General features: G+C 50.5%; 2 protein-coding genes across 2 annotated transcripts in view; both read left to right on the forward strand.

Moving 5' to 3' along the window:
* The first annotated feature begins 17787 nt into the window (after window positions 1–17787).
* LOC118001837 (cation-independent mannose-6-phosphate receptor) lies at window positions 17788–115571 on the forward strand. Its single transcript, XM_034991994.1, has 48 exons — window positions 17788–18056; window positions 36885–37024; window positions 45719–45840; window positions 47412–47510; window positions 52360–52492; window positions 54915–55044; window positions 56734–56839; window positions 59464–59626; window positions 59804–59978; window positions 60810–60913; window positions 66082–66246; window positions 68836–68976; window positions 70172–70312; window positions 71424–71561; window positions 72178–72325; window positions 72834–73011; window positions 73646–73761; window positions 74241–74409; window positions 75645–75824; window positions 78375–78476; window positions 79767–79868; window positions 81716–81911; window positions 83144–83314; window positions 84587–84730; window positions 84810–84985; window positions 85248–85335; window positions 85790–86005; window positions 86898–87028; window positions 87279–87376; window positions 89419–89555; window positions 90549–90739; window positions 92292–92418; window positions 93340–93459; window positions 93762–94018; window positions 94335–94553; window positions 96331–96480; window positions 98983–99144; window positions 100274–100481; window positions 100831–100977; window positions 101917–102151; window positions 102918–103054; window positions 105497–105611; window positions 106757–106903; window positions 107445–107632; window positions 109390–109576; window positions 111946–112098; window positions 112985–113054; window positions 113762–115571. The coding sequence occupies exons 1-48, from the start codon at window positions 17908–17910 to the stop codon at window positions 114176–114178; spliced, it is 7488 nt and encodes a 2495-aa protein (XP_034847885.1). The 5' UTR covers window positions 17788–17907; the 3' UTR covers window positions 114179–115571.
* Window positions 115572–123860: 8289 nt separating this feature from the next.
* Window positions 123861–138891, forward strand: part of LOC118001815 (solute carrier family 22 member 1-like) — a 25618-nt gene continuing 10587 nt past the window's right edge. Inside the window, 8 exon segments of the mRNA XM_034991954.1 lie at window positions 123861–124384; window positions 128377–128480; window positions 130251–130405; window positions 131811–131973; window positions 132079–132105; window positions 133120–133252; window positions 133463–133569; window positions 135991–136205. Of these exon segments, the coding sequence (XP_034847845.1) occupies window positions 123974–124384; window positions 128377–128480; window positions 130251–130405; window positions 131811–131973; window positions 132079–132105; window positions 133120–133252; window positions 133463–133569; window positions 135991–136205 (1315 nt within the window). The 5' untranslated portion in view covers window positions 123861–123973.

The raw sequence follows: 138891 nt of genomic DNA on the forward strand, positions 1-138891 counted from the left end.
CTCTTGTAAACATATTCAGGATCTATTTTGTCTCCTGAATAGGCATCTCCTGAGCGGATACCTCCAGGAAGGCCCTGTTTGTAAGAGATTAGACAGTTAACGAAGCCTGTGTGATTAAGGGGGAATGTGCCATTTGCTGTTGGTTCTCAAGAGGTGTCTAATTTTTCCCTTAAGCCTAAAGCCAGCAAGTTCCAGAGCTCGGTAAAACCAGAGTCCGATTAGCCTTGGCAGAGCCCACGCAAGCTGTCTCCCTCGTTTACCAAAAAGGAAAGATTTGCTGGAGGGATGCCAAGGTCAATGAGAGACACACCTGTGGAAGTTGTATGCCTCCCGCCAAGATTTCCTGTCTCTTTGGTGGCAGATCTGTCCCTGCTGTGTGGACAGTCATACCATCTGCATTGAGTCTGCGGGACAAGAAAACGTGAAGCAATAATCCATATATAATTAGCTCTCCCCACCCAGCCTTTTCTAACTTCTGTAACCGCAACCCTTATAAGCATACTCTTGGGAAACAGAAAATCATTGTAAGAACTGCTCAATGGGGCTATTTCACAAACTCTGGAATAGAATTGTTTAAAAGCAAAGCACAGCGTTCAAGGTGGAAAAGCAAATGGGAAGCAATGGGACAGAAACAGCTGGTGTGCAGGGACCATTTTCTCAAGCAGCCGCCTGTCACTGTGGACATTTTTCTTAACCTAAAAGGAAGATCGCCTCTTCCATGAGTGTCTGTAGGCCTATAATGGCCACTGTAATTTTCTTTTCTTTTTAAGATTATTTATTTATTTGTTTGACAGAGAGAGACACAGCGAGAGAGGGAACACACACAGGGGGAATGGGAGAGGGAGAAGCAGGCTTCCTGTGCAGCACAGAGCCTGATGTGGGGCTCGATCCCAGGACCCTGGGATCATGACCTGAGCCGAAGGCAGATGCTTAACCACTGAGCCAGCCAGGCGTCCCTCTATTTAACTTTATTTTTATTTTTATTTTTTATTTTTTTAAAATATTTTATTTATTTATTTGACAGAGAGAGACACAGTGAGAGAGGGAACACAAGCAGGGGGAGTGGGAGAGGGAGAAGCAGCTTCCCGTGGAGTAGGATCCCGATGCGGGGCTCGATCCCAGGACCCCGGGATTATGACCTGAGCCGAAGGCAGATGCTTAACGACTGAGCCCCCCAAGTTCCCCTGGCCGCTGTAATTTTCAACAGAAATGCTGGCAAGATTTACTTAGACCTATCAGAAAAGTGTATCCTCAAATCCAAGGGCATCCTTACCACTGCTCACATGGCTTTATAACAAAGATGAAGACTGTGAATGACAGAGGAATGAATGTGTGGGAGATGATGTTACCCAGAAAGGTAGCGCAGAAGCATCTAGATCCGTGGGTCCTAAACCTTTTGGGGTTGGGTGGGATTCACTCTTAAAAATTACTGAGGACCCCCAAATTGTTTTTTTTTAATGTGGATTATATCTATTGATATTTACCATATTTTAAGAATTATTTTATTTATTTTGGAGAGAGAGTGCAGGAGCAGGAGGGGCAGAAGGGGAGGGAGAGAGAATCTCTGGCAGATTCCCCGCAGAGCATGGAGCCAGATGTGGGGCTCCGTCTCACAACCCTGAGATCATGAACTGAGCCGAAACCAAGAGTCAGTGCTTAACCTGAGCCACCCAGGTGCCCCAGATATTTACCATATTCAAAATTAACACGGGGAAATTTTAAAAACACAGGAATCCCAAAACCCTCCTGCCATCAGCTGAGAGAGATACCACATCATCTCCTCACACCTCAGGTACCCTTTGGAAAACACCACTTTACACGTGTCAACAAATGAAAAAGGCAAAGCCCATCTGATTTTTATAGAAATAGCTTTGACCTCACGGACACCTCGAAAGGGCTCCCGGCCCACACTTTGGGAACCACTGACATAGAGAAGTGTAAATGACTCCCACGTCCCTGCTGGACACCACTGAAGAACTGGATTCTGTGTACAGGGGGACCCTCAGTTAGTGCTGTTGAGTTTTAAATCTATAGCCTGAAAGGGGGTGCAGCACAAGGTGGAAAAGATGATCCTCATTTTATAGGGATTAAAAAAATGTGTTCCCCAGAGCAGGTTTACAGCAAGTCAGCAACAGAGTTGAATGGCAAATTTATTTCTGCTAATTCTTAGTCTACTTTTTTATGTGCATTCAACAAGTGTTTCGGTCACCGATAATTTAAAAACCATCACTACACACTGATGAGAGAAAAACTTTCTGAAGCCCTTATAGACGAGGGAAGCCAGTTTAGATTTCTAAGTCAACATGACTGTGTATGAACTTCGTTCAAACCGAAAGCCTGATTTTGGGCCGCCACGCATGCATTATACGTCCACTTTGTGAGTGAGTAGTCTAAAGGAAAACCATCCAGGGACGCCTGGGTGGCTCAGTCGGTTAAGCATCTGTCTTTGGCTCAGGTCATGATCCTATGGTCCTGGGATCGAGCCCTGCATCGGGCTCCCTGCTCAGCGGGAAGCCTGCTTCTCCCTCTCCCTCTGTCTGCCGCTCCCCCTGCTTGTGTTCTGTCTGACAAATAAATAAAATCTTAAAAAAATAAAGGAAAACAATCTTGTCCTTGGCATAGGGATCGATGCTCCCACTCCCTGCCTTCCTTTACAAAAAAACTGGTGATTCCTGCCCATATGCTAATCTATAATCTCTTGAGCTTTCATAAGACGTAAAAAGTACACAACCCTGTAAAAACTGCTCATTCTCTGGAGCACCTGCTTCCCTGTGAAGTGTGTTTCCCGGGCAGCTGTCCTAACTTGGGCTCAAATAAAAACCTCTTTCTTACTTTTAGAGATGCTAAAAGCTGTGTTCAATTTGCATTGACAACCTGTACCATTTATTGAGAGCTTAATGTGTATGCAGCATATGGAAGCTCTCTACGAGGGCTCTCTGTGTGCTTGAGGACAGTGCTGGGCACTTTACTGCCATTTATTATTATTCGTATTTTACAGATGAGGAAATGGAGGTTGGAGAAGTAAATCATCCAGATGGCCCAGCTAGAATGTAGGAGAGCAGGATTTCAAACCCAGGCTGCCTTTTTGAAATCCGGTGCTTGCCCACAGAACTATATTGTAGCTCATAAACACTCTGTGCACTCAAGGGCCTCTGGGAAAAGGCACATGTAGGCCCATGTCCCTGGTCCATCCCTATTGCTACGTCAGTCCAACATCGGGTGAGGGTGGTTGTGTGCTTGGTGTCATACTAGATCCTGTGAAGGGCACCAAAAAATATTATGTAGTGTTGAAAGAAAGAAAGAAAGAAAGAAAGAAAGAAAGAAAGAAAGAAAGAGAGAGAGAGAGAGAAAGAAAGAAAGAAAGAAAGAAAGAAAGAAAGAAAGAAAGAAAGAAAGAAAGAAAGAAAAAGAAAGAAAGAAAGAAAGAAAGAAAGAAAGAAAGAAAGAAAGAAAGAAAGAGAAATAACAGGCCCAAGGTGGAGTCACTTGTCCTAGGACAGAAAAACCAAGACTTAACTGCAGTTTCAACCTCTCCCGGGAGTGGAATTTTAAACCAATAGATCTGAAATTTCTTGGTCAGCATTAGGGAGGTAATCTGCCTGATAAGACCACCTGCCCTTCCCCCTAAGGGAAGGTGACCTTGCCTGAAAGAATCCTTTCTTCTGCTGATAACCTCCTTTTCCCACCCCCACCCCCCACTTCCTGCCTATAAAAATCCTTCCATCTTACTTAAACAGCTCCTCAGAGCTCCTTTCTACTCCCTTGACGAGATGCTCCCTGATTCTCGAATGTTGAATAATGCCAATGAGATCTTTAAATTTATTCAGTTGAGTTTTGTTTTCTAGCAAAGGACACAAAAAATCATAAAATATAGCCCCTGCCTTTGAGTTTTGCCCAAATAAATGCACAAAAATGGAAAATTGACTAATGAACAAGTTAATTAGTATATGGCAACTGTCATTGGAGAAGGTCGTCCTTGGCATTCCGAGTGGGGATGCCGTGGGGCCCAGAGGGGTCCCACCAAGGCACTGTGGAGAAGAGGGTTTTGTGCTGTGCTTAAGGGAAGGGTCTTTTGTTGTTTTGTTTTGGGGTTTTTGTTTTGTTGGGGTTTGTTTTTGGTTTTGTTTTTAGCAGGAAAAGGTAATGGGATAGGAGTCAGAAACTAGACGTTAGCTGGTTCTGTTGTGTGTGAACTTGAGCCTGGTATAGAGCTTCTTGGGTTTGAGGGCTGTGGCGCAGCAGGGACAGCTCCAGCCCACCAGTGTCCCCGCTGGGCAGGTTGCCTGTTTCCTCACTCATGCCCAACATTCGAGTCTCCAGAGCCCCATCACCCAACGCAGCACGCCCACCCTTGCAGTAGTCTCTCAGCCAGCAGTCCTGCATAATTCAAGCTTCTGGCAGACTCACAATTTTCATGCTCTCCGAGTTGTTCTTCCCGAACCTCCTTTGCAATCCCCCAGACGTGTATCCACCTTGGGGTCCCCCACTTTCTTGTTCTGCAGCCTTGGGCAATTCCTTTGCCCTCTTGGGAACCTCCATCTCCTCCCGTGTAAGAAGCGGATAATAACGCCTTACGAGGTTGTTGTAAAGGTGAATGACTCGTCCCCTCAGTACGTGGCTTCAGACATCCTAGGTACTCGATAAATTAGAATGGCTCTTTATTGTCCGCCTCTGGTATACGGTACCTGTGACATAGTTGCAAGCAATGCAGGTTATGAAATGTTAGATTGGATTTATTTATTTCTTTGTTTCAAATTCTCAAATCATCACAGAACTGGGTCATCATGGAAGATAAAAAAAGAAGTAGAAGAAACATACTGCTGGTTTGCCAAACCTCTCCAGAGGGAGGGAGAGAGAATAAGACCGTGTTTTCACTCTGTAAGGGACTCAGCACTTTTTATTTTAATAAAGAACCACAAATCCCTAGTTATCCCTTTCTGATACGAGAGAATAGTCTTTATGAGGACTAGTAACATCTCATATGTAACAATCTACTCAGGGACAGAAGTTGGATAGTCAAAGAAGACCGATTGTTGACTCCAGACCCACAACCCTCAAACTCAAGTTTCTGCGTTGCTACTTTCCAGAAAATGAAGGGAGGGAGAGAGATGGGGGCTGGGGGGTGGAGAGGGAAAGAGAGAGAGACAGAAGGAAAGACTGCTTTGTAAGCACCTTCACCAGCCCCTGTGGTTGTCCTCACGATGCACTACTTCATCACTTTGACAAGCTAATAATTATTGTTGGTTTCTTTCCACTAAGTTTTTTCTTATGTGGGTTGGGAATCTCAACCTAAGAGAAGTGATAGTTTGCAGGGGTTTTTTGGTTTTGATTATTGAGGAGACACGAAGGGCTTTTCAATGGACTATGGGTGCCAAAGACATGTGTATATAGTCAACGTGACTGAGCCCCAGTGATGATCGGGGGAAGGATTCTTGGCGATTATTTCAATATTACCAATATTCATATCGGCAGAGCTTTAAACTTACATGCCACAGTTACATACATCTTTCCCATTTAGATCTCATAAGTATCTTTGATGAGGTTTCCACTTAGGATGACTTTAGCTGAAATAACAGATGATCCAATCCAGGGTTAATAAAGAGAAAATGGAAATTTCTTTAGCTCACATGAAAAGAAGTCTAGAGAAAGTCTTCTGTCTGCCATCTACATTGTATAGTTGTTGCTAAGGCTGGTAGGATGGCTGCTAGTGGCAATTTGGCCTGTAGGTTCTTGCCCATGATTGGGATACAGAGAGGCTAGCTTTGTGCAGCAGAATTTTTCTAAGAGCAAGGACGCTGATTTCACTGAAACTTCCAGTATTCTTCTCATGTCTCACTGGAACAGAATGGCTTGGGCAAGCCCATTTCTGAACTAACATGGCCCAGGGGATCAACATCTTAGATTGACTTAGACTAATCAGCTGGGATATAAAGATACCGAGCACTCAACTGTAATGTTTTTGCATGTGTTCATTTTCTAGATTGAGGATTGGCAGACTAGAGTCCTTGGAATAAATCTGGCTACTTGTTTTGTAAATAAAGTTTTATTGGAACACAACCATGCTCCTTTGCTCATATTTACAGATCATTTCATGCTGCAAAAGTAGAGTTGAATAGTTGTGACAGAGACTGTGTGGTCCACAAAACCTAATTTATTATCTGGCCCTCAATAGGAAGTTTGTTGACCCTTGTTCTAGAAGAAGAAAGTGGAGTTGAGGTTACATGACCTGTCTGAAGTCAAAGAGCTAACAAGAGGCAGAGGCTAGATCCTAACCCATATGCCCAAGCTCTCGCCATCACCAGCAGCTCAGAGAGAATTTCTTGGGATAGGCTTGCATTTTTTTGTGATGTGTGCCAATGCAGTCTTTTATACCCAGCAACACGGACATAGGCCTGATGAAATAAATATGTTTATAATGATGAATAATTCTTAGAGACAATGAATGAATTCATAGGCTGCTATAAATAGAGGAATAGTTTTGGGCATGAGAAAATTGAAGGGATATTTTATAATTCATTGTAATAAGCTTGATACCCCACTTAAAAATACAGAAACACCAACTGGAATAGGATTAAAAATTTTCAATGACCTTTGGGTTAAAATGAAAGATTTTCAAAAAATTACTTCACATAGATGAAATATTGATTCATGTTATTTTGATGAGTTTTATACAGAGGAAGTTTTAAAATGAAGGGAAAACAGTGAAATGACTGAATATAGCATTCATAAAAAAGACACACCTATGATATCTATTTTTCCTTTAGTATGCCTTCAATACCCCCTCCTCACCTTCCTTTCTCACTTTCTGTGGTAGTCAATCTCCAAGATGGCCCCCAGGCACCTTCACCTTCTCGCATGTATGCTTTCGTGTCGTTTCCTTCCATATTATATAAGGGTTGGTCTGTGTGACCAGTAGAGTATGGCCAGAGTGATGATGGGCAGCTCTAAAGCTTTGTCGCAGGGGGCATTGTAACCACTACCTTGGTTTCCCGATTTGCTTGCTCCGGGGGAGATCCAGTCATTGTGTAGGGCAGATGCTCAAGCAGCCCTGTGAATAGGCCCCCATGGAGAGGAACTGGAGCCTCCCACCAACAGCCATGCCAACTTGCAAGCCATGTGAGTATGCAGCTTTGAGGCAGACCTACCTCAGTCAGACCTTCAGATGATGACAACCTTCGGAGAGACCCGAGCCAGCACTGCCCTGCCCACCCACAGAAAGTGTGGCACATCATAAATGCTTACTGCTATTTTGAGTTGTGAAGTTTTGGGATGATTCATTAAGCTGCAGTAGATAACTAATATATGTTTCTTCCATATTAGGTCAGAAGAGTGGTGGTAGATTGGGTACGCAGGACAGAATGAAGGATTAGCCATGACATAAAGGACAAAGAAGGAGGCAAGTAAGAAATTAAATGAAGGGAAAAAAGAAAAGGTCTGTCCAGATTTATCAGAGAAGTACAAGTTTGATATTCAGATAACAACAACAGGTAGCTTTTATGGAACACTTACTTGTGTCAAGCACTATGGTGGAATCTGTAAGTATGCTTTCTTTAGGGGGCCATGGGCTCTGATTTCTTCAGTTAGAAAATTTGCACCTTAGCATAAGGAAAGTGAAAAAGGGAGGGAATGGTAAATAGGAGGGCTAAAAAAACTGGACAATAGAGAACCCTGGAAAGAAGGCTGCACACGAAATGAATTTGTATGGGACTTTAAAAACTTGGTGGGGAAATGTTGAAAATGTCTGTGTGTGTGTTACAGATATAAGACAGATACCCTTCCCCTATTCCCTATTTCATTTGGCTCCCCACTCATCCAGTAACTATCTGTTTCTAGGTACTGAGCTGTCACTGTTCTGGGCACTAGGAGTCACACTGAGGAAAACATAGCCACAGAGCTTGTGTTCTGGGAGGATTTCCTCTTTTTCAGTGGATGGCACCACCAAATACCCAGTTATCCTACAGGGACTGGGGAGCTGTCCTAACCCCTCTCTTCTAACCTCCACTAGGAGCACCCAAATCTGATGAGTACTTCCTGCTGCTCTCTGTCTTCACTGTGGCTGCTTGACCTGAACACTCTTCATCCTCTCCAGGTGGATCAGTTTCCTTAGGCCACGCAACAAACTACCACAAAGAATTGGGTGGCTTAGAGCAATTGAAGTTTCTGGAAGCCAGAAGTCCCAGATCAAGATATTGGCAGGGCCATGCTCCCTCTGAAGGCTCTAGGCCTCTCTCCTAGCTTCTGGTGTTTTCTTGGCCCAGGGCAGCAGAACTCCAAACTGCACATGGCATTTTTCCCTGTGTGTGGGTCTGCCTCTCCGTGATTCCTCCAGGTTGAGTGAGACATAGAGGAAACTCTGTCTCCTTTGGTTTCCTGCAGGCAAGTACCTCTCTACTTATCACTCTGAGTAGGAAATTATTTACTTGTCTCTCTTCTTAAATCTTTGAGTCCTTTAAGACAGGGACTGTGCCTTCTTTGCTCTCCCAGTGCTGAGTATAGTTATCAATTGAGAAATATCAATATTCAATATGTGTTTGTTGAATTAACTTTACTGCCTTCTCTTGGGGTTATGCCTTTTGTGGAGAGTGAGAAGAGAAAGGTGGTGGTCCAAAGAGTCACCTCGTTCCTGTTATAGTTTTGTGAGAGAGTGCACTCATGGAGTCTTGCTAATACAGACCTAATGGTTTATATTTATTCATAAGCTCCCAACTCTCCTTGCAGGGAACATTACAAACTAAAGGAGCAGCAGTCAGATAATGGTTTGTTTAAAAGGGCACTATCTATTTCCCCATCTTCTCACTTTCATGAGGTTGTCTTGCTTCCTAGCAGGAGAACTTAAGAATGGATGTCTCTAATCTAAGGACTTGACTTTTCAACCACCAACCTGTAAGTGGTATTTTTGCTGCAGTTGCCCACGACACAGCCGCCACCATCCATTTTCATACATGTTTCTCATAACTGAACTCTACACCACTCCCAAGTGGAATGTCACAGGAACTTTCTCTTCCCTCTTGGCTCCTGTGAATCCCCTCTGTTCTCTTCCTATTCCTCTGCTCCTTTTCTGGCGTATTCTCTCTTCCCCATGAATATGGTGCTTCCCAAGGGTGGCAAATTGCTCTTTCCAAAGATGCCCACTCCTTAACATTTATCTCATTCGACTTTCTCTTCTTATGGAGTGACTGACACTCTCCCCCTGAGAGCTAGGGTCTAGGATTCCTCCTCTTGAAACTGGACAGGGGCTGGTGGCCGCCCTGATCAATTGCACATGCCCAAAGTGGGGTTACGTGACTTCCAAGCTGAGTCCACCTCTCTCCCTCTTCTCTCCCTTTCTCTCTCTCTGCTTGACTTGGAGCCCAGCCACCATATTTGAAGGAGCTCGGGCCACATATGGAGGCCACACACAGGCATTCCAGCTAAAAGTCTCAGTTGGCAGCCAGTGCTGACCATCAGACCGGGGGATGGGGGGTGGTGAATGAGTGTTCACATGACTCCAGCCTGAACTTTTGAATCTTCCAGTTGAGGGCCAGAAGTCATGGAGCAGAAAGGAGCCATCCCTACTGGGCTCTGCCTGAATTCCTGACCCACAGCTACTTGTGAGAATTAATAAATAATGATTGTTATTTTAAGTCACCACATTTGAGGGTAATTTATTACATTTTGATAGGCCTCTAATATGCCAAGAATCTCTTTTTTGTTTTTTCCCTGGGTGGTTTCATTCACTTTGTTGATGTCCAGTTATCTCTCCCATCACCAATTCTTCTTTGCAAGTGTCTCCCCATAATTTCTTCCAGTTCCAGCTTCTCGTCCGTGTTCAGTGTTATACTGTCAGCTGCTTACTGGGCACCTTTCTCTGGGTGTTCCTCACACTCACTCTTGCACAGAAAGACACTTAACCTCTTTCTCCTCAGGTTCATGTCTCTTCTCCTATTCCCTCTTTCTGTTCTTGACACCAACCTTCCCATCTAGAAACTTTCATCATCATTGACACCTTCTTCTTTGTCTGTCCTATCCAACCAGACGCTAAGGTGTTGCATTGGGTCAGTTGGTATGTTTTTAGCTACAAGTAATACAAAAGCCAGCTAAACATGGTAGAGCAGTCTGGGTCCAATCAGAAGATAGAGAAAAGGATGTTTAATATAGAAAATTATTAACTATGACAAAAAAGCAACTATAAGATATGAAGAAACTCTATATGGTACACTAGGGCTGAGGGAGTGAACCCAAGGAAAGTCAGTCTTGGAAGGGGTTCAGATCTCATTGGAGAGGGTGGGATTCAGGTCACTGAATAGTAGAGAAGTTCTCTGCATTGGCCAGGCTGGAGCTGGTCTGCAGTTGCAATAAGTCCTCCTTCGGTACATGTGTGTGGGGGTGGGGTGGGGAGGGGAGGGTAGCAGATGATCAGCAACCAGTGGCACGGATGTGCTGGAAAGGACCGGAGAACCTGGTCTCCCACAGCGCCCCTCCAGAGTGCCTTCTACTCAGAAACCTTAACAGCATGCTCACTTTAAAGGAGAACTACTGGGCGCCTGGGTGGCTCAGTTGGTTAAGCGACTGCCTTCAGCTCAGGTCATGATCCCAGGGTCCTGGGATCGAGCCCCGCATCGGGCTCCCTGCTCCACGGGAAGCCTGCTTCTCCCTCTCCCACTCCCCCTGCTTGTGTTCCCTCTCTCACTGTGTCTCTCTCTGTCAAATAAATAAATAAAATCTTTAAAAAAAAAATAAAGGAGAACCCACTGTAAAAAAAAGTTCTTTATCACAGAACATATATTAGAGGGTGCATTTGGAGCTGAAACACAATAAATGATTAACTAACACACATGGCTTAAGCAAATTTATTTATTGTGTCACAAAGCAAATGATCAGATACTGGCCAGTTCTAGGGTTCCCTTGAAGTGGTCGGCAATGTCATCAAAGATCCTGATGTTTTCCATCTTTCTCCCACTGTGTTGGCCGTATCTTCCCTCAGAGTTACAGGGGCTGAAGGACCTACAGGTATCTTATATAGAGAGCACTCCGTCCACCAAAAAAAGGGGGTGGTGAATTTCCTCCTTTGCTTCACTTTTTTTCTTTTTTACTTACTTTATTTGAATTCAAATACTTAACATATAGTGTATTATTGGTTTCAGATGTAGAGTTCAGTGATTCATCAGTTGCATGTAACACCCAGTGCTCATTCCATCTCGTGCCCTCCTTATGCCCATCACCCAGTTACCCCATCCTCCCACCCCGAACCCCTCCAGCCACCCTCGGTTTGTTTCCTACAGTTAAGAGTCTCTTGTGGTTTGTCTCCTTCTCTGATTTCATCTTATTTTATTTGCCTCTTTGCCTTACTTTCTATTGAAGATGAAAACATTTTGCAGAAGATCTCAGGAGACGTCCCATCAATTTCCATTGTCAGGATTGGGTCTTATGCTCTCCCTCTGGTTGTAAGACTAGCTGGGATGAAGGGTCTCTAGGCTCTTCAGTGAAAGGTGGGCTTTGCATATTGGAAGATGGCACCCTACCTGCCTCACACCCCTATCCCCATTCCCCTTCCCTCTGGGTAGTCACAACGAACCTAAGTGCCCTGGATAGTGACAAGCCCTGAATTCTACTCTTGGCCAGGTGTTAACCAGTTCTTGGGGAAGGACAAAAGGCTTTTTCCATGGTCTCTTTTATCTCCTTAATTTTGATACCTTTACTGAGCCATTTCCAGTGAACTCTGCAACCAGAGGGATTTTCCTGAAGAGGTAACTGAACGTCCCTCTCTCAGGCTAGGAATCTCTCAATGAGGAGGAAGTTTCTGAGTTAAAATCATGGACTTCTGTACCAGATCATACAACTCACATCAAAGATCTGTCTCTTACTAATTGCATGACCTTGGGCAAGGTGTTTAGTTTCTTTATGCCTGAATTTCTCATCTTTTAAATGAGGATAATAAAAGTACCTATCTCCTAGGTATGCTATGAAGAGTAAATGGTATAATACAAAATGGTTTTTGGCACAGAGTGAGTCTTCAATACGTATCGCTTTTGTCGGCTATTATTGTTCCTCACTTAATATTTTTTTTAAAGATTTTATTTATTTATTTGAGAGAGAGAGAATGAGAGAAAGAGCACATGAGAGGGGGGAGGGCCAGAGGGAGGAGCAGACTCCCTGCCAAGCAGGGAGCCCAATGCGGGACTTGATCCAGGGACTCCAGAATCATGACCTGAGCAGAAGGCAGTCACTTAACCAACTGAGCCACCCAGGCGCCCGTTCCTCACTTAACATTCAACTGAACCTAAATTTCTTAAGTGACCATTTAAAATCCTGTAGGAGCTGACCCCAGCAAAATTTTTCCAAACTTACATTAAAATGGATGATCTTCCCTACTATGCCATGGACTACTTGAGGGAAGGATTATATTTTATAAGGCCAGGATTTAGCACAATCTTTGGCCAAAGTAGTTTCTCTGTATTCCTATGTGCTTTTCACTCAAGCAAAAGCCCTGGCTCATTATACAGCTTCTGTCTTTTTCTACCTGTGCCTTGCTCCTGCTGTTCTGTCTGCAATGTCCTTTCTCTATATTTCCTCCTCACCCCCCCCACCCCCCCAATCCAACTTCCTTCCAGGCTCATCTCAGAAGCAATCTCTTCCCTGATAGGATCTTTTTCCCAACTCACATTGGAAAAATGTCAAGCTTCTAGAAAAATCAAAAGAATAGTACAGAGCACTGATACACTCTTCACCTACATGTAGCAATTGTTAGTATTTTTGACATCTGCTTTTTTTTTGAGAGAGAGAGAGAGAGAAATAAGGGAGGGGCAGAAGGAGAGGGAGAGAGAGAATCTCAAGCAGGCTGCACACCCAGCTCGGAGTCTGACACAGGGCTCAATCTCACAACCCTGAGATCATAATGTGAGCCGAAATCAAGAGTCAGATGCTCAACCAACTGAGCCACCCAGGCAGCCTGACATCTGTTTTCTCTCAGTACATAATATCCTTTCTTTTTGGAGTCATTTAAAAGTTGCTGACATCATGATACTTTACATTCAGCATGTATCACGTAAGAACAAGGACGTTCGCCTACAAAATGACAATATGATTATCTCACCCCCCAAAATTTAACATTGATTTGATAATACTATTTACTATTCAGTTTTTTTCTCCTGGGAAAACAGATTACTTTGTTTATCATTGTAGGGATCAAGAAATAGCTAATAGATATGACAATGTGACTTGAGGGTTTTTTAGTAGAATTTTGCTCTTCCCTGGGTATTCAGAAAAGTTTCTGGAATTTTGTTGCATGCTTCTTCCTGGGTTTCAGAGAGATATCTGAGCACCATCAGTTTGATAGCTTGTGGTTTGTGTTCCAAAGGGCACCCACTCACTCACCCGCAGCTACTCTTATTTCAGACACCAAGCGGGACATCTGCACCAGCAGCATATGTATGTCCGTGGTCTGTCACCTGAACTTGTGTTTCCAAAGCCAGGCCAAGTGTCAGGTGCAAGAAGATTGAGTCTTCATGATGGTGTAGTTGTTGGAACACCTGGATTCCAAGCCTGAATCTGTCCTGTTAGCTGTGAGGTGTATTTGTGTTCTAAGACTGTTGTGACAATTTTTTAAAAAAGCAAAACTCAACTGAATAAAATTTTAAAGATATTGCTGGCTTTATTCAATCATTCATGAATCGGGCAGCATCTATTCTAGCGATAGAAAGGAGCTCTGAGTTGCTGTACAGAATGGAAGACTTACAGACAGAAGGGAAGAGAAGCAGTTATACTAGCAAAGGGGGAGTTAACTGGAAGGAAGTCACACTAGCAAAACGTAGTTTGGTTGTGGTGAGGATACTTTCCTTCAGGAGATGGCAGGGGTTGATCAAGCAGATGACCTCACTAGGGTTGACCAGCTGATTCCTGACTGACTGGTTTAAGATTCCGTTTCTCGGAGAGGCTGAAGTTGTAATTAAGTTAGGTCTCAGTTTGGTGTCCTGGAGCTAGCATAAGTGATTCCATTTTGGGGCTGCTGTCTTGTTTTTAACACACAGTACCACAAACCGAAACTACAGGAATGTGCTGTTTCACAGTTCTGCCGGCTAGAAGTCCAAAATCAAGGTGTCTGCAGGACCCTGTTCTCTCTGAAGGCTCTAAGGGATGATTCTTTCCTTGCCTTTCTCCCAGAAGCTGGTGTTGCCGCCTATTCATGGTGTCCTTCACTTGTAGATGCTTCACTCCTCCATTCTTATATGTCTGTCTTCCCCTGTGTGTCTCCATGTCTCTACTCCACTTCTTATAAGGATACCAGTCTAAGACTGGATTGAGCCCACCCTACCCCAGTCTGATCTAAGGTCAACTAACTACATCTGCAAGGATTCTATTTTTAAATAACGTCACATTCTGGAGTAATGGGGGCTAGGACTTCAACATATCTTTTCAGGGGACATAATTCAACCCATAACATGGGGTCTTGAGCCAACATCTTGGAGTTTGTATTTTCTCAAAGGTTTACTACAAAATTTAAATGAAATACAGGAGAATTATGCTCTATACCATTTGACTGTAGAGTTTCTAATATACAATTTATATTCAAGTTTTCCCAATTATCCTAGGTGTCCCTTAAACCTTCCTTTTTTGGGGTCCAGTCTCCAACTAAGGGTCATGCATTGCATTTTGTTGTCTTGTCCCTTTAGTCTCTTTTAATTCAGGATAGTAGTTCTCAAACCTTTATGTGTATGAAAATCTGCTGGAGAGCTTAGTAAAACAGTTTTCTGGGGCCCATCACTGAAGATTTTGAGTCAATGGGTCAGAGCAGGGCCCATGAATTGGCATTTCTAACAAGCAGGAAAGCGATGTCAAAGCTGCTGGTCCAAGGACCACACTTTTGTGAACCACTGATACAGAACAGGGGTTGGAAAACTTTTTCTATAGAAGGCCAGATGGTAGAATAGGTTTTGTGTTGCAAAATACTCACTGAAATTGTAAGTGAGAGGAGCCATAGATAATATAAATGGGTATGGTTATATTCCAATAAAACTTTATTTAGAAAAGAGCTCTCTAGCCAGATTTGGCCCTCAGTGTTTTTTGTAACCCCGATTTGGAAGAGTACTCCTGTTTTATTGGAGGGGGAGTGCCTTACAGAGCACTGACATTTTAAAAAAAGATTTTATTTATTTATTTATTTATTTATTTATTTATTTATTTATTTATTTATTTATTTATTTTATTTATTTATTTAGAGCATGAGCAGGGGATGGGGCAGAGGGAAAGGGAGAGGGAGAATCTCAAGCAGACTTCACATGGAGCACAGAGCCCAACTCTGGGCTCGATCCCACAACCCTGAGATCATGACCTGAACTGAAACCAAGAATCGGATGCTCAACCAACTAACCTACCCAGGCACCCTGAGCATTGACATTTTTTAATTGTCTAGTTCAGTTTTCTTGTAGAATACTCCACAATCTGGATTCAATTGTTTTATTCTGATTAGATTTAAATTAAACATCTTGATAAGAGTATCATGTGAGTGATATTGTGTACTGTAGGGGAAAATTATGGAAGACTTTGAAATGGACCAAAAATAATATCGAGCAACCTCAATAGAAGACTAGGCACCACCTAATGCCCCTTGCTGGGGTATCTGATTCTATGGGGTTTTGGGCCTTTCATTGTCTGTGAGCTATTTTAAAACTTTGGAGATTGTAGAATACTGTTGATAATATCTATGATTCTTGTCTTTAGAAATGCAAATTGTGTCCACTGAATATGCAGTTGTTTTTTGATTTATGGATATTGACCAATCGTCCATCTATTAGGCAATTTAACTTCAGCATTCCTGACTGCTTATAAATGTGTTGGACTCTCTCTGGATTCCCCTTTGAGCCAGTTGTGACATGCTACTGGTTGTCATGTTAATTAATGAGTTAAATAATATCTTTAACACATGTTCATTTTACATCTGCATCTGAGTCATAATTATGCTCTCTTTTAAATGTTACCTTTAGCAGTATTCTTCATTGCATCACTTTGGGATGCAGGAAAAATTAGTTTATCCAAATATTTGTGATAACAATTCTAATCACTTGATTAAGGTGGTTCTTTTAAAGATATATTTCCCCTTTACTAGGGAAATATACTTTGAGGGTGATACTTTAAGACAAAGTGAATATTCCAGTTGTAATAATTCTTCACCTGATGGTTTTAGTATCCCTTGAAGTTCTTTGCCTGTATCAATTATAATAGTGGAGTTGCAAAATATAAACCCTTTCTAGATGCCCACAGTTGGACATCTGAGCTCTCCCTTTGAGCCACCACAACGCTTTCCTTTCTTGGGTTATATTACTCTTTCAGTAGCATGGTGACTAAGCCAGACTCTGGCACTGACTTGGCTCAAACCCAGGCTTTTTCTTACTAGCTGCATGACTGGCAAGTTATTTAATCTCTCTCGCCTCAGTTTCCTTATCTGTAAAATAGGCACAATAAAGGTACCCCTTTTTTATAGGATCGTGTTAGAATTAAATGAGCTAAATCAAAGCACCAGAATGCGACTTTGCACATAATTACCTGCTCAATAAATGTTAGCTACTATTGGGGCATGATTATGTGTATGTGCCTGAATCCCAACTTTGCCACATCTTAAAGCCTCTTTGGATAAGTTCCTTAACGTCTCTGTGAGTGTGTTCCTCATTTATAACAACGGTCCAGTCTCGTGGTTTCCAGATTCATGCTTAAGTGCTAGCTAGTAGTGTTTGGCACGGAGTAAGCATTAAAGATGAGCCGTCACCGCTGTGGTTAGTCCGTATCTTTTTATTTGCTCTAAAAGAAGGTAGGGGCGCCTGGGTGGCTCAGTCGTTAAGCCTGTGCCTTCGGCGCAGGTCATGGTCCCAGGGTCCTGGGATCGAGCCCCGCATCGGGCTCCCTGCTCTGTGGGAAGCCTGCTTCTCCCTCTCCCACTCCCCCTGCTTGTGTTCCCTCTCTCGCTGTGTCTCTCTCTGCCAAATAAATAAATAAAATCTTAAAAAAAAATAAAAATAAAAGAAGGTAAAATTTTTGCGTTCAAGACTTCAGATTTCTTTTCACTTTCGCACAGCGCATAGCTCAGAGCCATTCACATAGTGTGGGTTCAACAGAACATTTGAATAGAGGAATTAATAAGGTCTTGTTGGGGGCCACTCACTTCCCAGTTACGTCTTTGCCTCCTTCGTACTCCCCGGTCCCATATTTGTGCTGCCTTCTCTAATGCAGGAAGCTCCGGCTTCGGAAAAAACATTCCCGGGGAAGGTTGTGAGAGGCTCTGCGAGGCGAACGCCAACCCCGCGCAGGGCTCCGCGAGCTGACTCCGCAGAGCAGGAAAAGTGCGTTCCCGCTCGTCAAGGGTCCGAAGCTACGCTGCTCTGCGATGCCATTTACGGCTCGGCACCAAAGTCTGACCCTCTTCTTTTCCCCTCCCCGCCTGTCGGGCGAGGTTGAGGTACGGTAACTCGAAGTTGGGACGCTCCCACACCGCGACCCACAGCGGGAGCGGGAGCAAGCGAGGCCAGGGTCTCTCCCCGCCGAGCACCGGCGCCGGGACGCAGGCCCGGGCCACGCACCTGCGCCCCGCGCCCCGCGCCCCGCCGCGCCGCGCCGCGCTCACGTGACCGGGCCTGGGCGGAGCCGGGCGGGCGGGGATCACCTGAACAAGGGAGTCATGTGAGCGGGGCGGGGCGGGAGGGCGGGGCCAGGCGCGGTCACGTGACGCGGTTCCGGGGCCGCCGCCGCCGCCGCCGCCGAGCCCAGCCGAGCCGCGCAGCCCTCGGGCTCCTGCTCCGCTCCCTCGCCTCTCGTGCTCCTCTCCGCCCCTGCGCCTCCAGCTCAGCCTCCGCCCTGGCGGCACGACCATGTCCCGGGCGCGGCCCCCGGCAGCCGCGCGCCGCTAGCCCCGCGCTCGCCGCGCAGCCCGGGCCGGCCGCGATGGGGGCCGCCGCCCGCCGGAGCGCCCACCTGGGGCCCGCGCCCGCCGGCCGCCCGCTGCGCTCCCTGCTGCTGGTGCAGCTCCTGCTGCTCGTCTGGGCCCCGGGGGCCGCGCGGGCCCAGGGCGCCGAGTTCCCCGAGCTGTGCAGGTGGGTGGCCCGCCGGGGCGCGGGTTTCGCTCGCGGTGCCCCGGGCGCGCAGCTGGGCTGGGTGGGGGGCGGGGGCGCTCTGGGGGGGGACTGGGCTCCCCGAGTCGCCTTTCGTCCGGGTTTGGGTTCCTCCGGCCCCGAGGGAGAGTTGCCCGGGTAGTGGCGAGGGGTGAGAGACCGAGGGGTCGTGCGCGCGCGGGCGGGGGGCGCGGGGTACTCGCCGACCTGGCGCTGGCCCGGGGGGCCGCTGCCTAGCCACTTGTGGCTGTCACTGAGTCCGGGGCGGCTTTGTGTGCGAGCAGCCGGCCGCCCGGACCCAGCCGGGTGTCACACTGCGGGCGCCCTCCGCCCAGCCCTTGCCCTCTCACAGCGGTGCGCCTGCGAAAGTTGGAGGACGCAGGAACTACAGCTTTGCTTTGTTCCCACTCCACGTTTTCCTCAAAGTTCCATCAGCGGGACTTTGGAGAGGCCCCTTAGTGTGGAAGGACACCGCACGAACGGCCTTAGAGTTGGGGTGGTGGTGGTTTCATTTGCTGACTGATTTCCTCCATGTAGGTTTTCCATTTTCTCTTTAAACTAGCTTTTCTGCAGAAGGTGACTCTTTTTTTTTTTTTTTGATCGAGGGAATGGAGGGTGGTCATCCTGTATTGGCTTTCAAGACTTTACCCTTCACTTCTCCGAGCCTAACTTCCTGTCTAGTTGCTCACATGATGTCATTGTCTCCAGGGTGGATTATTCTAGTGGAGCCTTTTGCTCTGGGAATCATGATTGTATAATCGCTAGTCCCATCGAGGACTGTTAGTGTCCTATGCTGGCGAGGATAGGAGTCCCGGGGCTGGGGAACTGCCAGTTATGAGAATTTTCTGACCAACCTTTTGTGGACTGTTTAGGATGATGGAAAACCCAACTTGTATTTATTTTTTAAACTTTGGTAAAAAGGAAGTGGGATGAAGAAGAGTTCAGAAAGACCAGTGAACTGGCGCTAGCAAGTTACGTCTCAGAATGAAGTTGAGCTGGCTTTGAGCTGAACTTTGAGTTTGTGGTGAGGTTTATGGGCTTCTTAGTTTTCCCTTGTATCAGACATGGTCTAATTCGTACTCCTGAGTTTAGAACTTGCAGATATCACTGTTCTAAGGAGACTGAGACTGAGTTCACAACAGAAATTCTTTGCAAGGTCCGTGTTCTTTATTTCTTTTCCCTTTTTGGGGAGGGGGAGGAAGGCAGGCTGGAGAGTTTACTGCACATTGTTTATAGGTTAGTTGGCTGCCCTAAGATACATATTACACAGTAATGAGCATGGTACGCAGAAAAGGGGGTCAATTTCTGCCAGGTCAGGCTGCAGCTAACATTTAAAGGAGGAGATTTTGGAATAATGGCTGCTGTGACCAGCCCTGCCCGGAAGAAATTAACTCAGCTGGGCTAGTGGTGTTGAAGTCTTGGTCCTGTTAGCAAATTGGAATTTACTTTTTAATAGTTAAGGTTAAAGTTGGCTTTGAGGGCAGAAACATGTAAGTGGCTGATGCGGGGGTGGGGGGCCCTTAGTTTCGGGTTGCTGTGAGGACTCACAGCGTCTTGAATCTGAATCTGCATTTGTTAACCTCGTTTGTGAGTGGAACATGGCCTCTGGGTCCAGTAGGGAATGGCCTTTGTGTCTTCAACTTCGCAAATGCTAGAGAGTGCTCTAGGGTGATAGGCATTGTTAGTGTGACAAATGTGTCCTCTGCAGTCTTAGAATATCTTTAAAGTTGGCATGTTTACTTTTTCTTCCAGATTTCCTTGGGACAGCAAATCTCCCTGTCCATTCCGGGATGGGCTTGCACACATTTCTTTTCCCTCTCTTTTACTTCTCTGCGGTTTTGCGTTGAGACTTCTCCAGAGCTGTGCATAATGTCAGCTTTAAACTCAATATTCGGCTAAATGAAATTCTTCCTATTTGTTCCTGTTTTAAGTGAATACCTTGGCTTAAATACTTGTTAAGACTTTTTCTGGGGGGAGTGTCAGAATCTGTGTACTTTTATGAGATAACGCTGGCTAAAAGTTCCTTATCTCTAGCATATATCTGAGGAACAGGAATGCGAGCTGATAATTTTTTAAATCCAGTATGAAAAGTTTTACTTAGGGGGCGCCTGGGTGGCTCAGTTGGTTAAGCGACTGCCTTCGGCTCAGGTCATGATCCTGGAGTCCCTGGATCGAGTCCCGCATCGGGCTCCCTGCTTGGCAGGGGGTCTGCTTCTCCCTCTGACCCTCCCCCCTCTCATGTACTCGCTCTCTCTCTCATTCTCTCTCTCACAAATAAATAAATAAAATCTTTAAAAAAAAAAAAAGTTTTACTTAGTATCACCAAAGCAGGATGTGTTAAACTGCCTTTTTATTCTATCTCAGGGAGTCCATTTGTCTGAAATGTGAATAATCCACCCAGATTCCCCCCAGGAGTATGAAAAGCAGACTTTATTAGTGTTACTACTAGTGTTAGTGTAGCTTGGTCAAGTGGCCCCAAGACCCCAGGTAGACATCCCCAGTAGACACAAGGATCACATCCCAAATATTTGTAAATTGCTTGTTTGTAACACAGAACATACTTTTCCCATTGAAAATTGTCTTGTTCGTTGTGGTTTGATGCCTAGGGCATTCACCAGAAACCCATCATCCACGCCACAGCTTTGGAGTGCCCAGACACTGTACAGCTTTAACTAGAGCCCTGGTAGTAAATTCTCTTTGTCTCTCAATAAAAGAGTTGGGTCCCAGGAAGCAACCTCTCTCATACCCAGCTCTCTAGAACCAAAGAGGGTACTTTTCATCTGCGGTCCCCTAGAACCAACAGGAGGGAAGTCGAGTCTGCTTCAGGGCTGCCTGCAGGTCACCTGCTGAGGCCCCTGGGTGAGGGCAAAGCTGAGGGCCAGCTGTGGCCCTTCTCTCTCCTGGGGTAAGGAGGTGGCAGGGGTTTGGTTCCTGGTGCAGTTAGTTATTGGGAGGGGTGAAGGAAACGGCGGAGAACTTTTTCAGCAGCAGCCTTAAGAATATTTGTGCACATGGAGGAGAGGACAGGTCTCTGTGGGTTGTGCACTGAAAAGCAGGGACAAAAAAGGCGATTTTCCCAAAGTGCATCTGGCTCTACAGAGTGCTTAATGTGTTGCTTCTTAGAGCGACTCAGTCGTATGTTTTCTAAGACTCGAGATGACTGCTGTGCCGGGTGAGTCCTGTGCTGGAGAAGAAGTTGGTGGATTCTTTGTCACTCAGCTGTTTTGGGAGGTGGTGTGCTAGTGGAAAGAACGCGTTTCCTGAAGGCAGTGTGACTGGCTGTGGGTCTGGCATGGAAGGAGTATTAGTGCTGGGGAGGAATGTCTGGAGGTCAGTGGGGCTGGAACAGTGAAAGCAGGTGGGGGGAGGGCAGAAGCCAGGCCATGCAAAGTCATCAGAAGTCACCAAAAGTGACCAAAATGCTCTCTGCTCGTCAGTGGCCTTACTCATCACTGTGTGACTTACACTTTGAAAACTACCATTTTACATCATATGTAGTAGATGAGTTTCCATTTTGTTTAGGTGTTAACATCCTTAGGGGTCTTAACAGTTTGTACTAGTTATAAAATAATGCATTGGGCTGCTTGATTTAAGTAAAGTACTTTATAATTTATTCAGAACAAGTTTTCCCCCAATTGTTTGGGTACAAATGCTGGAAAGTTTTTATTATATCAGGAACAAGAGAATAATGAAGCCAGCTGGGAGTTGAGGTTGATTTAGTTGCTGTCTCTAAGGAGATTTTTTTTTTTTCTTCGATTTTTCTGAAGGAACAATGCTTATATGCTTAATTTGGGCCACATGTTAAACCTGGACCACATCCATTTGTGTGTGTACATTTCTTGCAACAATAAGTGTGTGTAGAAGCCCAAGGTTGTTAATTATGGGTACATTAGATCTCATGCATTAATTCTTAGAACAGCGTCCTGACAAATTCCTAGGAAATGAATTCCTGAAGGGATTTCACATCTTTTATCAGTGTTTCATAGAAGGATTTTTAAAAGATGGGGATTGAGAAAAATAATTCAGATGTTCTCATCTTTATTTTGATCTCAGCATGTAAAACTGTATTGTGCTGGTCGGAGGATTCAGTGGGGTCTCAGAACTGAGACTTAGTGGCAGAAGGTAGCTCGTTATTTTGCAGGTAACATTTTTTTTCTTCTTCGTTCCACCCCCCCCTTCCTTTTTTGTTGTCCCCGCCATGGCGCTCTTTTTTTCTTGAGTAGATATGTAGGAGTGGAATTGTTCATTGAATATGGTGAGTGTTTAACGATGGGGGCTGTTAAACTATTCAGAAGTGGATGTCCGTTTTGCATTCCCACCGCAGTATATGAGGGTTTCAGTTCTATGTCCTTGTCAGCACTTGGTCTTATCAGTCTTTTTAATTTTAGCCATTCTAGTGGGTTTGTTTGGTATCTCAGTGTGGTCTTAATTTCCATATCCCGGACTCATGATGTTGAATATCTTTTCATGCATTCATTGGAATGCCTAATGATGTTGACCATCTTCCATGTGTTTATTGACCATTTGGGCAGCCTTCAGTAATGTCTATTAAAACCAGTCTTTTGTCACTCCCCTCCCCAATTCTTTTGGGGGTCATCTTAATGAGTTATAAGAGCTCTTTATGTGTTCTGAGTACAAGTCCTTTCTTAGATATGTGTAATGTGTACTATGAATATTTTTTCCCAGTCTTTTGGCTTGCCTTTTCATTTTTTTGATATGTACTTTGATCAACAGATACTTTTAAAAATTTTGATGAATTTCAATTTATCTTTTTTTTTTTTTTTTAATGGTTTGTGCTTTTTGTAGCTTAAGAAATCTTTACTTACGCTAGGGTTTCTCGGCCTCCGCCCTATTGACATTTAAACTGGGTAATGCTGTGTTGTGGCACTGTCTTGTGCATGGAGGATGTTTAATTGCATCCCTGGCCCCCACCCACTAGATCCCAGGAGAGAATCCCTTGGTCCCACCCCAGCTGTGACCAACAAAAATATCTTCAGACAATATTAAATGGCCCCTGGTGGACAAAATCACCTCCAGTTGAGAACCACTGGTCGATCAAAGTCAAGCACATTTTCTCTTACAGTTGTCTAGAAGTTTTATGGTTTTAACTTTTATGTTTAGCCCTATGACCAATTTTTTGGGTTAATTTTTATGTATGATGTGAGGAGAGGCTGCAAGTTTGTTTTTTCATGAATATATTTAGTTCTGTTTACTAACATTTTATTTAGGATGCTTATAGCTGTTTTTAAGTGATATTGGACTGTAATTTTCTTGCCATGCTGTTCTTGGCTGAGTTTAGCATCAAGAATATGTTTGCTTTGTGGAAAAAGCTAGTTAGCTTTTAGTATTTTATATGCTGTGGAACAGTTTTGTATAAGACGGGTGTTTTCTCTTCCTTAAATTTTGGCAGAACTCACCAGTAAAGCTATCTGGGCCTGGTGTTTTTGAGAAGGTAGAGTACAGTGGAGGTGGAGTTTTGCTTATGGTTTCAGTTTTACCTTCTTTATGTATCTAGTCAGATTTTCTAGTTTTTCTTGAGCCAGTTTACCAAAACTCTATATTTTCTAGAAAATTGTCATTTTAATTTTGTATTCAATATATAAACATATACTGTGCTACTCTTACATTTTTGAAAATACTCTTTGTATCTCTAGGTAAATTAAAAAAAAAAGTTCTGATGTTTGTGCATTTTTGTCTTCATATTTAGTAAAGATTTGTCTACCTTTTTTGTTTACCCAGCTCCATCACTGTGTATTTTCAGTTTTATTAATTTCTGCTCTCTCTTAGTAACTTAGTCGAAAAGCTTAGATCTTTTATTTTAAATCATTTTACATAGTATGAGATGAATTTAAAGCTATATGTTTCTTTGTTCCAAGGACTGTGCCACTCAGAGCTTTGTTATATAGTTTTTCTTATCCTTAAATTCTAAATAATTTTTTTCAGGATCCAGAAGTTCTAACTGTTTCAACTTCCTGAACCCACTAGTTTTTTAGAATCATTTTTCCCTAGATGAATGGATATCTCCTGTGCTCCCCCCCCCCCCATTGTGGCTAGTGAATGGGGTGGAATTTATTGTCATTTCCCTTGTGGCCTAGCACTTAGTCAAGTTGGGAGTGTTCTGTGTGTTTGGAAAAACTGTTCTCCATTTGGGTCAAAGTTTCTGTAATTGTGCTGTTCAGCTTTTCTTTATTGTAACTTATTTTTTGTCCTGCTTGACTTGTCTTTAATACTTTGTATCTGGCTACCACTTGGAGTTCCAGAAGAAAGTCTTGTTTCCCGTCTCCCAGCTTAGCCAATCTGTTGCTCGTAAGCTGTAAAGCTTTTCTGTTGTTGTTGTTTTTTCTCTTGATTTTTATTTCAACAGGGTCTTCAGTTGATGTATATTCACAGCTGCCTGTGAATCCATCTTTGTGGCTGCTGCAGCTTTCATCATTTCTGTGAAGATAGGTTGTAAAGTTCTGCTCTGATTGCTCTGTTAATTCTCTTTCCTTGGGCCCAGTTTCTTTAGTTGGGAGTTTGTCCTCGTTTTCATGGCGTTGGCGCCCTTTTGATGACTGGTGAGTCTTGATCGTGGTCTTGGCGATAAGTCTCGGACATTTGTTTTGGACATTTGTTGCCTGTCCTGGTGCAGCTGTGCAGGGTAGGGCTGGAAGCAGTTGTTGGATCTTGGCTCTAAATGGTTTCGGGGGAGGTTAGGGGAAGTTGGGGGATGGGCGAGGCAGGGCTCTGGCTGCTGCGTCTCTGTGTCTGCTCTTCGAATCGCGGGACTTTTCTGCCCTCCCAGGTATCACCCCCAGCCTGTCCCTGCCAGGAGATAGCTGATAAACCCGTGTTGATTGCAGTTGGCCAAGTGCAGTATGTGCTGCTTGCAGCTGGAGAGAGGAGAGCTGGATTATTGAGTTGGCTCTGGCAAATCTCCTTTCTCTGGATCTCAGTTTCCTCCACGAGGGCAGCGGCTGTCCTGGGTTTGAATTTGGACCCCTCCCTTTACTAGTTATTAGGTCTCAGGACAGTTACTGGTCCTTCCAGGCCTTAATTTCCTTTGGTGTCAAATCAGGGTGCTAGTCAAGTTTTTAGGGTTGGTTTGAGGATTCAAATGCATTTCAGTGCCTGTCCCATCCTCAGTGTTCATAAACGGTGGTGGCGTGGCAGTGGTGATTACTTTCGGTCTGTAAGTTAGAGTTGCTGCCTTATCTTCGCGATACTTTTAGCTGCTTACTCCGCACCCCCTGGGTTCTCTCTCTGTTAGTGCCTTGGGGTTTCTGCCTCAACCAGAGAGCATTGCCTCTTTAGCCGTTTTCTACTTTGGCACTCCGTCAAAAGAGTCCTTTTGAGAAAGAAACGTTTCCATCATTTGAAAAAGTTTAGAAACCACTGGACTGTGCGATTCTCGGGGTCCATTTTGCATCCAAAATTCTGTGGTTCTGAGGTATGCATCCTTCAGGATTCCTTCAGTTGTGAGTTGCAGAAAGCCCAACTCAAATTCCCTTAAACAAGGAGGAGCTTGATGATAGGAGGTGTAGGCTTTGGGCGGATGCCAGATGCCATATGTCAGGCCAGCCCTGGGCCCCTTCCTGCAGTTTTCTTGGCTTGTCTTCCTTCCTGGGGTGGCTGCAGCAGTCTACCGTCCAGGGAAAGAGAGAGAGCCTCCTTGTTCATCTCCTGTTGGGGCTAAGAAGCCCCAGCTGACTTCTGCGGTGTCAGTGGTCAGCAGGGGTCCCTTCTTAGCTCTCCCTGGCCTTCCCTGGATGGGGTGGGTGGGTGGGTGCTGGATTGCAGGCTGTCTGTTGTAGGAGGGAATGGGAAATGAGAAGGCAAGCCAGGAGTTGGGGGGGATGGGTGTGCAAGCCCATCCTCAGCTCCGCCGTTCTGCTCAACTTCCAACAGCTGCTGCTGAAGAGGATTTTGAGGTGCCCAAAGCCCTGTGTCATCTGCCTATTTTCGTCTCTGTGTTAGCCAGTGCAGGGGGGCAGGTCGGTGTGAACCCTTCCCAGCGGAGGGTGCGGGGGAGTGCCAGTTACTCCAGTTCTATGAGCATGAAACTTGCCCTTCAGAGCAGCTAGAGACCTTCCGTGCGACTTTTCTGTTAGCATTTGTATGCTCTTAGATCCGCTGGGGCAACTGTCCTTCTGTAAACGCATGGAGGGCAGTTCCCTTGGGTGGAGGGAGCAGATCCTGACAAGTATTGTGGTTCACAGACGGCGAGGCGAGTTGTAGGAAATTAGAGAGATCGTGAAGGTGTTACTCTTAGTTTTGTTTTAAGGTATGGAGGCAAAGATTGCGGGATGTGGGAACAGCGGAAAGTGGCCTTTGACATCTAGTTGCCCGTGGGCAGCTGGGAGGAAAATTTTCAATCAGGGCCTTTGTGCTGGAATGCTGTAAGTATTCCTCATGCTTCTGTGTGTGCTCTAGGAACGAGCACACGGAGAGCACACTCAGGAGGAGATGCACTGTTGGATTTTGATTGTGTGTAAAATTCATTTGTTGCCATCTGTAGGTTCTCTTCACTCTGAAACCAGTTACACGTTGTGAAATGGTTTTGTACTGAAAACAAGAAACTCCCCCGACACTCCCTACTCTTTGCCCCTGGTCTGAAAATAGAAAACCAAACCGCCAGAATGGAAGTGCCAAAGAAGTGGATTCCTAGAAGTGACAAGGGTGCATCTCCACTGAGTCACCCTCATTTGTTCCTCTGAGCTCCTTCGCCTGCTGTATGCTGTACATGTGTTCCTCACCACAAACAAAGTGAGAAGCCAGCGTGGCTCTCTTTTCTGTCTTTGTTGAGTTGGCCTTTGGTTGACACTGAGGGTGAGAAGAGCTGTGGGCGGGGCCCCTTTACAAGGAAGGGTGCACTTCTCCAAGGCCTTTCTGTAAGATGACGTACAAGCAGAGACCACGAAGGAAGTGCCTCATACTGGGGACTATGTATCAGATGCTCTGGCGGGGAGCACGTGAGCACGCTGATGATGGAGGGGCTAGCATGAGTGTCTGAGGGAACAGAAGGAGAGGGCCGGAGGGAAGGGGGAGAAGTAGCTGGGGACCAGGTCCCATGGGCCATTGTAGTGACTCTGGCGGTGGGAGCCCTGGGAGGATTTTGAGCAGAGGAGTGACATAGGGTGGGGGGTGGCCAAGGTAGAAAGCTGGGACTTTTGATAGACCAGGTAAGAGGTGACAGTAGAGTGGACCAGGGTTGTAGCAAACAGTGTGGTGAAGAATGGTCAGAGTTGGGTATTTTGAAGGTGGAGCTGATGGATTTTCTGATGATTGCTTCTGGGATGTGAGGAGAGAAAGACGAGCACAGGGTTTAGTTTGCAGTTGGAAGTTGCATTGCAAATGGAGTTGCTGTTTTGAGAGATGGGGAGGGCTATGGGAAAAGCAGGTTTAGGGAGAAGACAAGGCCTTGATTTGGCCGTGTCGATGTTGAGATGTGTCCTAGCATCTGACTGGGGAGGTCGAGTGGGCAGCTAGAGCTGTGCCTTTGGGTTGAGGCCCTGGGCTGGGAATGTCCCTTTGGGAGCTGCTGTTGCCTAGCTGGAAAGCACTGGCGCGAGTACTTAGGGAGTGGTGGAGGCCAAGTCTGAGGGACCCTGTTCTTAGAGGTCTGCCGGATGCTGGGGAGCCTGTAGGGGAAGCTGATGAAGAGCTGCCAAGGAGATGGGACGAGAACCAAGAGAGCATAATGTTCTGGAAGCCTAGGGAAGACCGGTTGTAGGAAGCAAGTGGTCGGGTGTGTTGAATGTGGCGCAGTCAAGGACCACGAAGACTGAGAAGTGATCAGTGGATTTGGCAGCGCAGAGGTCTTTGGTGATGACAACATAGGTTTTGGTGGAGAAGGGGAGGGGGAAGCCTAGTTGGCTTTGAGGGAATGTGAGAGCATAGGATGTGCACACAGTAGGGTTGGAGTTTGCTGTAAAGGGATCAGCGTGATGGGTGGGGGCTGCACTGGCGTGTGGGCTCAAGGAGGAGTGTTGTAAAAAGCGGGATCTCTTACAAAAGGTTGGTACGCTGAAGGGAGTGATCCAGCAGAGAGAGAAAGATTGGTGACCCAGGGTGAAGGGAGAGAAGGAAGGAGAAGAGAGAGGACACAAAACCTGGGTGCTGTCCCCAAATGGGGGACAAGTCTGGCAGCCAGGACACCACGAAGGGCGGGCCTCAGGGAGGGGAGTGTGTGAGGATGGCGCAGGTAGACGGGTAGAGTTGATGGGGCCGCGGAAGTCTCTGTTTTGGTTTCCCTAGTGAGCCAAGAAGCAGGATATCTGCTCAGGGCAGCGGTTTAGCAAATGGCCGCCTTTTCTCTTCAGGTCACGTTTTGGTTGGTGACGCTTCTCCCGTGGCCATGTGGGAGAGGGCCACGCGCTCTGAGGCAGGACAGGCCTCGTTCAAGTGCTGGCTTTGCCACTTTCCCAACTTGTGGCCGGAGGCAAGGTTGTGGACCTCAGAGGGCCGTCATTCTGTGTCTGAAGGGGGGCAGCACCTACCTGGAGAGGTTGGGTGCGGTTGAGGGACAGTGTTTGCAGATCATTCAGCAGAAGTGTGGGGCACGGGGTTGCCCAACAGATATTTCCCTTCTTCTTCAGAAAAGCTCTTGAGGAGGTGAGGTAATGCTGTTCTTTTGAAATGAGCTCATGGCGGCGATGCCTGGCCTGGCACTAAAGGGGTGCCCTGTGTGTGTGCTTCCTTTTCCCAGTAGGATGTTAGGTTTTGCTGGGCTGTAGGTGCCAGCCTGACATTTGACCCCAGCATCTTCAGAGCAGAGACTTTTCTCCTGTGTCAGCCGCACCGGCCTGGTGAAGACTGGGCGCCTGATGCAGCCTTGTTGGCCTCCTGCAGCCGAGCGACTGCCCAGCAGCCAGGAGGGCAGACTCCCCTGGTCGTTCGGTCTCTGCAGGAATGGCGCTGGGGCTCGGAGGGTTTTCTGGGACACTGGTGACAGCTTACGAGGGGACTGAGCATTATGGTTTGAATTCTGTGCCGTGGGCTGGTGGGTTGGCTTTAAAAGCAGTTGAATTCAGGCATCCGTATAATTAAGGAGGTTTAGCCTGTAATCCAACTTTTCTTTATGTGTATGAGGAACAAAGTCTGCGAACATCCAGGTAATTACTCTGATTTAAAAAAAAAGTCCTCACAGAGGGTTTAGGGTTGAAATACAGGCCTGCGTCCTGATATCGTAGAGTTGACCCGAGCAAAAGTGCCACGAGCATAACAGAGGAAGGACAGGCGGTCCTTTCTGAGAGGTTTGTGCTGTGAAGGGGCCCTTGCCAATTGACTTAAGAATTCCACACCGTGCATTGCAGTGGAACCTCCTTAGGAAGGGTATGTCCCGTCCTTTCTCCCCTGCACCTCTGCCAGAGTTTCAGATTCGTCAGGCCTCTGTTCTGGTGGCAGCTGGTGGCTACGTGGCCCAGGCGTGGGTAGGCCCAAAGTGGCTCTTGTCCTGAGAGATCCCAGGAGGCAGCAGGTGTTTGTGTGTGTGTGTGTGTGTGTGTGTGTCCTGAGGCCGCCCCCCCCTTCCCCCCCTCGTCTCTGTCTTGAGCTCTCCCAGCTCCGTGGAGATGGCCCAAGATAAGGGCCTGCCCCCTCCACTTCCTGGCCAGTGTTACATGACATTCCTTTAGGAGGCTCTAAGCCAATGTACCTTTTTTTGTAAACTCCATTTTTAAGCAGCCTGAAGCCTTCTATTGATCAGATGAAAGCCTTAAATCCTAGTCCCTCAAAAGTTCAACGTTCCTGGTCATGCTTTTCCTCACAGTGACTTTGTGCTGCAGCTGAGTTTCATAGATGAGGAAGTCGGGGCTCTGGAGATCAAGCGTGTCCCACACAGCTGGTCAGGGTGGGGCGGGAGTAGGAACCACGTCTGTGGGCTCCTTCCACTTGCTGTGGCACCTTTCCGAGTGAGGCTCACCTCCCTCTCTATTTCACACGACCTCTTTTAGTCACTCATGGTGCTTAAAACTTTGCTGGGCCACCCCCTTGCCCATCCCCTAGTGCCTTAGGCTCTGGTGCTGACTTAGAGCCTTGCTTACAGCTGGATCCCGCTTTAGCCAACTGGCTTCTTGCTCCCAGACCCTTTGTAACCACCCGGGAAAACCAAAGACTAATGTCTGGCACTTTATTGCCTTTTTTTTTTTTTTTTTTGGTGCAGGCCCATATCCGTATCCACAGCTTTGTGGGTTTGTTCGAATAGGAAGTGAAGTACTTCCTGTATAAGCTTTTGCCATGCTGTGTCAAACTCATGTGTCCCCTGGCCTTGAGACCAGGGTGCAGATTTATCATGCCAAATCAGATTCTTCTCTTTTAGTGTCGGCTGCAGAAAGTTGTTGAAAACAGTGGTTACATTGAGCTCTTGACATTCTGCTGCAAATGTCCATTTTGGAAATCCTGCCTTTTTCCGCGCCCTCCTTTCCCCTGCGCGCCCCCTCCCCCCTTCTTAAGTTTAGGAGACTGTTCCAGATTTTTGAAGGTTAGCGAGCTGGATATATGAGCTGAGAAACTATCTGGTAATGATAAGGGGCAGAAGTGAGCCAAGCGATTTCCTGAATATTCTGCAAGAGGACTTGGATGCAGGCCAAAAATAGGAAAATCTTTTTTTGATGTTCAGGTTGGAAAGACTTTTCCCTTGTCCCTAAAATTTTAGATTTGCTGCTCACTCTGGATTCAGAAAAACATTCCTCTAGCCAGTTACTGTGCTGTGTGAATTTAGCCCACATTACCGAGCTTTGTTTTTTTTTTTCTTTTAAGAAACCAAATTATAGGGCGCCTGGGTGGCTCAGTTGTTAAGCGTCTGCCTTCGGCTCAGGTTATGATTCCAGGGTCTTGGGATCGAGCCCCGCGTCGGGCTCCCTGCTCGGCGGGAAGCCTGCCTCTCCCTCTCCCGCTCCCCCTGCTTGTGTTCCCTCTCTCGCTGTGTCTCTTTCTGTCAAATAAATAAATAAAGTCTTTAAAAAAAAAAAAAAGAGAAACCAAATTATAGATTCACACATGCTTATTAATTTTATTACTGATTCCATCATACCTCTATATGGCTTTATTTTTTTTTTTTTTAAGATTTTATTTATTTATTTGACAGAGAGAGACACAGCGAGAGAGGGAACACAAGCAGGGGGAGCGGGAGAGAGAGAAGCAGGCTTCCTGCCGAGCAGGGAGCCCGACGCGGGGCTCGATCCCAGGACCCCGGGATCATGACCTGAGCCGAAGGCAGACGCCCAACAACTGAGCCACCCAGGTGCCCCTCTATATGGCTTTATAAGCCAATAATTAATTGTAGGCCAGTCATAAAAATTTTAATAGCTTCATGACCATTACCATAACCCCAGGACTCATGGAGTGCGAGGGAACTAAGGTATGTTTCAAGAGTGTGGCTTTGTGGCAGAAAGCCTGAAGAAGAGCACATGAGGGTTCAGGGGGCTGTTTTGTGTTGGGGGGAAGGAACTCAGTTTTCTAAGTTGTTTTTTTTTTTTTCCCCCCTCTAAGAGGTTGGGCATATCCTACATTTTACAATGGAATTTTATGTACTCTATTTTAGATTTTAGTGGTTTTAAAAATGAAAGAAACCCAAATTCTATTTTGCAATATATTGCAGTTTTGCAGATATTCAGTGACGACAGAGAGGAAAACCTGAGAGGCGTCCCAGGAAGACACCAACCTCAACTAGTTTACACATTTTGTCCAGTTCTACTTCTCTGGCTTTTTCTTTGGAATTTTCTTTCTTTCCGACAGGCACAGCGACCTCGTTCAGTGGAGATGGCCCTGCATTTCTTCATTAAGCTTTCTGGACTCTGGGCCGTTGTGTTGGTCAGCTGGCTTTGCGGCTTCCTCCCTGCCCCTAGATGGGTGTTCTCTCGCCAGGATGGGTTACGCATGCGGCCTTTGCTGGAGCGGTTATTGGGAAAGTAGGAATGCCTTCCTGTCCCGGGCTTGGTTGACAGTATGCTTCTTGTGTGCCTCCTTCTCACTGGGAATCTGCCAACACCTTTCAGGATATTATGAAATTTAAACCAAATGAGGTTAAAATGGAACCTCTGTGCCACTGAACAGACACGGACTGACTGTGGTAGTTCAAGCCACTCTCAGTGGAGGCCATGGGATTTGCAGTCAGGGGCCGACAGTTTTAAGCTTTCTTTAAGGGAAGGACTTGGCCTGTGTGCTCACTTTTTATGGTGAAATTAATTGTCCATGTTTAGGGCATATTTCAGGAGCAGAATTCACTTTAAAATCAGAGATGTCTTAAAGTCATTTGCCTTGTGTGTGACTTCTGCCCCCTCCCCTGTTCCCCACCGGATCTGAAGGAGTGATGGTAGGATGTTTCCCAGTTACTGGTGACACTGTTGGGACTCTTGGTTAGGGTATCGAAGGGCAGCTCTCTGCCGAGCTGAGTACTCATTTTGAAGGAGAGTGAGTCAGAGATGAGTGTCCCTCTCAGTGAAGTCCTCAACCAGCTTGGATCCACAAGGGGGGGCGAGGATAGCTGTGGGAAGGAGGCCAAGGGGAGTGATACCACTGGGTGAGGGAAGAGAGTTTGCAGAAGGCGGCACCTTTGGTGTGCAAAAGTGTGCAAAAGAGCAGCAGAAGTGGATGGGGGTAGAGAGCAGCAGGAAGTGTAAAATGTGGAGGAGAACTTGAGTTTGGAAAGTTACGGTCTCTTGGGCAGTGTGGCACGGGGCAGCCTGCATCTCGCACAGGTTCACGGCGTTTCCTCGGACCATCCTCAGGTGGATTGGCTCACGCAGGCGGGATCTGTCATTTTAGTGGCATTTATTGTGACAAGATTTAAACTAAGTTCTGTGAACTGTTTTGTCAGTTGCAGTGTTGTAACTGAAACTGTTTTCTGGGAAGTTAAAAAAAACTTTTTAAGAATTGAAAATAAACGAGGCAGTTCACGTTGGTGGTTAAACACTTGCCCTTGGAGCTCAGATGGACCTGGTGCATTTCATAACTCCTTGACGTTGGGCAAGGGGCTTGATCTTCTGAGCCTGGGAATCTTTGGCTCCCGGGCCGAGGTGCTCGAGACGGTGGAAGAAGGGTGGCTTTCCTGGGAGAGCTGTGTCGTGCTGCCATCCTGGCCCACCCTGGCTTTCTTCCTGTGTTGGGGGTGGGGGAGGCGGTGACTGCCCCCGGGAGCTGTGCGGCTGGGGATGCCTAAGAAGACCCACGTGGTGTGTGGGCCATGCTAGGAGTGCTGGGGCAAGAGCTGGGGCTCCAGAGGACTTACTGGGTCTACATGTGTGTCTAGAAGTGCCAGGTGTGTACTGAAATGAATTTGGATTTTTTGAGAGTGGGAGGGGGACATTGGCTTACTATGCTTTACACTCTGGAAAGTGGAGTAGAATGGCAGGGATCTTGCTTGCTTTTGCTCATTTTCAAAGCCAAGGTTCTCACACAGATGGTGCCTCCAGAAGAGCAGTTCTACTGGGAATGGGCTGCCTCCTCTGAGGATGTTGGCCGAATTTCGCAAGGCTGGGACGGGGGGCAAGGCTGCTGGGTGCTGTTTCCCATTGACCAACTGCTTCCTCGGGCCTTTGGGGTTCTCTCTGTCCCACTTCCTTGTGCCCCGTCATTTCCCTCCGGGCCGCAGTGACCTGAAGACTTAATACTGGTTTGAGTGTTAGAGATTCAAGGAAATGCCGCAGGGCGCTCATACTATTTTGCTGCAGGAGATCTTCTTATTGCGGACACATTTCAAATGTGCACGTGTGCACTCTTGTGAGTGTGTGTATGTGTGTACATACACTACATTTCTACACAGCTTGCAAATATTTTCTTCCAGAGGTTTGGTGTAGTAGAGATTAGAAACATGCTGCGGTCAGTCCTTCCTTTTTAGGTGATGTGATGAAGGTCCCTACACCAGCTGTTTCAGGTTGGGATTGTGAGTGGTGTTGAAGGTGCCAGCCTGGAGGGGCTGCCGTGTGGTAAGCGGTTATATCAACCCCCAGAAAAAAGCCAGCACTCAAATACTTTCATAGGATCCTCATCACTCCTCACTCCCATGACCACTTACCATTTTGATAAATCTTGACAAAGCAATTATGAAAGGCAAATAGAGAAAAGAAAATCGAATAGAGCAACGTTTTTCTTTCTAGGGACACTGATTTCCAGATAATCAAGACAATATTCCCCACATTCCTTTTTTTCATCTCTTTTCTGCTCCCTAAACACACACTCTTTACAACTACCTTGTTTAAATATCACCTCTGCAAAATCAGCAGTGGATTTCTGTTTTTAAGAAAAGTATAGCATTTTAGGTACTGTGGGGATTTCTTTAGAGTTGATTCCTAGCAGTTGATTCATTCTAAAATATATCTATATATAGCTCTCTCATATACTTAGGATTGCAAAACACTTTCATGATGCCACTATTAAGGTTTTAGATTAGATGTCTAGTACCCCAGAAAAACATAGTCATGGCTCTTGAGTAAGAGATTAGCATTTTTCTTTAATTAACTGTAATTAATAGAAAAGTTTTGCTAATACTCTGCAAATAAAAACACTAGCTTAAAATTTCAAGGAAAGATCCATAGTGTGTTTGAGTGGCCTTCCTTTGTTTCAAGCACAAAATCAGAACTGCCTCCTTGAATCTGCAAAGCCCCCCATGTAGCCAGCCTTCCCATCCCCCACCTTGCTCCAGCCACACTGCCCTCTTTTCCATCAGGGTGCTGGTAAGTTCATTCCCTCCTCAGGGCCTAGTAGTGGCAGTGGCTCGTCCATCCGCTGGAATATTCTTCGCACCATGTCTTCCCCTGAGTTGCTCCTTTTTGTTGTTCAAGTCCCAGGGCAAATACTATCTCAGAAGACTCCATCTAAAGTAGGTCCTTGTTCATTTCCCAGCACGCACAATTTTGTTTTTGCTAGAGCACTCAGCATACTAGTATGTGAATTTGTTTACCTGTTTATTTTCTTGCGCGCGCCGCCCCCCACCCCCGGAGTGTGCAGTCCTGGGGGGCACGGATTTTCTGGTCTGCTTTGATCATTGCTGCACCCCTGAACTCCTCTGCAGGAAGTCCTTAAATATTTGTGAAGCAAATGAATAAAGGTTAGTGAAGGTCAAAGGAAACAGGCCTTTATTGATGACTTTCTCATGCCCGGTGGTCCTTGGGTTATTTTCTTTTGCCTTTAGCCTTCCTGCCTTTAGGAGATAACTCTAAGGGGTTACTGATAAAGAAGCTGAGTTCAAAATGGGTGGTTGCCAGAGGGAGGAGGGGTAGGGGGATGGGCAAAATGGGTGAAGGGGAGTGGGAAGTACAAGCTTCCAGTTACGGAAGGAACGAGTCATGGGGATGAAAGGCACAGCATAGGGAATATGGTCAGTGGTATTGTAATAGCCTTGTACAGTGGTAGATGGCAACTGTGGCGAACCCAGCCGAAGGAATAGAGATACTGAATCACTATGTTGCACACTTGAAACTAAGGTAACATTGTGTATCAGTTATGCTTGAAAAAAGAAGCGACCTTCAGTGGTAACTGCTTATGAGCCTGGCTTTGCCTCAAGGCCAGCTCTGTTGGAACACACGAGCCTGTTTTTCAGGTTCCCAGCCGTGGCTGTCAGAACTAGGGGAGCATTCTGCCACCCTGCCTGAGTGCTGTTTTGTGTGCTTATGTCCCTTTGCTTCTTGGCAGGTAAATTTGATCAGTCCCCAGGCCTAGGTTCAGGAGAGTGCTTGGCTCCTTGCCTGCCAACAACCCCACTTTTGGGGCTCCTCCCTTACTGGACAGGGCTATAGGGGGAGGGGAGGGCTGCCTCTAGGCAGGGAGAGCCATGTTGCCTAGTGTTTTGTGTGTGTCCTTGTCCCGAGGCCCAGGGGAAGGGGGGCTCTGGGAAGAGCACTGCTACTTCTCTGAGCCAGCACTTTCTGCCGTCAAGGTGGTACTGCTTTGGGGAGATACACTCCTACACTTGCTTGGTCTCAGGGCTTAGCAACCCCCCCTCCCCTTCCCTCCCCCACAACTCCCGAGTGGGCTGAACCTAAGCAATTCATATTTAACTTCTCTTCAGCAATGCAGTTGAATTAATACAGTATCTTTGCATTTTGCAAGGAGCTTTTTAGTTACTTTCCTCATTTCCTGTCTTTAGCCTTGCTGAGGAAATGACCCCTGTTTTACAAAACGGACAAAACATTCTCCCCAGGAAGAGTGGAGAATTGAGAATAATTGTTTTGACAGAACTGACAAACCATTATTTTGTCCCAAGTATGCAGATTGACTCCTGAACAATTAACTCAGTATTTACTTTGCCAGAGGCTTGAACGGAGAGTGAGTTTTAATGCATGTTAAATGCTTGATGGAGTGGATCAAGCTAAAGTAAATTTTGCCCGAGTTTGAGTCAGATCGTTGATTTATCGCACAACTTCATCTTGTCAATTTTGGATCTGAACTGTAGCCGTAAAAGGTAAAACCAAGGAGAATTGTCTTTCATGCCATAACTCGTTTTTATATAACATAAAGTTAAAAATAGTCCTTTGGCTTTTCAGCATTCCAGTGTGATCGGAAGGGTTACTATCTTATATTCAACATGATTCTTGAGCAGTTACCTATGAGAGTTGATATTCTTACATTGTAGAATTTTTAAGTATTTTGATGGTGGTCAGTCTTGAGGCAGCTTCAGGGCGGATTGAACCAGAGTGAGGTGGTATTTAGTGGTTTCTGTCCTGGCTTCTATTCAACTTAACATAGCTTGACTTTAGTATTTTTGGGTAATGAAAGTATGTCTTCTAGGTTGTGGTAGTTTTAAGTAAATGTGGCTTGCATGTGAAACTAGGGGGAGAAGTTTAATTATTGGCAGATCAGTGACAGTGACAAATTGTTTTTCTTCCTTTCTAGTTATACATGGGAAGCTGTCGATACCAAAAATAACATGCTTTATAAGATCAGCATCTGTGGAAACGTGGATATTGCCCAGTGTGGGCCATCAAGTGCTGTTTGTATGCACGACTTGAAGGCGAGCAGCTATCATTCCGTGGGTAAGTAGAACTACCCTTAAATTGCTGGGTGTACAGGATCCCAATTTTGTATAAATGACTATAGCTATCTACACATGTGCTTATATATGCTTATAATATGTAATATACATTTTCTGTTTTATCGTGGTTAAAAGTAACAATTTACATGTGTCCAACATGAGATCAAATTAGGTTATTTCCATCTAGTGGAATAATTATCATGAAGAATCATGAAGAATTATGTACATTTGTACTTATTGATACAGAAGGCTGTTTTCTAGATGGCTCTGCTTTCTCATGTTTTTCTTAAACCCGGTCTTTGTGATCTACTTAAAAACGTGCAAATGAGGTGGCCAACTTACAGCTGTTCTATTTTGATGATTCATGCAGGGGGGCCACAGGTGGGCCTGTTGGTCACTGTTACTCACTGTTTTTCAGAAAGAGTAAAGGGAATCTTCCTCTTGACTTCATTATAATATTTGACTACAGTATTTCTGGCTGATGAGAAAGTACAGTGTAATGGATGGATACCGGATGCAGACAAGCAAGTGTCACTAGGAGGATGATTTGTGAAGTTGGCATGGCTGGACAAAATTTGAGAATGACCTAGTTGGGTTGGCTTTGAAAGCCAGGCAGGAGAGTTTTTTCTGAGATGTAGGTAGTGGATCCATTATAGATTCTTTGTGACAGTAATGGGGGAGGTGATCTGGTAAAATGCATTTTTAGAAAGCTGGGCCCAATGGAATAGGAGAGGCTGGTTAAAGGAGAGGCCAGAGGTAACTAGCTGAGTTAAAAGCTAAGGTACACGTTGACTGTGATGTAAACTAGCAGTTTCCAGTCTCATTTTACTCCCAGACACACATGACACAGATACTTTTCCCAGAGCTCCACACTTCCAAAGGGAGAGAAAGGTGTGCTAGATGATAGATACTTTCTGGATTGTCCTGTTCTTCAACTCAAGAAAGCAAACTAGTTTGAATGAATGCGAATGACCTTACACTAGCAAAGAGATAATCTTGAATCAGATCTGATTTTGCCAGTTTGTATTACATAATAGAAATAACGGAATTTGTTACTATAAATTTGATTTCATAACTAAATAACAACTAAATTTGTTGTGCATTTATGTGCCAGGCATTATGTTTTTTAAGTAAAATATCTTTAGTTCATTCAACAACTTTTTGAAGTAGGTGACTTCTTTTTCCCTTATTTTTATAAATGGAGAAACTGAAGCACAAAATGGATACAGGAGCTTATCAGAGGTTGCATGATTATGGATTCAAATGTTGACAGGTGGACTCCAGAGCCTGGGTACTTATTCTGGGCCGTGTTGCTTTGTGAGTCATAGGGTCACATTGGACAGTTGCATAGCTAAAATGGGAACCATGATGGGAAATCCGAACTCCTGGCTGTGAGAGGACAACTGAGAAAGTAACTTATGAACGTGATAGAAAGGGAAAAATGTGAATTTTGAAAACAGCCACAAAAACTGGAGCTCCCGATAGATGAGAGGAACAGAAAAGCTAGTATAGTAGTAGATCAAAAATAAATGAGAACTTAAGTATAACCAAAAGTTGGAGTGTAATTTAGCTATTTGTCCATTAGGAAACCGCTTTAGACCTCTCCTTCGTATCCTATAACAGAAATTTCAGATCAGTTAAAATTAAAAGTAAAATGACAATAGAACATTGGGAAGAAACCTAGCAAAACAGAAAAATAATCTAGGGGAGGTAGGAGCTTCTCTCAATAAATGATAAGAAAGACAGACAATCCAAGGAAAAATGGCAAAGTCGGAAGACAGGCAGTTCACAAAAGAAGAAATCCCAGATGGTCAGTACAACTTCATTAGTAAGCCAGGTGTAAATGCAAATCAAAGCAATAATGAAATCTCATTTTTCTTCTATCAAATTGGCAGAAGTTTAAATGGTTGAATCATAGAGTGTTGGCAAGGAGCCTAGAAACGGGCACATGCCTGTATTGCTACAGGTAAGATGGTTTTCTGTAACTCTTTTGGGAAGGTAATTGTTGATGTGCTTTTTATGGTGCCCACAAAGGCTGCTTTTGTACTTAGAAATGAATATTAAGACCTCAACTTTGGTTTAAACAATACTACATTATTTTTGATTAAAAAAATCATAGATTAGTTCTTCTGTAGGCAAATGGTATTGTTCCATATGTAAATCTGGCAGAGTTTAGCAGTCATTTTTATGGGACCCATGAACAACCTAGTTGCAACCTAGTTGAACCATCTTTGCCACAATTTAAAATGATTTTTACATTTTACCTATTTGATTTCCTTTTAAAGTACTTCATATGTCTGATCTGACAATTAGAACTTAAGCACTAATAATTATAAATTCCACAGTTTAAGCTTATAATATAATAAGTCTGAAGTTCTCTTAGATGTTCTGATACTGTGTCACAAGTTTCAATCAGTTGCTCAGTTATTACAACCTGTGGATTGATTGGAGTCATAACGTTAAACATTGCCAGGATGTAAAAATATCGAATACGTTCACATTCCTCGTGCCATCCCAAATGGTAATTCTTTGGTCTTAATTTAATTAATCTTTCTGAGGGTTAAAAGCTATGTAGATCTGCTTCAGGAAGCCTGTTACCAGCCACAGAACTGAGGTAACATACCCACCAGGAAAGAGTGTTAATTGTGGTTACTTACTGCCAAAGCCTGGGATTCTGACCGGCTTCTTGTTGGTGACCTGGGTAGGACCCGTTGTGGTTACTGCATCAGGTGCCTTCATTTACTGTAAGGAAGCTGGCCCCTGACTTCAGATGACATTTGTATTGTTCAGTTCTTGTGTGCACTCAGAGAAACCTAGAACATCTCCAGGTTGGTCGCTGGATTGAATTTTGCATCTCTGACTCTTAAGATGTGAAAATCTCTTTTCCTCTTAAACCCTGTATTCTTTCCTTTTCTTAAAACCATATTTGGATATTTAAGATGATAATCTGGTTGAGTTTTAGATATGACTCATGTTTTGTCTTACTTACGGTCTCTCCTGATAGTCTGGCAATACCTGTTAAATTTTAAAGCCTGTATTCCCATAACCTACTTTTGTAAATCCTACCAGTAGAGGAATTAGCACTGTACCTAGATTTTGGTACAAGATGTGTTTTTTTGGTAGCATTGGTAACTGTGGCAAATATGCTGGCGCAACCTAACTGTATGGGGATGGTTCGGTAAATTGTAGTATATTTTATTCTGATTTACTTGGTTAAGTCACATCTTAAAAGATATATATATATATATGTATATATATGTATGTATATACATATATATATAAATTATATTTTGCAACAGCCAACACTTAGTATTCATTTATTTATTTATAACAAATACGTGAATGAATCAGTCACTAAAACAGACAAAGTCCCTTTTCTTGTGGAGCTTACATACTAAGAGTGGAGTGGGGGATAGACAAACACAAACAGTGGCTAGGCACTAGACCGTGATGAGTGCTGTAAAAAAAGGAAGGAGAGTCGGGTGCTGGAGGTCTCAGGAGTGTGTGTTCAAGAATATTAAATGGGGGTGAGTATCGCTGAGAAAGTGACATCTAAGCAAAGATTTGGAGCTGAAGGAGTGAGGTGGCTCAGGGAACAACCGGTGCGGGGCACAAGGGGGAGTATCTGAGGGGGGAGGGTACTGGTGGTAGCAAGAATAGAAATCTCTCTTAAAGAGTGTTCATATAAAGAGGAGCGGAAAAATGAGGCAGAAGCTGGGGGGAAACTGGGTAGAGAGGATTCTTTCTTCACTTGGTGAGAGAACATGTGAATAGTACACGTTGAAGGACATGACACAGTAAAGCGGGGAAAGGAAAGTGGGTAACGAGGGGAGCCTTGCCGGAGCGCATTGGTGACTAGCACGGGGAGGGTTGTCTGCCTGCCTGACAGGCTCTGAGCGATGTGCTGGGGAGGCCCGGTGGCCGCGCGGTGGGCCCTGAGGCCGCCTGCGAAGTCGGGATCGCCAGGGCTTGGGGCCTCAGCGAGGCCGAGTTGCGAGCTCGGCTGGGCTCGGCCGGGGACGCCGAGGGTTGCAGGCGAGGCCTGGTAGGCCTGGAGCGCGGCCTGGCCTGGCGGGCTCGGGTGAGCGCGGCCTGGCGCGCAGGGTCTGCAGGACCCGGCGCGGCCTGGCCTGTAGAGCGTGGCCTGGTCTGGCGGGTGCGGGCGAGCGCGGCCTGGCGGGCCTGGCGCGCAGGGTCTGCAGGACCCGGCGCGGCCTGGCCTGTAGAGCGTGGCCTGGTCTGGCGGGTACGGGCGAGCGCGGCCTGGCGGGCACCCTGGCGCGCAGGGTCGGGAGGACCGGGCGCGGCCTGGCCTGTAGAACGTGGCCTGGTCTGGCGGGTCCGGGTGAGCGCGGCCTGGTCTGGCGGGCCCGGGCGAGCGCGGCCTGGAGGGCCCGGCCTGGAGAGCGCTGTCTGGCGGGCCCAGCGCGTGGTCTGGCGGACCCGGCGCGGTCTGACGGACCTGGCCTGGAGACCGAGGTCTGGCAGACTCGCCACGGCCTGGCGGGCCCGGCAGGCGCGGTTTGGTCTGGCGGGCCCAGGCGAGCGCGGCCTGGTCTGGCGGGCCCGGCCTGGAGACCGCGGTCTGGCGGGCCTGGCGGGCCTGGCGCGCGCAGCCTGGTCTGCAGGACCCGGCCTGGAGAGCGCGGCCTGGAGGACCCGGCGCGGTCTAGTCTGGTGGGGCCTCGCCAGCGCGGTCTGGTCTGGTGGGCCCGGGCGAGCTCGGCCTGGTCTGGCGGACCTGGCCTGGAGAGCGCGGTCTGGAGGACCCGGCGCGGTCTGGCGGGCCCTGGTGAGCGTGGCCTGGCGGGCCTGGTACGCAGGGTCTGTAGGACCCGGCGCGGCCTGGCCTGGAGAGCGCGGCCTGGTCTGGCGGACCCGGCCTGGAGAGCGCCGTCTGGTGGGCCTGGCGCGCGTGGCCTGGCTTGGAGGACCCGGCCTGGAGACCGTGGTCTGGAGGACCTGGCGCGCGTGGCCCGGCGCGGTCCGGAGGACCCGGCGCGATCTGGCGGGCCCGGTGAGCGCGGCCTGGTCTGGCGGGCCCAGCGAGCGCGGCCTGGTCTGGCGGACCCGGCTTGGAGAGCGCGGTCTGGAGGACCTGGCGCGCGCGGTCTGGCGGGCCTGGCGCGGTCCGGCGGGCCCAGCGCGCGGTCTGGAGGACCCAGCGCGCGGTCTGGCGGGCCCAGCGCGCGGTCTGGCGGGCCCAGCGCGGTCTGGCGGACCCGGCCTGGAGAGCGCGGTCTGGAGGACCCGGCGCGGCCTGGCGGGCCTGGGCGAGCGCGGCCTGGTCTGGCGGGCCCGGCCTGGAGACCGCGGTCTGGCGGGCCTGGCGCGCGCAGCCTGGTCTGGAGGACCCGGCCTGGAGAGCGCGGCCTGGAGGACCCTGCGCGGTCTGGTCTGGTGGGGCCCCGCCAGTGCGGTCTGGTCTGGCGGACCCGGCCTGGAGAGCGTGGTCTGGCGGGCCCGGCGCGCGGTCTGGAGGACCCGGCGCGGTCTGGCGGGCCCGGCGAGCGCGGCCCAGCCCATTTGGCGCCGTCCTCAGGAGCTGGCCGTGGGCCTGGCGTGCTGGCCGCGGCCCCGCAGTCCTCACCCGGCTCTCGTCCGGGGAGGACGGCCAGGCTGGCCGGTTGCCGCGGTTGTCTGCCGCGGTTCGCTGCGGCCTCTCCCCGAGTGCCCCGGTTGGCAGCCGGTCCCGGCCACCGGGCGGAGCGGACAGAGGAAGAAGGCGAGGTGGACAGGCGGGTGCGATGCTGATGGGGGCCTGGCGCTTAGGAATGCCGGTGCCCCGTGCCGCGGCGGCAAAAGGTTGGCTGGATCCCTCCCAGCCCGAGGCCAGGGCCCTCCGCGTTTCCTTTTCAAGGCGGGCCCAGCTGTTATGAGGAGCCCCCGGGAGCTCTGGGCACAGGGCCGGAAGGGGCCGCTGTGTGGGGGGACAGGAGGCGTGGGGGAGGGTCTTGAAGGTGGGGGTTGCGGCCTGTGAGCGCCCCCTTCTGGCCGCAGCGCGTGCCGCTTCCTGCCGTCCTCGCCCGCCCTCCGTGTCTCCTGGAGCGCCGCGCTGCAGGGGCGCGTTGAAGCCCCGCCCCGTCTCCCGGCGCTAGACACACCTACCGTGGGCGGGGCTACGGGCGCTGTCCACGGGGCGCTGTCCTCGGTCCCGGAGACTGCAGGGATTCTGTGCTTTCGGCCGAGAAAAAAGACTTTTGGACAGATCTCGGGAGTTTCAGGGAGAGAGCGATTCAGGCAGACCTTTGCACAAAGGCAGGCGGGCAGTCAGGAGAAAGAACCAATGGACTCTGAGCCTGGTGCTGTGGGGGCAGCTCTGAAACCCATTATCCCCTCTCCACTGGCATCTTAATTTTTACTCTCCTCCTCCTCTTCCTCCTCTGTTTCTTTTTAAAACGAAGATCTCAGGTGTTTGTATCGAATTGGACCAGTTACAATCCTGAGTTCATGATACACAGTCATAACTAATCCGTAGACTAACCATTTTCTGTTCTTTCTTTTTTTTAAGATTATTTATTTGAGAGATAGAATGAGAGAGAGAGAGAGCATGAGAGGGGGGAGGATCAGAGGGAGAAGCAGACTCCCCACTCAGCAGGGAGCCCGAGGCGGGACTCGATCCCTGTGACTCCAGGATCATGACCTGAGCCAAGGCAGACGCTTAACCAAGGAGCCACTCAGGCGCCCCTTTTTCGTTCTTTAATTATCTGTTTTGGATAATGTGATGAGCCCCATCCCTAACAAAATCTTGTAACCTGAGAATAACCACTGTCTGTGTGTTTTCTCCATCTTCTTGTCTCCCTTCAGTGGGAGTAATAATTAGCCTGTATTTAAAATTTTCTTCCCTTTCTTTGTCTCTCTCTTTCTCAAAAGTCTCTGTATGTGTGTGATATTTTTATCTTTATAGAAAGTGTGTATTATGCTATGTGTAATTTTCTGGGACTTAAAGTGGTAACAACAATATTATGTTGCTAAAGATTGGCCATCTTGTTATCTTTCACTGTGGTTTGTTCCAAGGAACTCTTATATAATATTGTGTGGCTCTCCCAAGGTAAGTTATTCACTGTTCTACTGATGGGCATTCGGGTTGTTTCCAGGTTTTGCTTATGTTTCATGGGTTTCACGTGCATGGGTTTCTTTTGTGTAGATACCTAAGAGTTGAATATGTAGCTCATGGGGTACATGAATGTTCAATTTCAGGACCTAATGCCATGCTGAAGCAACAAAGGAGAGCTAGGCCATTTCTTCTCCAACGCTTGGTATTTGACTTTTGTCAGTGGAATGGTTCTAATTGGTATGCCATGTGGTTTCAGTATGCAATTCCTTGATGACCAGTGGTGTTGAACATCTATCTCTTCATATATTTACTGACATATTTTTCTTCCCTTTGATGGATCTTATCCATTTTATGTTGGGTTATCTATTGCATGTGACCCATTCTACGTCTCTAGAAGCCTTAGAGTTTTCTCTTTGTCTTTAATATTAAAATTCATCGAGACATGACTAGGTGTGGGTTTTCCCTTATCTCTTCTTTTTGTGTTCTTTCAGGTAGAGGTTATTTTGTTTCACTTTCTAGGATTATAGAAAAAAAAGTTTTTTATTCTTTTGTTGTGTGTGAGTATATATATTCTTGATGCCAGTTCTTTGCCAGGTCTGTGTATCTCCCAGTTTATAACTAGTTTGTGTTCTTTAAGCTATTTTCTTTAAGCTATTTATGAATGTAAACTTTTAAATGTAAGAAGTCAAATATATTAATATTTTGGAGTTAATGCTTTTGAGTCTTAAATAGTTTTCTATATTAAGATCTGAACGACAACTATATTTTCTACTAAGAGTTCAAAAGTTTGATGTTTGTCTTTAATTATTTTAGAGTTGATTTTCGTATACAGTGGTAGGTTAGAGATCCAATTTTTATCTTTTTTCCCATATGGATGGTCATTTTGTTTTTAGCTCCCTTTATTGAATAGTCTGTTCTTTGCCCATTGATCTATTATTCTGTCATATATCAAGGTTTGATTCATACATATCTCTCTCTGCTCTCTGTTCTAATCTGCTTGTCAGTTTATCTGTTCCTATACCAACTTATCACCATATTGGTATGGTATAGACATTTTATTCTGGATTATTACGGTGACATACCAGGCAAACTGAGATGTAATCACCCCACTTGTGGGCCATTCTAAAGAATTTTGATTTTATAGCACGTAAGATGGGAAATTATTGAAGGACTTGAGCAGTTGAGTTATATGTTCTGATTTTTATTTTTGAAGATCACATTGGTCAAGGTAGATGGGGAAGGGGGGATGGTGAGGTACAAGAGTGGAGGCAAGGGGACCAATCCTACGCTATTGCCAGAGTGTAGGTGAGAGATGGTAGTGGTCTTAGCAGCAGTAGTAGAGGTGGTGAGATGTGGACGGATTTGAGATGGAGGTAGAACCATTAGATCTTTCTGATTTCTTGAATGTGCTAGATGAGAAAAAGATAAAATTCAAATGTATTGTGTTTGGGGCTTGAACAGCAGCTGGGTGGATGGAGATGCCATTACTCAGATGGAGAATTCTGGGGAAGGGACAGTTTGTAAGTTTATGAGCCTTCAGATGAATTATAGTATGACTTTTAATTTGCTTATGCTTGGAAATGGCTTTATGGTTATGCATGTTTTATGGCTTGTTCATGCTCTTTCCTTTCCAAATAGGTGATTCTTCTTCAAAAACTGCAACCAGATCTCTTCTGGAATTCAGCACAACAGAGAGCTGTAAGCAAAGCCCAAATCACAAAATCCAGAGTAGCATTACCTTCTTATGTGGGAAAACCTTGGTGAGTCCACACAGAGTCACTTTGTAATGTTCCTTTTGTTAAAAATGTTTGCCCGTTAGGCATTCTTGCTGTAGTATTTTTCCAGGAAGAATAAGTGAGCAAAATTAAAAACACAAACAGAACCATCAAACCACCAACCAAAACACCATCACCATTAAGAGCCAATATGTAAACAAACCCTAGCCCATAGTTACAACTTTTAAGTGAAACTTGACCTACATCCTGTATAAAACTACAATTCAAGGTGATTAGTGTGTTTAAACTCAAAACACTGTTGAGTGTTTACATTGTAAGCATAAATTTTTTTCTTTCTAAAACTTCTTTTCCTAGCGTTTTATCTTGGTAGTTTTTAGAGCAATGCATTTATTTTTTTAAAAACTGTTTTTGTTTCCTCACTTACATTAAATTGGAGAGACTAGCATCTGTCTAGGAGAAGTCTTGGCCAATAGGTAATGGCCATTAATCATACTTTTTTTGAGTGTAACTAGTATTGCAAGGGGACATTATTTAAAGCATGATGTTTGTTCTTACTCTTGCATATTACATGTGAGTTGTTGGTTTTAATCTCTGGTATATAGAAAGGGACTTTCAGTAAATAATTGCTAGCTTTTAGGAGAAGCAATTTATGTACAGATCTTACGAAAGTTCTCTAATCAGAGTAAGAACCCATGTGTTTAGAAAAATAAGGTTGAGCGAACTCATGTGGGCTACCAGATTGCTTTAAAGTATCATTTTAGAATTTGGTGCTATGACTGTTGCATCTTCAGGCCCATAATGTCTCCCCTGAAGAACTTTAAAAATAGAACTTAACATTGTTAATTTTGGACCAGCCTGTCAGATGCACTCTTGTCTATGTTGAAACCTTAGAAAAAGATCTGTTTGCAGTGGCATGAAATATGGAGGTCTGTGTTACAGAATAAGCTAGCTGCTGCTTTAATTTTAACTGATTTCTTTCAAGAATTCTGTGTTCATCATATGAGAACCAGAATTGCAAAGAACTCCCTAGATTTGCACATGGGAGTGTAGAGGTAAATTCGGTGTCACATATCACCCAGCAGTGCTGTGGTTGACCATTTTGGAGTCGACCCTGGTTGCAGTCTGTGTGGAGGGGCTGCCCTTGAGTGTGGGGGTGTCTAAAGCGAGGCTGGTGTGTGAACTCGGTCGGGTCCAGATGGGCCTCCGTCCTCAGCTTACAGGAAGTATGAGGTCACATTTTCTGGCTTTGATTTTGTTGGCATTTGGTTAAGAGAACATTTGGAGTTTGAGAGTGGAAGGGCTCTGAGGATTGCCTCCCATGAGTTTACTGTGCTTGCATAGTTGGTGCAGTAGAACAGTTTTGGACCAGTTATACCAAAATTCCAACGTGATTTCATGAAGCTTTTGTCTCATAATTTCTGGGTTTGGGAACTTCTCAACGACCTTGATTAGCTAAAACAGTTGTGTCCTCCCTCCTTCCCCTTCTCGCTGCTTTTAAAATTTTCATTAGCCTTTACTGTTTCTAACTTTAAGGGGGGGGGAACCCCGTATGATATGCAGTATGGTAACTTATTTTTACTCTTTTTTAAAAATAGGGAACTCCTGAATTTGTAACTGCGACAGGCTGTGTGCATTACTTCGAGTGGAGGACTAGTGCTGCCTGCAAGAAAGACACGTTTAAAGCCAATAAAGAGGTAACAAGGGGACCCAAGGTCATGTGCTTACGAAGGACATTCTGGGACCTTTAAGATTTGAAATATTGGCACAAGCCTTTTGGGGTAAAAATCTTTTTTAGTTTTCAAATGCCATTTGAGCAGAGATGCCATGTGATTTAATTGTTAAAATGATGCTGGGTGGTTTTATTTTTAGGACAGGGCATTTAAAATATCCCAGGGTGTCATTAGAAGTAGATTGGCTCCCCCTCTACTCAGTTAGGTAGTTAGTTCGTTCTTGGTTTCTAGTACTATGCAACTCAGTGACTGACATGGGTGAGCTGGTGTTTGGATTATTCACTCTCCCTCCTGGCGCCCATCTCCTCAGCCTTGGTGTGGCTTCTGGATGCTGTGAGTCCAGGCCAGGTGTCCCTAGCTGTTCAGTTCTTTGCCAGTTCCCCTAGGTAGAGACTAGATGGCTGTTGTCGTTCCTTCCGCTCTTTCTCTGGTGTTTGGTCAAGTCATCCTTGGTGATTCGTGAAGCGTCCTCTCCCCGAGCGCAGAGACTGTTAGCTTGGCTTGGCTGTGTGGCTCTCCCCCCCGCCGCTCCTCCCCTCCAGGTCTGAAAGTGGTTTTATTACCTTAAAACAACCTCCACCAGAATCCACTCAACAAGCATTATACACCGCCCCCCCCCCCCCCCGGTCTGAAAGTGGTTTTCTGTGCTTGTCTAGGTGACAGGCTTCACCGGTTGATTATTTTCACATCTCTCCATTAAGTTTTATGTTCTGAAGGGTTGAGTTCAAAGACTCTCTTAGGCTCTAGGAACTGAAAATGGGAGTAATCGATTATTTTCACTGATGGCCCAATGCAATGTCATTCAAGAAGGGCAAAAAGAGAGGAGTTTGTTTTTAAAAAATAAAGCCAAATGAAGCTATAAATAATAAATGATCAGTGGTTTTTCAAATATGGCAGTCTTTAAAAGAAAAGACAGTCTGGTAATGGAAGTGAAAGAGGCAAAATGTTGCCTCCTGGAAAAGAGCATAAGGGACACTCCGTGAGAAAAAAATTTCAAGTGTGGAAAGAGTCAAGGCCTAATACAGTGACACTGACCTTGAGGTCACGGTGTCAAATTTAAACCTTGAATTTTAATGCTTCAGTTAACCTGTGTGCCAGCACACGGTTCGTGGCAGGAAAAGCATCTGAGAACCACAGAGGGATGTGCCTCCTCCTCTCCTGTGGGACCTCAGAGCTGTCTGGGCCCCACAGAAGTCCTCCTGGGCTCTGGTTCTCCAGCTCAACAGTGATACCCATTTTTCCTGTTTTGACGAGTGTCTTCTTGCCTTGCTTTTCTGAACTGACTGTCATGTCTCCCAGTACCTGGGGAAAAATTGCTTTGCAAGATAGATACATAAATAGTTACTTGTTTTCTATTTTCTTTGTGTTGGAGGTCAGAAATCACAGACTATAGCCCCTGGGCCAAAGCCCGGCCCCGGCCTGTGTTTGTACAGCCCCAGAACGAAGAACAGTTTTTACATTTGTACAGGATTGTGAAAAAAGCAAAGAAGAACAAGACAGACCTGTGTGACTCACAGAGCCTAAACTATTTACTTTGTTTGCCCTTTATAGGAAAGTGAGGGGGCCCCTTGCTCTAAATCAGTTTTTGATGTTTGAGGGGAGAAGTATAGTCCATGTTTTTTCTCAAAACAGTGACATTTAATTTCTCTTAGAAGCTGATCTAAAAATGGATGAGAAATGTGCACTTTGTCCTCAGTGAGCCTCTCTTTAGGTCTAGTTGGCAGCCGGGGCTTTATTCATTCAGTTTTCATTTATGGGGGGCCTGTCGTGGGCCAAGAAGTAGGAATTTCATTAAATTTTGAAAGGGTTCTTGCTTTTAGAGAACGCCTAGATGGAGGGGATGGAGGGCAGGTCCTCGTTCACGGCCTGGATCCGTGGTGCCTCAGGTATGGGTGAATTGAGACCAGGGAGTGGAGGAGCGCGGCGGTCGCTGAAGCGAGCGGGTTTCCTCTTCTCGGTCTTCAGTAAGGTTTGAGTCCACCTTTCCACCTTACAGGCGATCTTACCACTTCAAAAACTGCAGTGAATGTTTTATGTTAAAAAAAAAAAAAGCAATCCAGATTTGGTTTAGTGTCACTGGAGTCTGGATTTCCATACCTCATTTCGGTTGTCAGTTGCTCTGTCCGGTTTAGAATAATTGGGGGGCGAAGCTCACGGTAGTTCAGACACTGTCCTTACAGACTGCCGGTATAATGCTTGTTGAGTGGATTCTGGTGGAGGTTGTTTTAAGGTAATAATTTCTTTGAAATGTTTTGGACGTATGTCCTCTTACCATAGCACTCCTGGGAACACAGAGAATTCAGGACTGGCGTGCTCGTGTTCTTACCAGAGTTACATAAATGCAGTTCATATACGTCCGGCGCTAACAAGTTGATTCACTGTGTGGTGTGTGAGGCTGGCCAGCGGCCTCCTTCCCCCGTGGCTACATTCCTGCTCTTATGAATGTCTCCATTGCTTTGCTCCGTGGAGCAGGAAGTGGGGAGGACTTTCCCCAGGAGCTTTGACTGTTTTTCCGATGCACGCTCCAGTTCTGTGGGGTGCTGTGTTAGGCGTGTCTTCTGTTCCTTCCTGGAGTAGAGAGCCGGCCAGAAGTGGCTAAAACTGCCTCGAGCCGGGCGTCTGCAGACCTTGCTTACTGGAATCTCTCAAGCCTTTGGTGAAACTGAGCTAGCTGAGAACTACGAGCTCTTTCAGACGTGGCCCCGCTTCTTCCTGCCGGCTGCCAGCCTGCTCCCTTCTCTCAGAGGCTTTCATTTCGTAGCTGGGGAGTCGCCCCTTGTGTCCCGTTCCCACCGCTGGCCCGGTAGCTCCCTGCTTGAGTTACTGTTTCTGCATTACCTTGCCAGAGGATGACAGGCTTTCCATTTGCAGGATGATGGACGTCGTGGTCACTTTTCACTGGAGCCTCGTTACAGTCTGCAGGAATCCCTTTGATTTTGGTTGCTTTTCTGCAGGGTGCAGTGTGAGGCCTGGCATCTGGCCTTCTGACCTAGCTGGCTTTGTGTGCCTGCCCCCACCCCCCGCAACCTCCCCCAGTCATCAGTGGGACCACTGATCTTCTGTGGGCGTGGGGAGAGTTTGCCTTAGGGGTCTGGTTGAAAGGAGTTCACGTGTCCCCTGAGGCTTCGAGGAGGTGCCGGTTGACTTGATCCATTAGATCTCTGTGAAATCTCTCAGAACTGGACTGGGGAAAAGGGTTAGTAGGTCAGAGCATTCCTGCAGGTTTGGTAGCATCTTTCTAAGAAAAATTTGTTAGCTAAACAGTAAGCAGTTAACTTTTGTCATAGAGATCTATCTGCCTGTGAATACCCTCAGTCTAAGAGACCGCACGCATATCGCTTTTGCACCATCGTAAAGTGGAAAAATCGTAAGCAAACCACTGTAGGTCAGGGACTGTCCGTTGATCAGGGATTCAGTTTGAAGGCAGAACTGACAGGACCTGCTGATGGTTTTGGATGTAGAATGTCAGGGTCTATGATGATCTTAAGGTTTTAGCTTGAGCAGCTGGTTGAATGCCGAGATGGAGAGTACTGAAGTAAGAGCAGGTTTGCAGGGAGAAATCAAAGGCCCATTTATTTTTATTCTTTTTTTTTTACTTTATTACTTTTTTATTGTTTAAATTTTTTATTTTTTATTCAATTTAGTTAACATATAGTATATTATTAGTTTCGAGGGTAGAATTTTTTATTTTTTATTTAACTTAGTTAACGTGGAGTGTATTACTAGTTTCAGGGGTAGAGTTTAGTGATTCATCAGTGGCATATAACAAACACCCAGTGCTCATTTTTAAATATTAAATTTGAGATGCTTTTGGGTATCTAAGTGATAATGGGAAGTAACGGTAACAAGTAACATTTATATGAACTTGACAGGAACTGTTCCAAGAACTTTACCTACATAAACTCATTCAGTCCTTATAGCAACCCTCTGAGCTAACGACTGTCATTATTTCCGTTGGACACATGGGGAAACGGAGGCACAGAGGTCAGATTGGCTCACGGTCGTACTGTCAGCAACCAGAGTTTGGAGCCGAGCATTCTGTCTCCAGAGTCTGCTGATAAACTAGATCTACTGTGGTTGGCTCAGAAGTCTGGAGTTGGGCAGGAGATGAGCAGGGGGATGAGTGTAGACAGGGAAGTGACCAGAGAAGTCAGGTATGGAGCACCTCTGCATTAAGGGTTGGAAGGGAGATGAAGAATGTTCCCAGGAGGCTGAGAAGGAGCAGCCAGCGGGTGGAGGGAAACCCGGAGACTCTAGGGGGCCAGACAGCAAAGGAAAGAATGGGGTTGGGCAGTAGGGAAGGGCCAGTGGCACTTGAATGCCACTGTGAGTGAGGCCGGGGGAAGGCTGAGAATGCACATCACGTCTGCAGCAGGTGGTTGATGGTGACTGGGTGGGGGTGGTTTTGGTGTGGTGCGGACAGCAACCTCCTGTGCCCATGTTCAGGAAGAATGGAAGGGGAAGAAGGGGAGTGGACGAGGATGGACCAGTCAGGTAATTTCACCATAAATTGCAGAGCTCCAGGATGAGGGCCGAGGGCAGTGGAGGGGTGAGGGAGGTCATCTGTAAGCTGGCAGATACTATAGCGTGCTGATGGAGATGGGGCGGTCGGGAGGGAAAGACGTGGTTCTCAATGCAGAGCAGCTGAGGCACTTGTTGACCTTTGTTTCTTTTGTCTCTGGGGGACCCCATGGCCTGATAGACCCTAAGCAGTGGAGACTGGTGTTCTGTGACATTGGTCAAAGGCTCTGCTGAGCCGGTACCCCAAGAAGATGGGTGTCCAAGACTCACTTTTTCTCTTCCTCTCTGCCAGGTGCCGTGCTATGCATTTGATGGAGAGCTCAAGAAGCATGACTTAAATCCACTGATCAAGATTAGCGGGGGTTACTTGGTGGATGACTCTGACCCGGACACTTCCCTGTTCATCAATGTTTGTAGAGACATAGGTAGGTTTGGGGGTGGTGGTGGTGAAGGGTTTCTTAGAAGGCTTCACTATCTTTGCCCTTCCACCGTTATTCCTAGTTGGATATCCATGTCACTGAGTCGGCCCTCTAAGGACGCAGAAAGATGTTCTCTGTGCATCAGCCCACCCCTGGACCCCCAGTCAGTTCTGGTTCCATCACCGATTTTGTCCAGACTGTTGGTCCATCTCAGTGAGTTCTCTCTGCCAGACATTTTGGTTCCAGGAATCTCGGGTATCTGACTTCCAGTGAGATGGTGGGAGAATGAACGGGGTGGGTGTGCTTGGCACCCCGAACCAGCTGCAGCAGGATGAGTCAGCCTTCCTGGGAGGGGCCGTGGGGAGGACGGCCTCGAGCCATCAGTGGGCTTTGAGTTGCAGGCCAGGTGACAGGGAGAGAAGGATGGTCCAGTGACCTTGCGAACTGGGTTGTGATGCATATTTTGTTCTAAGCCAACTTCTTGCCTCACTTCTTCCTTAGGAGTCAGAAGTGGTGTGAGAAGCTTGGGTGTCTTTGCTAAATAAACTGAAGGCTGTAAATCGTCTTTATCTAAATAGGGCGTTAGGAAGTTTTACTAAGCCTTTGTTTTGTCAGCACTTTCTAGAACCTAGCTTTATGTGTTTTTCAGGGAGTTGTTAGTTCCGTAGACCAAGATTTGTTTTTCTCCTACACCAGCAGCAATCGTGTCACGAGTAAATTAGCAAATGAAAAGATCATCGTTAGTGTTTTCTTTATGTTCCTTTTTCTTACACTGTATATGGGACTTTGGCCTTAGAAAAGTTTGGAAAAAATATTAGGAATAAACTCAGTACAGGAGGGTGTGGCTGGGTGATAAGTATGAGTTTACGGTGAATTGTACAAATACATTAGGTACCATTTTGATGATTTCTAAACAGTTTTAAAACGTGCATATACCACATACGTGCTTCACTAAAAGTGACCAGTGGTAATTTTAGATTTTTTGTGTGTCAGGCTCTTTACATCATTCCTTTGTTCTCCAAGGACGGCTTTTAACGTTCTTTTGGAAAAAGGCAGACAGACAAAGCCTGTGTCTTAAATGGGCCCATAGTTCAGATTTGATTATAAAGCTGAAGAGTGTTGCAGATGATTGAATTCATTTTAGTTTAGAAAACATTAAGATTCCTGGTCTTTTATCATTTTGAGGATTATCTGAATTCAGTGGAGATTTTCTTACAAAAGTTTTTTCTTTGATTATTGGCAGTTTGGGTTGAACTTCAGTGACTTTGACTCACAGTAATTTTGTAAATTTATAATTCAGAAGTTAAAAAAAAAAATGGACTTACCAGTTTCTGTCCAGATATTCTCCATCCCCAGGAAGTTGCCTCGGGCCGCAAACCTTGTTGATAGTGACCCTGAGTACCTCAGGAGCAGTTGTGGGCTTGCGGCTGTGTGTCCGCTCTGCATGCTCAGGGCGCGTGCCTCCGGTTTTGCCTTCAGTAAACCAAGGGATCTGCTGAGCCGTGGGGGCAAGCGGCACAGCAGGGACACGGTGTGGACTCAAGCCACCCCCTGGTGCAGTTTTGCGGGACGGCCTTGACCCCCTAAAGGTCCACTTTCTGTCATACTGGAGAAGATAGGGCTTTAGTGGAAGACCCCCTCTGGTTGAGAAGGCTTGAAAGACCAGGCTGGGCCATAGCTACTCCTTTGTGGGGCACATGTTTTTTGAGCCCCTGTCATGTGCGAGGCCCTGAGTCACAGCCCTGGATGGAGCTAGAGTTAGGTACGGTCCCAGTCACGGGCCTGGGAAGCGAGTAAGGCCACCTCTGTGTACAAGCAGAGCTGCACGTTGTTCTGGGCCCATCTAGACGTTCTCTGATCCTCTCCCAAACCGCAGTTGGATAGTTGTGTCGTTAGAGCAAAGTTACAGAGATAGCAAGTGGTGGTTTTACGATCTCAACCCAGAGCTGTTTGTAGGTTCTTTCCGTGAATCTCCTCATCTTCCCACCAATCCATGGAGTGCCTGCGTTTTCGAAAGTTTGTTTATAGCTTGGAGAAGGGGATAAAGCTCAAGTTAGTGTATCTTTAGAAAAGGAGGTACGTACGTTCCTTGAGTACAAATTACACGATGGTCCCTGTTTCTCATCGCTTCTTCCCTACCAGGGGCAGAGTGAGTGCCTTGCAGTCTTGACTCTGCTTCCTAGCAGCCCCAGGGGGCAGGACGCACACACTTCATGCATCTGGAGAGGCCCCTGGTGCGCCTGTGGTCTCTCAGAATGGGGTTGGATCCTAGCTTGTTTGTTGTTTCCAGACTTCCACTACTTTGGGTTACTTTGAGGACTTTCAGAACTTGGGTGATTGTTGTCAAGGGACACCTGTGCATAAGGTTAAGTGTGATTACCTGTCCTGAGGTACAGTCTGATGGAGTGTCACACATGATGTCTTACAGACTCGCTACGGGACTCCAGTCCGCAGTTGCATGGCTGTCCCCCCGGCACGGCTGCCTGCCTGGTGAGAGGGGGCCAGGCCTTCGACGTCGGCCAGCCCAAGGAGGGACTGAAGCTCATGAGCAAGGACAGGTGGGTCTGCGTTGGTGTGTGTAAACCTCAGCAAGTCCCTACAGATGCTTGTGAAGTCATCCGTGGTTGCTACCAGTCACATAGGCTGCTTTGCTTGTTGATTGTCTGATTACTGGTCATTACAGCCATTAAAGACGAATATCCTGATCCATCCCATATCCATACAGGTGTTCGGTTCATGAAATAACCCCTACCTTAAGGCGTGTTCTGATAGTTTCTGTGTTACTCATGAAGTTGCTTTTGTGTCCCTCGTCCTCTGTCCTTTGAGAACACCTTCGTGGAGGGGCAGTTTGCTTCCTGCCTGGGGTGTGGTGAGCACCCTCGTGCCCGGTGTGGGGAGGTTTGTTTCTTACGATACGCTGTGTTCTCGGTACATGCTCTCTCACTGCCTTTCTTCGTACCTTGAATTAGCAGAGAGATGTTTTTGTCCAGCGTGTCCCACGCCAGCCCGTCTTAGATCACGTCATAGATTCCAGAGGCCTTTGGTAGAAGCCTTGCTGTGGCTTGTTCTAGCACGGAACTGGTGGTGTATCGGGGCGGGTGCTTGTGTCCACAGAAGACTCTGGAGCATAACCTAAATTTAAAAATGTTTGGGAGGTTTCTATATTTGTGTCTGTATTAGTTTGCCGGGGCTGCTGTAACAAAGTGCCATAGGCTGGCTTCAGCAACAGAAATTTATTTCCTCTCCATTCTGGAGGCTGGGAGTCCAAGGAGTCAGGAGGGCTGGTTCCTTCTGAGGCCTCTCTCCTTGCCTTGCAGACGGCCACCTTCTCCCTGTGTCCTCACATGGTCTGTTCCCTCTGTGTGTCTGTGTCCTGGTCTCTCCTTCTGATAAGGATGCCAGTCATATCTGGTTAGCCCCACGCCCACACGCCCCGCACTCCCGTGGCCTCATTTTTACTTCATCACCTTTGTGTAATAAGCCTTGTCTTCGAGTACAGTCACATGCTGAGGTCCTGGGGATCAGGGCTGTGGAATATGAGTGTAGGGGGACACCATTCGTCCCATCACACTGTCCTGAGTGACAGGTGGGTGACTCCTCACAGGGGAGAGGAGACTCTGCACAACGTGGGCATTGAGTGAGAGTTCGAGTTTGTCTTCAGAGAAGAGGGAGGTCCCGTGTTTTCGGCGGCTCTGTGGCCTGCGCGCCAGGAATAGCAGGCGTGTCCTGCTGGGAGACCCCTGCGCACTCGGGCGGCTCAGGCTCTTCCTGGCTGTGGGAGGTCACAATGGCTGGGCCACTTGGCTGTCTTCAGGTTGAAGAGAAAAAGATCTTGGCTTCCACTTACAAGTTATTGTTGAGAGAAGAAGTAGTCGTGCAGCCTCGTGGACAGAGATGTACTTACTCAGCCTGCTCGGCTGTGTTTATTTTGTTTTCTTCGATCGTTTATAGTTTTTTTTCTTGTTTGTCTTACTCGAGCAGCTTTTCTTAGTATTTAAATTTACATGTTGGTCATTTTATTTATTTTTAAAAAGAAAATAGCATTCATTGAAGTTTACTTAAAATCAGTTTGTTTTTTTTTTTTAAATGGAAATCGAAGGTATTTCATACTATGGCTTCCTTTATAGTTTAGTGTTCATTCTGTTACCCCTGGCCCCCAACTGAGTGAGCTGAATGCTCAGGGCAACAGATCAATTTGAGTGTAGTTCATACTTTATAACACTCTTTCCTCAACGTGTATTATTCAGGCTTGTCCTGAGTTACGTGAAAGAAGGGGCCGGGGAGCTAGACTTCTGTGACGGTCACAGCCCGGCGGTGACGATCACGTTTGTCTGCCCGTCGGAGCGCAGAGAGGTGAGTGGCTTGTCTTTGGAGGACTTTCCAGCAGCGCGCGTTAGCGTGGGCTGTCTAGGAGAGTGCATCTAAGGGGTGGGGCGGGGCGGTGGGTCTGGGGGCAGGAGAGGGGGAGCGAGAAAGCGGCAGCCGCGGTGGAATATCCGGGAAGACGTGCTTCCTGGGGTCGACTCTCCTGCACATGTGAGGGTCTCCGGGGGACAGCAGCTTGACGTTTGCTATTTCTCACCAACCCGGAGGGGCCCCTGCGTGTGTTGATGCAGGATGGTGTGTTGATGGAGGATGGTGTTTTCTAGTTTGTGTGAGATGATTTTAAGTGATTCATGGAAAGATTTTAAAATTTATATAGTAATGCTGATTTGAATGACTGTTTGAAAAGCCATATATATAATTTCAAACCTGTGATTTCCTAGCTAGTATTTGTTAGGATGAGGCAAGGTAAAAATAACTGATTGGTTTATAGAAACATAGAACGAAATGAGTGGAACAGATGGTGTGCAGCCCTGGCCGAGCTTCTGCGGGCCAGTGGCCGGAGTTTGGGGGCTACTCAGGTAGGAGAGTCCTGGCCAGAAGGAAGGTTCTTACTCGAGGGTCTCACAGTGGGGCGTTTCAGCCCCTCCTCCCACACTCGCAAGCGGGTGCCTGACCCTGTCCTCTGGCTGTTCACTCACTTCTAGCACACTTTTAAACTCCTCGCGGGTAGGGCCGGAGTCTGGTTGTCCTTGGGCCCATGCCTGGCCGTGTTGCACGTGTCCGTTGCTGTTCGAGTGTTCTAGCAGGTGCGGGGTGCTGATGGAAGGGAGATAGCCCCCGGGGAGGAAGGGCAGGGCTTTCCTCTCATTTATTTCTGTCTCCTCATAATAGAATGAAGGAGGAGGAGCTGAATTCTTTGGCGAGGGAAGCGAGCTCCCCCTCCCCACAAACAAACATGGAATTTGGTCTGGTTTCTTGCTGGCAGCTGGCCTGTTTTGTGGGGGGGATGTGGAGACAGAGTGTAGGCCAGGCCAGCTTTCCGTTTTATGTCCGCAGACTTGCAGGGCCACGTGGCGTCCGCTTAGCAAAGACCTGACTGATGAGCGGTCAACGTGAGCTCTGAAGGTGAATGTTAGGGAACATTTGTGGACACTTGCAGATGTGGGGTGAGAGTCTTCAAGCCCCATGAGACAGGTGTTCCAAGCTGGCCGGGGTCTTTGTGTTGCCCTTTCCTCCCTGTATGTTCAGGGAGGAGCAGTTCATTCCACCACAGTGAGGCGAATTGGGAGTTTCCCTCCTTTCTTCTCCCTGGGATACAGGGTGCTTGGTGGCATTAGGAAAGGAGGCCGGTTTGTTTTTTGTGGAGTGAAAGGTTCCATTCCCAGCTTAACTGTTCACCGGACAGAACTGGGTGACATACGACACCTTAGCGCTTGAGGGTTTCTTTAAGTGTTTACACAGGCTTACTGAATGCCCTTAGGAGCTGGAATTTTAGTCAGTGTTCACTTTGTCATATAGACCTTTTTTAAAAAGCTTTATTGAATTTACATACTATAATGTTCCCCTGTTTCAAGTACAACGAAATGGTTATTAGATATTAACCAAATTGTGCAACCACCAGCACGATCGAATGTGAGAACATTCCATCACCCCAGAAGAAACCTTGAGCCCAGGACAGTCACTCCCATTGAACCCCCAGCCCTGGCAGCTGCTAGGTGACTTTCTGTCTCCATGGACTTGCCTTTTCCTCTCTGATGAGTGAACCTTGCTCAGTGGGGCCTTTTGTGCCCGGCTTCACTCACTCGGCGCTCGGCACCCCAGCCCTAGGTGTCCAGCTTCCCCAAGCCAGGTGGTTAAAGCCTCGCTTTTGAGTCAGAACTGGACTTGGAGCTCTGTGTCTTACTAAGTTGTGACCTGTGTGTGTAGCCCTGGTGCTTCGTCCCGTGCCTGGCACAGGGCAGGCGCTCAAGAAACGTTTGCCGAGGAGTATTTCCTGGAAGCGGCGAGGCTATTCCTGGTACGAAGAGCAGCGAGGCCTTTCTCCCAAAGATGGTGGGAGAGGGTGCACTGCACCCTGGTCAGCAGTGATTGCATCCTTCCCTGTTCACACCAAACACGAGCATCTGAGCTCCCATTTGTAAAAGCAGGTCTTTGGCAGAATTTGGGTTTGTGGCGGGTGATGCCCTGGCTTCCCCCAAGGGCAAGAGCAGATTCAAGGACCGGTGAGGTGTGTCCGAGACCCCCTTTGACAACCTGAAGAAAGGAGTTACGGACCATCTCCCCAGACACACACACACGGTGACTTCTACTCAGCTTGGGGGTTCATCTGGCCAGCTCCCTTCAGCTCCGATAGAAAGGAGGGAACAGACCATGTGCCTTCACAGGTCATGGCTGCTTGCGGAGGCTGTGGCTGTTGGGTGATGTCGAGTCCAGGCTGGACCTCGGGTGTGACTCTGAAAGAGACAAGAACAGTTGCAAGTAAACAGGGTGGTTATATGCCAAGTGCTGGAACTGTGTTAGGGGTAGTTATCATTCAGAAACAGGAACGGAAGAATGTAAAAACCCAACAACGTACCTTTGAGCTTTTCAGAAGTATGGAAAATCTGCATTTAAAAACACTAATTTTGCTCCTTTCAAATTGTTTCTGATAGGGCACCATTCCCAAGCTCACAGCAAAATCCAACTGCCGCTACGAAATTGAGTGGATCACTGAGTATGCGTGCCACAGAGATTATCTGGAAAGTAAAACCTGCTCTCTGAGCAGCGAACAGCATGACATCACCATTGACCTCCAGCCACTGCGACAGGATGGAGGTGAGGGGTGCTTTGAAATGAAGCAGGAAGGGGGAACGTGTGCAGAGGGGCCCACTTCGCCTCTGCCCCTGGGTGGGTGTTTCCGAAAGGGGCTCGGGTGTGCTTGAAGTGATGCCCTCACCCTCTAGCACCTGTGGACCTAACAGAGCCTCTCCTCCTGTATTCCTCTTTCTTTAGCTCTGTCCTCCTCTTACTACGCTTCAGATGGAAAGGAATATATGTTTTATTTGAATGTCTGTGGAGAAGTTGAAGTACCGTTCTGTAGTAAGAAAGAAGCCGCCATTTGCCAAGTAAAGAAGAATGAACCCTCTCAAATCAAAGTAGCAGGAAAATACCAGAATCAAACCCTCCGGTGTGTAAACAGTAATTTTCAAGTGCATTGTGTCTGTTCTTGTGAAACATAACCGACTCCCCTTGTCTCCTTCCTCCTTCCATTTTCCATAAAGTACAGGCAGGTCCGTTAAGCCAGCATTCCTTCCTGTTTGACGTAGGCGAGTTGCCATTTGTCACTGAACCTGGCTTTCCAATAGGACTGTTTTCTGTGAAAACTGTTCGTTTTATCATCTGGTGTGTGTAAGGAACCATGGTGTAGGAAAGGTATTTAATCAGTTGAAGAGTTGATTTGGCCTTTGTATTTTAAAATGCATTTTTCTGAGGAGTTCTGATTTTTCCCTGGCAGTTTGAGAATCTGAAATGCCGTTAGCATTACATCAGAGTTTGAAACAACTAAGAAAACACATTCAGTACAATTCCTGGGACCCTTAATTTGGTAGCTATCTTCACAAAAGCGTTTTGAAAATGTAGCTCTCTGCAAATGAGTATTGTCCAGGATCCCTCAGGTAAGACTGTGTTTACGGCAGCTGCTACATATACTGTGTGTTTCTTGGGCCTTATTTATTTTGTACAAAATCCAAAACAAGAGTGGAAGAGTTTTCATGCTCACAGCAAAACCTTCAGTGCTTTCTTCCAACCAGCTATTACTTTGAAGTAAGAGGACGACAAGCCCATACATTTGGAACTCATTTCCTTTAGACGTTTTTCCCCAGCTGGGCAGAGAGCTTGCTGTTTTATGTCAGTCCTGATTTGTTGACGGTATGCAAAAGGCTTCATGTAGAAACGTGTAACAATTCAAGTTTCTTTCTTGGTTCTCCCAAACCCGTGTCTGTGTGTTACAAACATCTAGATACTCCGACGGAGACCTCACCTTGGTCTATTCCGGAGGGGACGAATGCAGCTCTGGGTTCCAGCGGATGAGCGTCATAAACTTCGAGTGCAATAAGACGGCAGGTGAGTGCCGGCGGTCTGTCCTTGCCCTTTGCAGTGATGGGAGCACGTGTGTTCTTGGGAGCGGCGTGCAGACGGACCAGGCAGACCTTCTCCTTTGGACGTGGCCACCTCTGGTCCCCAGACGAGGTTGCTCTCTTGGAGCGGGCAGGAGTACCCCTTCCATCCCACCCCACCCACGACACACACATCCTGTTTCCATTTTCCTCTGCTCTCTGTTTGTTTTGGGAAGGGGCCCAGCACTGGGCTTGCTGGGAAAGCGTTTCTGTCTTGAATTCTGGCTTGCACCGAAGTGAGTGCTGGTCCAGCAGGGTGGGTTTACTCCCTACCCGCGAGGGGTGGTCACTAAAGAGCTCTTCTTTTCTGAAGTTAGTCTCCAGACGACCCTTTATGCAAACGAGTGGCCCAAACGAGTGGCCCTGTGGTGGAGGCTGGACATGGGGGATTGCAAGAGGTCACCGGGCAAGTTTAAGTGGAACGTTTGGTTTTTCTGAGAGATTAGGATAAGCTTTCTTGAGGTCATAATGGCGCCAGCAGTTCAGAAAGCCGTGCTGCGGTCCGTATCTTGAAGCTCTCGGGCGTAGTCTGCATCTGCAGTGAAGTGATGGGATCCCATCATCATCAGAGAGCCGTCCCGTCCGTCAGCGTCCAGGCTGGGACCCCAGATGTGTGCAGGCGGACTGAGCCTCTGCATGGAGCTCTTGTTTTAGAGCTGGCCCGGTTCCAGTCGGCTGTATAGCCGCAGAGGCTCGAGAGGCTGCCCCACCCCTCAGGGTCTTTCTGGCTCTTCGTTCTGTTTGTTTTTTGCGTTTCTATGGCAGAACTTAGACCAGCGGTCATGAGGCAGGTTCCTCTGTGATTCAGCAGGGGCTTAGGGAGAGGCAACTGCACACGGCGTGCCTGTTCTAGAACCTCAAGCCTATGACGGTGAAGGGGGCCAGGGAGGTTGTGACGGGCACCAGGCTCTAATAAATTGCCTCGGGAACAGGCGAGGAAGGATCCTGGAGTAGAGCAGACAGGAAGGCTTTAAATCAAAGTGCCCTTCACTCCTGCCGCCCCCCCGCCGCCTTCACCTCTGCTTGTCTTCCCAGAGCGTGCACTCCAGTCTCACCCTGGAATCTGCTTGCTGGCCCTTTTGATAACATCCACGTTCAAGTGGATTTGTTCAGCATATGTTTTGTCCTTATCTATCTGCTTAGACCCCATGAGGCCCAAGGATACCGTAATGGCTGCGCGCTTTCCAGGCGCTCAGACTGGGAGTATAGAGGGAGAGACGGCACGGTGCCCGGAGGGCGGGTCGTGCAGGCTGGACCAGGGCTGCGGGCGAGTGTCGCACCCCGGACCTTGTCAGGAGGGAGGCAGCGAGTTAGCGGTTTGGGGTGTGGGCAACGAGGAGGATCAGGGCTGTCAGGGAAAGAGGAAGTGCTGCTTGGTGAGCTCTGTGGGCCGAGTCGGAGTAAGTCAGGCATGCAAGTAGGGTGGCTGTGGGGACCAGTCTCTGTGGCAGAGGGAGCAGCTCATGCAAAGGCCTGAGTGTGGGCAGGTGTGACTGGGTCAGAGCTTCGGATTCAGAATGCACATGGCTAAAGATGACCCTCAAATGGAGGGTGAGAAATTTGTACGTCCTGCAGAGGAGTTGGATTTTCTGTAGAAATCAGTGTGGAGTCCCCAGGACTTGAGGTGGAGGGTGAATGACTCTGGTTTGGGTGCCTCTCGCATGTGGTTTGAATGCCCCCCTGCTGCCCTCCCCAGACCCCCCATCTTTCTTCCATCCTTCTCACCTCTTCAGGCTTTTAGGGGACTGTCTCTGAAGTCCAGCCCTTTCACTATGTCCCCAGGCCTGGGAAATGCACCCTGCTCCTCACGCTGTGTCCCCAGGCCTTCAGGCCCCCGGGCGCCCGCCCTCCCTTGCTGGCTGAGCGCTTTGCTGTTGGCCAACTCCTATGGTTCAAGTCTCCCTCCGACCTTGTCGTTCCCCCTTTTGGCCCCATTCTGTTCTGGGCTTTTTATAAATGACTTGGCTGAGATCTTTGCGCACACACTGATCTCATTTGGGCATGCTGGGAAGATAGAATAATGATCTAAAAAGATCCCAGCAGGTGAGGAGGATATTGAGAAGGGTACATAGTCTGGGACTGCTAGGAAGAGGCGCCAACACTCAAGGCTTGTGCTGGAACATGCTGGCGCTTGAAAAAAGCGCTAACGGCCATTTTTTCCTCTTTTATCTTTATTACTAAAGGTTTTCAAACATACAAGTAGAACATTACGATGAAAATTTATATGCTCACTGCTCTTTATTGAACAGTTGCTAATGTTTTGCCAAATTTGCTTCATACAAACTCTACGTCACCACTGACGGATCAGAACATTCCACCCCATGTCCGTTCCTTCACGTGACCCCAGGGCCTTTATCAGACCTGACAGGATTCACAGAGATGTCCTCATGCCAAAAACTTAGTGTCTTCCTAGGCTGTTTTAGTTAGGATGGTGGCAAGAAGACCAGACAGGGAGATGTTAGATGTTTTGTGAGAGGTTTTGAGCCTGCTCTCACGCTGGAGTAGGGTCATAAAATATTTACGACTCCTTCCAGCTCCGTGATTCAGTCCTTCAAACTTTGGAGCAGACTGTGTACTGCAAAAGTTATTTCATTATTATTGTGTTCAATCTTAAGTTTAGAGTTCTTAGAGAAAAATCCTTGGTGGATTTTGTTTATTTGGATAAATGTAATAATGTGATTTTTGTATGTGAATGGCTGTTAATTGGTTATGTGATATAACGTGGTTTATAGTTTAAGTTGGATGTTCTAGAGTTATATATGTTCATGAATCTAGGGCTTATGCATTTTTAAGACACAGAGGTGCATACGTTTGTTTTTGAGCCTGTATATGTGCACAAATATACACAGCCATTCGTTTCGGCAGCTAACATCGAGTTTGCTGTAATGGGACACTTACTGTTGGTGATCTTGTCAAATCGCTCTTTTTGGACGAGTGATATATTGGAATAGGCTGGTACAGAGGTACCCACAGATTTAACGGACTCACTCCGGTAAGGGTTTATTTTCTTTAGTTCAGTGCAGGTCGTCGGAGGTGCTGGTGGCGGGGCTCGGCTCTGCGTGCTCCTCTCGTGCGTCCCATCCCGTGGTGTTGCTGTCTGTAGACTTGGCCTCCAAGGACTCTGCAGAATGGGAACGGCATTTTTTAAAAGATGGGCTGGAACTAAGTGGCATGGCCCAACTTTGGAGGCAGGGAGGCTGGGCAATGCAGTTTAGCTGCACAGCTAGAAGGAGAATTAAACCAGTGTGGTGCGTGGGTAGCTTTGTCTTTGCCATCGCATGAGGTGGAACGGTGCTGTAGGCAGAGGGTGACTGGGTTCTGCTGCAGGAATCCATTTTCCCCTGAGCCGGCGAGTTTCATTCTTCTAAAATTCATTGAATAATGAAATAATACACCAGTGATTATTGAAAACTAGCACTCCCTCAAGCAGTAAATTTCAGATGCAGAACCAGCTCCAAAGTGGGGATGGATTCTCGAACCATTCCTAGTATTATTTAATGATTTGTGAACTTACTGGTGAAAGAGAAATGCAGCGAATACATCAAGTTTGTCGGAAACACAAATCTTTTCCAGGTAGTGAAATGCAAACCCAACAGGTCCAACAGGAGTAAGCTGCTCGTCCTTCCATCCTGTGGGCGGGGTGAAGAGGTGCTGTTGGGGTCCGCTGTTGGGGTAGCACGCATGGAGGGAGGCCCCAGCGGTCCCAAACGGGGCGGGGGGGGGGGCTCTTTGTTGTCAGAAGGGAAGCTGGGAGTGCTGCATCTTAAAAAGAATGGCTTAAAGTACATACATTTAAAAGAAAAAAAAAAAGAAAAAACCCCACAGTAGTGTAGGGAAGTATTGCTTGTGGTTATGGTTATGAGCCTGGCTCTGGGGCCAGACTGTCTGGGTCTGAATCCCGACTCCTTTGCTTCTAGCTATAAGACCGTATGCAAATTATTTACCCCCCCCTTAATCTGCAAAAATAGGGCTGAAACTGTATCTGTGCCGTGGGATTAAATATGCCAAGATCTATCAGGTCCTCAACCCTGAGCCTGTTTTCTGCAGACCTCTTGCCTGTAGCCCTTTGGTGCTCAGTGCCTGGTTCAGGTTGTGCTCCGTATACCCTAGCTGCTCTTGCTGGTATTACAATTACAATGTTTATAATATTAAAGACTTAAGAGAAATTACAATCAAAACATCATTTGCCCTTGGTACAAAATATTATTTCCCTTTGCTTTAGAACATTGTGCACTTCAGGGCACCAAACCTCAAGAAAGGCAAATCATGTAGGAGGTCCAGAGGAGGATTATTAAACCATCAAGGGGCGGAAAACAGAGCTCCGTGCCAGCCGTCTACCAGCTTGGAAAGCTGAGGGGTAGTATTTCTAGTAAGGGAAAAATGACCAGAGTTTGCCGAATCCCAGGCTACGTGGATCAGGGAAGTGGCCTATGAAGAGCTGGCTTTCAGGGCTCCCTGGAGGTGTGGCGAGCAGCGCGTGGATTATGGTAGGGTGCTGGAGGCAGCCACACCGATGAAGGTCTGGGGCTCAAGGATGCTGGAACGCCGGCAGGCATGCCTCTGGCTTTGGGAGGTGACGTGGGCCTCCGCACCAGTTCAGTGGGGTAGCTGTACACTCTCACTCTTTCTTTTCCGGTTAGGGATGAATCTCCGGGAACTCGCCCTGCCCGAAATTGCATCATAAAGCCAGTGGCGCTCCTGGGGCTCGAGCTCTGGTCTCTGTCCGCCTTCTGGTGAATCCCTGTCGTCTGACGCAGAGGATACTCATGCGCCTGTGCGGGGGCTGACCACAGCCCGTGTGCCGCAAGCCCTGCCTGGTGGCTTACATGTTCCTTGTTAGGCACCCACAGTGAATGTGTTGTAAACAGCCTGATGGCTTACTGAGACCGTCTTACCGAGGTGGAAGGGACACAGGCCTGCCATTGAGGGGTTTATGATTGTCTGAAACGCAAGAGAAGCCTCTCTAACCTCTGACCCCTCTGATGACCCCAAAGCCTCAGCTTTGGGTTTGGGACTTGAGTTTAACTGCCCAGTTGGCATTGGTGGCCAATGGGCTGACTAGGTTTTGGTTACATATAATGAAGTGTTTCCCACCCCCCTTCTCAAATTGCACAGGTAATGATGGGAAAGGAGCTCCTGTATTCAGTGGGGAGGTAGATTGCACCTACTTCTTCACGTGGGACACGAAGTACGCCTGTGTGAAGGAGAAGGAGGATCTCCTCTGCAGTGTGGCCGACGGGAAGAAGCGGTACGACCTATCTGCGCTGGCTCGGCACTCAGGTAGGGCTTGCGCGCCGTGGGGCTCCATCTGCCTGTTCACAGGAACCTTCTCTTGCCTCTTTCCCTGTGAAAACATTTGGAAATGCTGTTGCTTTTTTCTTCGTCAACAAATTGTATCCTGGCCTTGTCCCTCTTTTCACAAAGCAGTCGTACAAATTATTAGGAATTATGCTGACTTAGGAGGCAAAATACCTGAGTTTGAGCTTGGCATGACTCTTCTCATTGGGATGCCCTGGGCTAATCTTACCCTAGTTTAGTAAAAACCGCCAAGTCCCAGGTCTTGTGCTCTGTGATTAGGAAGTTTTTTATTTTAGATCTACATTCTTGTTGCTCAGAAAGTAGATCTTGAAAGTTCTCTCTCTCTCTCTCTCTCTCTCTCTCTCTCACACACACACACACACACACACACACACACGTATCTGTGTATGGTGATGGATGGTAATTAAACGTGGGGGTTCTCCCACACACAGCCTGCACACAGATCAGGTCAGGATGTCGTCCACCTAAAACGACTGCCGTGTTCCATGTCACTTACATCTCAGTTAAAAAGAATAAAAAGTTCTGCAACAGGCTTCAAGCAGGCCGTGTTTCCACCTCGCCCCAGCCTGTCAGGCTCTGAGGGTCGGACCCTCGGTGTGAAGGCCGATGCGGCTGGGGTCGGTCTGTCTTTTGACCCTGTGCTTTCCCCTTTTGTCTCACCGTCTCTTCCCATCTCTAAGGTGGGGTCAGCATTCCCTGTCTCACCTCAGATGCTTGTGGGGCCGAAAGGAGAATGAGTGTGGGAGCCCTTGGATGCTGTGTCCCTTGCCACATCTATGTGATGTGGTCTGTCCCCGAGGCCTGCCATCACAGTAGAGACCTGCCGAGCTGGAGATCTGCTCAGCAGGTGTTGTTGAGCACTGGTTACGTGGCAGGTGCAGACCAGGTCCTGGGGATATGGCAGCAAACCTGGCGGGCATGACCCTTACCCAGGCCTTCAAGCTTCACAGGGGGCTGAGAGACCGAGTGCTAAGAATCAGGGTTCCCAAGAGGGAAGCAGAATCGAGTTGGGACATTTTTAGTTTCACCCTTTCAGCAGCCCTGGAATTAGGTATAAGTAGAAGCAAATTGCATCTGTAGAGATAATATCTGAGGTAGAGAGAATGCTTGCCTAGAGTCACAGAATTACCCATGCGTAGGAGTGATTACTCATGGGTTCTGAGTCCCCATCTGGTTTGGACAGCATAATATTAGAAAAAGGAATTCCTCACTTGTAAGGATCGTCGGAGAGCTTCTTTTTGGCACGAGACCTCTGTAAATGTTCAGTGTTGGTGAATTGCCTCGGAAGCAAATGTTCTTTGTGTGTTAGTAGCGCAGTGCCCGCTCAGCGGGAATGGTGCCATGGTTCAGTGCGGGTACATATGTGTTCGTGAAGAGATCGGCTTTGTGCGCTGGAAAGAGAGCACGGTGTTGTGCGTGGTTCTGAGTGAGTTGTCTGTCTTCTGCGGGCCTCGGCTTTGTCACAGTAAACTGGGTGGTGCGGTTAGGTCCCTTTGTCCAGCACTGTTGTTTAAACATCACCGAGTACAGGACACACATGGGGCCCTAAGGGATGCAGAGACACACGCACTCACGCAGCCGACGCATGCCACCACCGCCCGGGCCCTCCAGGGACCTGGGCATTTCTGCAGGATTCACGCAGACCGTTCAGGATGCTCTTAGAACTCCTTCCTTGCTAGCTTAAACAGTCCTCCTGTCTTACGGCTTGTCAGCCCACCCCACTCCCCCTGTCCTTGTCCCTATTTGTCTTTGCATGGCTTCCAATGGGTTCTTCTCGGTTGTTGACATTGGCACATAGCTTTTCAGAGTAACTGTTACTCTGACGAGCGGTGGGCTTTCCCGCCTGAACCCCGGCGTCCTGTCCATAAAAGGAGTGCCTTCAGTCTCTGTACGCCTTTCACACGCATTTCTAATTCATCCCTTTGGCCACTCGTTACGGGATGCCTCCGATGTGTGCCGGTCCTGTTCTTAGCGCTTACGTGTGCTCCCTCGGCCTTCTGTGGTGTTTTGGTCCTGTTCATACATGACTGGCTCACAAGCTGTTTGAGCTCAGGGACCGACGTGTCTTGTTAGATTCCAGAAACAAAGCATGGCCCGCACTCGGTCTGCTGGTGTGGAAGAGGGGGCAGGTGCCTTTAACCTTCCTGGTGGTTGGAGGAGGGCGCGGGACTGATGGCGTGGTGCTCTGCCCCTTGTAAGGCACGGGCTGCCAGCCAGATTTGCTTTTCCATTTCTGATTTCACACTTCGGTGCTTGGGAAAGTTTCGCTGTTCGATTCTCTCTCCCTACCCCCTGGTAAGCCTACTCTTCTGAGGAGGTATTGGGCCATGCTTTGTTACTATCACGTGAGGTGAGGAGCCTGAGGGTCTCGGTGAATTTCTGTGCCTTTGGTCTGCCTGCGTCCAGAAACGTGAGTGCCTGAGGTTTAGGGACTACATGCTTGGTGAGCTTTGGGCCTTTTCCTTTGGCTTAATCACCATTTATGGTGTGACTCACAGAGAAATAATCACTGCCTTTGGCTAAAAGTTTTTTTTTTTTTTTTAATTACAGAACCGGAACAGAATTGGGAAGCTGTGGATGGCAGCCAGGGGGAAACAGAAAAGAAGCACTTCTTCATTAATATCTGCCACAAAGTGCTTCAGGAAGGCCAGGCCAGAGGCTGTCCTGAAGATGCGGCCGTGTGCTCTGTTGGTGAGTTGTGCCCAGAGCGGGATCCCGGTAGTGGTTTCCCCAGAGGCGCGCGGGACTCCGCTGCATCCAGTTTGGAGCGAATTAGAGAATCTTCCTGTGGTTTGTCAGTCTCCTCTCTCTGGGTTCAGCATATACAGGATGGGGAGGAAAAAAAGTTCATGACTCACACATAGGTAACTGCTTGGTGTCCTCTAGAAACTGGCACTCCGCTGTCCTGAAGTTGGCCAGAAGCTTCTGAGGTCAGCTAACGCCGTAACTGGGAACAGAAAGAGCCAGGCTGGGAATTACTTGGTTATCTTTTCCCTTTGTAACTTGAAGAATAACATTGCCAGTATTTGTGTAAAACTGATTGTGAGTTTTTAACGCTTTACTGCCCGTGATTGTTAAGTTACGGCTTTAGACAAGTGGCACCTCACTGTACGCTCCTCAGAAGAGTCCTTGTGCCCCTTGGGTTCCTTTTGCTGTAATTCTGTCGGTCCTGTGGTTTTCCTGCAGAGACTGCATAGTTTGATACAGACGTTTTGCACGTTAGTTGTCCGCCACTTCAGACTCACCTGGAAAATGAGAGGCAGGGAGAGTAATCAGAATCTGTTACGATTAGATAAGGAGTTAGGAACCCAGGTTGGGTTTTAGGAATTACCCCGGTATTCCGAATTGCTGATGTGTCTTCCGAAGCAGGTCCGGGCATGCCCGTGCGTCTGGGTAAGCAGGACTGGGGACAGTTTCAGGGCCTCATAGTAAAGTCAACTGACCCAAGAATGAAGTAGTCACCTTCCTGGCTTGCTGGACAGGTTCAGTTGTTTCTGCTTTGGTCCTGGGACAAACTCTAGCCTCTTGGCTGTGCTTTCAAAAGACCTTGTGTCTCAGGGGAGCCGAGTCCCTGGGAATAGGGGCGCCCTGGGATGGTGTGACATGCAACCTTGCTGTCTGCCTCTCGTGCCCACGGAGCAGGACGTTGTTTATCGTTACTGCCCTGTCTCCCTGAGCCTTGGGGTGGCTTTGGCGTCCTCAGTGTGGCTGCATGGCCCGGCCAAACCTGTCCCTTGAGAAAAACCCACCGACCACGGGGCCAGGCTGGGCAGGTTGGGGAAGGGGCCACGGCACCCCTGCTGGGTCCTGGCTGACATGTTTGTAACTCTTCTCTGGGTCATTATCATTTTTAATCATGTCTTCTGTTTTTTCCCCTTTTTTCCAGATAAGAGTGGATTTAAAAGTCTAGGCAAGTTTATTTCTTCTCCCACGAAAGAGAGAGGGAACCTTCAGCTCTCGTATTCAGACGGTAGTGACTGTGGCCACAGGAAAATAACAACTAACATAACACTCATCTGCAAGCCAGGTGAGCACTTTTGAAAAAGGGAAGAGGTGACATATTGTGGTGGCTTTTGCTCCAGGTGAGCCTGCATCCTTCGTTTCTCTGTTTCTCACAGGCCACTGCTCAGAGGGGGAGGTAGAAAGGGGTCGTGTTGTGTACATCTCCGGTTCTAGAACCTTCAGTGGTGGTCTGTGGGATTTGAGCCCCCAACCCCCACCCAAAACCAGTCCAGAAATGGAGAAACCATATGGTGTCGAGAGCGTCATGTTGCAATTTTCCAAATGAGTTATGGGTCTCAGCGTGGCTTCCTCTTCCTCAGGACTGATACCGAGCGGCCGTGTCGGCTGCTTAACTTCCTCCAAAGGGGGAAAATCGTAAGCGCTTGAAAAATATTGTCCGTGATCTCACCCTTTAAACACAATGCTCTTCTTCACTTATCTTTATTTATAGGTTTACATTGTTTTTACAGGGTCAAAATCTGTATATATTCAGACATTTTTTTTCAACGTTCCTCAAAACATGGCATTTTGTGAATACTCTTCTGTGTTCTGCAATTATATTAATAATTTTTAGGGACTTCCTTGTTGATAATGGCTTGGTCTTACTATTTTTAAACGTTTTCCCTATTGTTGGATTAATAGCGTGTTTCCAGGGCTGGTGATTGTGCTGTTGCAGATCCCTTGTCCGCCTCCTGTTGAAATATTTTCTTTGGATAAATGCCCAGCTGTGGGATAAGGTCAAGGGCTAGGACTGTTTTTTGTTTTTGAGTGTTTTTCGAATTGTGAAATACACGTAACGCAGAATTGACCATGTTTAAGAAACTGTCGTAAAATGCACATAACACGAAATTCAACGTTTTGGCCTTCCTAAGGTGCCCGGTTCAGTGGCATGAAGCACACTCACGGCGTTGTGCAGCCATCACCACCATCTGCCTCCAGAACGTTCTCATCTTCCCAAACAGACTCTGTCCTCACTGGACACGAGCTCCCCACCCCGGCCCCTGGCAACTGCCCTTCTTTCTTGCCGCTACAGGTTTGACTACTCTAAGAACCTCATGTCAGCGGAATCCCAGTATTTGTGGGAGTATTTTTAGTTGAGGACCGATTAGTGATACATTTGTCTTGCTCGCTGACAGGTGATCTGGAAAGCGCTCCGGTGTTGAGAACCTCTGAGGATAATGGCTGCTTCTATGAGTTCGAGTGGCATACGGCCGCCGCCTGCGTGCTGTCGAAGACGGAGGGCGAGAACTGCACGGTCTTTGACTCCCAGGCAGGTGCGTGCCCGCACAGCACCTTGGTGGTCGGGTGCCCCCCCGAACGGCTTAGGTTTTTTTTTTTTTTTCCTTACATATTTTCTTTGAGCGTTTTAGAGATAACCCACTTCAGAATTATACTAATGTTGTTTAACTGAAATTCTGGACGTCTGACATTTGGGGTGGAGATAATGAGAAGCCTACCCCTTCGATGCATGGTAGAGCTAGGTGTGAGCTGAATGCAGAACGTGAGGATCACAAGGAAATCAATGGTGTTTGAAAAGGCTTTTAGCATAAGTTAATGCCCTAGAAACCCGCCTTAGAGGTCATTGGATTGTGGTCATCTAGCTTTGAACATACTGGTTGTTTATTCATCCAGCAGTTATGGGCTTTGCATAGGGTTTTTAGGTTAACGCAGTAAAACAGGAATGCTGGTGGTGAATCCATCTCCAGGGGAGATGTCCATAAGAGCAGTTCTGGTGGCCCGAAGGGGAAAGCATCTCTTCTGCCATCTTGCGGCTCCCTACCATTGGCCAGTTCCTGGGAAGTCTGTCTTTGAAGCTGTGAGCTTGGACCCACCCTTCTCCCCTGTGGTCCGACTGACCTTACATATGGCATCGTTTTTACTCTTTCTTAGGGTTTTCTTTTGATTTGTCACCTCTCACAAAGAAAAATGGTGCATATAAAATTGAGACAGACAAGTATGACTTTTACATAAATGTTTGTGGTGCGGTGTCTGTGAGTTCTTGTCAGCCGGACTCCGGAGCCTGTCAAGTAGCAAAAAGGCAAGTAACTTACTTTTTAGTTATGGGCTTTCCTTAGGCATCTTGTAATAGCAGATATTTTATTCAGGAGAGCGTGTATTCTCTACTGACATCATTGCTTTTCAAGGAGCGTGCAACCCTAAGAAGCCCTGGCCTCAAAACCAGAGGATGCTAGGAGTTGAATTTCCTGGAAAAGGAGCAGGCCGCAGCCTTAGACTTTACCTAATACCTAGTTTCAGTGTAGCCTGCATGTCTCAGTTATTAGATGCACACAGGTCTCTCTGTTCAGTGTGGTAATAGCTCAGGCAGGGTGGTTGTACCTTAAACCAGCCAGGCCGAGCGTGGCCTTGGGTCCTGGTGTGGGGGTGCGGCTGCCCTTTGGCCCCACTGCAGACCCTGGTGATCTGCAGCCCTGGGTCGTGGACCTCGCCCCCACCCCACCGTGCAGCGGCCTTGCCCCGGTGTCCCAGTATGGCAGTGCTTCTGGCCTTGCTGGCCTTGCTGAGAGACATTTGTTTGCTCATTTTAGTGTTAATAAGGCTTGGAACTTGGGACTGAGTAACGCTAAACTGTCATATTATGATGGGATGATCCAGTTGAACTATAAAGATGGCACGCCCTATAATAATGAAAAGCATACACCAAGAGCTACACTGATCACCTTCCTCTGTGACCGAGAGGCTGGAGTCGGTCTCCCTGAATATCAGGTAAGAGCTGTGTGGTGTGTGCATGTGTGTGGGCTTCCATCATGAGAGCCGGGAGGGAGAGAACGCCAGTCTCATAAAGGCAGGGGGAGAGAAAAAAGTGGGTAGAACAGGGCTTGTGGCTTTTCTGGAATGAAATGTGGTTCTAACCATAGGTGAGGTGTGAGCTATGGTTTTTCCTGGGGAGAAACCATCAACTCGTCTGTCTCCCTGAGACTTAACACAGGAGCCTGTCGTGGCCCTTTTATTTGGAAGCAGAACTATTATTAGTCTGGTTTCCTGGCCAAATCATCCTCTTCTATGATTTTAATTAATCTTCTTAGATTTGCCAGGGTACATAGGCAGTATTCATCTGAGCTGGTTATTCAGTGGGCCATACACCTCGATGGTAACCCACCACCCTGTTGGTTTTGTGTACGAAACTTGCATGAAAAATCATCCTAATGATATTTAACTGAGGCTAGATTAATTTATTACTGGGAACTCTTCATTTTAATAAGACAAATGTAGACGGGCAAAGTAGGCTTTCTTTCCTCTAGTTCTTATTTACAGAAAATGCCCTTAAATGGTGGCTTTGTGTTAACATTCCCCTTTCTCTTTGCCATCCCTCCCGTTTCTCTCCTTGTCATGTGATTAGGAGGAAGATAACTCTACCTACAACTTCCGGTGGTACACCAGTTACGCCTGCCCGGAGGAGCCCCTGGAGTGTGTGGTGACCGACCCCTCCACGATGGAGCAGTACGATCTCTCCAGGTGAGGCCAGGGTCAGCCTGCCCTTGGCCTTGGCCCCGGGCTGGGTCTAGTGTAGTGCTAAGTTGGCTTAGGCTTTGCTGGTGAGCACATAACTGAGTGGATAATGGGGACACAAGTAAGTTTTGGGGGTGCAGGACCAAGATGGGGAGTTTTAAGCAGAATGAATTCTAATAATGGTCTGGTAGCCTTTGTGACATCCAGTGCTCTTTGCCATAGCGGAGTCTGTCTTCAGCTGCATCATTTAAAACAGGATTGTGAGTACAGAGGTGTGGGGGAGGGGGCCGGTGCAGGGCCTGCCGAGTGTGACGAGTTCAGTGAAGGTCGAGGTAGTCGTGGGTGTTGTGAGTCACGGTGAGCCACGTTCCATGGTTCGATTGGTAGGGCGTGTTTCATTCTGTATGTCCGTGACTACTTAGAAGTGAATTGTCAGACTGAAATCTGATGGCATCAAAACCATGCGTTTTGCTTTGAAATTTTAGTCTAGCAAAATCTGAAGGTGGTCGTGGAGGAAACTGGTACGCCATGGACAATGCGGGCAAGCACAGCACGTGGAGGAAATACTACATAAACGTGTGTCGACCTCTGAACCCGGTGCCGGGCTGTGATCGATACGCGTCGGTGTGCCAGATGAAATACAACAACGATCAGGTGAATCTCGCGCTCCGTCTGGAGCACGTGACTCGGTGGAGGCAGTTATTCTAGAGTAGGCCTGGCTGCTGAGGTGAAGCCCCCTGAGCAACAGTAGGGGCCCCCCCACAGATGTGATCACGCCTGAGTCGTCGTTCAGGTTTAGAACTTCACAAAATGCCATGGTGCTGGTGGCCTCCGATCTCGGCGCAGGGCAGAGGAGGCTCCTGGTGGCTAGTCTAGCCCGAGCTCACAAGTGTCTTTCAGTCTGTAAACCTCTGTGAAGAATAGTTTTTCCTCCGGAAGCTCTTGCTTCTGGCTCACGACGGGGAGAGCGGCCTGGGACCATTGCTGTGGCTGAGGTAGATCCAGGCGTTCGCACTTACTCGCGGTGCCGGGCTGCACCTCATCACCGATCGAATGCAGTGACTGCCAGAACTTTGGGACGTTTCCCTGTGTTCCTCATACACGGTGAATCTTAAAGACGTATGTGTGCTTCTTCAAAAATAGCATGTCGGGAATGTACTTTTCCTGGCGCCTGGTACAGGGCAGCTTGGAGGTGCTTTAAGGCGGCTGGTGAGCGCACTCTGGTGGTTAGGAATTACGTTCCCCGCTGGGTATGCATGTGCACACGTGTTGTGTGCACTCTGTTGGAGCGATGACGTCAGAGTACAGTGAGTCAGTCCTCGTTATCCACGGGTTCTGTGTTTGGGGATCACTGACCTCCTGGCACGGATTTGTGGCCCCAAGTCAAAACCTGCGGCGCCCTCAGTCCTTTGTGGATGTGTGTGCAGTGGGCCCAAAGTGCACACTCCCAGCAGAGGTGGAGCCAGGGGAAGCTCTGCCTTCTCGAAGGTTCTCCTATCCACGACTCTGGGAGGGAGACACGAGGGGCCGGGTGGGGGAGCGCCAGAGGCTCCTGGTTCGGGGCTGGGAGGACAGGGCTCGAGGCCTGCCTTGGATGCCTGTTGGCGGGGCGGCCTCAGACAAGGCACTTACCACGTCCGAACCTCCTTCCCCCTTTCGTAAAATAAAATAGAACCTGCCCGCAGGAGTTGTTCTCAGGATTTAAGATCATCATCTCTGTGGGATGGTGTCTGTATAGGGCACGTGTTTCCCCTGGGAGTGACGGGTCAGTGTTTGTGGCAACTTTATAGAACAGGAGTGCTGTGAATGACAAGAATCAAATGTGGCAGTCACGAAGAAGCCGTGTTTTCTCTTCAGAGGGAAAACCTAACAGACGTATTTGTTTGCAGGGCTCCTTTTCTGAGGTAGTGTCCATCAGTAACTTGGGGATCGCAAAGACAGGCCCTACGGTGGAGGACAGCGGCAGCCTCCTCATAGAGTACGTGAATGGCTCAGCGTGCACCACCAGCGATGGGAGGCTGACCACCTACACCACGAGGATCCATCTCGTCTGTTCCAGGGGCAGCCTGGTAAGGCGCGCGTTGCCTGTGACCTTGGCTCCTTCAGGGTCTTTTGTGACTGAGTACTAGCCTATGTGTCTCTTCTGGAGATGGAGTCTGGGGGTGGCATTTTCACTCTGGGTTGTGTGGACGCCATCCTGTCCCTTAGTTCTTGTCAGCTGGTGATCGAGGATCCTGACAACAGAACAGGTCTTAGGGACAGTTTGGCCTGAACCCCAACGTTCATGGATGAGGAAGCCGGGGCTCAGTGCCACTCGGGGCCACAGATGAACAGTGAGGGTTATATATGTAATATGTGGGCAAATCAAGTAGAAAAAATGAAGGCCGGGAAATAGAGAAAGTTACAGAGATTGTTTTTGGCCCTGAGATCCTCAGCCAGGGCAGAACAGAAGAAAAAATTCCACAAATAAAAATGCTCTGGGGGTCATTGTACAGTACAGTCCAGTTGCTTTCCTAAAAAAAAAAAAGTTGGTAAAAATACATATAAAATGTACCATTTAGGGGCGCCTGGGTGGCTCAGTTGTTAAGCGTCTGCTTTCGGCTCAGGTCGTGATCCCAGGGTCCTGGGATCGAGCCCCACATCGGGCTCCCTGCTCGGCGGGAAGCCTGCTTCTTCCTCTCCCACTCCCCCGCTTGTGTTCCTGTTCTCGCTGTGTCTCTCTGTCAAATAAAATCTTTGGAAAAAAAATAAAATGTACCATTTAAGCCTTTTTAAGGTGTATAATTCAGTGGCATTAAATATCTTCACGGTGTTACACACCATCCCTGGCACTCAAGCCCAGAACTTGGCTATCACAAACCCAATTGTTTTTCTACCTGGAGTTTCACATTTATATGGGTCATGTGTTTTTTGAATAATTGCCAGACTCTTAGATGAATGCAGAGTGAAGATAATGGAATTCATGTTTATTATCAAATAAATTATTGGAAAGGGTCAGGTACACGTGCTGAGGGTCTGTTACAGCTTCCTCTGCTTCACTGAGCGAAGAGCACAGCGTATCCAGTGCTAGCCGTCCCGTGGACTTTGTCACCTACATTCCAGGTGCCCTCCAGATCCCGAGTTCTCTGTGTCATTTGCAAACACACGATTTTTTTCCAAGATGTGATTTCTTTAGAGGTCAAGAAGGGGTCTCTGATAAGGGGATGAAGTTATTAGCTGGATGAGCGTGGGCCCGTGTTGTGCAAGAAAGGTGTTCCATGGCCGAACTGTAAACACACTTCTTGATTAGCCTGGGGTTGGGTTTGCTGCTTTCTTCCTCAGGCTCAGGAAGAACTCCCGGCTGCCCAGGCCAGCCCTTGCTGTCCCCTGGGCATGTCCGTGTCCCCTCCTTAGAGCCTGGCCCGCCCTCCCCTTCCCATGTGGTCTCTTGTTGCCATGGAGATACTGGACTGTTCCAGGAGGTTCTCCGGGAGCCTTAGTTTTTCAGCTTTCCTGTGACACCTTATGTGGACAGTGTGTTGTAGTTTTCGGGGCGACCTCCCATGGTCACCGTATCTCTGAGTGCCCATGTAGGGCTGGCCATGCCCTGTGCAGCCAGAGACCATGAGCAGAGGTCACATCTGCAAGGTTCTGCAAGCCACAGAACTTTCAGAACTTTCACGGCTAAAGCAGCTCCTTTTCACAACCACATTGTGAGGCAGAAGGGGCAGATGTGTTTTACTGTGACGGACGCCAAGGCCGAGAGGGTGGGGGACTTCCAGGCCAGAGAGCGCTCCGTGGGCGAGGTGTGGGCTCACCGTCAGATGGCCGCTATCTCCTTCTCCTGTGGGCCTGGGCGGGTGTCCTGATCTCTGTGCCCCTGTGTTCTCGTCTGTGTACACACAGTGGGTGATGACAGAACCTGGCTCCCGGGGTCATGGTGAGGCTCCGTTGAGAAATGCTAACAAAACTCCTAGTGCTGCGATAAGCGCTCTCTGTGTGAGCTGCAGTTGCCTGCAGAACGTGGCCCCACACATGTTTGGGGAACTTTTTCCTGGAACACACTCAGAAAAGTACGCGGAGTGTAAGTTACACTAACAGCTGGGTGAGTGTTCACACGTGGAGCAGAACTGTGCAGCCAGACCCCACCTAGAGCAGCCACACTGAGAGCAACCCAGGAGGCGTCCAGTGCCCCTTCCAGTCACTTCTCTACTCCTGTGCTGGCCTCTGACACCATAGGTCACTTTTCCCCAGTTTTGAGCTTATGTAGCTGAAATCTCGCACACTGTAGCCTTTTGTGCTTGGGTTCTTACGTTGCATACTCTTAGCGTAGAGCGTTTCTCAAGAGCATGGACTTAAACGCAAACCCAGATTTGGACCCCAATTCTGCCGTTTACTGCCACGTGACCTCAGGTGAGTTTTGTGACATCCAAGCCTGAGAGGTGCCATCTTTTTAAGTAGGAATAATGAAGACATTAAATTGTAATTAGCTAGTGCACATCTAGCAGCTAGCCGATCACGGACACACAATTAAATGTTCAGTAGAGTTTGGTTATTTTTATATATGAGGCCAGTATTGTCTTGGTGAGATTGAGCCCCATCTTGTCGTACTGACTGTTACCCTGGGTTTAATCTTCCAGAATACCCACCCCATATTTTCCCTCAGTTGGGAGTGTGTGGTCAGTTTCCTGTGGAATACAGAGGCCGCCTGTCCTATCCAAATAATGACGGACACAGACCAGGTACGTGTGCTGTCTTGGGGCGTCTCGCTGAGCTGGCTCTGGACCTTCCCACCTGGGTGTCCCAGCTCTGCACTCACCCCTTCCCTCATGCTTCCAAATCTGTTATTGGCGTCACCTTGTCCTGCATGTTGACAGCAGGCCTCTGGGAGTCATCCTGCATTGCTCTCCCTGCCCCAGCTCCCATATGCCGGGCTGAGAACCAGACCCTCAGCTTTACTCCCCGCTGATTGCAGATTCCTTCCTTTTTCTCCATTCCCCTGTCCCTTCCGTGTTGCGGTGGCATCCCAGTGGGCTCAGGGGGTTCACCACCACCGCAGAGAAGTGAGTGGTTAACATACCACTCCAACACCTAAAACATAGTCATCTGTAGGATCTGCCCCATCTGTTTCAGTGTGATGCTCGAGGTTTTAAAACTCCGATCCCAGTCCTGTTACTGCCATTTCTTCTGAGTGCCTGTTGCCATCCTGGCGTATCCTGCTCTTTGGCCTTGGCATGTGTTTGTGACCTTGGGCGAGCCCTCTCCTGCAAAGCATAGCAGCAGGCTGCCCTGTGATGTGTCCTCTGACTCTGAAGGGACACTTGTGGTTTCCACAGCCTTGGGTGTTTTCTTCATGGTGGGACTTACCTCTCTCCCTCCCCCTTTAAAATCTCCGCTTTGACAGCAGAGCCCAGGCTCACCTAAATGAATGTTCCCAGCCAGGGTCCTGGGTTCGTGGAGCCTGGGGAGGGCGGGGATGGTAGGGTGCTGCACTCTGTCCTTGGCCATACTTTCCGGGGCTGGGGCTGCTGCCAATTTCCCTGCATCTGGTGGACTGTGCAGAGAACAGACATGGGGGGGGGGGGGGAGGTTTACAACGTCTCCTGGAAGAGAAGAGATGGTGAAGCACCTCGTCATGCCTCCCATCACCATTGCCTTTAAGTAAATAGGTGAGATGGAAACAGAAGACTTAAACCAACTTTCTAAGTTTGTTTGTTTTTGATTACTTATGGGTTGCTTATGGTTTCCCCCTAACTTTTCCCTTGGGGGTCAGCGTTGGTCTTCTTACCCAGGTAAATATTGTAAGCCCTAAGACCTTTCAGGTAAGTTAATATTTCTGAGCCCAGTATCACACTGGGGCAGGCAGCAGGGGTTGTGTCTGGAGGGGCGGGTGAGTATGCATAGGGCTGCTTTTCTGACAAGGGTTTAAAGTCAGTGAGAAGTGCATGTCTTGTGAGGTCCATACACACAGGCTTTGGAGGCGCTCTGTATTTATTGAGTTCCTGTGTCTTTTTCCCCTGTTGCTCCTGCAGGCCTGTTCCATAAGGGACCCAAACAGTGGCTTTGTGTTTGATCTTAACCCGCTGAACAGTTCCCAAGGATACGTGGTTTCGGGAATTGGGAAGACTTTTGTGGTAAGAATTATGTGATGAATTTCCGGTTTGCTTTGAGACAAGGAAGTGTGCGTTGAAGTCACCTGCAGTTTGTGCAGCTGGTGGCAGGTGTCTCTGGGAACGGCCCAGGGCACTGTGATGGCAGCTCTCACCCAGGAAGAGATGGAAGAATCCAAATTTAAGGGGAAAGAGAGGTAAAACTCACTCGCATCCTGCTCGAGTGCAGACATGTGAGGGTACCATTTTTCCGGAAATAAGTTATTTCTGATTTGTTGCTGTGTGTCTAGAGCGGTGGTCCTGGGCAGTTTGTTAGAAATACAAATTCTTGTGGGGTGGGTCCATCAGTTTGTTTTTAACCAGCCCCCAGGTGATTCTGCTGTCAAGAGGAAATGGTACTTACCTAATCCAAGAAAAGGGAAATGACCTGGGTGGGTGTGTTCTAGAATCTTCTGACAGCACTTGCTACATGGATAGCCCTGACAGAAGGAGAGAATTAGCTCTGAAAACAGGAAGTTGGGATAAGAACATCTTATGTGGATTTGGTACCGAGGGGAACTTTGTAGGTACACGTCATGCGGGAGAGCACAGCCCGGGAAGACACTGAACAGGGTTTGTCCCTCAGCAGCACTTTGGCTGGTCCACCACCCACCCCCAACCCCCAAATTGCTCCTACAGAGTTTGGTTTATAATAGGTTTGTAATAGGTGAGAGCGTATGTGGCCACATGTGAGTGAGAGGCAGACAAGAACATTGTTGGTCCACATAGAGGACGTGCTGGAAGATACTAACCCTTATAAAGAACATGCTAGAAGCAGGCCAGCCAGGCTCTGCCTTGTGGGCACTAACTAGCAGGGGCGTCAGCAGGTGGCAGGTGTGTTGAGGCTCCTGGGCGATGGCACAGCCAGCATGCTGCCATCTACTTAGGACACCACCGCCACCAGCTGACTCCCTGGCTTTGTACCCTCGCTGCCCGGTCCTGCTGGGCTCAGCTGCCCCCAGATCCGCGCCCCCCCCCTCCCGCCGTGGCCTCCCCCCGCTGCTGAAGCTGCCGAGTGAGACATCTCCGGGGGTGCCTACACTCCCAATCGGAGGGGCCTGTAGATGTGGGCAGCCAGGATGGCCAGTGCCCACAGCATGGCAGAGTGAGCCCAGGCTTCTCTCAGCTCTGTTGCCAATTTACAGGCAAGACCGTGAAAGTAGGAAAGGGAACCTGCCCCAGCATTTCGTCCTCAGGACCTCCCGCACACAGCCCACATGGCTGCTGAGCACCTGCGTGGGGTTTCGTGCTAACTGGCCATTTCCTGAGAAGGAAACTTCGGTTTTTAAGAAAAGCACTTTCTATATGTAGACCTTGATTGTGGACACCCCGTCCATGAGCACTTAGCAGACGTAGAGAAGTCTTTCCTTTCTGTGTCTTCATACCACAGAGCATATTCAACTTCATTGTCACGACAGAGTGATATCAACATCTGTGAGAAATACAGGGGTGTCCCCTCATGGTTACTGGTAATTGACATTTCAACTACAGATGCCTTCGCTCACGTTGACAATGGTGTAAAATTCTCCATGCGTATTCCCTCTGTTATAGGTGGTGCATTGTTATATGCAGCATATCTCTTGCATTTACAGGTACAGGGCTATATAAATAAACGTGTTTATTATTCCTTAGAAGCAACTTATGGGCATTGTCATTTGGACTTTAAATGTTGCATTATGTACTAAGTTTAGGCTTTAACTGCCTGAACATGTAAGGTGGAAACTTGAACACTGTCTGGTTAGTCTGGCAGGGTTTGAGTTGCTAGGGCTCTTGTTTGTGGCGAGTTATGTGGCCCAAGTTAACGTGTATGGTTCTTGCTGTCTGGCCTGCAGTTTAACGTGTGTGGCACAATGCCAGTCTGTGGGACCTTCGATGGAAAACCAGCCTCTGGCTGTGAGGCGGAAATTCAGACAGAGGAGCTAAAGAATCTGAAGCCAGAAAGGCTGGTTGGACTCGAGAAAAGCCTGCAGCTGTCCACTGAGGGCTTTATAACTCTGACCTACAAAGGGCCTCTTTCCCCGGCCACAGGTGAGCTCAGAACCACGTCGTGTTGCAGCTAACAAGTGTCCTGGTGGCCCCGTGACTGTGAACCTTCTGAGCATGGACCGTGAGCGACCTGCCCTCCTGCCCTGGGGCCGCGGCGCTACACTCCCGAATCGCCCTGTGTGCCCTGCCAGGCCCCTGACGTGCGGTCCTGTAGCTGGCGGGTCGCGCTGTGGGCTCTCCCTCTGCCTGCCCCGTCCCCCAGCCTCCTAACACTAGGCCCCTCAGGTGGTTCTTGGACGTAAAGCTTTGTGACCTCAGGCTGGTTACTAAACCTCTTTGCTTCAGTTCCCTCCTGGACTGGGCGGGGTCGATGGCCTTACCTGCCGCCTCCGTGGACTGCTCTGGGTCCTTGGTGGCCTGCCACTGCTGGCCCTGGCTGCAGCAGCCCTGCGGTGGTCTTCCTGCTTGTGCTCCCCCCCGCCCCCCAGCATTCTGTGTTCAGAGCATGTCACTCCCAGCCATGTGCACCTGGAGTAGAGGCCAGTGCCGTCACGGTGGTTGGGGCAACACGATCTCCCACTCCGCGTTCCATCCTGCTCACCTCCTGCTTCTGAACCCGTCCGGGCCGCCTCTCACCCGCCCTCCCGTCCTGAGCCTGTGTCCTCGCTCTTGCCTCTGCCCATTTTGCTCTTCCCTCAGGATGGCCCCGTGGCCCCTTTCTTCTTTCTCAGCTATCCGCCCAGATGTCCCTTTCTCGGCGGGGCCGGCCACCGCATTTAAAACCCGCACCGCGTTGGGGTTTCCTTGGCCTGGGCCTGCTGCATGTTCCTTCCTTGCACTTCTCGCTGTTTTGTGTGCCCTAGACTGCATGTCCTAGGCTCAGTGTGGGGGCCGCCGTACTGGGACGTGAGCTCCTGGGGGGGCGAGGGTTTTTCTGAGTCTTTCACTTCTGTGTGTACGAGGAACTAAGTCTTGTCCAACAAGCCAGTGACGTTAGCTAGTGTTTGGGTTGAGGAATGGATGCTGCGTTTGCCTGTTTTCTGGAATACCAGGACGGAGGACGTTCGGCTCACCCTGTGAGCCCATGGCTGTGTGGGTCACGACTGCGCTGAGGGTGGCCGCTCGGCTGTTCCCGTCGGGCCCCGTGAAACAGACCCAGGGCGGTGGTGTCGTCCTTCTAACGGGGGCATTGCGGTTTGTCCCCAGTGGCAGCCGCTGCTCTGGGATGTGTCGGGACGGCTGCTCTGCTTCAAGTCTGGCCTCCTTGTTCCCAGGGACCGCTGACGCCTTTATCATCCGCTTTGTTTGCAACGATGACTTTTACCCGGGAACCGCCAAATTCCTGCATCAGGACATTGACTCTGGCTTGGGGATCCGAAACACTTTCTTTGAGTTTGAGACTGCACTGGCCTGCGTCCCCTCTCCTGTGGATTGCCAGGTCACGGGTAAGGCCGTGAGGCCCGGGCTGAGGAGACCGGTCGAGGGTGTGCGTGTGTGCGTGAGTGTATATACGCGCGCGTGCGTGAGTGTATATACGTGTGCGCGTGTGTCCGTGAGTGCGCGCGTGTGCGTGTATATATGCGCGCGTGTGTCCGTGTGAGTGTATATACGTGCGCGTGTGCGTGGGTGTATATACGCGTGCATGAGCCTGTGTGTACGTGTGCGTGAGTGTATATACGTGCGCGCGTGTGTCCGTGTGAGTGTATATACGTGCGCATGTGTGGGTGTATATACGCGTGCATGAGTGTGTGTGTACATGTGCACGCGCGTGTGCGTGAGTGTATATACATGTGTGCGTGTATATACACGTGCTTGTGTGTCCGTGAGTGTATATATGCGCGCGCGTGTGCGAGTGTATATACGTGCGAGTGTATATACGTGCGCGTATCCGTGTGAGTGTATATAGGCGCGCGTGTGCGTGAGTGTATATACGTGTGCGCGTGTGCATGTATATACGTGTGCATGTGTCCGTGTGAGTGTATATACGCGCGCGCGTGCGTGTCCGTGTGAGTGTATATACGCGCGCGCATGTGTGGGTGTATATACGCGCGCGTGTCCGTGAGTGTATATACGCACGCGTGTGCGTGAGTGTATATACGTGCACGTGTGTGTGTCCGTGTGAGTGTATATATGAGCGTGCGTGCGTGAGTGTATATACGCGCGTGTGTGTATGCGCATGTGTGAGCGTGTGCATGTGAGTGTATGTATGCGCGCGTGTGAGCGTGTGGTGTGCTTTGTTTTATAGGCAGCATATTTGTGTTATGTGCTTCTTTGATCCTTACACTTGAGAGGTTTCTCTTGAAGAGAATGTGGTTATATAATTCAGGGTTTTAATCTACATTTTGGAATCAGAAGCTGCCTAAGAACAGAAGAAAACTCAGGGGAAAGAAATATCAGATCTTATTTGAGGACCTAAAAGAAAGGATGTAAAGCTCTGTAAGGCGCACCCGGACACTGAACAGTGTCCCAGGATGCCTCGTGCTCTGCAGATGGCTCTGCCCCTCCACATCAGTGGTGCTTGTTGTGAAGGGCAGCTTCGAGGGCAGAGCGAGTGTACGTGTCTGTAGGAAAAGCCTCTGAGCTTCCTGTGGATCTCCTGATTCCTTCATAACCAATGTCAAGTTCGTGCATCATGGGTCTTCGGTCAGGGTGAAAAAGGTGGTGCTCTAATGCTAACCAGAAAGCAGGGCTAGCTGGAGTGTTTCCGTGTATTTCAGACGTCGCTGGAAATGAGTATGACCTGAGTGGCTTAAGCAGAGTCAGGAAGCCCTGGACTGCTGTGGACACCTCGGCTGATGGAAGAAAGAGAACTTTCTATCTGAGTGTTTGCAATCCCCTCCCTTATATTCCCAGATGCCACGGTGAGTTGAGAGCATTTGACTTGAGTTCCATCTGCCTTTCTCCTGTCCCCTGCCCCAGACGAGCTCCCATCTCTTGCAGGCAGCGCAGTGGGGTCCTGCCTGGTGTCAGAAGACAACAGCTGGAACCTGGGCGTGGTGCAGATCAGCCCCCAGGCTGCCGAGAACGGCTCCCTGAGTATTGTCTATGTCAATGGTGACAAGTGCGGAAACCAGCGCTTCTCCACCAGGATCACGCTCGAGTGCGCTCAGACCTCGGTGCGTGAGTTGATGAACTGCTTTCATTTCCCACTTCCCTTCAGCCTCTCAGTCTTCTCTCCGAGTTCAGTCCTGCCTGCGTTTTCATGGGTTTTCAGCCTTTGGTAGCATTTGACTAGATTTTCTTCCAGGTCTCACATGTTAGTAAGTGCTCTGTGTTTTTCCTCGTGGAGATCGAAAGTTGGATATTAATTGTGGCTATCTTTTTGACTGACTTTTTAATAAAAAAGGCAAAAACATAAATATTTGGTTTCTATTCTAGGGATCCCCAACATTTCAGCTTCTGGATGATTGTGAGTATGTGTTTGTCTGGAGAACGGTGGAAGCCTGTCCTGTCATCAGAGTGGAAGGTAAGACCTGGGGCCCAGCCCACTAATAGTTGTAAACGGATGAAGTAGCAGAGGCTCCTAACAGCGTCCTAAATGCAAAACCCCGTCGTAATGGCGGGGGGGTAATTTCTTATCCTTGGGTTTTGACTCCAGTGCGCAGCTAATTTTGTCGGTGACACCCTCCTTACCTGCCTGGAGCGATGCTGGGCTAGCGCCTTCTCACATTTAAGAATCTTAACTTGGGGTTTTGATTGGTCCAGTGGATCTTTACCCTGTGACCTCGGCTTTTCTAGAAGGCTATCTGATAGGCGGTTTGTACTTTGTGTAGAAGCACATTGAGATAACGTGGAAATAGCGTTTAATGCTTATTTTAAGACTGTACTCATCTGATTAAAAATTGGAAGACTGTTTTTTGCCCGACGGTGTGAGTGTCGGTAGGCTCGCAGTTGCCCTTCGTGTCTGTGTGTCCTTGAAGGAGACAACTGTGAGGTGAAGGACCCGAGGCACGGCAACCTGTACGACCTGAAGCCGCTGGCTGTCAATGACACTGTCGTGAGTGCCGGCGAATACACCTACTACTTCCGGGTCTGTGGCAAGCTGTCCTCAGAGGTCTGCTCCACTAACGACAGGTCCAAGGTGATCTCATCGTGTCAGGAGAAGCGGGGACCCGAGGGATTTCAAAAAGTGGCAGGTACCGTGGGTTTTTCTTCTGCTCTTGTGCAAGAATGGAACTATGTATTAAGATGTTATACTGAAGGATGACTTCTTTCTGGAGTAGGAAAAAAGCTTTGTTCTGGTGAAATATTAACGATGCTTCTGATTTCACTTGATTTTCTTAAGTAGATGCATGCTGACAGATGTTGTTAGAGCTTATTCTGTTCGTTCTTCAGCAATTCCAGTTAGTGATTCTTTACTGCAACCAGGGACATGCTGAAGTAGCCAGTAATGGGTGTTCTGAGGTGGTACTTTCTAGAGTTGAGTCAGAGGGGAGGCATCTAGGACAGGGTTTGGCTATAAACTTACAGGGCAGGCTTGTTGGTCATCATGCTGTCTCAGCAGCTGGGCAAGTGATACTACATTTAAGAACTCTTAAAGCGAGAGAGCACACGAGCACAAGTGGGGAGGGGCAGAGGCAGAGAGAGAGGAGCTCACGCAGACTCCTCCTTGAGCTCGGGGCTCGATCCCACAACCCCGAGATCACGACCTGAGCCGAAACCAAGAGTCTGGACACTTACCTGACTGAGCCTCCCAGGCACCCCTAAGTTTAAGAACTTTTAAAAAGAAAGTAGCTGACGTGACAAGTGCATGGGCAACGCCTCGGGGCCATCCTCTTAGGCGAGGAGGCTGGGGAGCGGCTGCTCCTCATTGTTCCCACCATGAGTCTGTAACGTCGTAACCTTGGGTGAGAGGAGGCCTGGTTTTATTCCGCCCGCAGTGCAGTGTGGCAGGGAGCAGGTTCCAGCGCCTGGGGGCCAGGCAAAGCCCCTCTTCTAGCCCTTTATCTGGGGTACGTGATGTGACGTGCCTGTTAGGGTTAGCATGGCGGCACCAATCCTTGTTTTAATTAGGTTCTTTCTGAACAGGTCTCCTCACCCAGAAGCTGACGTATGAGAATGGCTTATTGAAGATGAACTACACTGGGGGGGACGCTTGCCATAAGGTGTACCAGCGCTCCACAACCATCTTCTTCTACTGCGAGCGGAGCACCCAGAGGGTGAGTGTGCTTCCAGCCCGCCCGGATGTCTGCCTGGCCGGGAGCCGCTGCTCCGCATTCCTGCTGCTTGATCTGCTCTGGCTAGCTTCGTTTAGATGTACCAGTTACAGAAGATACGTCAAAACCGTGATCGATTTGTCTGGATTTTAACGACCATAACCGTCCTTTACTATATTCGTTCCTAAGATCTAAAGGGTAAGAAACGAACTGAAGTTTCCCCTCTGACGTATCTCTCTCTCACCTTCTCCAGCCGGTATTTCTCAGGGAGACTTCGGATTGCTCCTACTTGTTCGAGTGGCGAACGCAGCATGCCTGCGCGCCTTTTGACCTGACCGAGTGCTCATTCAAGTAAGTGGATGCCGTCTGTTGACCTTCTGTGCAGTTGGGGGAGCTTGGCACAGCTTAGCTTTAATGATTCGTGGTCGGGGGACAGGAGGTTAGCTGAGGTGGTTTCTCTCCACCTTCGTCCCTTCATATCCAGATGAGCAGTTGGACTAGGTTAACTTCCAAATCCTTCACAGCTTTGGGTTTCGGTGACTATTTTGTGTTAAGATGCATACAGGGAGGTGATTGGAGTTGGAACGGAAAACCTTGCATGATTCACAGGTGTAAGTGGAGTGGAGTGACCAGGACGTCACCTGGCCTCCGCCCACCCTCGCACACCGCTTGTGTCTGGGGACACCACAGTGAAGAAGGGCGTGGAGAGGATGAGGGGCTGGGGTGTGGGAGACGGTGTGGGGGAGGCGGCCCCCAGACTGCAGGTTTTTAGGGGCTGTCGATGGTTCTTTTGATCTCTGTTGCCTGTGGCTCCTGGAATTGGGTGGCTGGCAGCTCTTGAGGTAAGGGAGAGGTCTTTCCTGTGTGGGAATGCCAACAGAGTTGCCCTTGGAACTGTTACAAAATAGGCATCTTGTGTCCCATCCGTGGAGGTTGGTCTGTGGTTCTGAATGTTTAAGGGACATGCTCTCTCTTCCGCTGTATGATGATCGACCCTGAAAAGGATCGCAGGGTTACAGCATTCAGTCCTGGGGGACAGTAGAGTAGTCACTTCCATGTTTTCCGTACTTCCTGTTCTGTTTGATTGCGTTCTCTCCTTTTATTTAGGTAAAGTAATAATTCTGTAAGTGTTAGTAACGTACGGAAAAGCATACATTCAGGAATCTACGTGTTTAGTGACGGTGAATCATAATTTGTTTTGTAACATTTCTTTTTCCAGCTAACGCTTCATGAACGTTTCCACGTGAAACAAATTCATTTCTTATTTCTAGTGGGTGTGAACGATCCTTCCGAGTAGATAGCCCTGATTGACTTGACTGTTTTCTTACTGCCATTTGAGACTGTCTTCCACTTCCTGAGATTTGTGTACAAAGAGTCTTATATTTTTGTACATAAAGCTTTTCCTACCAAATATTTTTATTTACCGTTTTTAAAAGAATTAATGAAGTAAAAAATGGAATAATCAGTTAAAATGGAAGTTGACACATGCATATTGTAATAACTTCATGGGAGTACAAAAACGTGTACAGTGAGGTCATCTTGTTGGTAAGTTTTTCTCTGACCACGACGTCTAAAATCTCAACCTCCCTCCACCACCCAGCCCCAGATTTTTTTCCTCTTCAGCTTTAATCGCTCTCTGACATACTGTCTACTTAAAAAAACTTATATCCTGTTTATGGTGTTTTCCTTCTCCTGGTAATTTCTGCAAATTTCATAAAATGGGTGATTTGTATCTTTTTGGTTCAGTATAATACCCTCAGCTTAGCACGTATTTTTTGAACGAATGAATGCTTTCCGTTCTCCTCTTCCCTGCTGAGACCTTATGGGGTGGCATCTGTGATTGCGCCTCTGTCTTCACCTGGACCTAGTGCTTCCTGGGGACAGACGTGGGTCTTGCTCACCATTGACCCTGCACCTGCTATGGGGTTGGCCCTCAGTAACAGTTGTGTGTGGGATTTGTGTAGTAAGTAAACTTCAGCCTGAGCAGACATGTCGACAGCAGTTCATTTTTATTTCAGTGGCCGTCTCAGGGTTGGACAGCAGGTGGTTGCTCCCGAGAGTGCTCTGTGCTGTGAGCGCGCCACGGAGCCCACTGTTCCCTCCTGTCCTCTCACGGGCCTGAGCACGGGGAGCGCTTCCTTTGCAGGCCTGGTCTTTGCTTTTTTTTGGATTAATACATGATTTTGCTGAACCAAGTCTTAAAGTTTCCTGAGCTCAGGTTCTGATTCTGACTGGAGGTGGTGGGCCAGGTCCAGTCTGAAGTTCTGTCCCTGGGTGGGACCTGAGGCTCAGGATGTCAGGCACAGACCGCACCTTAAATATTGAGCCTTTCCAGTGCTCGGTGTCCATCCGGAGTCCAAGTGAGCCTAACCGCAGTGTTCTCCTCCTTCCAGAGACGAGGCTGGCAACACCTTCGACCTCTCGTCCCTGGCAAGGTATAGCGACAACTGGGAAGCCGTCACAAGGACAGGAGCCACCGAGCACTATCTCATCAATGTTTGCAAGTCTCTGTCTCCCCAGGCTGGTTCCGGTGAGAGAGGACTCTTGGGTGGATGGCTTGTAGTCAGTTTGGGAGAAGATCGAGTAGGAACAGGATTCTGTGAAGGTGTTTTGGCCATGAAGCGGCAGGAGGAATTATTTAAGGGTCTCATGACTGATCCCTGGGATGGTCTAGCAGAAGTCTTTGTTGAAGGTTGAAGGCTGGCTGGGAACACAGTAACCTTATTTGAACAGGAGTTGGAGGTGGGTGGAGGGAATCATGGTGGTAGGTGATTTCTTAGCAGGGTGGGAGACACAGAGAGCAAAGCAGAGATTGAACGCATGCCCTCTGTGTTTACTGAGAGTAATGTGGGTGGGTGCTCCTTTACATTTGAGGCCGTGGGCCCCCTTCCCCTCACTTTCTGTGCCGGGCAGATCAGTGACAGCATGGTTCCTAATCCATGAGGTGGGACTAATTCTTTACACAGGGCAGATAGCACAGACATTTTGGGGACTGGGAAATTGGCAGAGTTCTCAGTAACTCTTTTTTTTAAAGATTTTATTTATTTATTTGAGAGAGAATGAGATAGAGAGTATGAGAGGGGGGAGGGTCAGAGGGAGACGCAGACCCCCGCCGAGCAGGGAGCCCGATGCGGGACTCGATCCCGGGGCTCCAGGATCATGACCTGAGTCGAAGGCAGTCGCTTAACCAACTGAGCCACCCAGGCGCCCCTCTCGGTAACTCTTAAAGATGGTACTTGAATGTGGGCCATTTAAAATGTCCTGTTGGCTTATCTAGGTATTTTAGTCTCAACGCATTCGGGGTTCAGAAATAATTCGGTCTATGAAACCTTGCATTCTCCCCGCACCGCATGCCTCTGCTAACTGAGAAGTTCTGTGGCATCATTGTCATCTCATGCGAAAGAAACAGCAGATATTTTGGAGTGACTATTAGAATGAAGCGTACAGCATGTCTGACATTGCTTACCAGATAAATTCTGGGCTGGAAAAGCGGCCAAGGCAACAACCATGTCTCCTCTCACAGAGCCGTGCCCTCCGGAAGCAGCCGCGTGTCTCTTGGGCAGCTCTAAGCCTGTGAACCTCGGCAGGGTGAGGGAGGGGCCGCAGTGGAGAGGTGGCGCCACTGTCCTGAAGTACGTCGATGGTGACTTGTGTCCAGACCAAATTCGGAAAAAGTCAACCACCATCCGCTTCACCTGTAGCGAGAGCCAAGTCGTAAGTGACAGCGCTTCCTCAGCCCCCGGCGGGTAGCTCTGGGGGCCAGGGAGACGGTCTTACTTGCCCTGGGATCCGAGTGGAGGATGCGATGCTCGGGACTCCGTGGCGTGACTGCGGGTGCTGGCAGTCCTGCCTCAGCCCTCTGGCTCGTGGGCACCTACCTCTCTTCTCTGGCTCCTGGCGGGTCTGACCTGCAGTTCTAGTCTCAGAACTGGTTGGTTCTCCTTAAAGTTTGGTCCCCTGCAGGTGCCCCCCAAGGCTGTAGAGCAAACCGGTATTTGACAACCTGCCCTTTGCCTTCACGGATGCAGCTTGGGAGAAGCAGAAGGTTAGACAGACCAGGTTCAGGGCTGCTCTTTATTTCCTAGCTTGGTTACTTAACTGTGCTAAGCTGTGTACCCGTGAATAACACGAGCTGTTCCCGTCTTGCCAAATCGCTGTGAGGTGCAGAGAGAGGAAGTAGGAGGTGCCGGGCATCACTGCCCGTTGGTGCACGGTCCATGGGGGCTGGTCTCATGTCTGTGCTCCATGCCTCTCTCTGAGGGGTTGGTGGGTGTAGCTAAGCAGGCGTGGGACTGACTGAATGGTCTCTCTGGACTGTCCCCACAGGAACATCTCCACGTGTGACATGAAGGTGAAGCCCCCTGTGCTATTAAAAATTAGGGTTGTAACTAATTTTAGGAATAAAGTCAAGCTGGACCAGCCCACTCAGTGTTCTAGGCTGGAGCGCCCACTGTCTCCAGCTGCGTTTGGCCAGCAGTGGTAGGAGGAGCTCTGGGAGCCTGAGGTCTGCCCTCTTGGCAGGAGTAGCAGCTGGGCCTTCCTCCTCGGGAAGCTGTACAGAGGCTTAGCCTAGACAGGAGCTGCTGGGGCCCGGACACCTGGGCCCCGATAGACCCTCTCAGCTCCGTAACTGGCAGAGGCTCATGGTAGAGGAAGAAAGAGCTGATGGACATGTGGGAGGAAACACGAGGGTGATGTGTGAGGGGCTCTGCACGTGGGTTGCCCAGGAGGCTGGCAAAGCTGCCAGGGGTTTATCTGCAAAGGAGTGTACTGCTGAACCAGTCTTAGCAGCTCCGTGGTGGACAGGAAGCGTGGGGACGGAGCGCGTGTAGCTCGTGCAAGTGGAGGATCGTGGAGTAAATGACGAGTTTTCTGGGTGGGGCTTTTTGTTTTGTCTATAATAACAGATCTGAATTCCTTTGCTTTTAGAGTGTTACCAGCTATTTCCTCTTTCCTGACTCACCAGAGCCTTTGAGCCACTTCCTCACCCTGTCCCCTGCCTGTCTTTCCCTAGCTGTAGCTGTAGAAAGATCTCCATGATGCCCCAAGTGGATTTCTGGCTCTGAGTCTGCCTCGCCTTGCATATGTTAAGGCCCTGGTGCAATCCCAGGAAGATCTTGACCTTTTGCTTTTCTAAGTGTGCCCTCAGTCCATAAACACACTGACAAAAATTCCACGTGGTATTGCAGAGAGGCTCCCACTTGATGGAGGCTGACGTTTCGTAGAAATTGTGCCCTGTTGACAACACTCTGTCCTTTGCTCGTAGAATTCCAGGCCCATGTTCATCAGTGCGGTGGAAGACTGTGAGTACACCTTCTCCTGGCCCACACCAGCTGCCTGTCCTGTGAGGAGCAATGTGCACGACAACTGCCAAGTCACCAACCCTGCCACAGGTGAGGGACGCTGCCAAGCACCAACCCCCCCCCACAGTGAGGGACACTGCCAGTCACCACCACCCCCCATGGTGAGGACGCTGCCAGTCATCAACCCCCCCCCCCAGGGAGGGACACTGCCAGTCACCAGCCCCCCCTCCCCCATGGTGAAGACACTGCCAGTCACCAGCCCCTGCCCATAGTGAGGACGCTGCCAGTCACCAACCCCCCCCCCCCCCCAGGGGGGGACCCCCCCCGCCCCCCCCCCCCCCCCCATAGTGAGGACACTGCCAGTCACCAGCCCCCCCACAGTGAGGGACCTAACTTGAAGCTGGGGAGCAAGACTCCCTTGGCAGTAGCATTCTGTCCACGTGTGTGCATGTTGGCGTCCTCTCTTGCTCTACCCAGTTTTGTTTGCTAGGACTTCTCCTTCGGTGGGGAAGAGATTGATCCATCTCCCTGCGAGTCTTGCTGCCCATAACGCCTGCTTCCGAGTGTGCCCGTCACACCAGCTGTAGGCTTGCAGAGTTGCGTAGAGTCCGTGTCCGTGGTCCAGTGGTCCTGTGGGGGCAGCGGGGAGGCCTCGACTGCCGTCCGTGCTGGAGACCCAGCAGGCTGCGGCTGGCCTCCCTTGGCCATGGGAGGGATGCCATCAGGCCCTCCTGAATCCCACCAGGGCCCTCGTGGCCCTGTTGTGGCCCAGCCCCGGGAGGAGGAGGACGCTATGAGCCACTGTCTTCTGAGGAAAGATGAGCCATCATATAAACTTGCAGTCTCTAGCCTCATGATGTAGTCTAGCTGGCCAGGAGCATTTTTAGGGCCAGGTCAGTGAACATGGCAAGTGGCGGACCCACGGCAGGAAGTCAGAAGTCCCAACGGCCAGCGTGGTCCGTGGGTGAGCATGCTGGCGTCACTGTGTGTCTGCCCCTTCCCCCCTTGCAGGACACCTGTTTGATCTGAGCTCTTTAAGCGGCGGAGCTGGACACACGGCCGCATACAGCGAGAAGGGGCTTGTGTACATCAGTGTCTGTGACGACAATGAAAACTGCTCCCCCGGCGTGGGTAAGTGCATGACCACCGCCACGCCTGGGTCTCCCGTCCCCAGGGCTGTCCCCAGCCTCCGCATTCCTGTGGCAAAAGAGAGGAGTAGAACTGAAGATCCATCACCTCTGCTGTAACATTCTGCTCATGGCGGGGGAACCCGTGGCTACGTGATGAAATGGTAGATGCAGGACACTTGCCGAGACCTCACTGGACGCTCAGAATGACAAGTGTTAGCTCTGGATTTGCAGAAAGCAGTCCTCAGAAAGCTGGTCACCTGAGTCCATAATTGTGCTTTTCCTCTCCCTTCACGTTTGGTACAGGGGCCTGCTTCGGGCAGACCAGGATCAGTGTGGGCAAGGCAAACAAGAGGCTGACCTATGTGGATCAGGTCCTACAGCTGGTGTATGAGGATGGATCCCCCTGTCCGTCCAAATCCGGCCTGACCTACAAGAGTGTGATCAGCTTTGTGTGCAGGCCTGAGGCCGGGCCCACCAACAGGCCCATGCTCATCTCTCTCGACAAGCAGACATGCACGCTCTTCTTTTCCTGGCACACGCCTCTGGCCTGCGAGCAGGTGGTGAGTCTGGGGTCCGTGTGGCCTCTGAGAAATGCCTGCCTGACGCCCGGGTGGGCCCTGGTTCCCGCACCAGCTTTCCTGCAGGTCACTGTCGGCCGCCACCCCCCCCCCCCCCCCCCCCCGCCAGAGGGTACCCAGAATGGCTTAGCCACCCGCGATGGTCCCAACAATGAGTAGGTCTAAGTGCCCAAGCATTTGGGGGATGTTGTTCCATCTTTCGTGCTTTTTTTGTGCTGCTTTTAAATTCCTGGGGTGACTTAGTGGTGATGAGGAGAATGTTACTGTGGACTCCAGCGAGGTCCTCCTTGTCTAACAGACGGAGTGCTCTGTGAGGAACGGAAGCTCCATTATTGACCTGTCCCCCCTCATCCACCGCACGGGGGGCTATGAGGCGTATGACGAGAGTGAGGATGACACTTCGGACACCGGCCCTGACTTCTACATCAACATCTGCCAGCCACTGAACCCGATGCATGGGGTGCCTTGTCCCGCCGGAGCGGCTGTGTGCAAGGTTCCTGTCGACGGTCCCCCCATAGTAAGTATGGGAAACACAAGGCAGAAACAAGTTTTGCAAGATTTTTAACAACTGTCATGTTGTGTTTCTTGCTTTCAGTGGAGGGTTACTCAAGCAGATAGGAAGGTGAAAGGATCTGGGACTGTGTGTGTCCTGGGTCCAGTTGGGGAAGATTAACGTTAAGGATTTGTGCATTGAGCCATCCGCTAATGATGGCGACCAGGAGGTCTCTGAGTTGTGGAAGAAAACATGAACACGTGTGAATAGGGTGTCCTGTTAGGATTCTTAAGGTTGACTCTGATCAGGAAACTTATATGTAAAGTGGCAAGAAAGAACTGATAAGAACTTGATTTCTTTTTTTGAAATGCATGTCTGGGGTAAAGAAAGTGCTTGGGAGATACAATCACTTTCTTTGGTAAATGAGTCCTTCGGGGCAAGAGCAGATCTGCTAATTGCTGGATACTCTGCCTTAAAAGTTTGGGACTCCTAGCTCTTTTTAGTACAGCTTTGGCTCTTTGAAAATTGTCTTCATGAGTTTTCTTTATGTTTTATCAAATCTTTGCTGTGCTTTATTATTTGAGATGCATCTCAAAAGGGTCTATTTCTATATTTCTATCTGTAGGCTTTACGCAGTCCTGTCATAAGATATGGAGATGTCCTTTTTTTTTTTTTTTTAAGATTTTATTAGAGAGCGAGCATGCTTGTAGTACGCATGAGTCGGGGGGAGGGGCGGAGAGGGAGAAGCAGACTCCCTGCTGTGCAGGGAGCCTGACTTGAGGCCCGATCCCAGGACCCTGGGATCATGACCTGAACTGAAGGCAGATGCTTAATTGACTGAGCCACCCAGGTATGCCTGGAGATGTCCTTTTAAAAATGGGTATTATCTGCAGCATTGGTATAGAGAAATGGGAGCGGGTGGGGAAATTGGCCATGATATGAGTCTCACAAAGTCCTACCTGCATGAGGGGCTAAGGGCCTGGGTGAACCACATCTTAGTAGGAAGCTCTTCAGTGCCGTCCTCTCTGACCGTGCAGGTTGGGACCCTGGATGTGAGTACCTTTCTGATAGGTCAGATCTGCTGTATTTTCCTGCCTGGCTGTCCTTTTTCAGATTTTAAAAACGGTAGCTAGTTTCCTGCTTGGAGTAGGTGTTGAGTCATCATAGCCTGAACATGCCGGCACCATGGTGATGAACGAAAGCCCCGTGGCTCACTCATGCACACATACACCACTTCTGACCATTCGTCTTTCCTTCATTTTTGGGTTTATTTGCTCAGAAATATTTACTGAGCAGCCAGTGTGCGTCAGATGCTATGCTGAGCAATAAAACGTCATGGGAAATAAGCCTGTGCCCTCCCAAGGATGTACCGAAGGGCACTGCCAAGGAAACCGAGCAATCCTGGGGCAGTGCTGGGTGTGAGGAGGCGGCCGGCGTGGGGGCAGATCTGTGGGCTCCTGCCGCCACTCACCATCAGGCGATAGGGGACCATGCAGCATTCTTGATACTCCTGGACAGAGACCTATTGCCTGGAATCTTTGAAAATTCACCATGATTGGAAATAGAATCCTATTGTTAGAAATCGTAGGATCGAAACTGATGACTGCTGACAAACTGAACTTTCTGAGTAGCAGCTTTTTTTGTCAAGACTTGTCAAGTGAGTTGCTCTTAACCTAGTTTCTTTAGATGCTACTCATTTTCAAAACAGATGAGGTATTGTTGTTGCAGTTCTGTATCAGCCTGTGTTCGCCAACCCAACGAGCAATTTCCTGAAATGCTGTTTGCTTTTTTCTTTGTTTAGGATATTGGCCGAGTCACAGGACCTCCAATACTCAACCCCATAGCTAATGAAGTTTACTTGAATTTTGAAAGTAGTACTCCTTGCTTAGCGGACAAGCATTTCAACTACACCTCACTGATCGCATTTCACTGTAGGAGAGGTGTGAGCATGGTAAGTGTGCACCTGTTCACAGTCTGGGGGCTGAAGCCTGGTTTAGTGAGCCAGAGCTGCAGGCTCAGAAAGCATGCTTCAGGCGTAAGGATGCCCGTATTGAAAATGGATACAATCATATGGTGTGTCAGTGGTGCATTGAATAATTTAAAACCATTAATTTTTTTTAAAGATTTTATTTCTTTATTTGAGAGCACAAGAGAGAGCGAGCATGCACATAAGCGGGGGAGGGCTCGGGGGGGAGGGGGAAGCAGGCCCCCCACTGAGCAGGGAGCCTGATGCGGGGCCTGATCCCAGGATCTTGGGATCATGACCTAAGCCGAAGGTAGATGCTTAACTGATTGAGTCACCCAGGTGCCCCTAAAACCATTAATTTAACAATGAGTAAGCCCACACTGAATTAATGGAGCGGACTTTGCACAGCGAGGCTTGCTGTAATTTAAAAACGTGAAACACTTAAGCATAGGAGTAGTTTTCAATGTGTACCAATGTATAGAAGTGTCAGCTTTTTCCTTTTTTAAAACTATAGCATTAGTGATTTTATTCTTATTGGTAACTCAGACTTTTGGCAGCTATCATTGTTCAGGATATAACCCAAAATTTAGAAGTTAGCGAACAAAAGAAGGCCTCTCTGGAATCAAAATAGCTCTAACAGAGTTGCATATGTTCCTTCTAAGGAGGTTATCGACTTCTGTTTTAAGTGCATTTAAAAATAACATGGCTTCCATCACGAGTGTCATTCTGTTCCACAGAGTTTCTGCATACGTTCTCTCTGTGAATAGGAGATGAATGGGTAGGTTGTGGCCCCCATTTCACAGGGACTCAGAGGTGCTGGGTGCCGTACCTGACTCATGCAGCCCTGCAGTGGCCGCCGGGACTCCCCCTTCTCAGCTGGCGAGCTCTTTGCTCCAAGCAGCCCAGCTTCACAGCGCGGAGTCTATGCTTCTGAAATCTGTAACACTCTGAAAACTCAGTCCTCTGACATGAGTGATGGAGGCTACTCATGGTATTTGTCCCACTTGATAAGAATATTCATACATTTGGCTACAGAAACATGAGTGTGCTTGACTGTAGGACTGTGTGTGTGTGTGTGTGTGTGTGTGTGTGTGCGCGCGCGCGTGCGTGAGAGAGAGAGAGAGAGAGAGAGGTGATAGAAATATGTGCCTCTTAAAATCCTGAAGATGATGAACTGTAAGGCTCATCTGGCCCTAGGAGCTCAGGTAACGGGTTTCGGTTCTAGAATGTGTCTTGTGGATTCCCTAGGCTGACTTTCTGGTTTGTTGGCCTGTAGCAGGTCTGTCAGGGAAAGGGAGCTCTAGCTGCCCGGCAGTGGTGGGAAGTGACGTGGCAGCAGCCTGGGGAGAGGAGGGACAGGGGAAGACACAGACCATCGCTGCCTGGGCCCTCCCCATCTAGTGGCTCCCCCCACCTCAGGGCCCTTGGACACGTCCCTGTTCACAGATGGTCCGTTGGCCCTCAGGATGATCCTGAGTTACCAGGGGGGCAGAGCTGTGATCAGCGAACTCCTTTTATCTCTGGGTATGTGTCTGTATGTTTGTGCAGTTTGTCCACCCGGCGGCCATCGGCACACACAGCCTAAGGCAGCGTGGCTTAATCTGTAGAAAGGCTGCCACGTTCAGTAGTTCTCTCTTCAGAGGGGTTCTTTTGAAGACCCACCTCCCGAGGAGCTCCGGTTATCTCAGCCTCCCACATGGAGAGCGTGTAACGGCCTAGCTGGGAAACTGCTAACCCCACATGGTGGGCCGTCCACGGGCGGGCACGGAGTCTCAGGGCAGCAGTGTCATGTTCAGAGTGACAGTGTTCACTGGCTTTCAGAGACCGGGCACCTCACACGAAGTTGTGCGCTCAAGGTTGGAAAGATTTTAAAGAGGCTTTCTGCCCCTGTGGTTTTTACCTTTAGTGGGAATACTTTTCCACTGAAGCTTATAGAAAAACCGATTCTCAGCAGCAGCTAAAAATGAAATTCCTGACCAGCTGCCCGCCTGTGCTGTTGCTGAGCAAGGGGGCATAAGCATGCCGGTGCGGGCTCCGTGGCCCGCGTGCAGTCTGGCCGAGTGGTGTGTGGGCCTCGTCCGGGGTGGCCTCAGTTTGTAGCAGCGGGGGGGAGACGCTCCCGGCGAGCGTCCCAGAGGGCTCGGCTCCCTCCTCTGCCTTGGCAGGGCCTCACTTTCATACCCTGCTCGGTCATGACGTTTAAAGAACTGGTAGTGTGGACATGGGGACTTTGTCTAAACGCAGGGCCACGTCCTGGAGGTTGCGAGAGGCTCCAGGTGTGTGGGCAGGGCCATCCTGGTTCCTTGCAGGGTGGTGCCCCTGCCCCTCCCTCCTGGAGGGGGGCCACTGCGGGTCACCCAGAGCACCTGGCAGCCTCCCCGCCACGGCCACAGCCCCGGAAGCGGGGGTCTCTCTCTGGTGCCAGCTGGGGGAGGAGAGCCGTGTGAGGATGCTGTACTTGACCCATGTGGGTTTTCTTTTGAACAGGGAGCTCCCATGCTGCTGAGGACCAGTGACTGCGACTTTGTGTTTGGGTGGGAGACCCCACTGGTCTGTCCAGACGAAGTGAAGGTGGACGGCTGCTCCCTGACGGACGAGCAGCTGCATTACAGCTTTAACCTGTCCAGCCTTTCCAAAAGCACTTTCAAGGTAATGCCGCTCAGCTGGAGCCCGCTGATCTTGGGGGCACAGCGGCCTGGGTTCTTTGTGATACCTTCTTGTGTTGTAGGTGATGGGGCACATGTGACCACTGAGGCACAGTGCACGGAGGGGTAATGGGCTTAGTCTCCGCCCTGGACACACAGGATCAACTTGTCGGGGATTCTAGACTGTGTAGCGAGCAAGGCCCAGCTAACGCCTGAGTTGTGCGCCACGGCTCAGAGTTTAGCTCCATAGGGCTTTGTGAGGATTAAATGATACAACGGAGGTCAGGAGGCTGCTTGGGGACGTGCATGTGACCACCGTGTATCCCATAAGGGCAGGGCCAGGTCTGGTACACCCAGAAGAGGCTGTGAGTCATTCCCTTGTGTCTCCTGCCAACCTGACTTCAAGATGCAGATGCAGCTCTTTTGCTGACCACAGAGGTAATGGATAGAGGCAGCTGCTAGGATGTTCCTCTGACTTGAGATACATCTGTGTGTGTGTTGGGGGGGAGCTTATCTGGTCTTTGTGTCATGGGCTATTTGTGATATCGATGAGGCCGTGGGCATCTTGAGTCACTGGGGTTTGGGGACCCTCCACCTGGGGGCCTGTGATCTAGATGTTACTGAGTTAGGCACCTTGGACCATGCCACCAGATCCCAGCACCTCCCAGGGGATGGTGGCTGGGGAGTAGTGAGCCCCGAGGCCCGTGCCCTGGCTCCTGTGATAGAGACCTTGCACAGGTGGGACTGGTGCGCTGCAGGTGTGAGCCTGCAGAGGGTGGGGCCGGCAAGGAAGGCGACGTACGTGCTCAGCGATGCTGTGTCTACTTCCCGCTCATCAGCTCTGTCCTCAGCACTCCTGCGTCACAGGTGGGGAACCCGGGCTTCAGGAAGGTGGAGGAGCAGCCCGAGGTCTGACAGCCGGCTCCCCGCCAGGGGCCTGGGGGTGGACGGAAGGAAGTGCCCAGACGGTGGGTCAGGCATCGCCCTCTGGAGGAAGGTCAGGAGTGGAGAGGAGGAAGGGAGCACTGAGGCAGCCGTGCACAGCCCGCAGGCAGTCCCTGCTTTCCGGCACGAGCGACGGCTCTCCCCACCTGGAGACCCACTGACGCCCACGCGTGTTCTTGTCTGTCCAGGTGACTCGAGACTCACGCACCTACAGTGTAGGGGTATGCACCGCGGCGGCAGGCCTGGATGAAGGAGGCTGTAAGGACGGCGGTGTCTGCCTGCTTTCCAGGAACAAGGGGGCATCTTTCGGGCGGCTGGCATCGATGAGACTGGATTACAGGCACCAGGATGAAGCTGTCATTTTAAGTTATGCCAACGGAGATAATTGTCCTCCAGGTAAATCTTTGTAGCAGGGTGTGTTTTATGTTGTGGGGAGTGTGGTGGTAGACCCGGCCACAGGAGGAGACTGAGGCATGGAGCTCGGATGCTGTGAATGCGGACACCTGGCTCGGACCCCGTGGCGTTCCACCCACACAGCCCTGAGTGTGAGTGCTCTGGCCTCGGGCTCATGCTGGTCTGTGAGCCTCTTGCCATGTTGGGACCCAGAGGCCAGCGGTCCTGATGTTGGCTCAGGGTGGTGGCTTTCATAAGGGATCCCTGTGAGCGTTCCCAGGTGATCGTGTGCAGCAGCGAAAGCACAGCTGAGGTGCCAGTAATCAGGGTCACGCGATGTTCTTCTTTCCAGAAACTGAGGAAGGTGACCCCTGTGTGTTCCCCTTCATATTCAATGGGAAGAGCTACGAGGAGTGTGTTCTGGAGAGCAGGGCGAGGCTCTGGTGCTCCACCACGGCCAACTACGACAGAGACCGCGAGTGGGGCTTCTGCAGACGCTGTACGTAGCGGAGCACGCGTCCGGGCTCGGGCTGCCGCGTGGCCGGCGTCCTCCCCAGGCTGGCTTCGTGCTCAGACCTCTGTGGCTGTCCGAGTTAACCCTGTCGCGTGTCGTTTTTCCACGTCACGCTTGTTTTGCATAAAGAGAGGACATCTCAAATGGCTCCGTGGGATGTGTTACGTGACTGGGTACATGGACTGAAGTGGGGCAGGGCTGACAGGCTGGTGCCAGGTGGTCAGCGGGGCCCATTCTCTAACTCGGGCGGTGGGTGTCCTCGTGCCGGCGCCGCTGACGGCCGCTCGCGCCTGTGCGGAGTCCTGCCGGTCACGGGCCTGCGTCGGCAGGAAGCGCGGTGGGCTCACCTGCCGGCTCTCAGCCGTGCGGCGGGCACGGCGCGGGGCTGGGGCTTCAGGCTGAGCCGGGCCGCTCACGGGCGGCACAAACGGGCGTGAGTGCTCGAGGGACGTGATGAGGAGATACACGAAAACGACTTAATTCTTGTAAATGCTCAGGGAGCGAGAGGGTATAAAGAAATTCTAAATGTTAAATTTGCAGGGGCCTATTATAGTTTTGTTTTGAGGCTTATTATGACAGGGCCTTTCTCCTGGTCTGGTGGACAGCACTCACGTGTTTAGATAATTACAGGTACCTGTTGCTGTTTTCATTTCTTGTCCTCATTCACATGTGACCAAATGTTGAATACCGTCCACGGGGGATTGAGCTAGTGCCGTGGGGTCATTAAGCACAGGAGGAGGCAGACACAGGGCCCTGGGGGGCCTTGGTCTGTTTCGGGCCGGGGGACACGTGAAGGAGACGGCGCAGCTCTGGCGGGGGCGCGGGGGCGGTGGCGGAGCGCAGCGGAGCGGGCTGGGGGGGGAGACGTGAGGGGCCGGCGGGGGGCCAGGCTGCCGTCTGAGTTTTCTGCATGCTGCTCCCCAGCAAACAGCCACCGGATGTCTGCAATTATCTTCAAGTGCGACGAGGAGGCCGATATTGGGAGGCCACAGGTCTTCAGTGAAGTTCGTGGCTGTGAGGTGACATTTGAGTGGAAAACAAAAGTTGTCTGCCCTCCAAAGAAGATGGAGTGCAAATTCATCCAGAAGCACAAAACCTACGACTTACGGCTGTTGTCTTCACTCACCGGGTCTTGGTTCTTTGTCCATGAAGGAGACTCGTGAGTACCTATCACCACGTGCCAGCTGTGTCCTTCTCGGGCCTGATGGTGGTGGGCTCTTGGCGGTCCGCTTCCATGTCCCTGCAGAGCTGGGGCTGCCACGTAAAGCCGGTGCTTGCGGTGGCTCGAGAGCCCCTCACGGTGCCAGACCTGGTGCCCGGGGCTGGGTTTGAAGGCAGAGGTGGACAGAAAGGGAGCCTTTGGAACCAGGAGCCGGCGATCCGCATGCGATAGAATGAGTCTCGATGAGTGTTGTGCTTGTGAGGGGCTTCTGTCTGCTGCTGGGTGTGTGTGCGCGGGGGGGTGCATTGATTTTCTCAGCTCTTTGGCACCCACCCCGTGGGCTGTGTGGGTCTGAGATTTGTGGCCTGTGGCGGCCGCTCCATGTCTCTCTGCCAGGGGCCCTCAGACCAGGAAGGCCTCAGCATGGGGTGGGGGTGTGCACTTGGAGGCCTTCGGTCCTAAGGTCAGCAGCTCGCTGGGATTGGAGTCGCTGCAGATCCCAACCCAGCAGCCCTCCTAAACCACACCGTCTCAGGGTTCACCCCCACCTGCCTGGGTGCCATGCCCCCTTTTTCAGGAAGCAGCCACTCCCGGGGCCTTTACTGGAAAATCTGTTTTGGTGCTGTGTTCTGAGGTGCCGTGGGGCACTTGGGGACCAGCACGGTTCCTGTTTCTGAAAGGGAGGGGCAGAGAGCTGCACCCCAGTGCGCAGGGCAGACTGGCCTTGCACCCTGCTCCTCCACTTCTCTGTGTTGTTTCACAGGTACTATATAAATCTCTGCCAGAAAATATATAAAGGGCCTCTCGACTGCTCTGACAGAGCCAGCATTTGCAAAAAGAGTGCATCTGGTGTCGTCCAGGTCTTGGGGCTTGTTCACACACAGAGGCTGGACGTCTTAGGTAAGGCCCTGGCTCCTTGTTGTGCATGCTTACGGTGTTGCATCGCAGTTGGGAAGGTGAGGGCATCCTCATGGCCAGGAGGGTCAGCACTGGCTTGAGCTGAAACCGCCAGATACCATTCCTTATGACTGTTTCTCAAGCATTTTGGTAATTCCTGGAACATTAGAGTAAGTACCACTTTGTATTCCCAGAGATGGCAGGTCCTAGCAGGTGTGTGTAGGGGGGTCACCTCTCCTGGGAACGTACTTCTACCCTGAGAGGGTCACAGTGGTTAAGATTCCTCTGAATCCTTGCTCCAGCTCTGGATTGAGTGCCGGAGTCTGCATATTATATGCACCAGCATTTACTCAGGAAAGCTGAACAGTTATGCAAGAACTTGGTAAAGATAATTCAGGGGTATGTTTTTGTAATGTCTTAACAATTAAGAAAATACTGAAGCTCTTTTTAATAGTGTTAGAAAATTCATGTCGCAATTGGTTGTTGAGTGAAAGATTCTATCTTTCATTATTTATTTGAGAGAGAGCGAGAGTACGGGAGAGCACGAGCTTGGCAGGGATGGGGAGAGGGAGAAGGAGAAAGAGAATCTTTAGCAGGCTCCATGCCCAGTGCAGAGCCCGACGCGGGGCTCCATCTCACGACTCTGAGATCACGACCTGAACCGAAATCTAGAGTCAGACACTTAACCTACTGAGTCACCAAGGCGCCCCTGTCTTTCATTATTTAAAAGGTAGGTCTTTCTTAGATAGGAATAACTGGGATATGTTCGGAGGAACCAGTAAAGAAAAACACCTTTACCTTGTTGGAGTAGAGTGGGGTCCCCGAGTTGTCCTGATTAAACCACGGGTGACTTGAGTCTGCTTGAGCTCTTGGAAGGGAGACAGGGAATTCCGAGGGACCACTGTCACTGTGGATGAGAGGCGCACCAGATGGTAGGGTCGCCTGGAGCGGCCTCCCAGCCCGCCATCCACCGCTGTTCCCACACGGCTCACGACGAGGGGTGAGGGTGGCTCTCTGCTCTGCAGTCTCGTGGTTGTGTACAGATACTGGATCAGCCCTTCCCCCGGCTGCCCACAGCCAGCTGAAAGAGGTTTGCAGGGTGAAGGCCTCACGGAAGGTTCGGCTAGCAGGGTCCCCAACACACCCGGGGCCTTACTCCTCGGCCCCAACAGGACGGCTGTCCAAGGACAGACACTGTGACCCACATGCTCAGGAAGGGCTGCAGCCATGTGAGGTGGAGAGATGGACTGTCTGTTCCAGGAAGTCACGTTTATCTACAGCTGTGCTTTCGGCCTGTGCAATCCTCACAGCTCTGTGGGGGTGGGCTTGGGGTTAGAGTCCATGTCCCAGGTTGGGCAACGAGCTGGGGAAGGTCGAGTGTATTGCTCGGGAGTGGAGGGTGTCTACAGTAAGACCTGCGTTGGTTTGTTTCCCATGCCCTGGCAGTTTAAGAATTTCTCTTTAAAGCAGTAGAATTCTGTCTTCCAAAATTTTGCACAGGAGCCTGATATGTAATTCATCTGGTACAGCTTTGAATTTGGGCAGGGCTGAGGGCCTGGGCCTTTGGCAGAGCAGTCCCCTACGCCTTGGCCTGTGTCCCGGGAAGAACAGGTGGGAAGCTGGTACCAAGGCCTGTGTCCCCCCGCCCCCCCGGGTCTCGGGGGTGTGAGAGTCGGGGGCTGCAGGGTGGGCGCTGCTCCCGAGGCCCCCGCCCTGTGCCGCTGAGCCAGCGTGGGCTTGGGCTCCCCCAGGACGGCTCCGGGCGGCCACACACAGTAGCTGGAAGTGGCAGCAGCGTTGAGCTGGCCGCCACACTGGCTCCCAAGGGGCCACTGTGAGCAAGTGCTCACCTCTTAGACCCTGCAGGTCAGGGTCTTAGCTGTCTCTTCTCTGTGATATTTTTGGAAGTGGAAAAGTTGGATGCAGAGCCGGGAGACCTGAGAAACCTGAGTTGTTCTGCTTTTGGTTTTTCTCTTTGTAGTTTGGAGGTCTAGCTCCTGCCCTGTTACTCCTGGGATGTTCCGAGTGGGGAGGGTGGGGGGGATGTGTTGGGAAAGCACCTAAAATGACCCTGGAATCCTAAAAACTGGAGCAGCTGTGACAGCTGCCGTTAGGCGAGGTTCTCTGTGTGCCCATCGTGCCGGGCTCGTGGCAGACGCTCTGGGCGGTATTCCTCCCGCGCAGGTGAGGGGACGGGCTCAGATGCTCAGCAGCCCCGAGTCAGGCAGCTGGTGAGCAGGAGGGGCTGGGATTGGAACCCAGGTCTTCCCCAGCCGTGCAAGGTGTGGTACGGACCCGGAGGCGGTCACCAAGCTTGGCATGCTGAGAACCCAAGACTGAAGACTTAGGAGTCTTGAGAGAGCCGAACATTTGTTCTGTCTTGGCTTTTAACATTCTGACGCCGAAGCTTTTTATAACCACAAATCCATCCTTCGTGTGTTTCAGATGACAAAGTCATCGTAACTTATTCAAAAGGTTATCAGTGTGGGGAGAATAAGACGGCATCTGCCGTCATAGAGTTGACCTGTGCGAAGACCGTGGGCAGACCTTCATTCATGAGGTGAGAGGGTTGGGGCCTGCACAGGGAGCTGTGGAGAGTAGGGACTGGGGGCTCACCAGCATCTCTCCCCCCGGTTTTCATTTCAGGTGTGCGGACGGGTGTGCAGGGAGAGGGTGTTTGTGCAGCCACTGAGACTTGGGGCCTGGTGAGGGGGCCGGGCCTGTTAATTGTTCTAGAGTGTGCGGGGCTGGTCCGCACAGGGAGGGATTTCCTGGAAAAGGGGCCGGATACACGGTCACTTGGCTAAAGCGACAATGTCAAGTGATGTTTCACCGGCCTCTGCCTTCGACATCATTGTAGAACCAAAGGGGCAGCGGTTGGTGCCACCAAGGCCAGCTGTTCAAGCAGCCTGAGACCCCCCCAAGCAGGTGGGGCTGGCACCTGGGGTGCTCTTGGGTCACCCTAGAATTTTCTAGGCAACTCTGCATCTAGTGCTAGGAGGAGTTTGGCCAACAGAGGGAGCATACGAGTGCTGTTTCCCAACCAGTGATTCTTCCAGAAGCTGGGCTGGAATTTCTGGGGAGACCTGGGAATTGTCTGAGGATTTAAATCAATGTAGGAGTCAGAAAAGCTTATAAAATAAAGTTCAAAAATTTGGGAGCAAAGTTTTCCAGCTTTTAGATGTTGCACTGTTTTTCTTTTCTTTTCTTTTTTTTGAAGATTTTATTTATTTGAGAGGGGGGGGGGCGGGGGCTGGGAGAAGCAGACTCCCCACTGAGCAGAGTCTGACACAGGGCTCCATCCCAGGACACCGGGATCATGACCTGAGCCGAAGGCAGATGCTCAACTGACTGAGCCACCCAGGCGCCCCTAGATGTCACACAGTTTCTTAATTAAAAACAAAACAAAGCAAAACTGTGTTGAACAGTTTGCCTGCTTTTTCACATTGCTGATGTGCTAGACCATCACCTTCCCTATTACACTGTTGAGAAAAGTCAGTAATAGCCATTCCAGCCAGAGCTGCCAGTGGCCACTGTGGGGCTGGCGAGGGCTCGGCGGTGGGGGGGCTTCTGTGGGGACCCGGCTCGGCCCGCATGGAGCCCTGAAAGCCAAGCTTCCAGGCGCAAGAGGCTCCGTGCGGCCGCGGCCCCGCGCCGCCCCGAGCCCGGCTGGCCGTGACCGCGGTCCTTGCTCGCTCCCTCCAGGTTCGACATCGACAGCTGCACGTACTACTTCAGCTGGGACTCCCGGGCTGCTTGTGCTGTGAAGCCGCAGGAGGTGCAGATGGTGAACGGCACCATCACCAACCCTATAAACGGCAAGAGCTTCAGCCTCGGAGATATTTATTTTAAGTAAGTGGAACATTTTCCTTTCGAGCACTGAAATGTATTCAAAATGAAGCCAGCAATTTAGACCTTTCCCTAATGGGGCGGGGGGGCTGCAAGATGATAAATAGGCAGTGTGTTTTAGTTACTGTTTCTAGGTGGTTGTCATATTTTGCTTAAACTGAGGGAAAGCATTACTCAACCATGAAGTTTTAACACCAAAGATGGTGAATTCTCTTGAGTGTAAAAATAAAGTCTCCCCTCCTCCTCCCCTTCCTGATAATCTCGGGGGTCGGCTACCGGACCTCAAGGACCGGCCAGAGCTGCTGGCCGCACCCAGGGCAGGCTGGGGTGGGCCCAGAGCGGGACACCACTCAGAGTGCAGGCTGGGGACGCAGGAAGACGATGGGGTGGAAGTTGGTGCCCTCGGGCGTCCTCACGGGCTCCCAGGCCGGCAGAGCCGGAGAAGGGCCGTGGCCTGCAGCCCTGCAGTTCCCGGGTGTTTGAGTCCCTCGTAAATGGGTTTCTGGAAGGACTAGAGTCACTGCCATCTTTTCTGTCTCTTCAGGCTGTTCAGTGCCTCTGGGGACATGAGAACAAATGGGGACAAGTATCTGTATGAAATCCAGCTTTCCTCCATCACAAGCTCCAGAAATCCAGCATGCTCGGGGGCCAACATATGCCAGGTTAAACCAAACGACCAACACTTCAGTAGGAAAGTTGGAACTTCTGACAAAACCAAATACTACGTTCAAGGTAATTGCTTTCCATCAGTGTTCCGTGTTCAGCTTCTTCAAAGGAGGGACGTTAGAATTTTCATGAAGAAACCCTTCCGTTGAAATCCCCGATTTGAAAGCAGAAGCCCGGTCTGTCTGTGTCTTGATACACAGTTGTCAAAATGATTGAACAGTGTGTGTGAGACGAGCATTTCACTCTAGGAGAAAGTCACCTCAGTTCCAGATGAACACCTGAAAACCAAAACTTGGTTTCAACCCGAGGTTGTGCAGTGGGGGTGAAGCAGAAGATAAAGTGTGCGTGTCCAAGAATTGCCTTCGATTTTGTTTTGTCATGTTGGTTCTTTACTTGGCAACTTCAGATATTTTTATAGTAGAGTAAGACATTTTACATTTGTCAAAAGGTTGAAAAGAAAGGCTAGACACCCTTTAAAAAGTTAAATGTGTTTAAAAACCCAGCCGGCTCTGTTGTAAAAAGGGCTCCTAGAGATTCCCCGAGAGGAGAAGCAGCTGCTCCCCGAGTGGTAGGAGCCCAGACGTCCGTGCGTTCACGCGCAGACGCTGAGTGCCAGGTCAGCCTGATTTGCTGTCAGGATTCCACATTATGGAGTAAACTCCTGTGGTTCTCTGTTCTTTTCCAGTAATTCTGAGTTGGATTCACTCGGGTCACATCTGCACGTGCTTTTATTCGTCGTTCTTTAAACTCCTTTCAGACCTTTTCACTTTGAGTATTCACCAATGCTAGAAAGTCGGTTTAGTATTAAGACCACTTTTTGCATTTCGTGAAAAAATCAGTTTAAATCTCTTCCCAAGTCTCCACTCATTCCAGAGGGCAAGAGTAGGAAGCTACGGAGCCCCGTCTGGCTGCGATTCGGCTCCCCCATCAGCTCGGGGATGTGCGCCCACATGCCAGCCTGGCGGGTGGTCCATTTGGGTCACGCCTCAGCCAGTTGTGAGTGAGAACTCGTGGGGCCTTCCTGAGTCCAGCCGTGGGGCTTGGGGCTCGGGCTCCCTTTGGTTCGTGAACGTGGCCGCTTCATGCACTGAACGCCCTAGCCCCGTAGCAGTGGCTGACTGTGAACTTCCAGCCGCCTGCGGAGTTTGGAGAGGGCAACGTCTGCACACAGCTCCGTCACTTCTGACACCAGCTGCAGGTTTCAGGGAGGTTCTGTCACCACCCTGAGGTTTGATCATTTGTTAGGACTCAGGACTCATTTGTGCTGTTACAGTCACGGTTAAGGATAGAAATTGGCCAAGGGAAAAAAGCACATAGGATGGCGTCCAGAAGGGAGCAGGATGCTTCCATCATGCTCTTCCTGTGGCATGAGGATGGGTTCCATTCCCAGCACCAGTGTGTGACGATATGCACGGAGTCTCGCCAGCCAGGGGAGCGCACCGAGCCCCCAGCGTCCCGGGCTCCGTGTGGAGGCTTGTTTAGTTGGTTGCCTGGCTGGTTGCCCACTGGGTCCATTTCCGTCTATGGAGGCGCTGATAACGCGTGGCCAGCCCCTGTTCTGAATCCTACTGTTAGCTGAGGACAGAGCCAGACCTCTTCTGGGGCAAGGCTCAAGACTTCCCTGCTCCCTGACGTGAGGCAGGGGCTCCGTAATGTGTGTCGGGCGGCCTGTGAAAAAGCGTGCATGTGGGACCTTTGAAGAAGGCCCTTTACCATGATTTTAAGTGTGTGCAAACTTTTTACAGACTGTGGAAAGATACACTCAGCCCTTTATTGAAAAGTTGATGGTAACGTTGCCTGTATTGTGTCTTCCTTTCTGACAGATGGTGATCTGGATGTGGTGTTTGCCTCGTCCTCTAAGTGTGGAAAAGATAAGACGAAGTCTGTGTCTTCCACCATCTTCTTCCACTGCGACCCTTTGGTGAAGGATGGGATCCCCGAGTTCAGCCACGAGACTGCTGACTGCCAGTACCTGTTCTCCTGGTACACCTCTGCCGTGTGTCCTCTGGGGTGAGTGCGCTGGCCCGGCCTGGGCCGGAGCTTCCTGTCAGCCGCTTTCTGCTCGGGACGCACACTTCCCAGCTGTACCCCCAACCTGCTCCCTCAGGACTTAGCTCAAGCATGTGTTTGTATGTGTTCTCTGCCCCCAGTGTTGTCTTGTGGGAACATTCCAGTGTGTCTGAGAGCCAGAGAGGCAAACCCCACGTAGCCGGCATCCGGCTTCAGTGGCTGTCCAAGTCTTGCCCTTCCTGGCCCCCCACGCCCCCATCACCACCGTCCGCCTGCATGCACGCTCGAGGCCTGAGCGCCCCCACTTTCTTTCCCGGCCTTCCCCAGCCGGCATTTCCCCTCACTGGCTCACCAGAAGTGGCCGCTCTGTCTCATCTTTGTGTTCCAGCACGGTTTTCCGTGTGTTCTAGTGCAGATTATTACGTGGTAAATGTTACTTTAACTTGAATGATGTATTGTGTGTGTTTGAAGGAATGAAAACTTGTTCTACAGATTTTGAAAATCAGCTACAGGCCAGGTTTTCATGGGAAGTATGCGTTTCTGTGCTGAGGGCTTTCTGGTGAGGGAAGGGCCATCTGGGCCTCCGTGTGGCCACAGGGAACGTACCTCTTCTCGGACCCCACAGCCTTCGTCCCTCTGCCTAGGTCATGGCTGTGTTTGGAGGCCCTCATCTAGAACACAGTGTTACATGTTGCTCTCCTCTTGTATTTGCTTTCTTCCTGTTTCATCCACGTTAGGTTCTTATAGGAGCTTCTCGTTCTCTGTGCTGAGACTGAGATCAGGAGGAAAAGTTCTTCCCTTGCAGTTGTTGGCTTTGTGTCCCAGAGAAGGGTGTCTCTGCAGTCCATAGAAACCGTGCTAGGGACAGTGGGGGAGTTCCAGATGCCATCTGTCAGATCTTAAATCAGTATTCACTTTTAAAAAGAGTACACTTTGTCCTGTATTTTCCGGGAACATGGATGTAAGGCAAGTCTTAGCAAATTTCTAAATGTGGGTGCTGTATAAACAACACACACGGTGCAATTAAGTTAAGGACCAGTAACAAGAAATTAACTGAAAAGTAGAAACCCATTTGGACACTAAAGCACACTTAAGAATAATTCCTGGCTCACCGGGGAGCCCAGAAGTAGAAACGAGAGCACATTTAGAAGTGAGTGATGTCGTGCAGCCGGTGCCCCCGCTGGTCCCGGCTTTCAGGGCAGGGCGTGCGGGGCTGGCCGATGTGCGCCTCGTGGGGCTGTCCCCGCCCGAGCACACAGTGACTGGGAACGCTGAGCTCCTCCTCCTCATGGTTCCAAACCAGACCGCTTGGTTCCGGCTGAATTTTTTTTTTTTTTTTAAGATTTTCTTCATTTATTTGACAGAGAGAGACACAGCGAGAGAGGGAACACAAGAAGGGGGAGCTGGAGAAGGAGAAGGGCTTCCCATCGAGCGGGGAGCCTGATGCGCGGCTCGATCCCAGGACCCTGGGACCATGGCCTGGGCTGAATTTTGATCAGTGTGGTTATCCTTATGTGGTCGGGCCGTCAGCTGCCCTCTGACCCAACTCGAACCGAGTGGTTTTCTGAATTTGTAGCATCTTTAGCATCCAGCTCATTGCGTGTGTGTGGCCTGTCGCAGTGCCCTCTCTCCTCCCGAGCAGCCCGGATGGCCCCTGTCACTTTGCTCTCTGCTTTCTCGGGGTGGGGAAGAATTGGCGGTAGTGGGTTCTGTCGGCACAGGCGTGAGGGCCCGAGGGTTCGGAAGTGTCGAGTCATTCCACAAAGGTCTGGTTCTCTGAGCAGAAAGGGAAGTCCGTCCTGGTGCTTCTGGTCTTATATTAGTTAAGTTTACTGTTTCCGTTGAATGGTTAAGGTCCTGGAAATATACTGCTGTTCACCACATGTGGGTGGGAGTGGTGAAATCTTAGCTGGTTGAAGAGTGGCCATGTTGGTCACCAGCCCTGCCTCCCAGGACAAGCAGCCTGGACAGACTGTCCGTGTCACACCCCGCGGTGACCTGGGGGGGTGTCCCTCAAACCCCGCCCCCCCCGGCGCACTGACGCCGCGTCCCAAGACAAGATGCAGTGAGGGAGAAGCCTTCCCCAGGTGGCAGTCACTGTTTGGCCCCAGAGAGGAGAGCTGTGGTCCTGGCAGACCAGTGGGGCCAGCTCGTCCCTCTCGGCCACCTCATAGCTGACGGCCGCCCGGTGGGATGAGCCGGGGCTGAGGCTGCGGTCCCGCGTCGCCGCCTTTCGCCTGTGCGCCGTACTCTTGCCTGACCTCACTGTCCGAGGACTTGGTCCCCCGCCGGTCTGCACATCCCGGCCTGGGGCCGGCGAGGGTCGCCGCTGTGGTGGCATGTGCCTGAGTGAGGTGGCTTCCTTTCAGGGTGGGCCTCGACGGTGACAGCGCGGGCGAGGACACGCCGGAGCGCAGGGGGCTGTCGGAGCGAAGCCAGGCCGTTGGGGCGGTCCTCAGCCTGCTGCTGGTGGCGCTCACCGGCTGTCTGCTGACCCTGTTGCTCTACAAGAAGGAACGGAGGTAAGGGGAGGGAGGCCGCGGGGCCACCAGGATCTGTGCTTGTGCGTGTGCGTGTGTGTGTGTGAGAGAGAACGGTATGGACGCGGTCTCCGGGGTTGTGTTCCGTAAATAGCTGTGTTCCTGTGACAAGGTGTCGTGTCGGACCGGCGCCATGGGGCCTGTCCCAGGCGTGTGAGTCCGTTCTTAGGACGTTGGTCTTTGGTTGTGTCCAGAGATGGACAGAAAATGAACACGTTTTATGAGCAGATGATCAGCTGAGCCCTCTACGCTAGCCTCCCCTTGCAAAAGTGAGCATTTACGAGATGCCTGCTGTAGGATGCCATCCTCTGGGCTCGTCCCCACACGTGGCTGTCCCTCCAGGAGATTGCCATGTCATGCATGAGTGAAGCTGAAGCCCCGAGCCCAGGAGCCCTGTAGTGTGGCCGGAGCCAGCGTCCAGAGTCCTGAGTGCGGCCACCCCACCCCAGAGAGGCTGGCACGGGAACGAAGAATCAGGGCAGAAGGGCTGGGTACGAGCTGGTCTTGGGTTAGTCGTTCGGCACACACAATCCCAGTGCAGCCTGGGGTGGCGGGGACGTGTGGCCTTATGGTCACATGGGACAGCGGAAGCACAACTGTTAGGTAACTTGCTCTTGCCTTTGCTAGACCACTCGGGGGGGCAGGTTTCAAATCCACTTCTGTCTAATTCCAGAGTGTTCTTTTCACTGAACTGGTTTATCGCCCCTCTGCCATGGGCTTCTCGTGCCCGGGCCGTGCAGGGCTGTGTCGTGGGGGCTGCAGGCGTCTCTTTCGGTGGGCGCTCGAGCTGTGGGGCTGGGGAGGGGCTGGCCAGCTGGGCCCCCTGTCCTGCTGGTTCCACCCTGCAGTGACTGTGCTTGCCTTCCAGGGAGATCGTGCTGAGCAGGCTGACCAGCTGCTGCAGGAGAAGTGCGAACGTGTCCTACAAATACTCGAAGGTAATTTCCCGTCCCCCCTGCCCCCAATATCCAGCTGTCCGTACGGTGGTGACATCAGTCAGTGATGAGAAAAATGCCGTCGTAGGCAATTTGACGTACGAAAGGGAAAACATCATCCGTTGCTTTTAACCCAAACACACTTTTTGTCCTCTTTTCTTTCAAGTTTTTCTCGTTGTGGTTACAGCTGATTTTCTGAGAACATTTAATACTCGTTGCTTCTACTTTTTTAGTTATTTAAAAAAAATAAAAAATAATGAAAATTTTTGTGCATCTGGCATTTGGATGGTTGCTTTCAGATAAATTTCCCTAAAAGAGGCCTCATTTGGTTGAAGAGCTACACATTCTCATGACTTGCGGTACTCCTGCCAAACTGCTTTCTAAAAGGCTTATCTCAGACCTTCACGTCCTTCCTGTGGCTTCTCTTACTGCCTGTCCCGTCCCCCCCCGTCCCCCCAGGGCACCTGGCTTGAGTAGAGGCCTCTTTCCTGCCCTCGGGGACACTGTCTGCCTTGGGGGGTCTCCTCAGGAGCTGACAGTTGCCAGCCCTCCCTTCCTCTCCTGGTGGGGAGCCTGGGAACGTGGTGACTGCAGTGGGCAGGGGAAGGGGGTCCCCAACTCGGGGGTAGGTCGTGGAAGGGAGGGCCACAGGGGAGCAGAACCGAGTGGGGCCTCAGATGGGCTCCAGGGTCCTGCTTTGTCCCTGGCAGGTGAACAAGGAGGAGGAGGCAGATGAGAACGAAACGGAGTGGTTGATGGAAGAGATCCAGGTGCCGACCCCAAGGCCCGGGAAGGAAGGACAGGAAAACGGCCACGTTACCACGAAGTCTGTGAAGGCCGAAGCCCTCACCTCCCTGCACGGGGATGAGCAGGACAGTGAGGATGAGGTCCTGACCATCCCGGAGGTGAAGGTGCACTTGGGCAGAGGGACTGGGGCCGCAAGCATGCCGCATGGGCGCACCCCACAGAGGAGGGGGCTTCGGGAGAGCGCGGATGGCGCTGGGGTGCTGCCGCGAGGGGACCTGGCCCGCAGAGGGAAGTCCAGGCCTGTGCCGCCGAAGACCGTGAGCTCCGGCGGCCTGGCGGCCTTCCACGACGACAGTGACGAGGACCTCTTACACATCTAGTCTCCTGGTGCCTCCAGGAGACGCAGGTCCGGTGTCACCAGGCACCTCCAACCAAATAAGACTTCAGCTCGAGGATGCTTCTATCATTTTTGCCTTTAACAAAAACTGTTTCAAAAGGGAAGAGTTTTTGTGATGGGGGAGAGGGTGAGGAGGTCAGGTTTACGGTCCTTGGAACGAGGCTCTGTTCCTGTCGCAGGGGGAGGAGCCGGGGCCCTGGGTTTTGTCCCCAGCCCTCACTTAAAAGCGTGGCAGCCGTGCGCCTCATACTGTGCGCCTGGGCCAGACGCATCTTGGAACCGAGGGCTGTGTATTTGAGAAAAACCCTTGCTGCTTTAGGCCCTGTAGGGTTTTGACCATTATATTTTAGCATTTAATTCTCTCCTCCTATTTATTGACTTTGACAATTACTCAGGTTTGCAAAAAAGGAAAAAAACAAAAACAAAAACAAAAAACACAAAAAAAACAAAAAACGCCACAAACAACCCCACAGTCTTTTTCCTGACGGCAGGGTAACATAGTGGTTCATCCCCTGTCCGGAGGAGGAGCTGTTGGTGTGCTAGGAAGGTTCCATATGCGATTTTGAGCTGGTCAATAATGTATCCTCTAAGTTAGAATGCTCCATTCTGTCCTTCCTTTTTGCTTCCTGTTTCTGAAGGGAACACGCACGTGCAGGGGTCCCCGAGTGCCTAGGCTTGGGACGGTTCGCCTGTTCTCTGCCTTTAGTCAGTAACGGCTGCAGCTTTTTGCATGACATCCTCAATCCTAGGTGCACAGAGCACATGTATCAGTATTTCTTTCGCCGGCTGGTGAATTCAAACAACCCACCCAAAGATTGATTATTTTTGTGTGTGTGTGAGGATGGAGTTGAGATGTCAGAGAAAATAACTTTTTCCCAGATTTGGGATATAGGTCTCACCTCTTCAGGTTCTCATGATACCACCTTTACTGTGCTTATTTTTTTAAGAAAAAAAAAAAAAGTGTTTATCAACCATTCGACCTATAAGAAGCCTTAATTTGCACAGTGCGTGACTTAACAGAAATTGCATGAAAGCCGACGGGCCAGCACTTCGCCCTAGCGTTGCACTTGGGATTCCTGCGCTGGGGGTGCTGGCTCCACCTCTCAGTGCTGCAGGACGGGAGGGCAGGACGCTGTCCTTCCCTGGCTGTTGGCACCTTTCTTGAAGTGTTTTTCTCGAATTATAGAATTGTATATAGACTCAGTGGTATTCATGTACTGAAAAGCAAGCTGCCCTTGGTTTGTACTCGGTTTGGCTGGCTAATTTGATTTCAACATGAGTGTATTTTTTAAAATTGATTTCTTTTCTCATTTTTTTTCAATCAAATTTACTGTAATATAAAGTATTCAACAATTTCAATAAAAGATAAATTATTAGTCGGGTGTTACTGCTTTTTCCCCCTCGATGGTGAAAAGTTGCCGAAAGATGGTGAAAGGCTGCCTATGTGTTCTGTGAAGTTCCTGAAGAGGTCTGTGCTTGGGTTTCGGCAGCGGGTGGATGGTGGGGGTGGGGGGGTCCCCGCTAGCCCTTCCTGAGCAGCACCGCGGGTGCTCTCTGGACTCATTCCTGTGGGCAGGTTCGAGCACCAGGGCCACCTTGAGGTCTGCTGTCATCCCTCTTTTCGAGAAAATGGACGTCAGGGTATCCCCGGCTTGTCCAAGTGGCCACCTAGGAGTTTGGATTCTGGTGGCGCCGACGAGCATGCCGGTGAGCTGTCCCCATCTCGCACGGGGGTGGGTCCTCTGTATGCTCATCACTCTGACCCGTAATGAGTTTCCGAGATGTTAATGCCAAAGTGGATGAAGCAGAAAGTGACAGTGGCAACTTAGACCTCTTGGAGTCAGCATCCTTCCTTCCCTCCGTCTCGGTTTTTTCATTATCCAGTTGGAGTGACTTTGTTTTTCTTTTTAAGAATTTTACAATGTCGGGCACCTGGGTGGCTCAGTCGTTAAGCGTCTGCCTTCGGCTCAGGTCATGATCCCAGGGTCCTGGGATCGAGTCCCGCATCGGGCTCCCTGCTCCTTGGGAGCCTGCTTCTCCCTCTGCTCCTCTCTCTCTCTCTCTCTCTCTCATGAATAAATAAATAAAAAATCTTAAAAAAAAAAAAATTTACAATGTCTCTTCTGAAACAGACACTCAAGTTTTAGAGAAGTGTATGTTACGACCAAGGTGTCACTGGTCCTCGGGCATCGAGCCCTCCCCCGCTTCCCCCGAAGACACAGGAAGCCCCTCGGTCAGGAGGTCTGGGGGGCCACTTGCGCGCACGCCCCGGCCCCGTTGGTGAGCTCGATGGCAGGGGTCTTCGCCTGCACTCCGGGCTGCCTGCTGAGTGCGCAGCTCATGGCCGGACAGCCGAGGGGGCCAGGTGGCCTGTGTGCCTGAGGGCGTTTGCTTGGACTCTTGAGAACCTAGACCATCGCTGTCCTGGGTTCTGAAAGACAGTCACCATCCTTGTCAGTTGTTGCTGTAGGTAGTTTTAGGAAAATGTGCCCTGCCCGCAAATAGGAACTATGGTGTTTCCAGAGAAGGGATCTTACTGGTAAGAGTACAACCCAGATACTCTGTTTCCTTGAACCAACTTTTTTACGCCCGTTTGTTGGAGACTGTCCAAGAGCGGCAGAGAAGTAGAGTAAGGGGGGGATAAGCACAATGTAGGCAAACCTGTGTCAGGGAAATCCATAGTAAAGTAGAAATCTGCTCTTACTAGAACGCTTAAAACCAGACGAGCCCTTCAGGAAGGCTGACTGCCACCTGGGCATTTAAAACAATCTTGTGGGATAATCCAGTCCTTCATGTGAGTGAACTGATGGGCATGGAGGACTTAAGTCTCTTCTTGGGGATCAGGTCACTAGGGGATAGTGAGCATGCTGGGGGCAGGCAGTATGGACAAGGTTAGATTTAAAGAAATCCCCTTCACCAGCTTCTGAAGAGCACCCACGACTCAAGTGCATTCACAGGGCTTGCTTCTCCAGCTGGGCTTCACTGGCTCGGGGTTGGCCTCGCCCTCGAGCTAGCCTTGCTGTGTGGCCGGGGAGCACGGGGCGAGCGAATGATCCCGGCAGAAAGCACCAATGGGGCTGCTGGGGGTGCGGGGCTGGCCACCTGGCCGGGCAGTCCTGTTACACACGTCCAGGCTCGGGTGGGGGCGGCGTTCAGGGCAGATGGAGGAGGTAAGGCTGGAGCGGGCCCAGGACTCGCAGTGTCTCCTGAAAGTCGCGGTGAGCCGTGTGCGCTTGCCCCGGAGGCCCCACGGCGAGCCGCGGAAGGGCGGGGTCGGTGGAAGAACGGCCCCCTGGCCGCGCACACCCTGGAGAGCCTCTTAGCCTGGAAGGGAGTCCTGGCGGGAATACAGAGTTTTCTTAAAGATGGAGGGAAACGGGGCACCGGGGTGGCTCAGTCCGTTAAGCATCTGCCTTCGGCTCAGGTCATCATCCCGGGGTCCTGGGATGGAGCCCCGCATCGGGCTCCCTGCTCATCAAGGAGTCTGCTGCTCCTTCTGCTCCCCCTGCTTGTGGGCTCTCTCGGTGTCAAATAAAATCTTAAAAAAAAAGAGCAAAGGGAGGCTTGTGAACTGTTAACTCCTGTTTCTTCACCTCTTAGTCTGTGTTGTGTGCTGACCAGTTTGCAAACCAAATTCAGTAAAAAAATTACTTCTAATATTATTTTGGTACAGCGTTAGAGGAAAACCAGATTGAACACATGGTGCAGGTGGTCATTACACCTGGAGAGGGCAAAACTGTGGAGCCCCCGTCTGTGCTCACAGCCGAGTTGGGGTGACCTAACGGCTGCTCTCAGCACTGCCCTGGAGGAAACGGCCTTGGGGAGCTGGCCGCGTGGGGTGCATAGCTGGAGACAGACACACCGTGGGGTGCGGTGCCCCAGAAAGCCATGAAAGAAGCCGAGGGCCATGTCCCGGCAAACCTTGTGACCCTTGACTGCAGACTTTTTTGTTTTAATTTTGAGACAATCAGAACATAACAAATTTTGAACAAACAAGATAAGGAACTTTTGTTTTCCTCATTTGCTCTTTTTATTTCAGCCCAGAAAGTTCCTCTGTCCTCTTTGTACTTTCGTGGCCTTGACGTGGGAGGTTGCCCTCCTCACCCTGCTTGGGGTCTGAGACCCTGACAGGCCACTCTCCCCATGGGCTGCCCCTCACCCGCCCCTCACCCGCCCCGCCCCTGGAGGATCCCTGTTGTGCTCTGCCCCACCTCGTGGCTTTACGACTCTTGTTCAGGAAGCATGGGAGAGGGACCTCGGGGGTAACGAAATCATACTTAAACTAGGAAATCTTGTCATCATAGAGTGATGTTTTCCAAAGTGTGCCCCGTGGAATCCTTGTTCTGTATGATTTTGGTAGATGTTCTACAAAACGTGTAAAGGGCCTGTGCCCAAGTCAGTTTGGAGGATGCTGACTAGACAGGCTTTCTTGCCACGAGACCTCTAGAGTCTTCAAAAGGACAGATGGTTGAAATTATAATAAACGATGTGGCCAGTGAATCTCCAAGAAGGGGTACAGTATGCAGTGCTTTCTAAATGTTTGCCAGTGTCCCCTTGGGGAGGTTGGTGGCCTGTGGCCAGTGCCCTGAGAAAAGCTGTCACCATGGGCCCCAGTTCTGTTGTTTCCTGAGGGTCACAGGGAACGGGCTGGGGGTGCCGTCTGATAGATGGGGAGGGCCCAAGAGATGTGTACATGCTTCCTCTCCCCGAGGAAGCCCCTCCTCCCCAGGGCCCCACCCCTGCCATTTGTGACCCCCCACAACACCTCTCCCCACTTCAGGTCCAATCCCCAAGATGCTGACCATGGCACTGACCTTGATGAGGCCCTGCACTGGAATGCCCTTCTACTCTCCACACATGAGTGCTGGCGAGGCGACATTGTTAGGGGTTGAATCGTGTCCCCCCAAGTTCATAAATGAAGTGCTAACCCCTAGCACCTCAGCATGACCTTATATTCAGAGAGAGGGTCTTTACAGAAGTCACCAAGTTAAAGTGAGGTCAGGCGGTGGGCCCTAATCCACTAGGACCAGTGTCCTTACGAAAAGGGAAAATTTGGACAGAGACAGATGTGCGCAGAGAGAAGGCGGCGTTCCACAAGCCCGCGCGACAGGCCTGGGACACACCCTCCCCGCACGGCCCTGGGAAGGAACCAACCCTGCCCACACCTTGGTTTTGGAGTTGTGGCCTTCGGAACAGTGACATAATACATTCCTGCGATGGAGGCCTCCCAGCCCGTGGGGCTTCGTTATGTAATCCAGGGATCTGAGGGCCGGTGGTGCTCCTAGAGGGGCCAGGCAGCCATCGGACCCAGGAGGAGCCATGGCTGTGCCCGGGGCCCGCATCCAGGCCGCCCCCCTGTGACCTGTGATGGCCTCCGTGCCCGACGGAGGACGGATGAGGGAATGCACAGGTGGTTTTGCGGACTCCTTTGTGGGGACAGGGTGGGTGGGTCACCGAGAGCGAGTGGGTTCTCGCGGGCCAGGCGTGGACCCTGATATCTTGAGGACGTGGGTTCTGGCTACTGGGACTTGGATGCCGGCATCCAGTTGGGAACAGAAGCGAGCCCGGGTGATCGCCTCGGCTCTAACCCCAGTCTCCCGTGCTGACTGGTCGTGCTCCCGGGGACCTCTGGCCCCGGCGGTGACGCTGGCGAGCACGTGGCCCTGGGAGCTCTGGAGGTGGGGAGGGTAAGAAGGAATATGCAGTGTGGCTCCCGTTTTATATGTGTGTGGGACAGATGGGGACAAGAAGATTGTGGGCACGGCAGGCACCCCCAGGCCGCTGGGTCAGGATGGTCCCAGCACCTGGAGAGGGAAGGTGGAGACAGAAGTCTCCTGCGTCCAGCCCTCTGGCTGAGGCCTGGGGCGCAGCGTCCTGCCGGCCGTCTCCCGCATCAGCGGGTTTGGTGTGGGGGAAGCAGAGTTCTCAGGGGGGCCCTGACATCGGGGAGGAGCCTGCGGTGTAAGGACAGCCTGGGTCACTGAAGAAGGCAACGCCGTCGATGGCGCAGCCCAGCTCCCTGGCTCCCATGCTGGCTCCTCATTTCTGGCAGTTTCCAGACTTCTCAGTGCAGTTTAACTATCCCTTAAGGCCCTTAAAAGAAAGCTGCTGTTTTGGAGAAGGTGCTGGGGGTTGAGGGCAGTGAGGAGAGGACATGGTGGTCCCCTCCTGGTGGCACATAGAGGGAACCCGCAAACCCAGGGCCGGTGAGGAGGCCTGCAGCCCGGGACAGCTCTGGGGCCGAGGGCAGCGGGGAGGAGGGGCGCCCACGGGGTCGGGGGTGGGGGGCACGGTGGTCGGTTGCTGTCCTGTGTTGCTTCTCCCAGTTGTAATTCTGATCCCCGAGAGATCCCCGGCCTCCCCTCCATGCACCTGAACCAGGGACTGGGAGATGAGACAGGGAGTGGCCTGGTCTGAGCACGAGAAAGTGTGCCAGGCCCTTGCCCACAGCCAGGCAGGTTGCTTTCTCCGCAGAGAAAAGAGCAGTGCACGGCAGGCCTGGCCGGCTGGACTGGCCGCTGGGGAGGTGGGGACAGGGAGGGGCCTTGCTTCGGCCCCAGGATGTGTGGAAAGCAGGCCCTTTGCTCCCTGGCTGCTTCCCAAGCAGAGGAGTTGGTGTGAGGAGAGCCAGCCTGTTTGGGGCCAGCACATTTGTGTTACAAAAAGCCACTCATTTTTCCTCCTGTGCAGGGAAAACCCAGCTCTCCCCTCTCCTGTGTGTCTCCCTTGCTACTCACCCAGAACATTTCACTTCTGGTCACCAGACGTGTGGGATTTTCCCCCACACCTAGCAATTCTTTGGAACACCACCTGGGGGTCCTCGAATTTAACTCAGTTCTGACACTGTCTACTTGGAGATCGCATCAGACCCCCCCAGGTTGAGGGCTCAGTCCCACGAGACTGTCCCCCACTTCAAATGCCAACTGCAAATCGTCGGTCCCCAGGTGACCCATAATTCTGTCTGACTTGGATGCAAATTGGGGTTCTGTGACCTCTTCCCCATTGATTTGTTAGAGCGGCTCACAGGACTCAGGGAAACATTTATACCATTTACTGAAGGAGCGGATGAAGAGCCAGACGGAGAGGTACGTAGGGCAAGGTCTGGGATGGAGCTTCTGTCGCCGTGGGGCTGGGGTGCATCCTCCTCCCAGTGTGGATGCGTTCACCAGCCAGGAAGCTCTCCAGATCCCGCACTTTTGGGATTCCTAGAGAGGCTTCATCATGTAGGCTTGATGGACCACTAGCTCCATTTTCAGCCCTTCTTCCTCCTCAAGAGAATGGGGGTGGGGCTGAAAGTTCCAAGCTTCTAAGCATGGCTTGGTCTATCCCATGACCAGGAGCCATCCAGGAGCCATCTGGAGTCACCTCATTAGGACAAGGGACACTCCTGTCACCCAGGAAATTAGAAGAGTCCAGAAACACAAGGGCACCCTTAGCACCATGAGCATCACTCTATCTGCCTCTCATGGGTGCAGGTGGAGGGACCCGCCCTTAATGTCTGTGTCCTCCCAGGGCTGAGATGGGGCGCATTTGTCTGATGGCATTTTGATGTCCTCTCTCAGCAGCTCTAGCCGAGGCTCCTGGGGTCCCACCCTGTGCCCAGATGGCCCCCTTGACCCAGTGTCCCGGGTGTCAGGTTGTTTCACAAGCCAGCAGCTGGGAGCCTGCCCCAGGGATGATCAGGTGATGATGCTGGGTGAAGTCCACGGTGTCTGGAAAGCTGGCCGTCCTCTGTCGGGGTGAGGAGATGGGGAAATGGGCTTGTTTGGGGAGCTTGGCTCTACCACTACCATGTGCCCAGGCTGAAGGACTGGTTAACCAGAAAACCACAGGCTGCTTCCCCGTTCGGCCCATGGTGCTGCCTGCAGCAAAGCTATGCTCAGTTCGTGGCCAGCTGCTGGTGCTGCAGGCTCAGCCTCGGTTCCTCCTGGTAAAATGCGGGATGTGAGTCTCTGCCTGCCCGTTCTGCGGCGGGGGCCAGAGGACCCGACTGCCGGCTCCGAGCTCTGCCTTACAGTGAGGAGTGCAAGGGGGGACCAGGATGAGGCCTGGAGGGGCCCGGCCACCACCGGCTGCCGTCTGTCCCACTCCAAGAGCAGCCGCGGGGCGGGCGTGTAGTCGGCTGGGCTGAGGGACGAGCTGCTTGAGCCTGGCGTCTGCTGCCGAGGCCCTGGCCTCCGAGGTCAGCCTGGCAAGCAGAGTCCCAGAGGGCCACGTGTGGAGCGCCGTTAGCCAGCCGCAGGCCTGGTGAGTGGGGCTGTGCATAGGCCCCCCAGGCCTCTCGAGGCCCTGCTGCTCCCAGGAGCCCACGGTATTTCTCCTCGTTTATTGCCATGTAGCCACATTTCCAGAAAACTAGCTGTGGGAGGCCACACACACTTGTCTCTGGTTTCTGGGGGGCAGGGGGGTGGCCGCAGTGTAGCTGGACCCCCTGCAGTCTAGGGAAAGATCCACTTCTGAGCCCACCTAGTCCCTGCACTGTAGGCCCGAGGGTCTCTGTCGGCCAGGGCGCCCTACGTCCTTGCCACGAAGATTCCCCCCAGGTCGCTTTCTCCAGCAAAGCCAGCAATGGGGAGAGGGAAGCCCAGCAGGGCGGCCGATACGCTGTACGTGATGTAACCACACAAGAGCATGGCCATGTCTGTGGTATTTCATGCGGACAAGCCGGTCTCAGGCCCCGTGCCTACCCCAGCGTGCAAACACCAGGAGGCAGGGTCATCGGGGGCCACCTTCCCATCCCTGCCTGCCACACCCTTCCTGCCTTTCCTCACCTCCAAGGTGCAGAGCAGGCCGAGGGGCCAGTCTGGGGGGCTCCCCTAGTGCCCTCTGCTTGAGCTGTCGTCCCTTTGTGAGTCTATCCCCCCTGAACTGTGAGCCGCGTGGAGGTCGAGGCTGCCCCATTTCTGTGTCCGGAGCCTGGCACTGCTTGAAACGTAGAGGGACTCGGCGGGTATCTGGTGAGACAGCAAAACACGTGAGTTGCTGAACCAAGGGCAGGTTAATAAATTAAGGGAGGTTGCTCTGGAGTGGAACAAGGTTCGAGTTCAATGACGGTGCGAACTTGGGCAGTAGCCGGTAGCTCCCTAAGCCTCTGCTTTCCCAGCTGTGCAGTGCGGAGCGTGATAGCACCTCCCGTGAAGGCCTCCGCGAGGGGTTCGAGAACACACGCTGGAGCTCTGAATTGGCGGCTGATGGCTTTCGTCATGGGCAGTCACGGGCTGGCCGGGCTGGCCGCTGGGTCTCGAGCGTTCCCTGTGCTCGCTCGCTGCTCCCCTGTCCACGGGGCGCGGGCCTGCGTCAAACGGCCTCGGTGGCGAACGGGACGCGGAGCTGGTGGCCAGTGAGCGAGCGTGAGCCGCCCGGTTGTACACACTCTACGGTTTGCTGTCTTTGATTTAGCGGGATTCTAAACAGTTTGAAGAGGTCATCTCTCTGGAAGAGCCCTACGGAGACCGGCGGGGCGGGGGTCGCCCAGCGGCCTCTAGCTCTCTCCTCTCTCGGAGGGAACTCTGACTCCAGAGAATTCGAAGCGCCGCCTGGTTGACTGGCTTCCCTGCCAGGCCATGTGGCCGGTCACCGTCCTGCCTTCCACCCTCGCTTGACGCGGGCAGCACGGGGTGAAAAATTGCTTCCAGTTGGTCGGCTTCCAGGTCGAGCATGCTTGGACAGCAGCGTGCTCTCGAGCCAGCATTGCAGAGAAGTGCACGCGGAACATTGACCCCGGCCCTGGCAGCCAGGGCAGTTCGGCCAAAGCGATGAAGGAGGTGCTGGCCCCATTATGCCCACCGTGGATGATATTCTGGAGCAGGTCGGCGAGTTTGGCCGGTTCCAGAAGCAAGCCTTCCTGACCCTGTGCCTGCTCTCAGCTGCCTTCGCCCCCATCTACGTGGGCATCGTCTTCCTGGGCTTCACCCCGGATCACCGCTGCCTGAGCCCCGGGGTGGCCGAGCTGAGCCGGCGATGCGGCTGGAGCCTGGCGGACGAGCTGAACTACACGGTGCCCGGCCCGGGGGCCGTGGGCGAGGCCTTCCCCCGCCAGTGCCGCGGCTACGAGGTGGACTGGAACCGGAGCGCCCTCAGCTGCGTGGACCCGCTGGCAGGCCTGGCCACCAACAGGAGCCACCTGCTGCTGGGGCCCTGTCGCCACGGCTGGGTGTACGACACGCGGGGCTCGTCCATCGTGACCGAGGTAAGGGCAGGCCCCGGGTTTGGGGGAACAGGTGGGTTTCAGGGGCAGGGAGGAGACACACAACAAATCCTAGGAGGTTCCGTCCTGGGCACTCTGCCTGCTTCTGCCGTCTGGTCCCCCACAGACGCTGGGGGTTCGAGGAGCAGGGCTGGAGGGCGGGGAGACCTTTGCCAGCCAGGCTGAGCTGCATTTTTGGAACATGGGCCTACGGGGAGATGGGTTCCTCGTCTTTCTGCCCCATGGCTTCTCCAAGAGCCTGTAGAATTCCCTTGGGGTGCCGTTAGAATGGTGGGTCCCCCTTCCTCTACTCATGTGACAGCTGAGTGCCGGCTGGGGTGGTTTGGAAGCCATCCTGGCTTTGGAGTCAGACTGTTTGAATCCCAGCCGTGCCCCAGATCAGCTGGGCATCCCCGAGGATGTTACTCAGCATCTCTGAGCCTCCGCTTCCTCATGGGTGAGCCAGGGATGGCAGTCACCGGCCCCACGGGGTTGGCGAGTTCAGCTGTGCGTGGCGGCCCCACTCCCCGCCTACAGGATGGGGTAGTGGTGTCGAAGGGCCCCGCTTGCCGAGTTCAATGGGTCCTGTCTGTATTGCGCCTCGAGAATATTTTAGTAAAAAGCCACCAGATTTTTTTTTTCCTTCGTGCATCTTTTTGAAAATTGCATTGTGACAAGTGTGGGCCCTTGGAAATTGGCTCTGAGGTCAGCTGTTCAAGCCACAGGCCAGTTTTAGTGTCAACACAGCCGAGGCTCTTACTGGAGGAAGGTGCTGGGTCCTCTCCTCTGGCCTGATCAGTACCCCGTGGTGGGGGGTGGGGGTCGGACCGGGGAGGGGGCAGAGCAGAAGTTTCCCCTTTGGGGGGAACCCTCCTACACTGTTGGTGGGAGTGCAAGCTGGTGCAGCCACTCTGGAAAGCAGTGGTCTTGCTCCTCTGCCTAAACAAGACTAAACTTCCTCGTTCGGCATGAAGGCAGGGTTGCCAGGTTTAGGAAAGGAAATCCAGGGTGCCGGGTAGAATTTGAATTTCAGATAAACAACGCATTTTTAGTATTAGTACATCGCATGCAATATTTGTATTCCCTGCCTCGGTTATCAGCATCAAATATTGTGCAATATGTGGCCGGGAGGGGCAGCAGAGCCGGAGGGGGAGGGGCAGACGCAAGGGGACTGAGAGAGCTCCAGAGCCCGGTGGCTGTCTGTGGCAACAGGGGTGGGCTTCCAGGAGACCCTAGATCAAAGCACTGGCAACGACTGAGGGGATCCTCGAATTGTCACTCACAGAGGGAGTGGGGAGGAGGTAGCTGTAGGGTAGAGTGCTGAGTGTGAAGGGGGGTTCGCTGGAGACACTGGGCTGACTAGACACAGGGGCCCTAGGGTAGGGGGCCCAGGAGGACTCAGCACTCTCCCCCCATTGCTTTAAACCCACCTTTGCCTCCGCTCCTCATCCTAAACTGCAGCTTATTCTCGGGGGGATTTGCCTTTCTGCAGAAATAATTTTTAACTTAGCCTTGCCTTGGACGTTGGAACTTGCTTGAGGGAGGATGCTGAGCCAGCTTGTTTGAATATCCCAGCGGCACTCCCCCTCTGTGCTAGGGATGGGGCCTGGGGCTCCGTCTGGGGAAGGAATGTGCATGTTCTCTGACTTCTGAGTCCCCTGCCCTGTCAGCTGCAGCCCCACAGTGGGCTGGGGGCCCCCCTCCAGGCTGGTTAACCCCGGTCTTCCCCCGCCTGGGAGCATGAGCAAGAGAAAGTCCTCAGCTCCAGGTCCCGGGAGCCCTCTATCAGCAATATCACTGTTTCTAAACTTGTCTCATCCTAGAGATCTCCTGGCTTCTGCTCTGTGATCTGCTGAGACAGGATCCACAGCAGTCTACATTCTGGCAAGGACTCTGGGTGATCTCGTGATCAGACGAGCTTGGAGAACACAGACTGTGCCTGAGACCCCAGGCACCGGCCCTGGCGGAACCCCAGTGGGCGCAGCCACCCATCTAGCGCCCCCTACTCTGCGCCACCCCAGGCTTTCCTGAGGGCTGGGCCTGTCTTCCTGGTGTGCACAAATGTGCAGGGGGGGCAGTGGTTGGGTGTGAGGTGGGGGAGGCACAGGGCATGGCAGGTGACTCTAGACACGGATCCTGAGCATAGTGGGGGCAGAGATCTCCGCAGGAGGTGGTGGTGCCGGGTAAGGCCAGATGCCCCTTCCTCCAGTCTGTGAGTGCCCTGGCTTCTGCACAGTCTGGGGGACAAGATGCGCCCTGGGCATTTCAGGAAGGGGGGCAGGGACATCCTACAGACACACTCATGGCGAAGATTAGAACAAAAGACAAAAAACGGTGCCCTGCAGCTTTGGTGGAATCTGGCGCACACAGATTATGGTCTTGGACATTTGAGTAGAGGCTACAAAAAGACAGTTGGGCAGGTGGAGATGCAGACCCTGGGACAGCCAGATAACACCCAAGTGATCTGTCCTTCAGTCCTCTAACGGCAGGGCCCAGGGCAGGCCGGGAAAACCAGCGAACCGCAGAAGCCTCGCGGGGCCGGTGTGCTTTCAGCCGAAGGGAATGGACATTTGGGTTGGTAGAGGGACCGCCTGAGATGCTGAGTGGCATCTTGTCGTGCCTCCCAGAGCTGAGCCACTCACGGGAGCAGAGCGCGGGGTCTGGGCAGCAATAGCAGGTATAGACAGGCTCGGGATTCGTTTCTGAAAATCAAGTGGTGACCCAGAGTGCTACCTAGATTTTAATTTAAAAAGTGCTCATGTCAAGGAAGGAAGCAGCCAGTTGGAGAGAACCCCAGGCTGATGGAGCCCAGAGCCCTGGGGCCCTTAACAATCGACCCCTGAGCCCGGGGACGGGGGGTGGCGGGGGAGGCCCGGTTTTAACTGGCAACCTAGAGATTTGCGGACGGTGGTGTGTAGTAAAACCTCTATCCTGAAAGGTAAAGGGTTTGTTATTTACCTAAACCATTTTCACAGGACTTCTCCCCTCTGTGCTCACACCAGCTCTGTGAATGGAACAGGACAGGCACAGTACACACAGTTCAGACTGGGAAACTGAGGCCCACCTACTGTCACGTCTGGTAGGGGGAGCCATGAATCCAAGTAACTAGAGTGGGACAGAGACAGGGAGAAAGGAAGGATGTGCCGCTGGCTGCCACCTCGTCGGGGCTGTGCCAGGGACGGGGACTCCGTGAGGGCCCCAGCTGTGGAGCTCCACACCTTACTTCTACCTCCTCTGTGCCCCGAAGAGGAAGTGGGACCCTCCTCCTCCTCCTCACGGTGCCCTGGTGTGTGTCCCCTGCGGTGGGGCTTCCCTGAAGCACAACGGAGCCCTTCCCCAGGCGGATCTGTCCTGCCTTTGCCCCTGTCTCCCTCCTGCCTAGTCCCTCTGCTCTCTGGCTCTGGGCACAGTGCTCCCTGAGTCTCTGGCCACCCTGGGCCCCGCATGCAGGACACCAGCGCGCACGCTGCTCCCTCCAAGCCCTCTCCTTGCCCATAGTGTCTTTGCTCAGCCCCTCCCCGTGGCCCCTCGCAGCCACATTGGCCATGCTGAGTCTCCAGAATTATCGGTGGGTTTCACATAATTAAATATATAATTAACAGGTACTTAATGGATGGCTTTTGACCAGTTCTGGAAATCACGTTCGATTTATTTTGCTACATTTCTGTCTTTAGGAAATTACTGTGCTGTACTTCTTTTTAGAAGACTTATCTGTTGGCTGTGTTGTCTTTCAATAACCGGCTGTCAAAGTCAGAGCTCTTGACAGTGGTGAGGGTAGAGCAAAGATATTAGGCATATAATGGTAGTAGCTGAGATTGGCCAGAAACCTGGAATTTGTCTTATGAAACTGTGGCAAGAGAAAATGATGCGAAACCCTTGGGGGTATCACACTTCATGGTAAACATTTACTTTGTCCGGAGAGAAGACGGAAGGGACAGTTTGACTTACAAATGGTCTTGTGTTTTCGGCCCTTCTGACTGTGGTGTGACCCGCAGTTTAACCTGGTATGTGACGACTCTTGGAAGGTGGACCTCTTTCAGTCCTGCGTGAACCTGGGCTTCTTCCTGGGCTCTCTGGGTGTCGGCTACCTTGCAGACAGGTACGTAAAGGTCAACCTGACTAAACGCAGTGGCGATGCCGTGAGGAGAACGGATCGTAGGGGACAATGGTGGAAGCATCTGGCCGGGTGAAATCTACCGCAGACGCTGACGGAGAAAGACGTGGTAGCTAGTGCTTTGGACTGAGGTAGGGCAGCACGATGGAGTATGGGCGGGGATTTAGGATGGATTTGGGGGGTCAAAACTCATGCAGATTGTATAGTTGGGGTGGTGGGCTGAGAGAAGGTGGGGACAAAGCCAGGGTTTATGCATGGAGCAGATGGGTGAGGTGAGGTTAGGGCCATTTTTTGAGACAGGACAGAAGAGGTTAGCAGCCTTTGTTGTGGGGGGAGAGGGTGGGGAGCCATCAAGAGTTCTGTCCTGGTGGGGTGCACATGGCAGCTAAGCTAAGCATAGCCCAAGTGGTGCAGAAGAGATGTCACCTAGGGAGGTGGATGCGTGGGTTGTGCTCAGAAAAGAGGTTTGTGCTAGAGATAAATATTTGGGATTTGTTGGCAGGAGCTGGTATCTAAAGCTGTCGATGATGTTTGAGAGAAGCTAGCGGAGTGTACAGAGGCTGGTAGGGAAGGAGTTGCTGGCAAAGGAGATTTGGAAGAAATGGCAGGGAGGTAGAAAGACAACCGCTCTTCCGGGATAGTGTGAAGCTATAGAACACAAGACAGGACTGGCCTGACGGGTCCAAACCTGTGGACACGGCACCATGACTACCAGTGGCAAGGATGGTGTCAGGGGAAGGGTGAGGAAAAGAGAGAGAGGAGAAAGTAGAGTTTGTGTGTGTGGAAAACTCTGTAAGGCAAGTGGGCCAGGAAGGACAGGGGACAGGCAAAGGGTCCAGGATGGGGGTGATCCATCGTGGAGGGCTTGAGGGAGCAACAGGGCAGTGGAGGGGCTGGGCCCCAGGGGAGCAGGGGAAGCAGCCTTCCGTCGGAGGCACAGGAGACAAGATGGAGGCAGATGCAGATAACATTAGTTCTGATTGTTCTGAGGTGACAAGGTGTGAGCGTCTGACAGGAAGTTTCTACATTAGTACAGGATGAGGACATTCACTGGCTGGTGTGGAGGTACGCTGGGGAGGAACGTGGGGCTGGAGGTGAGAAGGCAAGGAGTAGGGGGATGAAGGGCCCGGGATGGAGTCTAGGAGGCAGAGGGCAGGGAACACAGAGGTTGCAGGGTGGGGAGATCTGGGGGTGGAGACCAGGTCACTGTGACCACACAGGAGGTTGGCCCCTTGCTTCCTCAAGTAGCCACCAGAGTGCGGGATCAGGTTGGAAAAATGGAGTCAATGAAGCTCCCTACCGGGATGAAGAGTTAGCAAGTGATTTGCCCATTTCATTCATGAAAAAAGGAAAGGGAAATAATCCTCAATTGTTATACCATTAGAACTGAATATTTTCCCAGAAAACTTTCTGAGGCTGCTGATAAGACTAGCACGTTAATAATAATACAGTCTGCTGGGTGATGAGAGGGGGCACACGTGGGAACCTGCAGAACCCCCAGGTGAACCACCCCCTCCCCCCCCTGGCTGAGATGCCAGATGCCTGAGACCAGGATTCTGGCTTCCTCCTTACAGTGAGTTAATGAAGCTCGGAAGGGCTGCTGTTCCCTGCGGACCACACGGTTGGGCCCTCAGTTCCGGGGGGCAGTCCCTCAGGACAGCAGTGATGCATGCCTCCCGATCGAAACCCTTGCTGCCCCTTGGTGCCCTTTGGACCCCAAATACTCCCCACTTCCCTGTCTCCTTGCCTCTGAAGGTTTGGCCGAAAATTATGTCTCTTGGCCACCAGCCTTATCAGTGCCATCTTGGGTGTCCTCATGGCCGTGGCGCAAGACTACCTGTCTCTGCTGCTCTTCTGCCTGCTGCAGGGGCTGGTCAGCAAGGGCAGCTAGACGTCTGGCTATGTCCTGAGTAAGTGTCTGCTGGGCTGAGTTCCCACCAGGGCAGGTGGGCGGGTGGGCAGGTGGAATGGGGTGGAGCCAAACGTGGAGGTGGGATTTAGGGGGAGAGGGGACATTTGTGGGGTCTAGAGAAATTGTCCTAGCTCTAGTTGTATGTGATTGTCTGTCTGACCGGGCAGGGCATGACGTGGGGATAGCCTCCCTCCCTCCCTCTTTCCTCCTCCCTCCCTCCCTCCCTCCCTTCCTGCCCCCCTGAAGGCTTGCAGGTCACATATTCCCTGGGCCTCCCCTGGGAATATTGGTCTCCTTTATTGGCTTCTCTTCTCCCCCATCCCTCAATGTGGCAGGACCCAGGACTTTGTCCTCCCCGTCCCCAAACCTGCTCCACCTGCAGACCCCCACTCCAGCCCCCAGTCAGTGACGTGCCCTCTGTCCAGCCACTCAGGCCAGAGGTCTGGCAGTCAGCATGGCCCCCATTTCTCTACGCCTGCTTCTGGCCCCTCAGGGGTTCTGTTGCTGGCTTTCACAGCGCACACGTGTCCAACATCTCTCCTCTGCCCCTGCCCCTAGGCCCAAGCCAACGCCATCGCTTCTCCTCCACATGGGTCACCAGTCTCAACTCAGCAGTGGACGTGGGATTGTGTTGCCCCTCTGGGCCCGGGCTCTGCACTTCATGCAGCATAGACCAGCCTCTGTAAGGCCCCCAGGACAGCCTGGCCCCGGGCACCGCCCCTCTCCCTGGAGATCTGCGTCCTTAGCTCCCACTGCCTGGAACTTCACCCTTGAGGTTCACCCCCCTGCACTGCTCTCTGAAAAACTGCAACCCCTTCACCCTCCACTCTCCCGATCCCCTTCCACCAGTGAACTCTCCGTCCCCCCATGGCACAAAGTGCATTCTGGCCTGGCACACAATTTACGCATTTGCTGGGTGTGCCCTCTGCCCTCTCTCATGAGGACGTGGGGTTATGAGGGCACGACTCTGCCCGTGGGGCTGATGACACACCCCAAACACCCAGAGTGGTGCCAGGTCCCTGGTAGGCACCCAGGAATGCTTGTTAAATGAATGTGCGCTCCTGGGGCCGTGAGAAATCTCACAGCTCAGTCTGAAGTTTGTCGGGGCAAAGCTCTGGGGAGGAGAGAGGGGCCCGTGTTCAGGCATACCAGACCCTCAAGCACCCAAAGGACACTACAGACGGCAAAATGGGGGGATTAAAAAAGGAAGAGCTAGAGAGAAGCTGGGACCGACAGCCCGGTGTATCTCAGGGAGGCTTGAGCTGAGTAACATCAGCAGGACGAGGGGAAGGAGCCTGGGGTCAGCCAGGCAGGGGCAAGGTGCAGGGGCTCGCCGGGGGCGGGGGGGAGGGAGGCCACGGGGAGCCCAAGGAGCCCCAGGGGTGACTCATGTCCTGTTTCAGTCACAGAGTTCGTGGGCTTGGGCTACAGGCGAACGGTGGCGATCCTCTACCAGATGGCCTCCACGGGGGCCCTGCTCCTCTCTCCACCCCCGGGACCATGCTGAGTGAACTCCGACTGCCTGGTGACCTCGTGGCCACACAAGCCATCCCCCAAATGGCCACAGTGGCCACGCACTCGGGCGCAGGGCTGCTTCTGCCCTTTGTGCCATTTGGGGTGTTCTAATATTACAGGATGGCCCCTGTTACGTGGGGAGCTACCCTCAAACAGAGCCTCTGTCAGTTTGCCTCCCTTTAGGTAGAGGGGCAATGCTTCAATCAGATAGGAGGCCACCTAGCCACATAGAAGGCATTTGCTGTTTGTTGAGTGAATGAGTGAATGAATGAATGAGTGAATAAAAGTTCTTGGGGAATGTGCACATTAAGCCATCGTGAGACAAACCAGTCCCAAGAGGAGGTACTAATCTTACTAGCAGACAGCACTGGGCAGGGTCCCAAGAGATAAGCAGCTGGACAGATGAGTTTTGAATTTTGATTGTGGGCCAGGGAAGGGGTGCAGAGAGGGCTATGGAGAGAAATATCTCATCCCTGCACCCTTTGTCACCATTCTGCTAGGGACAAATTATCTGCGGGTAGCACTGAAGTAGACCCAATCTCTCTAAACCAGGGCTTGCCGCTGGGAGCGGTATGTCTGTGGTCAGGACGAGCCTGCTCTCTCCCATCAGGGTGAAATCCGGGGCTCCCCAGTGGGGAAGGACGCCCTGGCTGAGTCTCGCTGGCCGGGCAGGGTGGGCCTATGCCTGAGTGTTTTCAGAAGACCTCATGCCAGAGATTCCCAATCCTCACGTTGTAACATCCTTACCCGGTTTGAAATGGACCGCATGCTATCTGTTTATTTGGTTTTGGAGATATTTGGTATCTTGTTCAACAACCCTTGTAAGACGCGGAGACACCCTGCTGTCACACAAGGGTCGGGGGCCATATGGGTCATCGATTCTGTGCGAGCAGTTTCCAGGGGAACAAGGGCTGCCAGTGGCCAGCAGAGAGTGGGACCCCTGCTCAGTGGAATGAAGGCCACAGAGGAAAACAGCAGTTCCCTTTTTGCCCCTAAGTCTGTGGCACTGAGAGTATGAGGGACCCACAGAGCTGCTTCGTGGGCACCCTGAGCCAGCGCAGGACGACCCCAGGTCCTCGTCCACTAGCTGCTTGAGGAATTACAGTCCCGAAGTAAAGAGGGTGGGTTGCTTGGGGCAATAGCACCTCTCTGAGCAGGGCTTACCATCAGACGCGCTCTGGGGAAGCCACCACGTAGGGACATCGGTGTCTGCAGGTGGGTGCCCGAGTCTCCCCGGTGGATGCTATCACAGAAGAGAAACGCTCAAGTGATAAAGATAATGGACCACATCGCCCAAAAGAACGGGAAATCGCCTCTTGCTGATCTCAAGGTGACAAACTAGCAAGGGGTTTCTCATATCACTGAACTTTGGGTTGGGTTTATGATTTAGAAAATGCTTCCGGGGCTGCCTTGAGGAGCAGGAAGGCCCTGGAGGAATTTGGGGTGATGAGCGCTGAGCACAGGAATGGGTGGGGTGGCTCTGCAGGCTTCTTCTGCTCCCCCCAGCTTGGATGCAGCTGATGCTCTGACTCCCTCCTAGATGCTGTCTCTCGAAGAGGATGTCACTGAAAAGCTGAGCCCCTCCTTTGCAGACCTGTTCCGCACGCCACACCTGAGGAAGCACACCTTTATTCTGATGTACCTGTGGTGAGGGGCCTTTCCTGTACCTTCCCGCAGCGGAATCGGGTGCTTGCCCGGGCACTGGGGTACTCACCCACGTACCCTGGCCCACCCCCGGGGTCTGCACCCCTCTCCAGGCTGCTTTCTTGCAGCCTCCTACCCTGTTCCCTCAGAGGACATCCGGCCGGCTCCCCATCACCCGGGCTTTGTCCTTGACATTCAGTAGCTCCCCCAACCCCAGGGGCTGAGTGGCTGGACTGTGGGCTCCCCGCCTTCAGCTGGAGCCACTCTGCTGCTGGTACACTCGTTTCTGCTTCCAGCAAGGTTTTACTAGAACCAAGGGTCCAAGCTAGTAGGGTGATGCCTGGTACATGGTAGCCCTGCAAATATTTGCTGAAGGTTGAATAAATAACCACGGTTCCACAGAATCCATCCCAAGTGCAGGAGATGCCAGCCAGGCTCACCATGCCCTCCCTTGGCCCCACCAGTCACCTGCCACGTCCCCGTGTTGGCCCCAGAGTCCTGCAGCCAGCGCACGATGGGTCCCGGGAGCCTTTGCAAACACCCCAGCTGCACTTCCATCCCCCTCTTTACTTCCTCCCCTTTCCACTCACTCTCCCCACTGCCATCCCCTAATGCACTCCTCTGGGGGGGGGGGCGGGTTTGACTCCTCTGCTCTCACACCCCTGCACCCACTCCCCGGGCCAATTCTGCTCTTTTTTGAAAGGTCACTCCCCTGTCCACATCCTCCGCTGGCTTCCTAACAAACTGAGGATAGAACCAAATCCCTTTCCGTGGCCTACAGGGAGCTGACCCTGAACACCCTTCCCTCCACCTGCTCCTTCCTTCCCAGCACTTCCCAGCCGCGTGACTCCAGACATCTCTGCGTTCCCTCTATGACTCAGTTTCTTTGTCAGCAAATAGGGGTAATGGGAGTACCCCCCCTCACCCGCGTGTTGGTAGATTCATGAGATAATTTGTGTAAATGGCTTAGAACCAGTGGCTCGGTACCACAGGCCACTATTTTAACATGTACATGCAATTCATGGGTTCTGCCAAAAGATGGCAGGCCTGCACATTTGTTAACTGTTCCTTGATGAAAAATCAAGCTTATACATTCTTTTCTCTTAAATCAATCTCTTCATCGGTAAGATGTGACTGTTCCATTTTACTGGGGCAAAGAGAGGGCGTGGTGAGCCTTTCGGAAATCAGGAATGATTCAGGACTAGAAACAAGAGCATCCCAATGTTTCTCTGTGTGCAGCTTTATAAAACAAGGGAGTATATTGATAAGAACTCTCAGTTGTGATCTCCGTTTTGGAGCTGATGGACAATTTACATGCTGGGATAAGACAGCAACTTCTTATCAACCAAAATCTCTACTCGCAGTGTAAATACCAATATAATGATCAAATGTTTCTAGCCTCCAAAATGATACAATGTCACCAAAAGAGACACATGGGACTCTGAATTCTCCCTGAGTGACTTGGCTGGTCCCCACTGGTCTCTGTGCCATATTCTGTACCACTGCTACTCTTCCCTGGAATATGGGTGGAGCGTCCTCTGTGGGCTACAGGGTGGAACAGGGAGGGGAACAGCGCTGTTGACGAAGCAGGAAAGACTTGGCTGGCACCTCCTCTGCTGTGCTTTGTGGACTTGACCTTGGGAAGATGATGATGAGGATGCCAATCATCGCTCATCTTTAGCGAGTGCTTTCTTCGTTCCCAGAACCACACCAGGCACTTACTGTGGGACAGAGAGGGGGTGCAGCAAGGGTTGTGGAGAGAAATATCTCATCTGTGCACCTTTCGTCACCGTTCTGCTGAGGGCAAGCCTGATCTGTAGGTGGCACTGGGGTAGGACACAGTGGATGAAGGCTGGTCTCTAAGCTTTATACATCTGTGGTCAGGACAAGGCTGCTGTCCCCTTGTGGGTGTGGAACAAGGGGCTCCCCCGTGGGAAAGGATGCTCTGGCTGAGACTCGAAGTTTGGGCAGGATGGGACTGTGTCTGAGTGTTCTCGGAAGACCTTATTCCATTTATTGATGAGGGAATTGAGGCACAGAGGGCTTCGTTCAGTTACTCAAGGTCACACAGCTCACACAGCAGTCTGATTGCTGAATCTGCTCACTCCGTGGTGCCTTCTGCCCATCCCCTTGTAGCTGCTGGGGCCTCAGGGTCCTCGTTTGCCATCTCGAGGACATGTCGTTGTATCCTGGAAGTCACTATGTCACATCAATCCTGAGAGGAGCTTCTCCCTGAGCGCCCCTCTAGGACAGCCTTCCTGATTTTTATCCCCTCTTCTCAAGTCGCTCCAGGACATTCCAAATCGAGGGACACCTGTTCCTCTCCAGCTCGTAGGGACCTTTGTCCTTGCTGGACAGGATCTTAACTCTCTCCCGTCCCACAGACGGAGCCTCTGCCTGAGACTGCTTCTCCTCTGTGCTCAGGTTCACCAGCTCCGTGCTCTATCAGGGCCTCATCATGCACGTGGGCGCCACGGGGGGGAACCTCTACCTGGATTTCTTTTACTCTGCTCTGGTTGAATTCCCGACGGCCTTCATCATCCTCGCCACCATTGACCGCTGTGGCCTCATCCGCCCCTTGGCTGCGTCGAATCTGGTGGCGGGGGCAGCCTGCTTCGTCATGATCTTTATTTCACATGGTGAGTCGTGCGTTCCCCTCATCTTCTAGGTAATCAAATTATCGATCTGAAATTCAGATCGAATTTGGGAATAGTGTTTCAGGTCCTGGATGTGCCCCTTGAACAAGAACAAAGACAAAGACAGGGTGTTATCTTAGTCTACTACTGTGTTGTTGTTGTTGTTGTTTTTAATTTTAAATTGCGGTATAACATACACACAATGAGCAAATGACAAGTGTACAAGCTGATGACCGTTTGCATGTGAATGTATCTGGGCACCATGACCTAGATATGTGGAACATTTTCAACACCCCAGAAGGTTCCCCTGTGTTCCCTGACAATCCATACTGACCCCTCCTGTTCAGATCACCACTGCTCTGACCTCTGTCACCAAAAAGTAATTTTGACTGTTCTTGAACTTCATACAAAAGGACCCCTAGCAAAGGTACCCTGTGTCTTTGTCTGGCTTCATTCCGTCATTCCATCCATGAGATTTGTCCATGTTGTCACACCAGAGTGTAGTTCATTCTCTTTCACTGTTGGGCAGCATTCTACTGCCTGAATCCCGTGCTACCATCCCACACTGACTGACACTTGTGTGGTTTCCAGCGTCTGCCTACTGGGAAAAGCTGCAGGGAATGTTCCGGCACATGTCTTTTCATGGGCATAGACTCATTTCCCGTGGGTACAAATCTGTGAGTGTTTGCTGGGTCAGGGGTGGCATCTGCGTAGCTCTAAGTCAATACAAGCAGGTTTCCAAAATGGCGGGACCAACGTACACTCCCATCAACGATGCCTGAGCGTTCCAGTTGTTTCACGTCCGTGCTAACACTGGGCATTGCTCGTCTTTTTGATACCAGCTGTTTTGGTGGGTGTGTGCTTTCGTCCATGGTTCTTACAACCCAAGATAATCCAAAGCAGAGTAACTTCAGTCAGTTTTAATTTGAGTACACAAATTGCCTTTCATATTTGTCACATTTGGGAAGATGGTTGAATAAGCACTAGGCATGTTTGCTATTTCCCCAGTTTGTGTTGCTTGTGCTCCGCCCCCGTGGGTTAAATGAGTTGTTTCGGTAAGCGTTTAGGGAGAGGGTACTGTGGGAAGTGGTTCCTGAAATCTGTACTCTCAAGAATCAGGCTGTATAGATCAGGCTGAAAATAAACAGCTCAGTTTTCTTCTCCCTCCTTGCACGAGAGAACAAAGAAGACAGGGAAAGGAACAGAGTCTATCCGAAATAGGTTTTACCCACGATCTTCCCCATCTTCCTATTTCTGGAATCCTGGAAAGATGAATGGGAGGATTTTTTTTTTTTTTTTAAATAACAACACTAGGTGCAGAGGAGGAGCCGAAGGTCTGAGATTGTTCAGTTATCACCGGACAGAGCTCAGGCATCATGCTCTCTGGTCCCAGGTGCCCCCCGCCGCCCCGAGGGCCCTCTTCCCATCCCCCACCCTCTCCACTTGCCTCTACTGAGTCCTTGTCACGTTAGATGATAAACACTCACTCCCTCTTCCGGGAAATATTTCAAGTACCTTCTGTGTGGCCAGCACGCATCTAGACCCTGGGATCTCAGCAGTGAGCAAAGCAGAGAAAGTTCTTCCTTCATGGAGTTTACGTTCTAGAGGGAAAAAGCAAAGGTGAAGCATGGTGGGCGTTAATCCTTTGTGTGGCGGTCAGGGGCGGCCTTAGGAGACCTGAACGAGGGGAATGAGCCGAATGTACTTAGGAGTACATTCACCATCTGGGGAATGTACTTCCCAGGCAGGAGGACAGAAGTGGGAGGATCCCCGAGGAAGGTAGAGCTGAACATTCAAGGAGCAGCCAGAATCCCTGTGCCCGAAATTGGAAGAGCAGGGCAGGAGTAGGGGGACAGAGGTGGGGGTTAGCAGGGGGCAACCTTGGACGGTATCCCCTGTGTGGAAGGGAAGCACTGGGGGCTTTGGGCAGGGATGCTCCCTGCAGTCCCTCTGGCTGCTGAAGGGAGTTGGTGCCCCCAGCGCCGAGGGGGGCCAGGGCGGTAGAGGCGTTTGCCAGATTAAAGACCCCAGCGTGTGTACACACGGCCCTCCCTGCAGATACTGTCTGCGTGAACTTCCTCATCTTTTCTCTTTAGGGGGCTGGAGGGTATCCATGATTAACGGCTTGCCTTGGGCTCTCCACCTTGTGGAGACTGAGTTGGACCTGGTGGTGGGCTCATTCCTAAGGCCACCGTGTCCTCTCTCCTGGGAGCCTCCTGCTGGTGGAGGGAAATGAAGCATGTCTTCCATTAGCAGCCAGTATCTGGGGACAGGGGTCAGGATGACATGACGTCTGTGACCCCAGAGGCTTTATTAGTCACCTGGCATGTCCTGGGAGCCACTTGCTTGTTAGTGTGTGGGCTAATCCAGGTGGAAGGAGCATGTGATGGGGCCCAATTCCTTGATTGGTCCTCAGTAGGGGGAGGGCTTCGTGGACCCTCATGTAATGGGGAGCCCCAGAGCCGTCTGCAGAGTCAAAGGTTTGCTTCCCTTGTACTTGCATCTGAGACTATCCTGAAAGGTGTTTTGTTTAAAAGAAAAATGTGTTTGGAAGTGAAGGCTAGACTGAGGATTAGAAATCTGGTCCGCCAGCTCCTGGGCTGCTGCCTGAGGGGCTGCATTATTGTGGGCCTCCTGTGTCAGGTGTTCCTGTGGGCCTCCTGGGTCTGTCGGGTGTTCCTGTGGGCCT

This window comes from Mirounga leonina, unplaced genomic scaffold (assembly GCF_011800145.1).
Source record: "Mirounga leonina isolate KUSES-001 unplaced genomic scaffold, KU_Mleo_1.0 Mir_54, whole genome shotgun sequence".
Classification (NCBI taxonomy): domain Eukaryota; kingdom Metazoa; phylum Chordata; class Mammalia; order Carnivora; family Phocidae; genus Mirounga; species Mirounga leonina.

Excerpts from the sequence above, each read along its gene's own strand:
- LOC118001837 (XM_034991994.1), top strand. The coding sequence starts at position 17,908 with ATGGGGGCCGCCGCCCGCCGGAGCGCCCACCTGGGGCCCGCGCCCGCC. Across the intron at positions 56,840-59,463 it reads GCCCGTCGGAGCGCAGAGAG|GGCACCATTCCCAAGCTCAC; the intron begins GTGAGTGGCTTG and ends TGTTTCTGATAG. Across the intron at positions 96,481-98,982 it reads GTAGGAGAGGTGTGAGCATG|GGAGCTCCCATGCTGCTGAG; the intron begins GTAAGTGTGCAC and ends TCTTTTGAACAG.